General features: G+C 36.7%; 8 protein-coding genes across 14 annotated transcripts; 5 read left to right on the top strand and 3 right to left on the bottom strand.

Moving 5' to 3' along the window:
- The first annotated feature begins 6,588 nt into the window (after nucleotides 1–6,588).
- Nucleotides 6,589–16,557, top strand: LOC130675367 (cingulin-like protein 1). 3 transcript variants are annotated; one of them, XM_057480993.1, is made up of 13 exons: nucleotides 6,589–6,747; nucleotides 7,941–8,115; nucleotides 8,212–8,310; nucleotides 8,870–9,361; nucleotides 9,444–9,834; nucleotides 10,861–11,231; nucleotides 11,299–11,733; nucleotides 13,620–13,793; nucleotides 13,867–14,600; nucleotides 14,676–14,778; nucleotides 14,854–15,148; nucleotides 15,329–15,873; nucleotides 16,353–16,557. In XM_057480993.1, the coding sequence occupies exons 2-13, from the start codon at nucleotides 7,969–7,971 to the stop codon at nucleotides 16,404–16,406; spliced, it is 3,840 nt and encodes a 1,279-aa protein (XP_057336976.1). In that variant the 5' UTR covers nucleotides 6,589–6,747; nucleotides 7,941–7,968; the 3' UTR covers nucleotides 16,407–16,557. The 3 variants fall into 3 exon arrangements, with proteins under 3 accessions (XP_057336976.1, XP_057336975.1, XP_057336974.1); XM_057480992.1 differs by having other exon boundaries at nucleotides 15,233–15,873; XM_057480991.1 differs by having other exon boundaries at nucleotides 14,854–15,873.
- Nucleotides 16,558–17,474: 917 nt separating this feature from the next.
- LOC130675366 (transcriptional activator cubitus interruptus-like) lies at nucleotides 17,475–90,613 on the bottom strand. 4 transcript variants are annotated; one of them, XM_057480987.1, is made up of 14 exons: nucleotides 90,281–90,613; nucleotides 89,852–90,096; nucleotides 89,329–89,748; nucleotides 89,031–89,196; nucleotides 73,492–73,552; nucleotides 71,804–72,102; nucleotides 27,706–27,956; nucleotides 27,318–27,419; nucleotides 25,285–25,476; nucleotides 23,056–23,303; nucleotides 21,231–21,644; nucleotides 20,966–21,130; nucleotides 19,379–20,320; nucleotides 17,475–19,294 (listed from the first exon to the last, which is right to left on the bottom strand). In XM_057480987.1, exons 6-14 carry the CDS (start codon nucleotides 72,055–72,057, stop codon nucleotides 17,564–17,566), a joined length of 4,299 nt encoding a protein of 1,432 aa, XP_057336970.1. In that variant the 5' UTR covers nucleotides 72,058–72,102; nucleotides 73,492–73,552; nucleotides 89,031–89,196; nucleotides 89,329–89,748; nucleotides 89,852–90,096; nucleotides 90,281–90,613; the 3' UTR covers nucleotides 17,475–17,563. The 4 variants fall into 4 exon arrangements, with proteins under 4 accessions (XP_057336970.1, XP_057336972.1, XP_057336971.1 ...); XM_057480989.1 differs by having other exon boundaries at nucleotides 27,330–27,419; nucleotides 90,281–90,612; XM_057480988.1 differs by lacking the exons at nucleotides 73,492–73,552; nucleotides 89,031–89,196; nucleotides 89,329–89,748; nucleotides 89,852–90,096; nucleotides 90,281–90,613 and having other exon boundaries at nucleotides 71,804–72,864.
- Nucleotides 90,614–92,012: 1,399 nt separating this feature from the next.
- On the top strand, nucleotides 92,013–94,787 carry LOC130675553 (polyribonucleotide nucleotidyltransferase 1, mitochondrial-like). Its single transcript, XM_057481310.1, has 3 exons — nucleotides 92,013–92,206; nucleotides 92,277–92,480; nucleotides 92,576–94,787. Exons 2-3 carry the CDS (start codon nucleotides 92,335–92,337, stop codon nucleotides 94,179–94,181), a joined length of 1,752 nt encoding a protein of 583 aa, XP_057337293.1. The 5' UTR covers nucleotides 92,013–92,206; nucleotides 92,277–92,334; the 3' UTR covers nucleotides 94,182–94,787.
- A 1,130-nt stretch (nucleotides 94,788–95,917) lies between these two features.
- LOC130676681 (polyribonucleotide nucleotidyltransferase 1, mitochondrial-like) lies at nucleotides 95,918–98,897 on the top strand. Its single transcript, XM_057483100.1, has 3 exons — nucleotides 95,918–96,266; nucleotides 96,337–96,540; nucleotides 96,636–98,897. Exons 2-3 carry the CDS (start codon nucleotides 96,395–96,397, stop codon nucleotides 98,239–98,241), a joined length of 1,752 nt encoding a protein of 583 aa, XP_057339083.1. The 5' UTR covers nucleotides 95,918–96,266; nucleotides 96,337–96,394; the 3' UTR covers nucleotides 98,242–98,897.
- Nucleotides 98,898–98,899: 2 nt separating this feature from the next.
- LOC130676682 (uncharacterized) lies at nucleotides 98,900–102,485 on the bottom strand. 2 transcript variants are annotated; one of them, XM_057483102.1, is made up of 7 exons: nucleotides 101,106–102,485; nucleotides 100,901–101,026; nucleotides 100,678–100,801; nucleotides 100,138–100,282; nucleotides 99,555–99,744; nucleotides 99,325–99,465; nucleotides 98,900–99,257 (listed from the first exon to the last, which is right to left on the bottom strand). In XM_057483102.1, the coding sequence occupies exons 1-7, from the start codon at nucleotides 101,485–101,487 to the stop codon at nucleotides 99,040–99,042; spliced, it is 1,326 nt and encodes a 441-aa protein (XP_057339085.1). In that variant the 5' UTR covers nucleotides 101,488–102,485; the 3' UTR covers nucleotides 98,900–99,039. The 2 variants fall into 2 exon arrangements, with proteins under 2 accessions (XP_057339085.1, XP_057339086.1); XM_057483103.1 differs by lacking the exon at nucleotides 98,900–99,257 and having other exon boundaries at nucleotides 99,596–99,744.
- A 337-nt stretch (nucleotides 102,486–102,822) lies between these two features.
- On the top strand, nucleotides 102,823–111,230 carry LOC130676680 (autophagy-related protein 2 homolog A). The gene is made up of 6 exons (XM_057483099.1): nucleotides 102,823–103,491; nucleotides 103,694–104,323; nucleotides 104,386–109,025; nucleotides 109,105–109,379; nucleotides 109,453–109,754; nucleotides 110,200–111,230. The coding sequence occupies exons 1-6, from the start codon at nucleotides 103,318–103,320 to the stop codon at nucleotides 110,437–110,439; spliced, it is 6,261 nt and encodes a 2,086-aa protein (XP_057339082.1). The 5' UTR covers nucleotides 102,823–103,317; the 3' UTR covers nucleotides 110,440–111,230.
- Nucleotides 111,231–112,881: 1,651 nt separating this feature from the next.
- On the top strand, nucleotides 112,882–115,901 carry LOC130676514 (dynein regulatory complex subunit 7-like). The gene is made up of 2 exons (XM_057482792.1): nucleotides 112,882–113,480; nucleotides 115,515–115,901. Exons 1-2 carry the CDS (start codon nucleotides 113,079–113,081, stop codon nucleotides 115,899–115,901), a joined length of 789 nt encoding a protein of 262 aa, XP_057338775.1. The 5' UTR covers nucleotides 112,882–113,078.
- A 310-nt stretch (nucleotides 115,902–116,211) lies between these two features.
- Nucleotides 116,212–121,027, bottom strand: LOC130676511 (myb-like protein U). The gene has a single exon (XM_057482789.1). It carries the CDS (start codon nucleotides 119,306–119,308, stop codon nucleotides 117,755–117,757), a length of 1,554 nt encoding a protein of 517 aa, XP_057338772.1. The 5' UTR covers nucleotides 119,309–121,027; the 3' UTR covers nucleotides 116,212–117,754.
- Nucleotides 121,028–122,810: the final 1,783 nt, after the last annotated feature.

The following is a 122,810-nucleotide window of genomic DNA, read 5'->3' as shown; positions in this document are numbered from 1 at the left end:
TAAAGTATATGACCGGCTGGCTACTGGTTAGAGCTAGGTACTGGTACTCTTACTCTACTTGTAAATTATATTTAGTTGTAAATGATAACTTTATGTACACATTAATATGAAATTATTAAATGTAAAAAATTTTAGTTGTTATATAAAGTTGTCATATTTTTTTATTAAACGTTTCAATTCAAGGCAATATGATTATTTTTATCAATAAAAAAAAGTAATAAATAAATAATAAGCAACCTTTTTTTTATAATAATAGTCTTAGAAATTAATTAACGATTGTATCCGCTGTGTTTGGAATAATATACTGTCAATAAAGATAAAAAACTTGAGCTTTTAATTACAGGAGCTGCGTTGAAAAAAAAAAATACAAAATAAATAAATCGTTCAATTAATCATAAACTTTTTAGCGCTCAATAAGGAAAAAGTTTTAAATCGATACATGGTATATTTTTTAACAGCTTTAGTAAGATTGTTGCTCAAATAAAATGGATCCTGGACAGCCACCACTGAGTCCAACCGTAAGCTTTCAGCTTTTTTATTTTTATTAACGTAATTTTTGTAAGGCTCCATTCCATCAGGCAAATTTTTAAGCTATTCCGAAATAAAAAAATTTATTTTTTAAATCAGCCGACTCAGAAGTGGACAAAATATATTATTTCTATAACTAAAGCCCGCGCACATTATGAAAAACCCCCGTCATAAATCTTTGAAATTATAAATATTACTAATATCCGGTAGGGTAAAATCTTTGGAGGCTCCTGTCTCCCAACCACCGATTCTTTGAGACTTTCCCTCAAATTTTATCAACTCAGCAACATAAACTTTGTTTGTAAATAATAAATTAACATCCAAGCGATAGAATAATTATACATTCCGCTTTCGCCATTAAAATTGCACACATTCATCCAGTCTTTTATAAATAAAATTACTTTTCTACATAGAGGATATTTATCGACGTACGTTCTAAAGTAAAAAATAATGATTATTAATTAGTATTCAAATCAAACTGTAAAATTTATATAATTTATTACATTTACTTAATTAATCATTTTAGAATTTTCAGCACTACACCCATTTACGAACGATATATCACAATCAATGCCTGTAAGTTTATGAGTTATTTTGATAATTGGAACTCGGGAATCCAAAACTGTTCTATTAATGGTTCCATGGCTTTCCTTAATTGCTGTTACTATTTTTCAAGTGCAGGGGGTCGCCCTCGACGCGCCTGAGCAGTTTTTGCCCTATAACTTCATAATTTGATATTTTTTTCTAAGATTTTGTGGCCAGAATCGGCATTTCGGCACATTTTCGAGGCCTATAGCTCTCCTGCTAAGACTTCACGGCTTCCTTTACCTGCTAGTGTCATTTTTTTAGTACAGGGGATTGTCAATTAGTTTAAAAGATATCGATGACGAAGAGTTGGGATTCTACGGTTTCCGTGGTGCGGCTAAATGACCGCGAATTCTTGTAGAACTCGACGAAATAAGACTTTCTTAAAAAATAAAATTTTTCGATATCTCGCTTACTTTTTGAGAAAAATGAATTTCGAGAAAGATGTGATTTTTTCATAAAAGTGAAATATTTCATAGATTTTAATATCTTCAATTTTTTAAATTTTTTTCTGGAAAAAGCATTTGAAGGCATAAATTTTGAAGAAAAAAAAAACGTCTGAATTACTCCATTTTTGAAGAAGTTATAGCTATTTGAAAAAAAGTCTTATTTTGTCGAGTTTTACAAGAACTCGCGATCTTTTGGTGGCGTCACGGTAACCGTAGACTTCCCCGAAGAGTTAAACATTTAACATTTTATATGGTGACACGACCGATGACCCAAAGACAACTGATCCCCGACAATTGGTCTCCGACAATTGATCCTTGCGACGATTGATCCGCCGATAAAATATACTCACACACATATAAATGTGAAAAATTTGTGTGTGAGTATATTTTTTATGTTACACGCACACAAAATTAGTGAAAAAAGGGCCAAATTTTTCACATTTATATGTGTGTGAGTATATTTTATCGGTGGATCAATTATCGCAAGGATCACTTGTCGGGGATCAATCGTCTTTGGATCAACAGTCAGGTAACCATTTTATATCGTTTCCCCCGGATAAATCACGATATAATGCAGTATAATGTGTTTGAGTTTGAAAAACTCATAAAGATCAATGGCATCCAAAAGTATTTTCGAGCTCAAGGAGCTCAAGGAGTTCAAGGAGGAGGATTTTTTGTTTAATTGACTTGAAAAAAAATCCGAAGATTCTTAATCGTCTACTGACTGCAGGATCATAATTTAATTATAAGTTCAATTACTCTATGAAGTAATAAAATAGCCAATTAATTATTTTTCTAAATAAATTTTATATAGCAAAGACAAATTATACATAAAATTAAAATACACTAGAATGAAAATGTATGTTTTTTTTTTTTTTAATTTCATAATTAATTTTCATTCATTAATTCATTCTTAATAAATAAATAGTCTACTGTAATTAATAACATTGCAAAACTATTACTTATATATTATTACAACATCTACAATTCTATATTGACCCTTTTACCAATTCCTTAAATTCATTCATCATATATATATATATATATATATATACTAGCCGTTACCCACCCGCTTCGCTGGGCGTAAATTACAGTTAAGTGATGATTTTTTAATTTAATGATTAAAATATTTCTATAACTATGGCTTTGACCGATGACTTCCTCGGCAATTGTATTGATATTATTGTAATAAGCTATAAAGAACTAATGACAAAATTCAATTAGAAATAATTACACCACAATCATAACGATGAGACAAAAATGTTATTTGCTTAATTTTTTTGAGTTGAAAATATACGCGTCTCTTTCATCAGATCTCGGATAAAAGACGGAGTTCATAATATTTTGATTGAAATGTAATTATTTTTTGTTTTTTCTTTAACATAGATTCATCGAAGTAATTCAATTAAAGGGTGTATAAAAAATTAATATCGTACCTTTGAAACCCATTTTTCACTGAGAAAAAAAATTTTTTTCAAGTATATAAATGTTTGTATCATACCGAGTAAATATTTGTTTAATCTCAGTCAAAAATGTACTCCGATCAAGTAAATTTTCTTAAAATAAGTATAGAAATTCTTAAATCAAGAAAATATTACTCGGTTGAAGTACATATTTACTATGATTAAGAATATTATTTGTTTGTATAGTGCCGAGTAAATATTTCGTTAAATGAAGTATTTATACTTGGGAAAAGTTTTTTTTCAGTGTAGTACATAAGTTGACGATACAATTAATCGTTATACTTGATTTAAACTTTGTAACACATATATTTAAAAAACGGGAATACATTAACGTTTGACACTCGCGCAAACTCCTTTAGGAGTTGAATCTATTAAATCCGGTTTATTAGAGGGGTACTTAAGAAAATACCAAGTTTTCGAAGACTCAAATACACTAAATCTTTTTTTTTTAATGATATTCAAAGTAAATAGGAAAAATTCTCAGTTACCGTTAAAAAAAAGAAATTTTTTTATATTTGCGGGCAAAAGTGGGGTACCCCCTAAAAAAGGTAAAAAAAAAAAATTTTTAGGATTTTAAATGAATTTGATTAAGTTAAATTTTTTTGTAAGTAATTTACGTGAAGAAAAATTATATTTTACATGATTGTTGGATACAAAAGAAGAAAAACAAATTTTTCATAGTTTTTATCATAAAACAAAAATCATTAATATTTTTCAACTGACAATTGATTTTTAAAAAAGTTGAACAAAAATAATTCAAAGTAACGCTCAATTACATTTACAAAAGTGATTTTAAAATGTTTAAAAACCATTTAAAATATAAAATTTTTTTTTATGAAGTCTCGGGGGTTCCACGTTTTGACGAACCTACCTCCTTTTGCCCCTCCTTCCCCTAATTTATTACGTTATTTTGAATTTATTAACAAATTTTGTTGTGATGTTCAATGGGAAATTTTTCTTCTTGAATTTATTCAATACAATTGTTTGCCAACTCATTTGAAGAATTTTTAAGTTTACTTATTTATTTATTTCAATTCCTAATTATCTTCAAATTTTTAAAGTTCAAATTCCTAAAAATTCTCTTTACATGCACCGAAGAATCATTAATACATTTTACAGTTCAATAAAAGGTTTGGCTCAAGGCTTTAATTTGACTGGGGAATTTATTGATTGATTTTTCCTTTGAAGATTTCTTCAAAATCCAATTCAGCGTCAGGGGTTCATTGACTGACTCATTCATTAATTTTGTAATTTAACAGAAGAAAGATTTTTACTCAAAGTTTATTTTTCTTTTGATTATTGGAATTGCTCAATTAACTCACACTATCAATTAAATTAAATTAACATCAGTCAAATCCATTACGATTTAAGTTAAATTCAAATGAATTCAGTTCGAACAAACCTGAACCTAATACCGAAATTTTTTATTATCTACCCTCTCTTCTTGTCCAGGAAAATAGCCATTAAGATGGGTTAAGACCCTTCGTCCATCGCGGTATGAGCGCAGCGCCGCAATTTTTATTAAAAGATTATTTTAAAAAAAAATAATTTTCCTAGTTTTTTGAAATTTTAAGAGTTCTTCTACTATACTTTTTAGTATCGAATGAATCAATGATAATTATTTTCCCGATATTTTAAATATTTAAAAAAAAAATTTTTTTCTTTTCTGACCACTCTAGTGGATACCATATTAAGCACTTGAAATATGTATTGTAATTTGAATATCGATTCGATACAAATAAGATTCAATAGGGTTTCTCATCAAATTACAGGTTATTCGTGGTGAGTTTGAAAGAATTATTTAGATATGCAATAGTTCCGGAAATTCGTAATAAATCTTTTGTAATTTCCAAATTTAATTAATTTAACACTATCGTATTAATTTTTTGGTTGCAGTCATGAGTCAATTGAAAATCATCGTTCAGGGTTGGCAGGATGGTCACCGGGAAAAGTCAAATGACTTAATTCTGGGTGAAAAGTCTATCGAGCTTAATCCTTATCTTGTCAACGTTGATCTTTGCTCAGAATCCCAACAGAAGACTATTAAGTTTATAAAAGCCACAATAGAATCGGCTAATCAAGAAAACAATTTCACGAATTCATTTTAAGAGAGCGAGTATAGAAAAAATTTCAAAATGCCACCAAAGAATATTCAATGGAACAAAGTTTTAATCAGTATGTTAAAAGAAAGTGCTGGAGAAGCGCCTTACATGCGACAAAGACTTCATCAAAAATTCATCTCGAGGGGTCATATTTATACACTGAGAAAAAAATTTTCTCCTGATAACTAAATTTTAGTTATGACAAGAAAATGATTTGATTGCCCATTTCCAATCATATATTTGGTTGTTTTAACTAAATTTTTTATAATCCACCAACAAAACGAGTGAATGAGTTATTGATAATGATTAAATATTATTTTGAAATGACAGAATATTTATTCAACAGTTCAATAAATGCACATTTAGAAAAATAATTTAATTCCTTTACTTCTTTTTGCCCTGACAAAAACTGTTCAGAAAAAATATAAATATTAAAAATTAATGCCATGGTGTAATACAGTGTACCCACATAGTACTGTCGAAAAATTTCAGCGGATAACTCGTCCCTTCTATGCTTCAATCTCGGAATATAAAAACTCCGAAATAAGTATCTTACCAGGGACACCACAAATGGTGGGCGCGATCTAGTGGCGAGCACCGAACTACTCCAGCTGCTGCTGCTTAACACCATAACTTTTAACTCAATAATCATTAGGTTCAAATATATATTTATTAACCTCGAACAAACATATATATTTATTCTAAATGAATATATTTTTTTTGTGTCTAATTAATATTTATTAGAGTTAATATAATAATATTTTGCTCTAATATTTGGATTTGTTGGCACTACAAAATAGTTTAGTTGTCCTTTAAATAAATATTTTCTTAACTCCACCATATGATTTTATTATCTTAGAGAGAGAAATATTAATGTCAACCAAATAGAGTCTATTAAATCATTTGTTAAAAATGATAAAATAGATTATATTGACGTAAAAAAATTTAGTTGTCCCAAATAATTTTTAGCTTAATAGAATTCAACAAAACCAATTTAATTGTCCAAAGAGAAATTTTTTCTCAGTGTGGGCGTCTGATAAAATTTAATTTTTAATGACTACCCTAATAAACAGCATCCTAAATTAATCGATAAACTTTTAAATCTAAAAATAAATAAATTTGTTATTCGGCTTGGATTTAAAATAAGTAAATACTGTCCCAATTCCAATAGGTTTTTTTATAGATCGCTATTTGATTTTATTTCTAGAAGTTTCGCGCATTTAAAATTAAAAAAAAAATTTTTTTTTAAGCTCAGATTCAACAGTTAAATTTCGAACGTAGAATTTGACTTTAAACTTCGACTCGCAATTACTTTGTTCGATTCGATATTAGAGCTTTAGAAGACACTAGATGTCGGTCTTTAGCTCGTTATTCGTCTGTATTTTCTTAAAAGTTTTACTAGAGATATTTATAGAGCTGCAGAGAGATGCTGGTTGAAATGAAACTGGAGGCTGGTTACTGGCTAAAAGCCAGCAAGGTGTACCAGTACCACCGCGAGATCTCGCTCTAAAATCTTCAACAAATATCATATTTTATATACTTAATATTAAATCTTGTTACTTTTTAAGTTTGATTACAACAACAAATAATTATTATTTTATTCATGTGAATATTTCCATCGTGAGTTTCTTCAAGTGTTTTATGTGTGTGTGTGTGTGTGTGTGTTTTTTTTAATTTAATTGTAAATTTCATTAAAATATACATAATTTTTATTAATTTTAAAAGTTATAGTAAATAAATATGTTTAGATTAAATTAAGTCTCCAGTTACGAACTATTAAATAAAAAATTTATATAATACAGTGATAATATAGAAAAAAATAAAAAATTAAAGGCGGAAGTATGAGTTTTTTTTTTTTTAAATACATAAATAGTATTAAAAGCAATCTCTTTTGTTTTCATACGAAAATTCTATATTTATCTTATTTAGAATCAACCATCTATTTATATACATTTCCCATGGCCTCTTGCACGTGTCAGGCACTTTTAAATAATGTTTCACTAAATGCTTTTTCTCCTTTCATCTTTATAATAAAAAAGGAAAAGAAAATTCAAAAATTATTTTTTCAGAAATATCTTCTTCGCATTTCGAGAAAATTCAAAAATTTTTACTTTCCAGACGAGTCATTCTTCCATTAAACTTTTAATTTTGAAAATCCAGCAAATAATTTTTAGTGATAAAGGCGAGCCAACCAACTCGGGGTAATTTGGACCTACACAAAAAAAATAATGTACATAACAAATATTTTATTTTCCATACGCACAATTATATTAAAATTCCAGTGTCTAAAAAAAATTTGTCATAAATTTTTATCATAAAAATCAAAAATTTTATTTTTTCTGGGGTCCAAACTACCCTCTGTCAAATTCCCTCGTTTCAAGTTCACGGTGTTTATTATTCTAAAATCTAAAATTTTTACTTAGAATACAAAATTTTTCTTTGTGTAAAAAAAAATAGTAATGACTATATTCTAATAATAATAATAATAATTATTATTATTATTGTTAAACTTCACGATGAAAAAAGTAAACGCAAGCTCTATTGACAAAGAACAAGATGCTTGCCAATCAAAGTTACGATAAACTGGGCAAGTAGAGCAAATCGAGTGTTGTCGTCATCGGGTGTGTTTTCAATAGCCAAAAATAACCCATTTGATATGCGTATTGAAAAAAATAAAGCATCCGGTTATTAAAGTATTTATTATTTGTCTGAAGTAAATTTTTGTAAAAACCATCAAGTGTCGCAGCAAAATTTCTAATTATCCAATAAATAAATAAATAAGTAAATAAATATAGACAATAAAATTTTTTTAGTCCGATAACGAACGATTAACGATTGATAATGGGAGTAAGTGGCAGTTTACACAATAACCCATGTAATTATGAGCCACCACCATTACCACCACCATTTTATACGGGGGCTGGATATACACCTGGAACTTCACGAGCATCTGAAGCTATCGATGAGTCTTCAAATCATCAAGGCCAAGTATGAAAAAATTATTATTGTTATTCAATGATAATAATAAAATTTATGTAGATTATTCGGTATTTATTTATTGTTGATTATTCATCCAAATAACAGGAAGCTCAATTACGTAGAAGCATAAGAAATGAAGAGTGGTGGCAGCAAAGACCATCGGCGCCAAATATCTCAAGTCTGTGCCATCCACGTGAGACTTTGGTAATTTTTATTCAATATACAATGAAATACTATCGAACAAATTTATTTAAACGGTCATTGACTTAATCTCAATTGGATACTATTTATGTACTGGTCCATAGCCTCTGGCTCTGCTAAATTGAATTAACTTGTAGTACATGTCGGTGGTTTGTAACTTAATTAGTAATTAATAGTATGGTAACAAGATTATTAATAATAAAAAATAAACACTCGGCAATCTAGTATTGGCATGTATCCAAAAAATGAAGCAGAGTCTTTGCTCTGTAGTTTGAGTCTTTATGCTGAGTCACAGCTACGAAAATTCATTTCCACGATAGTCGATCAGATCACGTGCCATTTTGGCTCATTGTCCCCGTCTCTTATTCATTTTTATTCTTTGTTCTTTGCTCTTCAGTTTTGACTCTTCAGTCTGCGATTGTCTTTCAAGTGAATAACAACTCTTTGATTTACTATTTTTTGTTAGAATAATTATTATTGTTGTTGGATTTCGTGATAGCAAAGTGGGCTTTCAGTTAATAAATAAATATATACAAAAGTTTTTATATAATTTGTATTGTAGTTGACGTATGCTGCACAAATGACTGGTTGGCAATCAGATTATTCAACAAGTGCACCATCAGTTAATCAAGAAGCTATGGAATTAACGCGTACAGTTTCACATTTAGCGGCTGCTAATCAGCAATTGGCTTCAGCACACAGCGCACTTTTGACGCAGCTGGAAAAATTGTACGCGGAGTTGAACAAAGCGAGGGAAGAAAAAGAAATTTGTAAGACTGGAGTATTGTATGCTGACGGTTCCAGTCAGACGGAATTAAATAATCAGCTTCTGAGAAGAATTGAAGCCATAGAAAATTTTATTAAAAAATTTGGAGCAGGTGATTTACGGTGTTGCAAAAATTTGCATAAAGAAAAAGACGAAAACGATAAACGCGAATGTCAGAAAGCTATAGACAGGATACAGTTGATGGAAAATGTACTGGAGCCGGAAAAATATGAAAGTGAAGTTGAGAGACAGAAGAAAATATTTGAAAATCTTAAGAGGGATTATGATGTAAGAAGTTTTTTTTTTTAATTATTATAAATAATTATTTGTTTGTTTTTCTATAAAAATGTTAATGTTTTTGTTGGTACAGATGTCAAGAAGTAATTGTGAGAAAATCGAATCGCGTTTGAGTGAAAAAGAAAAAAATCTTGAAGAAATTAAACGTGATTTCGATTCATTAAAATTGGAGACATCGAGACTGACTGAGCAGTTGGATGCATTCCATATGGAAAAAGACACTGCCACAATGCGAATCAAAGATTTGGAAAGTGATTTGAAGAAAGCGGAATGTGTGAGAGAGGAGACTGTTGCATTGAAGGACAAAGAGACTTGTAAATTACGCGCTACGCTTCAAGAAGAAATAATTAGTAAGAAGAAACAAACTGAGGCATTTGAAGAGGCTTTGCGAGAGATTCAAAGACTGAATGATATTGTTGAAGGTGTCAAAAAAACACAACATACTGATACTGTTTTAGATCCTGGTAATTTATTATTATTATTAATTTTTTTTTTTCTACACTGAAAAAAATAATCGGTAGCAGCTACCTGTTGGCAATCGGTAGCTACTACTGATTATTTTTGGGTAGCCGCTACCGATTATTTCGGTATCAGTTACCTAATTTTCGGTAACAGCTACCGATTTTTTTTCGATCGCTGGTACCGATTCCAATCAGTAACGGCTACCAAAATAATCGGTAGCTGTTACCGAAAATTAATCGAGAGCAGCTACCGATTATTTCGGTATCAGTTACCTAATTTTCGGTAACAGCTACCGATTTTTTTTCGATCGCTGGTACCGATTCCAATCAGTAACGGCTACCAAAATAATCGGTAGCTGTTACCGAAAATTAATCGAGAGCAGCTACCGATTATTTCGGTATCAGTTACCTAATTTTCGGTAACAGCTACCGATTTTTTTTCGATTGCTGGTACCGATTCCAATCAGTAACGGCTACCAAAATAATCGGTAGCTGTTACCGAAAATTAATCGAGAGCAGCTACCGATTATTTCGGTATCAGTTACCTAATTTTCGGTAACAGCTACCGATTTTTTTTCGATCGCTGGTACCGATTCCAATCAGTAACGGCTACCAAAATAATCGGTAGCTGTTACCGAAAATTAATTGAGAGCAGCTACCGATTATTTCGGTAACTGGTACGGAAATAATTGGTAGTGGCTACCGATTACCAATCGGTAGCTGCTACCGATTATTTTTTTCAGTGTAATAATTGCAACTAGAGACCTGTACCCGCGCGACAGTTTAATTGAGTTTATCACAGAAATTGGCGGGTAAATTTTTCTTATCTTAAATAAAATAGATAAGAGAGAGGGCCGGTATCCAGCCTTAGACTAGATAAATTTTTAGTGGAACCAGAGTTAGATTTTATCTACTAAATTATTTTTATGGAAGACCATAGAACTGGGAACTGGAGTAGTAATTTAGGTTTAGATTTAGGCTCAAGTTAATTAGATGCTAAAAATTTTATTTATTTTTGTTGAATAATAGAAACATCAATGGAATCAGACACAAATGAACGCCCTAGCTTAGAAGAATTTAAAAAAGATCTGAGTATGAAACGCGAAGCTAGACAACGTGCAATAGCAGCAGTTTCATCTGAAATGGACCGACTAAGACGTGAGTTAGATGCTGAGAAGGAAGCGCATTCAGAGACATCGCGAGTATTGGATTTATTGAAAAGTCAAGCGGAAAATGCGTCACGAAAAAGTGAAACCTCTTCTGTTGGGACGACGACGACGGAGGAATCGACTGCTGCAACTTCAACTACAGGAATTACAGGAATCAAAGACTGGAAAAATAAATTGCAGGAACCCATCTCTGTGCATCTTGATGCTGAAAGACTTACTGATGTACTGAAGGTAACTATGATAAATAAGCAAATTGATGATTGATTTGACTATTAATTTTTTTGGGTTTATTTGCTAGGTTTCTGATGAGCTAAGGGCGTGTATAAGGCAGCAGATTGAAAAAATAGACGATTTGCGTTATCATTTAGAGTGTGAGCCGGAAAATAATGCCCGGCGCATTGAAACTCTGAAGATAATTGCCAACAAAAGCCGCGAGGCCTTTGGTAAACGCGAGGAAAAAATTAATGGGTTGAAAAATATGCTGTCGCAGATAATAGCAGGTCTTGGTGATGACAAACTTGATATTGACGTAACCGACGACCTCAGGACCGAGCACGATCGCCAGATGGAAGATATAAAAAAACTGAAGTGCCTATACGACGAGCGGATTAGAGTTATTGCGGAATTGAAGGAGTCCTGCTCAAAAGAGCTGGTTGATCTTAAAGATAAATTCAAGAATCTGACCAAAGATAAGGAGTCTTTGGAAGAAGATTTTAATAAGGCGCAAGAAAAGGTAAGAAATTAATTTAATTAAATGACTTGCAGTATATTGCGTGGCAGAGATGAAACAGGATGATTTCAGACGAGGATGATGTTAACTGCCGTCACACTGAGTTTGAAGTCATATTTCATGCCGTGCCACACAACATAAACAACAAAATCGTTTAAATTGTGTGGTTATCTCCGACGAAAAAAAAGCTAGAGGCCACTTTTCATAAAAATACATAGACTGGCTCCTCTCTCGATTTACCTGGCATCATAACTTGATTACAAAATTTTTTTTCGGACTTTTTTGGGCTTCTCCTACCAAAAGACATCATACAGAACAAAAAACGTTAGTATTGTGATGAGTTATTCCCAACAGGAGCAAAGTTACGAGCTCCTCTACACAGAAGGACATAGACCGAGGCATCTCCACCCTTCTTGATTCATTCTCATATGGGTCTGAACTCAAAAATAAAATTTTTCGTAGGCCTTTTTTTGGTTTCTCCTACTAAAAGACATCACAATGAACAAAAAACGTTTATATTATGTAGAGTTATTCCCAACAGGAGCAAAGTTACGAGCCACTTTCCATAGACATACATGGAGGTCGGCCTCCGAGATCCTCCCTCGCTTTACGTGGCATCATAACTCGATTACAAAATTTTTTTTTTAACTTTTTTGGGTTTCTCCTACCAAAAGACATCATAAAGAACAAAAAACATAAGTATTGTGATGGGTTATTCCCAACAGGAGCAAAGTTACGAGCCCCTATACACAGAAGGACATAGACCGAGGCATCTCCACCCATCTTGATTCATTCTCATATGGGTCTGAACTCAAAAATAAAATTTTTCGTAGGCCTTTTTTTGGTTTCTCCTACTAAAAGACATCACAATGAACAAAAAACGTTTATATTATGTAGAGTTATTCCCAACAGGAGCAAAGTTACGAGCCACTTTCCATAGACATACATGGAGGTCGGCCTCCGAGATCCTCCCTCGCTTTACGTGGCATCATAACTCGATTACAAAATTTTTTTTTTAACTTTTTTGGGTTTCTCCTACCAAAAGACATCATAAAGAACAAAAAACATAAGTATTGTGATGGGTTATTCCCAACAGGAGCAAAGTTACTAGCCCCTATACACAGAAGGACATAGACCGAGGCATCTCCACCCTTCTTGATTCATTCTCATATGGGTCTGAACTTAAAAATAAAATTTTTCGTAGGCCTTTTTTTGGTTTCTCCTACTAAAAGACATCACAATGAACAAAAAACGTTTATATTATGTAGAGTTATTCCCAACAGGAGCAAAATTACGGGCTACTTTTCATATAAATACTTGGAGGCCGGCCTCTGAGATCTTTTCTCGCGTTACGGGGCATCATAACTCGATTACAAAATTTTTTTTTTAACTTTTTTGGGTTTCTCCTACCAAAAGACATCATAAAGAACAAAAAACATCAGTATTGTGATGGGTTATTTCCAACAGGAGCAAAGTTACTAGCCCCTCTACACAGAAGGACATAGACCGAAAGCACCTCTACCCATGTCCACCCATCTCCACCCATCTTTATTCATTCTCATATGGGTCTGAACTCAAAAATAAAATTTTTCTTAGGACTTTTAAAGGTTTCTTCTACTAGAAGACGTCATAATAAACAAAAAACATTAATATTGTGATGGTTTATTCCCAACAGGAGCAAAATTACGGGCCACTTTCCGTAGAAATACATGGAGGTCGGCCTCCGAAATCCTCTCTCGCCTTACGCGACATCATAACTTGATTACAAAATTTTTTTTGGGACTTTTTGGGTTTCTCTTACTAGAGAACATCATAATAAAAAGAAAAATTAAAACAACAGATGGTTAAAAAATATTTAAAATTACTAAATGAATTTTTTTACCCCATAGATTGATACACAAGACACTGAAATATCGAACCTTGAATCTCAACTGGGATTGACAAAAGCTGATTGTCGTGATTTGCAAAACCAGATGGGTGTTATTAATAGTTTATTCTCCCAAATGTTACTAAGCGCATCATCTGCAGACATGGATCTTGATCGCTTAACTCAACTACTACAGGTAATTATTAAAATCTAATGCTTAATTATTAACTGACAATTAAATCTGTACTTAATAAAATTTAATTACCCAGGAAAATCATGAACTAATAAGTGAAATGGCACGTGAAGAAGGCAGTGAAGCTGCAGCCTTGCCAAAACTACTACTAGACCTCGTAGAACAAGTAGAAGGCCGTGATAAATCCAAAACAAGTGACATTGAAACAGAGAAGAAAGACGAAGATCAGGAAGAAAACATCGCTAATAATTTACCCAAAGTCTGGCGCGTGTTACTGGAACTGTTGAGCTGTCACGCGGCCCAAGGGTCCGCCTCTGGTACATCTGAACCAGCTTCCTTGTCTACTGACCCCAACGTCTGCTACAAGTCCGTCGACACTCCGACGGGTCCGCGTCTCGTGATATCCGTCAGCAAAACTTACATCCGTCTGAAAGAGCTGATCCTCGAGAAGAAAAGTCTGGAGAAAGAAATGGGACGGATGAAACAATTGAATTTACATTTAGAGAGCAAGTTGGGCGAGCAGGAAAAGCGGCTCACTATGGTCTCGGAGGAGCTGAGCAAGACTTGGAACATCGTCGGCTGCATGCAGGCCCAACATCAGCAGCTGCATACTCACGAGAAGATATTGCGCTATGAGTTGCAACAGAAACGAATAATGCTGCAGGAATTGAAACAAGAGTTGGAGTATTGTCGGGAAAAATGGGAATCTGCGCGTCAGAAAAATTGTAATACGGAAATTGAATGGAAAAAGTTAAGAAGAGAATTTGCTGCGCGTAAAGCTCTCGCTGTTGATGATTCATTCAATAATAGGTAATTTATTTATCTAATTAATTTGTTAATTAATATTCATTTTTATTCATTTATTAATTACTGGTGATATTCTAGTGCCGAAAGTGGATTCAGTGATGAACGAGGTGATGATACTGATGACGACGATATACCGAAGGATGAAAGACTTAGAATCGGTTCCCGTCGAAGGACCAGAAAGGTTTCATAATTTTTTTTATTCAATTAATTAATGAATTAATTAATTTATTTACTTGATAATTTATTTTATTTCAAGGAGAGTCCAAGGACACCAACACCAGATACTGAGTCTGAACAACCAACGGACAACGAATTATCAGAACCTAAAAGCGAGCCACCATCACCAGACCGCCAGAGAACTCCAACACCTGACACTATTGATTATCATGAAGTTGCTACAGAAGAAGTTGTCATCGAGGAACGGGTTGAAGAACTGGACCCACTAGACCAAGCGCTGGCCAACGTTATCCAGAATTTAATTCAGATAAACAATGCCGATGACAGTGAGCATGAAGCGAGTGATTATACGACTGCATGTATGGAAAGTCCAGGTAACCAAGCGGACACGAAAGATCAAGAGTCATTGATACTCACTCAGGACACTCAACAACCAGACATACCACATTGTGTTTTAGATACTGATCACACAGACATTGATGTGCATGAAATAACCTCTGAGGCGCTGAAAATAATTAATTCTGTTTCTGTATTTTCAATTGGTCCTTTCCCAGCTTCTTCAGTGTCTACACTATCTCTGGATACCAGTAATCAGTTTGATAACGACACTGATTCATCATGTGGAATCACCGTTTTTGGTACTCAAGATAAATTAGATGAAGTTCCTAATGAAGAAGTTGACAAGTCAGTTTTTGAAGATGAAAAAAGTCATGAATTATCTTCATCGGTACCTACGACATCAACATCTGCACCAGAAACATCAACACTGGATCCATCAACTTCAGTAATGTCTACACTAGAAACCTCAACTCCTGAAACATCAACATCAGAAATAACAGCAACAACATCAGAATTGAATCAATCAAAACCAACACGAACACCAGAAGAAGTTTTAGCATCACGCGCAGCTCGATTAAAAAGATTAGAAGAGCAAGCTGATTGGCTGATGAAAAAAATGAGCGCCACTAGTCGCAGAGGATCTGTTTTAAGTACCAGGCTCGAAGAACTTCATGAAGTTTATGGTGAACCACCAGCACCACCTCCAATGCCTGATGTTCTGCCTTCTGTTACATTACCCAGTTATTTAAATACTGATCAGGTAATTTCTACTATTCCTCTATTTCTTTGATAGCAATTATAAAGTTTTCACCAGATCTGCACCGGAAGTTTAAATACCTGCCCTGTTTAGAGGGAAGAAGTTTTCTGCTTTTCTAAGAAAAAATATGATAAAAATTAGCGCATGCGTTCTTCCCAATAGAGGCTAAAATTTAAACTTTCAGGTGCAGATTAATTGCACCTGGGGTTGGAATGTTCAACTTTCCTCCCTAGGTGTGTAATTTACTATTTCTCACCTCCGGGCGGAAAGCGTCAACTTTCGTCCCGCTGTGCAAAACGAAGTTGCCGCTTTCCGCCTCCGTCGAGGAGAAAAATAGTATACACTCCTCGGGAAGTAAATAAGAAAGCCTCAGATCACATGTTTGTTGACCTCGGCTTCGCCTCGGCCAACAATTACATGTGATCTGAGACATTTCTTACTTTACTTCCCTAGGTGTGTAAAATACTATTTTCTGTTCGCAGACAGCAGAGCCTACAGATAAAACAACCGAAGACACAAACGATCCAGCAGAATAATTTCGTACTTAATAATTATAATTAAGTATAAAAAACTATTGTGAAGATTTTGAAATGTATTAATTAATTTTAATCAATTATTAATTATGAATATTATTTTTTACTTAAAGTTAAATCTTGATAAAATAAATAAAATGCAAGTTTTAAAAGGAGCATTAAAAGGTTTACAAATTTATTTTTCACAAAATTAACAACATTTTTAAAAATTATTTATCTATACCTCAGATACATATTTTTAATTAATATAAATTAATAGTAATTTTTAAAAATATTCTATTCTATTGATACAAAATGATTTACAGATATGTATAATATTCACAAAATATTTTAATTAATTATTAATTATTGTCTACGCAAATATAAAATTCATTTAAAATTAAATTATAGTCGTAAAAATTTAAGAAAACCTCTAGGTACTAAGTCTCTAACTCTCCGAAAAACATTTTCCACTGAATAATTTTATTTATTTTCCTTTTTTCATTAAAAAAAAATTAAAACCACATTAATTAAAAATTAATTAGTACGATAAATTCCGTGGAAAATGTTAACACGTGATTGTTTCACTGTATTTAATATAAGAGTTAATAATAATAAAAAAAAAAAAGATCTACACTTTATCTACATCTTAAAATTTAATATTGGCCTTGCAGTGTCTACATTAATTACATAAATGCAATTAATATTTTAAAATAATTGATCAATTACTTAGTAATCATTACAATAATATAAAGAAAGCTTATTATTATTATTTTTAATAGATAATAATTTGTATTTTTAATATTTATCACAGCGTACATCGTACACTCTTAACTGAGCTCGATAAATTTATTAAATGTTATTACAGTACAGTAGAATAATTATTCATTTTATTTAAAATATAATTCGTAATATTTCTCACTCCAATAAAATTTTACGGTTATTTTCACTAGATAAAATATCTAAGGTATTTTTTAAAAATTATCATGTTTATTATTAATGTTATTTTTATCAACTATTATTAGTAATTAATGTAATAAATATTTAATAAAGGCACTGGGTTGCGTAGAAGGCACATGGGCCACCGAGAGGTAGTCAAAAAAATATTTTTATTCCCAAGACCAATAGTAATAATGATCGATTATCGATTGTAAAATAAAACGACTCGTGTTAAAGAAAATTTACTGAATCATTTGCAGAAATCTGTTCTCCTCCAGAAGAGAGCTCAGGGACGAGGTCATGTCGTTGACGACCATGTTTGAGCTCGCGGGCAGAGGCTGAGGAAGGGACAGAGGGTGAGTGGAACTGGAGACGTTGGTCTCGTGAATTTGGGTGCCGGACCAGTTGCGACACTGCTGCACATACTCGAGAGTTCTGCGGTATGAGTCCTGTCTCATGCCCTGGGGAGGTTTCGCGGGCGAGCCTTGCTGAGATTGGCTGATGTCACGGCACTGGATCTCGCCCATGTTGTGGCCGTTGAAGCACTCGGAGTAATTCCATTGGCAGTTACATCCGAACTGGTTGTGAGCGCACTGAGTGGCTGCTGGTTCGCAGCCGCATTGAGACTGGACCCGGCAATTATTTTGCCTTGCGCAGATCGGAGTCATGCCTTTGGGTAAATTGAGTTGTTGATTTGCATGATTATGTCGAGGCGAGTGGGCGATACCTGGATGGACGCAATTCGCGCCTAGTTGAGTGCACTGGAGATTGTTGGCTGGAGATGAAGCTGGTGCTGGTTGTCCTGGATTTATTTGCATATTTTGCATTGGTTTTATAGCGCCTGGGGCACAGTGCTGCATTGTTGGGCACTGGCCGATAGCAGGACTGTTGATATTCACGTCACGTAGCTGGTCATTACCTGGAATAACGTTTCTTACGGCGATGTCATTCATGACGTGATTATTTACTCGATTGCATTGGGTTTGAGTTTGCTGGCCAGCACACTGGGTGTTGTGCATATTGATGCGCGCCCCGGGACTTGGAACTTGCGTGCAGTGAGGAGACATCTGCGGGCAATTGCGGATTTGGGTGCAAGGCTGGACGAGACCGGGCGAGTGAGAGACTGGAGAGCAGTTTTGAGCTTGAGGATGAGCTTGTTGGGCCGCGCAATTGTTGTTGACTTGTCCTTGGCAGCCGTAGGTTTGATAGTAGACTTGGTGGTTCTGCTGATTGCAGTTGCGAGTCAATTGCGCGGAAGTCTGTTGGAGATTCTGTGGTATTCCGTGCTGGGGTGGCAGCGCACCGGCTGCTGGAGAGGTCATCGGTTGGTCACTCATTTGACTGGGTGCGTAGTGAGATCCCGGTGACATTACTTGACTCATGGGACTAGGCTGCATTTGAGAGCCACAAGATTGAACTTGTCCGTAGTTTTGTGGTGGGCAGTAACCGGAAGCTTGGCTCATACGCGAGCTGGGGCAATGCGAGTAAGCTGGTGAGGGTACTTGGTAATTTTGACAGTTTGTTTGCATCTGCTGTTGCGGCTGCTGCTGAATTTGAGGCGACTGCGCTGGATAGCAGGTTTGCTGTTGATTGTGCTGATTGGTGTAGTTACAATTCTGCTGGCGCTGGTAGTGGAGAGGGTTTGTGCAAATCGGCGACTGACAAATAGGCAGCGGACTACCGCGGTAGTTAATTTGGTTACCACCAGCTTGAACTTCATTCAGGTACTGCATCATCTCGTCAGGAATAACTAGTTTGTTCTCTACCATCTCTCCCTCACCCACTTCATCCAGCACGACTTCTTGGTTTGGATGGAGCTCGGGTAGTTGAGCTGATCTAGGTCTCGGTGGAACTGGTGGAGAGGTTCTTTGTGTTTGATAACCACGAGTGGGTTCGGACATTCTACGGTCACCGGATGGCTGAGGAAGACAATGACTGGTTGCTGTCCACTCGCTGGGAATACTTTGAACTCCCTGATTAGCACAAACAGAAAAGAAAAGAATTAATATAAAATAATAATAAATAAAAGAAATAAAATAAAGATAAAAATAAATTACCTGTAAAGACATATTCTGAGTTTGCACAACAAGATTGTTGGTATTATATTGAGTCTGAAGAGGCCCAGGAGGATTAATTCTGCCGGAAGTGGTACTCATTTGACTACTCCTTCTCGAAGTACCCGGACTAATTGGATCGTAAAAGCTTCCGGGACCCGCGGGTCCAATTCTCACAGCACTTACGGCACTTGCTTGACTACTTCTCCGACTACCAAAGTCCGTAGACCTCATGCTGCCATAGTAAGTGCTGACAGTGCTGTTGCTGTCGCGCCGAGGCTCGCTCAGAGGCTGCAGCCTCAGTTGCAAATCAGCCAGACTAGTCTGCCGCGTGTTACCGCCTTCCATCTTCAGGTCCGTGATTCTGCGATTCAGTTCACCGATGTTACCCTGAGAAGTCTGCCCAGAGATCCGGGTGCCGCGAATCCCGACGCCCGGTGCCAGTGAAGGCATCGCTTTCACATTAAGCCGACCCTTCATGCGATTCCGCGAGTGCGGAGGTGCCTGTTGGGTCTCCATCCCACCAACCATCGCACGTAGAGCGACTGGAAGGTCCGCGATGTCCAGATTATCTGGCTCCTCGCTCCAGGGCTCGTCCAGAACCACTCCGTCGACAGCCATGCCACCAACACTGACCATTTCGTCGGTGCATCCACCAACCAGTGGACTCCCTTGCTGCTGAATCATTCCCGGAGGACTATTGGCCTCGCTCTCAGATTTTACACTCGGACTCGACAGACTCGGCGTTTTCGGATGCAAATCTTCACTCCTACTTGGACTGTTACCTCCGGCGCCCGCTTCGTCGCTTCCTCCCCCATCATTGCCGCCTTTGTGTTTCTTATTTGCGTAAAATTCAGCTCCGTGTACTGTTTTCACGTGTTTTCGCAGTGACGATGGGTCTGTATATCTCTTAGTACATCCTGGCGCTTTACAAACATACGGTTTCTAAAAAAAAAATTGTTAATTTACTAAATTTCAATTGAACATAATAATTGTAAATATATAAAAATTATATTTAGTATTTTAACACAATAAAAGTATGTACTTTAAATAGATATTTCTACGATCTGCTGATAGCAATACTGTAGATCGCTGATTTGACCCTACACGAAAAATTTCTTTTTTAAATAAAAATAAAGTGCTCAAGAATTCATTTCTTTTATACATTTTTAGATAAATTTCTGACATAAAATTTTTGGCTGTCATTGCCCTCATGACAAAAACGTGTCATATCTAATTCTTTGAATAGTTTCCAAATATAATATTAGTTCAAAAGTTTATCTATGTACATATAAATATATATTAACCGCGATATTTTTTGTAACTTGTATCAGATCGAAATTAAATTTTGCGTCTATGAGCGAATCTTACAGTTCAAAAACTAGCGGTCGGTTCAACAGTTTTTAAATAATAATTAATTCTATTGACGTTACCCCCAAAAATTATTTTTTGCTGCTGCCACGTGGGATTTTTACCTCAAATTGAGTACAAAATTTTACTCTTTAAAATGGAATTAATTATAATTTTTTTAATGTAATCCAGTGATTACTCTTACGTAAGAATTAGATTATTAAATGAAATGATAATTACCTCATTAGAATGAGTTCTATTTTGGTGCTTAGCTCGATCACTGGCATTACTAAAAGCTTTACTGCAACCTGGATACTCGCAAGTATAAGGTTTTTCACCGGTATGAGATCTCAAGTGGGTTTTTAAATTCTCAAGTCTCGAGTACGCCTTGAAGCAGCCTTCAAACTATAAAAATATAATAAAGTAAAGTAAATACCAGTTATTAATCTACAACGTACACAAAAAAATAAAAAAATATTTTCTTTTGTGATAAAAACAAACTCACCGTGCACTTGTGAGGCTTTTCACCTGTATGCCGTCTCATATGAACGACAAGCATGTACTGAGCCTTGAATGGTTTTTCCTCTCTCGAACAATCCTCCCATCCGCAAACAAAGCTCTTTTTATTCGCATGAATATGGTCATTGTTGATGTGCTTAACGAGATCATCTTGAGTTGGAAACTCGAGACCGCAGTCTCGCCAGTGGCAATTGGTCTCAATAAAATCTCCCGGCTCGTCCCTCAAGTCCTCGCTGGGACTTAGCCCCTGGGGATGCGTGAGCGGCTGCGTCGTTGAAGTCGCCGTCGTCGTCGTGGCCGGTTCCCGCTTCACTTTAGTCTGCCTCCGTGATGATGTATCTGCTTCTGCAGCAATCGATCTGCTCGACGTGTCGGATCCCTTTCTACATGACTCTGTGCCCTTTAATTAAATGAAAAAAGAAATTATTATAATAAATACTCCGCTTCAACATCAACATCACCAACAACTTAATCTAAGTTACAGCTGAATTTAAATTCACGTCTCTGGCACTCGGTACCCGGTATAAATAATACTCTGTCATCATGAGTTAATTACTTTGTCAAGGTATATATATATATGTTTAATTTGCAACACGCAATTCAGTAATTATCCTCAGCACTTAGCCGTAGCCACGTGCTAACTTTAAGACCGTAACAGCTTTATATTAATCGATCCTCGGTAGTATAGAGTCGACACCATAAAGTGCTGGTGAACCAACCATATATATATGTATATAAATGATATGAAGAAAACAACCACACTTGTCTATACACTACTTGTTACCCAATATAGACATATAATGGATATAAGTACGTGTATATAATAATTTTTTGCGTGAGAACAAGTAACCATACATGTAAGAACTCCTGATCTTTACCCAGGTATGATTATTATTTTATTTATTTTATTTTAATCTTACTTAGTCATGCTATGCGGTCTTATAGAGCACTCTGACGCCTGAGTATATAATTTTTTTAAATATTTAAATATGCATCATATAGATATTATTGTTCAGGGTTCAAATTTTTAAGCTAATGGTAAAAAAAAATAAAATGTGAGTCAGTATAATTACAAGTGTCTCCTAATAATTTTTTTTTATGAAGTTTTCATACTTTTAAGTGTCTCGTGTAAACTTTTTTACTTTAAATAGAAATGATTTTTTTAAATTTAAATTGGAGCTACGGTAGGGTTTGAAAAAATTTATTTATTTATTTAAAAGGAGACTTGTTCCAATACGGACATACTAAAAACATTTCTGAATTTATTTTCGGTACCGTCCTTTGAATTAAAAATTATAAATAATCTTGTAGGAAGTCAAGATAATTTGCATTACGACAATTGCTGACATAAAATTAAAATAAAAAAGTAATTTTGATAATAAGGGGGGAAGTTTTGTTCATAAGTACGTCGATTTATAAATTTATAAAAGTGTACAATAAAAAAGAGTAAAATAATAAAATTGGAGATTTAAGATTAAAGATTGGAGAATAATCGACGGATAGCGTAAGTAATTTACATGAGATTGGTTGAGTAATCCGATGACCGTGAGTGTAACACGATCTTCTACTCTTTCCCAGTATAGTCTTTAGTCTTAACCAATAAAGTAGTACTGGAAGCCCGTGGGTCTCGTGTTAAGCCCAAAACGACGATTTGTTTGCTGTACGCAATCACGCCTGTGTCTCACTTTAACGTGAGCAATCAATTTAAATTTTATTCCTCTACTCAACGTATTATTTATTGAGGTAACTTGAGTACTCGTGGTACCAGCGTACCACTGATTGTTTTATTTATTGGACAGGTTGATATTTACCTCCGTTTTAGAAGGCAGGACACCGTGAGGACCCACCGTCGTCGTGGCACTCGAGTGCGGCGGAACGAAGAGCTGACTGTGCGGCGAAAGACCGTGAGAATGCGGATGACTGTGCGGATGGGGTGGCGGTGGAGCCGGTGGCTGAAGGGGATGGGGAAGAAGGGCCGCTGCGCTGCGGAGGAGGTGGGCTTGAATTTGCTGGATATGTGGTGCCATTCCTGGATGCATACTCAGTGCTGGACTCATTGCTAAAAAAAAATAAAATTAATAATTAATACACTGTAAAAAGAGCGGTGTTAAAAATGGACTCGTTTTAACTCCGCCCGGTGTAAAAATGAAATTACACCGGTATAGGAGGAGTAATACACCGGTGTTAAAAATAACGGTGTTAAAGCGGGGTAACCGGTATAAAAGCGGAGTAAAACCGGTGTAAAAGTGGAGTAATGTCGGTGTAAAAGTGGGGTAAATTGCGTCCGCTTGGAGTATTAACTGTAAAGATTATAAAACACAAAAAATGTCAATTTTTTATGAAAATTAATAAAAAATATCATTTATTAACAAGTATAGTGATCGAGTAAGTAAAAATATTCACAAAGTAAAATATTTTAACACCGGTCTAGAATATTTACACCGGCAGCGGCGTTATTTTAACACCGGTACAGAATATTTACACCGGTGGCGGCGTTATTTCCACACCGCTTTCGGGGGTAAATTTAACACCTACACCGTTTGGACTTACCCCGGTGATTTTTTACAGTGTAATTAATAATTATGATCATTTATTTTGAAAATAATTAACTAATTTAGTAATTTTATTACTAAACAGTTTAACAATAAATTTTTTTTCAGGCGATTGATACTAATTCTGATGCATCGCCACACACTTCCGGTTCACAGTTCTAGTCTGCATCTTAATAGACATTTAAGTAACTCTTGTTCTTGTCCTCGACTTGAGACTCAAGAGCTGAGACTTTACGATTAATTTTATTGGTTATTAGTTATAATGTTATGTAAAAATAAAATATGTTTATATTTTTAATATTTATTAAAATATAACAGAGCTGAGTTGAGATGAATAGTTTGACTGTCTGGTGTAGGTAGATAATTATTTTATCGTATGAAATAAAATATTGATGTGTTTTATTATCAATACTCAGAAGTGTTATTTGATATTTAATATATACATAATATAAAGATAATGTAATTCTTGTTCTTTATTTTGAGAAAGAATTGCAAACTGAAACGCGTTAAATAAATATTTGATAATGTGTAATTGATGTCACCGCGTAGAAAAATATTTGAATAAAATAATGAGAGAAATTTTTGATGTCAAATAAATGGGTGATTAATTTATGAATTGAAATGTTAAATAATATTGATATTGTGAGTGAGTGACGCCAGTACACGAGTACACGACAAAAAAAATTGAACAATGTTCTATTTTAAAAAACGTCAATTTAAATATTACTCGTAGCGATTTATTTTTAAAATCAACAACAAGGGGAATTGCAAGAGAGAAAGAAAGAATTTGAGGTAAATGACCTGACAAAGAATAACGATCAAAGAGTTTAATAGCATTTTTAGGAAACAGGAAGTCAGTAAAGATGATCTGGCAGTCGCCAAACTGTTTAATATTTTCCATTTATTTCTACTAAATAGAGCCATAAATTGAAAGAAAAACCAGCGGTAAATTTAGATTACGAGGGTTTAATTTTTGATGAACTAAAATATTGTCAAGTTGGCAAGGCGGAGAATAAAAGTAGCAAAGCGATTATTGGCTGGTTTTAATTTAACGATCAAGGGATCTGCACTTCGCTAGACTACTCGTCACGGTAGCTGAGACGCAAGACTCGTTATAACTACTGATGTCTGCATCAAAAGCCTGTCAGTTATATTATTACGTCCCCAGCTGCAGCATTAACCGGAGCCTGTTTCGTTAAAGATGAAGACCAAGATGAAGATCGCGAAGTGAACTTCAAAAATAAAAATACAATCTCATCTTTTTTATATTTATTAATAATAAGTATCGATAATTGCATCAATCTCTTCAACAAGACACTCAATATATATATAAATGTATCATAATCACTCAATTTAGCCGCATTTATTATTTTTATCATTAATATTAAATTTTTTTTAATGGAAATTAAAACAGCAGGATGCAGATAATTAGCCGGCATTACAAGCCAGAGAATAAAAATAAAATAAACAAGATAAGTATGGACTTACCGGCTGAAAGGTGGCCGTAACTACCGCTGGCGCTGCTACTTCTCGATCCGTTGACGATCGATGCCAGGCTGTTGGGGCTAAATCGGATCATGCTGTCGATGTCAAACCGATCTGAGTACGGAGAGCTGCTCAATGCGCGTTTGCGACTCGCCCTTATTGCTGAGGCACGTGGACTTCCCAGTCTTGAAGACGCTGAAAGTTTACAATAATTAATATGAAAGCCAGGCAATTAGTATGCAAATGAACTTGCAATTTATATAAGTAATTAGATAAATAGTAATAAAAATGACCAGGAAAAATGAATAACCAGTGGTTAAGTCCAACAATGTCTTAATATTTTAGTAAAGAGATACATTATCGTGAATTATAAATTGTATGAGGGAACCCCAGGTCTGCGGTCAGAGATTTTAAGATCCATTAGCTTGCAAACCGCAGACTCGGACTCAACAACGTAATGCGCAAACCACTTTTTCGTAATAATGTTGATACAGAACACCTATGAAATAATGAGAATCAGGAGGAGGTAAATCAGCTAAAAAAAAACGATGCTAAAAAGATGTAAAAAGTTTGAATTTTAGTGGATGACTTATTCTCGATGTGGTTTAGTTATGAAGAAAAGACACACTCTGGTGGTCCGAGAAAACGTTTACAGGAACGTGATATAGCCGTCTTTCCGGCCGTTTGCCGATGTGGTAAGCCTCCTGTATATTATATTTCTCACCACATTAACTCATTTTAAAATTATAAATCCTCGATCTTCGACCTTTGCAATTAAAAATATTCATTGGTTGTTGTTATTATTTTTATTTTTATTTTTATTTTTATTTAAAACTTTAAACTTGTTCATGTTTGGCTGAGGACTAAAGAGTTGGTCCTCGTTCTCGCATATTCATGAAACACGCCCAGAGTAGCTGAGCAGGAGCAACAGCGAGTCTGGAGCCAGCACACGGGGGATTAAGACATGTAAATTGGTGCAATCGGCCAATCCGATCGGCACTGCGAGGTCGTGATACTTCGCCACATGCTACCAAGGCTACGTATATATTTATATACAAAGAACTTTTATATAAAGTATACTTTTTTTCACACATCCGAGCCCGTCTGCGCTACTCTAGTCCTCATCTATCCGCTGGCTTATAAATTTCATTAAAAAGTAAAATCCATTTGAGTTTTTTTTCTGCGGGCCGTGGTTTCATTGGTCGTTGAGCAACGTAAGTGTAAATTGATCTAGCCTGACACATTAATTCGTGTGTCAGACTACAAAGGCGAGTGTCTGTGTGTCTAGGGTAGAGAAGCCTAGAGCAGGGGCTAGTTGAAAGGACAGTTGAAAGCGAGAAAGTGATGAACGATCTCAGGATCGTGGAACAACAGCAGCAACAACTAGGGATTGGAAACGTGAGACAACCTGTAGCTTGCTCGAGGTAAGGTGTTAATGAGGTCGTGTCGCTTCGAGTCGATTCAATTATGCGCACGGTGGCGACTAACGAGCCTCATTTCTTCTTTATTCTTCATTTTCTCTCTCGATTGCCCTTTTGCTGGTCGTGCACTCGGTCTATAAGCTCGAGTAGTCGGGACTAACAGTGCAGTGTAGTCAAGTAAAGTAAGACGAGGATCAGAAACCAGCAACAAACTCATACTCTGGCAACTTGTACCTGCGTCGTGTCTTGGACTCTTGTTCCCCAGGTATCTTTGGCTCCCATGAGCATACACATTAGCCTATCTTACTTGCGATATCGCTGTTTCACTCAAGATCAAAATCTATCAACTTTGCACGTCTGGAATTCTCAACTTCCACTCCCTTTTAGTACTTTCCTCTTATTTACACCCATTCCTGACTCTCTGATACCTCGGATCTATATATTTTGAGCTTTACAGTGAAAGGTCTTGTCAGTTAAGTCAATTCGCTATCTGATAAAACCACTAAAGTAAACTGTAGCACTGAATTCAACATTTTTCCTGATTATTTTTTATCATTTCGTATAAATAATACTGAGCTTTAAGTACAAGGTATAGTTTAATCATTGATAAACTACCTGGACTCTTACCATCGATGGAAAAAGGAAACTCGGATGACGCTAAGGTGCTTGCTGGTCCTGCTGCGTGTATGAGATACTCTGGCCCCAATCCACCAAGCCCTGAAATATATAAAAAATATAAATAAAAATAAGTACGGAGGATTTTGTTGTTTTTTAAACTTCAAGCACTTTTTAGATTTTGAATTTAAATTTAAAAAAAGAAAGAGGAAGTGTAAGAATAAAATGATCCACGTGCCTTCCGGCGGATATGCGGGTTTACAATCAGCTACTCGAGAACATCCGAGTGTCGTCGAGTGGCCACGAAGATATTGAACTACACTAGATTTTTTTATCGTGTCATGTATAATATTTCGGTATAGAGATTGATGATAGTGAAATAGCTTACCGTGTAATGAGGCGTTGGGACTGTGAGAAGAGGCCTGTATCTGGTGGTAAAGGTGGTCCATGTAGTTAATACGGTAGGCTGGGTGCAGTGGCGTATGGTCCGAGAGTGGATGACTACGACGGAAGAAATCACCGGTCGCAGTGCCGTTTGCACCGGGTGTTCCTGACCCCGGGTCACCACTTCCGTTACCACTTGCGGCTCCACACCCTGGACTGCCTGCACTGCCGATTGCTGGAGATCCTCCAGTTAATCTGTAACAATTTAAATGGTTCAATAAATAATTATTTCAAATTTTTCATTCATTTTCTTAATAAATTTAAAAAATTTGGAATCAGATTTAATTATCAAAACTTCTGGTCGGGGCTTCGTAGAAAGGAAGGAAAGAGACGTCATGAGAGGAGTGAAGGTGAGCGTGTCTTGTTTAATAATTCTGGTGATGTTGAGGGAATATGTCGTCAACGCGTGACGTTTGAGACAAAAAACATAAATATTTAGTTGTGTTTGTAGGGAAGTTAAACTTTTTGTTGTGTGTCGGGAAGTCTGATATATTGTTTGAGCATATATAGATATAGGTACTGGGTATAAGAATAAAATGAATAAGAGCAAGAGAGTAATTTGAGAGATGACGATTGGACACGCGCGAAATCCATGCAAATGGCGCGTGTCTTACTTAAAGTGAATCTTCAAAGATCCGCCCGAGACCTCGAACCACTCTCGGGATTTCTCATCTCTTTCGACGCACCGTCGACCGACTCAATCTTCTGTGTCTCGAGTCAAAAATTATTGCTGGGAAATAATAATAAAAAAAAAAGGTTTAAAAATAAAAGTTTTAAATGCAAAGTCAGGACGAGTTCTTAATTTAATTTAATAAAAGTATTAAGACTATTGACTACTTGCTACTGTTTAATCACAAGTTTTAAAAGGCAAATATATAAATTACAAGTGTATATGTACATATTACATACATTTTATTTGTATTTACTTGTAAAGTTTGCTGTGTAAAGATATTTTTTAAAAAAATCTCATCAGTGGATGGTGTTTGATGTTTACCCAGAGTCTACAAATCTCGATTACCCACTTTACCCACTAAGGAAGAACCCCCCGGCGTTAGCTGGTTGGTCAATAAACCAATGAATGTTCGCACGACAATCGACAAGTCTTAACTCAATAACCGGATGTGCTAATAAAAAAATATAAAAAACTTCCTTTTCTTTTTTTTTATCGTCATTTTTTTAATTTTATTCACACCATTAATCAGCTGCAAACAGCGCGTAGTCCACTAACTATATTTGTAGTAACAACAATAATTAATAACCCGCCTCGTTAAAAATTAATAATGACGATGGATTATTATCAGAAATTTTTGGATAAAATCCAAATAAAGCGATAAGTTGGAGAAAAATGATAATTTGACATAAGAAGTCATACGATAATTGGTGACGAGTATGACCGGGTGCATGATTACATAGTGCGGCAGCATCTAAAGTCGCCAGCATCCTACTGGATGTGATGTCGTCGTTTTGGTTCCCGACTACAGACTTTACTTGACTGACTTAGCTTGGCTTGACTTAACTTTTCTTTTCCTCTTGTTTGTTTTACTTCGTCGCCTTTTTTTTGTTAATTCATTTTGCTTAACATCCATACATATATATATGTATAACAGACAGCAAGAGTATGCAGAGCGGAGAGAACTTTAAGACAGAGACCAAGCCGATTCTATTTCGAATCCTGCTGAGTGCCAGATGACTCGATTCGTGCACAACTCTCTTTCTTACACACCATCTCACTCTTTTCCTCATATATATACAGATATACGTCTTTGGTATCTTTCGGAGTTGTAAAGTTAACACACACGCACACCAATGCACACCCTCGCCTCGTTAATGCGTACCGTGCTCTGTCTTCTTGTCTTAAGGCCTCGACAAGTTAAGACCAAGAAATGAAAAAAAAAAATATTAAAACAAACAAAAATAATAAACTACAACAAACAAAACTTGAGTCGTTAACTCGACACACCGGAAACTACGGGCATCTATCTTTATCTGTAACCATGGCGCTTAATTTTGAGTTTGTGAATTTTTCTACACATGTACTCGTTCTTTCATCTCAATTACTTAACAATTGTAGAGAGTACAAATTTCTTGTAGTTTCCGATCAAAATTTGTCTATTTATTTAAATTAGTATGTACCTGAAGATCGGAACGTTTTTCGCGGAAAATAAGAAAAAAGAAATGAAAAGTAAAAAATCTACTAGATCGAGATTTCGGAAATGTTTCGTACGTCACCCAAAAATGACAGGCCACCCCCAACTACTCCTAAATTCGCCTTTAGACACAAATTTCATGAATTATTTTCATTTTCGTTGTGTGAAAAACGTTCGGATCTTCAGGTACATAAATTAGTGCAGTTTAATTGCAGTGGCGTAAATAATAAATCGACAAGTTGCCTTGATTAGTGAGAAACTTTCCAGCTTGTTAATAAAGATATTTATAATCCCGATCAGTCTTTACAGCAAATCCGAATACGACGAGCAGGTAGACGAGGCCAGTAGGCAATCTTTTAATAATAATGCCAAGAGAAGAGTTTAACCAACGGAATTGAGTAAAATTAAGAGAGAGGTAGAAAAAAGTAATAAATGTCCAGCCTATAAGTCTATAATATCCTTCCACTAAACTACTCGCTGGCAACTACACAAACTACTAATTTAACAAACGACCAAAGCCACAAAGTGTGAGCTTGTTTGTATAGATTACTTGTAGTTTATTCGCACGGAAAATATCTCTGTGGTTGTTATTATTGTTGATGATGTTTACGCACAATTATAAGGATGCCAGGGCGAAAACACGCGCCTCGTAATTTAGATTCGTCTATGCTATATAATATACTACTGGGTGGATTTAACAAGCCACCGCGGATTGCATTAATTAAGGTACTTAACCGGGTTATTTATTATACCTGTAACATCCTTAATATAATCTAGCTAATTATGATACCAAGGCCGCTATTAAATTACCATATTTACTTTTTTATTATATTATTCAGTGATATTTTATTTAATACCAGGTAAATTATTTTTTTTACGCGATTAAAAAATAAGTGGATGGATGAGGATCTTGAGGATTTTTGAGTTATTATGAATTCTAAGATAATGAGAAATGATACAGTCATTTGGATACAAGTAATAAAAAACTTTAATAACTCTTTTTGTTACTTGTCGGACCACCGGCTGACCAAATAGCGTCACGGGCCAGACACCCCCGGTCCCTCCATCACCACCTCCCATCCCATCCCTCCCCTCCTCTCCTCACCTCACCCTTTAACATAGCAACCAATCTCACGGGCAATCTTCCGCCATTTTAATGTCTCAATCTGCGGTTTTGCGCGGTGGGCGGCATTCAAAATATATTCACCAAAGATTCATCTCCAAAAATTTTACTTTATATATATATATATATGCATATATGTGGATATAAATATGTGTGTATGACTAAATACCAGGTAATATTTAAAAACGTTTCGAAGCCACCAGATGATTATCATACGTCGAATCGAGTAAGCAGGTGCGTCGTCGTTGATGTCGATTTATTTGGTTATTCATCGAATCGGCGTTCAGTTGGTTGTCGGTCGATCGCTACCAACATGCTCTGTCTGGATTACATGTATTATAAAGCGACGAAAAATCGACCGGAATACGAATAGCCGAATTATGAATAAGAGGACAACCAGTATGTAGTTATAGTCGGTCTTTAAAATCATTTTATTAAGTATATATATATATATATGTATATACATATATTTATTTATATGCCTATGGAGAGAATGAAAAAGATAAAATGAGCTACGGAGATGATGAAGAAAAAAAATGAAAAAGTCTTAGATGATGTAGTTGATGATAATGATTTCCTTTCCTCGATAATTTATCGGTCAACACGATCGTTAAATTCTCCATAAAATGATTAAGATCTATTTGGTATCGGGCACGGAGACATGAATCGCGTAGATCGAGGAAAATATGTTTGTACAAATTGCGGATAAAAATTTTAAATAAATACAAGCAGACGGAGTATTTGCTTATATATGTATATATATATATATATATACATTTATTTAGTAGTTAATTTATGTAAGCTGTGGTTGCGGCTTAAGGCTGTATAGTGGGTAACGACCAGAGGAAAGGGAGGAGGCAGAGGATGCTCTCGGCAGTTAGTGGGAAAACAAGACACGATTCTTGATCGACGGATTCGATATGCGTGTGAGGATGCCACGCCGCGTTAATGAAGTAATTCGTGCGCAAAAATGTGTGCACGCTTGTTCCGTGAATTATTCATTGAGTTGGGCTACAGTCATCAGCGAAAGTCCAAGAGAGATGGAAATTATTACAGAATTGTGTTATTATGAATTTCAGACCAGTAATTCTCAGCAGCACATTATTAAATTTTCATTTTTTTTTAAGAGGATTTCAAACTTTCGTTAAAAAAAATGTAAATCGTTATAAAGCAATTAGTATAAAAAATAAAAAAAAAATGAGGATATAAAGTATCGATAATTATTTATCAAGCTCGTAAAGAGGATTTTAAAAAATTAACCAATTAAGAGGGAATTCAGTGTCCGGGACTGTACCGCTAATAAACGATTAACGATACTCGCAATAAGTGATCGGTGTACGTCGAGTGTAAGAAGCATGTGGAGATTAAAGACACACGCGATCGCAAAAGGAATCTTTTGAAAGCTCTGGTAGGTATGTGTGTAATGAGCGAACGCTAAGCGCTTGCTGACTTAAATTGAAGAGATCGTGGAGAAATGAGACCCGTGACTAATGACTCTATTGACCGACCACCGATCATCACAAAGACATACCATAAATACTATTATATATACATATTTGAGTATTGTATTGGATTTTATTTTATGTTATAAATAGAAGCTGAAGAAAGGATTAAATAGAAGAACAAAGTTTGATTCAAAGTTGGTTTTACAGCGACTCAGGTTCGCAGAATGGCTTCCGTTCCCGGGAACCAGATGATCCGATCTTTCGCGCGAAACCCAACGGGGAAAGTGAGAGGTACCACACTCTCGTCAATACATGTATGCTCTATACATACATATGTATATAAATACATTATAAATGGCTATATTGAGACTTAAAATAAGAATCGTGTTTTCAACACCAGCCATTTGACATTTCGACCCGCGCCAATTATTTATAAAGTAGTAAATAAATTTTTTTACGGTAAATTTAATTCATTAGTCGTGTAATGAATTGTAAACAATTTTTTTAAAAATAAATATTCTCAGGTATGAGGCGATAAATTTTTTTTTGTTCATTGCTGTCGGTAATAAAATGCGTACACACGATCCAGAGAAACTTTATATCATTTATTTGTTGGGTGACCAAGCCGGAGTCTGGTTTAAATTCATTGACACGGCGATCTCGTAGTCTAAGTCGTTGTGATAAAGAGAACTAGTATAAAGAAGCAAAAGCCGATGTAAGTTAAGTCTCTTCTTATTTCCCGAGATACTTATGGTTGTATTGGGCGAGACGGGACTTGGACTCACGTGTTGGGATTCACGTTCGACACGCGAGAGTCACCCCCTTGTGTGTGTACGGCAATCGTGCTCATGAATTTATCTTCAGGTTCTGTCTCTTTTGTGCAGCTCACTGCAGCCAAAGTTTAGTTTCTGCTGCTCTGTCTACGTAGTCTGAGGATCTTTGTTCCCGCGGCGCTGAGAATTCCTATTTTATTTATATTTAACTTGCTTTTATTCTTTTTATCGCTGCGTGCAAGGGAAGAGGATCAGCCAAGTGACTAAATCGCGGAGCAGGTATCGAACGAGTTTGCCGTGAGCCCAGGAATTCTTCGCTGCTGTTGCATCCAAGCCCGTGTGTGGGGATTTTGTGTACATGCATGTGTGGAATTTGTATATAAATTTATGTATATACAGTATATATATAAATGTATGTATGTAACGGGGTTAATTAATTAATTAAGAAAGAGAAGAGATGTGGGCGCGCGATCTGTCGTGCTTTATAGCGCCTCAGTATTTCTTTATACTCGAGTATCAGCCATTTATACAAATTAAATGGTGAAAAAAAATCCATTGGTTGAAATCAACACAACTGTCTGGAGTATAAATTTGTGGTGGTAATAATTATGCGAATATATTAATTAATTATCGTTTATAAGTAATTAATTAATGAACTTTATAAATTTAAAAAAGGACTAAATGTCGCTGCATAAGTATATAAATTATTTATATGCTGATATTATATGAATTTTGTTAATTAATAAATAAATTAAGTAACGTCAAGTCAAGTCGTTTTTTTAAATTTAAACAAAAATTATTCAAGGATGTGGCAATGGGTTAAAATAAATATATTTTTATTTTCGAGATATTAAAAACTGGATGACTTAATAATGTAGTGAATTTATATATGAGTAGTTTTATAAATTCATCTGTATTTTATTTTAGCTGAGGAATGAGTGCAACATGTCTGCAATGTGGAAAAATAAACAGAGGGTTGAGATGTAGTGTAGAAAGGATGGAGAAAGACTTTGCTGGGCATGATTTGAGGGGGAGAAAATATATATGTACGTATGTATATGGCAAGAGGTTTTAGGTCTCGGATGAGGGCGAGGAGGCCAGCGGCGTTGGGTTGCCCGTGTATCCGCCCACGTAATCTTGATTGTCGACACACCTCCACTACCACCCGGTCGGCGCATCGAGTTGCGAACTTGACCAACAACGGCGTCGGCACATATATTTGTATATATATAAATCGGCTATGAGCTTGTGTGCTCACTGCACATTCACGTCTGACTATTTATTTATATGCACACACAACTCTGCAGTCCACTTTTTTGCTCGACATACAAACACGCGTACTCTACACATCAACAAGTCTATAAACTCATAATGTATTGTAAAAACAAATATAAATATATATGTATATAATGTATATTAAATTATATCGGGACGGTCTGCTGCGACCTCGTGATTACCGACGCAAGGCCGCGTAAAGTAAATAGGAAATATTTAAAAATGTATGCATGTAACGAATTAATAACTTTTTTTTGTTGGTAAATATAAGGTAGTAAATAAACCTGTGGGAAAAAAATATTTTTCGGCAGAAAGGGGGTTAATGACAGGACATTGGCCTGCGAAATAAATGGATGCATAATGGTTTGCTGTTGAGAGAGGACGGGGTTGTAAGAAATTGGATAAGAACGTTAAGAGGCGCGTTGGCTGGATGCTGCAGCCAACTTGCCCGCTGATATATTGTACACGAGGTATACATATATGCGTATTTGTATATGTATATGTTCATACGGTAGAGTAGGAAGAGCTAAAGAGAAGCAAAAGGAGTATGTAAAAAAGAAAGTGAAAGACCTCTCTAAAGACAAAAGAGTGAGAGCAGATTTATGATCGTTACTGCGAATCCAGGCTCTGGGTTTGGGTTTGACTTTCAGGTCTCCGGTCTCCGGCTACTTGTTTTACCGTAAACTGTTACCGTGCTGAGGATTGAACTAAAAGTCAGATCGGCAGGTCTTAAAACTCAATTACTGCGCCCAGTCGGGTTTTATATATATGGCATATGAATAAATAAAGACCGGGCGGTTTGGATAAGAATGTTAAAGATGATCGAGCGACAAGGACATCGGGCTGCCGTTGGTATAATAATTATTTCATAAATCGGCGAGTATGCTCGATGATGCTGGATAGTGGTCTTTATTGAGTCAGTGGCGGTGTATCTCTTAATTAACGCGCGCTACTCGATCGCGCAATCGAGTTTCGAGATCTAAAATCAATTTAGATCCCGTCCCGGCGATAGCCTCACTCGCTTTGGCTTCTCTCCTTATTTCCATGGGCATAAAACTCCCGCAAAACCCCTATACGCTCTTTTTCCCTGTAGCTATATGTGTATGCACGATTACGATACACTGAACGAACCGTCTTATTCTCATACTCAGCATACAGTCTGGGTTAGTGTGGATACGAGAATACGCCAGGTAAGACGTGGAGAGGAACCAATAAGTAAAGATGTGGTAACACAGGTATATAAATACATATATATATATATAAGAAAAGAGTTTATGCAAGTCGGATGATGCTGGCTCTGTGAGAGGGACGATAGTCAACGCTGCTGCTGCCCCGTGGTAACGTGGGTAACTTAATATTCCGGGTAATAAATAAGAGAACTGGGCTCTCTTAGGGGCCCGCCCCGCAAAAAACCCCCTGGGGGGTTCCACGAGAACCAGAGGAGCAGAAGATGCTGGGGAGAGAAAGAGAAAGAGTGAAAAAAAATAAAATAAAATAAAAAGTAAAAAAACGCCTACGCTCGTGTATATGCATCCCTTGCATTAGTCTGTCGTCCTTCCGTTATCTCTTTTATTCTGCACTGGGTGTTTTGTTATTTTTATCGCCACTGGCCCACGACCTCGACCTCCACTCCGGGACATAATTAAGTTATTAACATTTATTTAATATTTCATTTCATATTGACAACTTGATAAATAGCACTTTTATTATGTACTGACGAAATAATTATTGATGTATGGAAAAATAATAATAATAATAATAATAAATATATATATGTAATCGGTACATGTATAGAGGAATAATAAATGACAGTAAAAAATGTGTTGAGATATTTTATTGAGCAGGTGCTCGTGCAATCTTGGTTGATGGCGAGGGTAAATGTACGAGGCATGTAAGACACCATCTCGAGCGTTAAGTAAAACGCATAGCAGGGACGGGGATCTATCCGGTCTATATATATGTATATATAAATTTATAAATGTATAAAGCTGAAATAAATAATATCATCTAAGGTAAGTTAAGTGTTCTGTGTTTATTTGTTTATTTATATTGAGTATAAAACTAAAGAGCGAATGTAAGCAATCCGAGAGTAGTTTGATTTTTGCTGTGATTATTCGGACGGTCATTAAAGTTGTAGTCTACGTGGAGGAAATGAAGGCCGTAAGTCTCGGGGGAGAAGGTGTCTCGGCAATTAGTGGCGACAAAAACTCTGGCTGTTTCGCTCTGGTGAGTAGAGTGCCCGTGGAAGGCCGAGTAAAGAGTATGTGAAGTACTCGTCTGTGTATAGAATAGTTTTGCAAAAGTATCGTGTGTAGTTGCTAAGATGCACTGAGGAGAGCTGAGCTTAAGCTTGATTTCAATCGGCCCGACCGACCGGAAAGTCGGAAACGATTCCATTAAGACTACCGGCTATTATTTTTTGTTAACACTTTCAATTGTACCTTTTACTTTAATCCCTTATATTTTTTACAAAATTCCAGTCGATTTAGTTCTTTAGGTCCAGCTCCAAAGTTTGCTTTTCGAAGAAATTTAAAAGCTTTAAAATTGCCTAAAGCGGAGGACGGTTCACGCAGAAATAAAAACAAAAGATTATTCGGAATGCCTGTGCGTGGGTCTTGTCTCACTCTTTGTATTTATCTTTCTCTCTTGTTTCTCCTCGAGTCCTCTTATATTAGACAACCAGGTCCTTCCATCCGGCCGCATCTCTATCAACTACCATAAATAATTCCCTCTGTCTCTGTCTTCGGTTGCTGAAACTGGACTCTGCTGGCGCGGGCCTCGATGTACTGGATGGAGCCTGTAGTGTTTTTCGGCTCCTCATTCTCTCTACACTCGCGTATGCTCCGCTGCATTCGAAAAGAAACTCACCGATGTACCCAGACCGGTCTCCAAACTCGAGAATCCTTCTCTTTCTTCTTGCGCACACACACAAATAAATGACATGTGTATGTGCGCAGACAATTTAAGGCTCAGATTGGAGCAAAAAATAATGTCGCTCAATTGAAATTGAACTTCTATTCGCTGAATATAATAATTATCATGTTGATTAAATTCCTCCCTTATTTAACGTCTTATTTATACTCCGATACCGCGAACCGCGATATATATTGCGATGTTCTATCGTCTAGTTTGTTCCGCCATTAATATCGTCATTATCATAATCATCATGATTATCATTATTATCATAATGATTATCCGTATGTACACAGTGGACGCGTGCACTAGCACTCCAGATAGTACTTGCACATATATTTGCACATATATTTACAGTTGGTAATGCGCACGCAACAGAAGAAGAAGTGCGTCGCTCGTTAGTGCCACTAATTACGTAGCGCGTTTCTTTATTCTACCGCGGTTGTGCTTCTTCTTCGTCTTGTTCTCGGTCTTGGCCTCAGTCTTATTCTTATTTTAAACTTTCCATTCCCTCCTGTTCTGCACAGGCACTTAATTCACGTATATAGGTATATATGCTGATGATTACTCTATAGCTTAAATAAAATTGTCTGGTTACTGCGGCGGGAAAACAAAATTAAAACACATAATAAAGGCACACACGTTGTTATTTATAAGGTAAAAAGTCCATACATACATTACACATATAAAAGTCGGTGAGGATGTAAAGACAACGGCGGGGAAAAAAAATAATCCGGTAAAAATATATATGTATATATCTTAACATGTTTTAAATTGCCTTTTACTAACACGCGCGATGTGAGATAAAAATAATAACAGAGTAGAAATAAAGGTTTACAGACATGCCGAGAGATATCGATCGAGCATTGTTTTTTATTTATATTTTAACTTTTTATTTTATTTATTTTATCAAGCTTTTAAAGTCCCTGTGTAGTGGATAAGTCGGAAAGTAGAATAGCACGTGAGAGACGTATGGGGATACACATGGGGATGTTGCTGTTGTAAGTGGACGATGCGAATTAAATGGGAATGGGAATGGGAATGAGAATGAGAAAGAACGAAAGAAAGAAAGAGAAGAACGTTTATAAGCAACCGCGTCCACATCCCCTGGAAACAAAGTCAACGTAGCGGAGGTCTTTATTCGATCGCGAAGGCGAATCACGTCCACGACAGGGAGAGACATCGTCTCGTAACAAATATGTATCCCTTTCTTTTATCCTCAAGTTATTCTTCGATCTTTCTCTCCTACTCGCGTTCATCTTGGTTGTAACGCCGCCGAGTTGAGAAGACTTGACACACACACATTCAAACGAATGTATATCACTGTGTGGATGTCGGATACATTTATTGTATGGACACTCACACACTTGTGGGCTTAACTCAACAGAAGGATCAACGGCTCAAGGGCATGTGTGCGTGTCTACCTGGGAGTCACTGACGGCCGCTGCCCAGTCCCAACTTATAACTCCCAACTCGGCCAACGGGTCTAACTAACTAGCGTACATGCTCCTCTATATTCTACCCACACGTTTAAACTTCTCTCTACACCATACGAACACAAGACATCAGCAACATCAGCATCACCGCTGGATGAGAACCAGCTGCGAGTACGATCAACCGACAACTTCATTCCTTCTAAAGTATTCCGAGGACACTTTCCGTCGTTCTTCGTCGTTACAATGCTTTTTATTTCCTTTTTAACTTTTTATCGGCAAAGACAATGTACCATAAAAAATAATTTTAAATGCTATTTAAAATAAACAACAACAAAAAATACATCTACCGCTTGACGTAACGCTAATTTTTTATTTTTTACTTTTTATTACAAGTCTTTAAAAAAAGTGCAGCAAGACACTTTATATTAAGATTTAGTATTCGCTCGGTCTGTGATCTCCAGCTGTAACAAAGAGACCCGTGGACCCTCTACTCAGCCTTGATTCACGCGCATCAAATTGAATTGCCCGAGATTAAGAAATTATACAGGATCTTGCAATATGAAGAAATAAAGGAGCCCGTCATTTATTTGATTTGCGGTCCTTGATTATGTAGTCGATAGGATTTTAAATAAATAAAAAATAAAGTTGCTTTTATTTAGACAACTTAAGTGTATATATGTGTATACATATATAGTGAAATAAACTGGCGTCTTGTAAAGGCCAACAGACCCAAAAGCGATCTCTATTATGCCCAGAGCAAAAAACTCATCCTATTTCGCCCGTCCTCTCTCTCAATTTCTGGCATTCCTTTACTACCATCACTTCTTCTTCTTCTTCATCTTCTTCATCTACTACCACCACTACAACGTTTTTTATCTTCTTATTCTTATTCTTCATTCTGTTCTCTGCAGTAGCAAATAACTGATGACTAACTATCACACACGCACACCAGGAAGTTTGGGATGGTTTAAAAATTCGTGGTATAGAGTACTTGAAATAAGCCTTATGGCATATTATACACACATATGTACATATATATACGTGTAAATTCTATATATATATCCGCAAACAGCCAACAGAATGAAAAATGTTTGGTTATAATCGAGGGTACGGACGTTAAAAGTTAAAAAATAAAAAAATGTACGTTGGTCTACTCTTAAAATTTTTCGTCGTCTTGTTCTTATGGTTCTTTCAGTATCTTTACTCAACTTCTTCTCTCAAGCTGCTAAACACGTGGCGTAAACTCGTATCGAGGACGTCGCGTGCGTAACTCTATATTTACAACGTCTCGCACACGCTTGCACGGATCATTGCCGGTGAGAATAAAACACAAGTAATAATGTAATGTAAAGACACCAGTAGTTACAGTAGCCAGCAAACCAATCAGAGGATACACACTACTGAGTTGAGAGTAAGTATAAGTGTAAAACTAAAGATAATAACAGAACCAACACGTGAGGAGGTGAATTGTCTTAAACTCTTTATTCATATTATTGACGGTGCCGAGCAACGCCGCCTACTCTCTGCAACTCGGTAACTTAAACATCCAATTTACTCAGCTAATATATGTTTATCGTAATTCATGATATTTACATATATTATTATTTACATTTATCAAATTTAACAGAAAAAATAAAACAGTCGATTTGGGACCAGAAAAATATTTTTCTCATGAGTTAGCCCGAGTTCAAAAACGAATTCTAGTTTAGTCCTCAAAAATCTCAAATCCTTTGATGTTTTATTTGCCGCCCAGAAAGTAACTCTACTTTAGTACTCAAAATCCCCAATGAGAACTATGAGGTCTAAATTTTGAATTATAACTAAGGCCTCAAAATCCTCAATGAATGAAAAGTTATATTTCGGACTTTGAAAAATTGTATATAGGAAAGGGAGGGAGGAGACTTTGAGGTTCAAATGTGGATAAAATCATTCCTTTATGTTTTGAGTAGGCAGATTGCCATGTCTACTCAGAACCTAACTACCTCATACCAACTTTATTCAAATATCGTTAGCCCTAATAGCTTAGCTCAAAAATTTCTTGATTCCAAGATTTCTTTATTCCATTACATCATTATTCCAAGTCATCTCTACCCAAATTTCTGAGAAAAAGAAAGCACTTTCCTGCTTACTGAGTTGTTTACTATTTCTCAAAAGTTTGGGTAGAGAAATTTTTGAGCTAAGCTATTAGGACTAACGATTTTTGAATAAAGTTGGTACGAGGTAGTTGGGTTATGAGTAGACATGGCAATCTGCCTTTGAGTATTTTGAGGCTCTGATACAGCTAATGTTATTCCAGTTTAGTTCTCAAAGTGGTAAAATTGGTCGTAACTACTACTCTGAGGACTAATTTAGGATAACTTTCTATACTGTTGTCAATCTTAAAATCCTAAATTGAACCTCGAAAACCTCACTGAGAACTTTGAGGTTTAAATCCGAATTTGTTTTTTGACTTGGGAGGACTTGACAGAACACCCGATTCAAAAAATTTATTTTTTCAACAAAATTCCACAGAAAAAAAATTGTATGCCAAATTTTTGAAGTGGTCCATTTCGCCCACCTTTTCCAACATATCCATATGTACATCAATTAAAAAAATATAGTTTATTTTAAGACAAGAGGCCGGATCCAAACATTTAATCTGAAAATATCGTGAAAAAAATCATCAAAGGGTTTATTTAAAGTTGACTTTTTTATTTAAACTGCGGACGCAACGCCGTTTGTTTGACAAACAATCCACCAAGGTTTACTAAACAAACGTCTAAAGTATTTCTCACTCCAGTGACTTCATTGTCCACAGTGTACTTAAATATACAGAGTAAACTGGGTAGTGTATAAACCGAGCACGTTCCATTTTATTCCCGATATCAAAAGTCAACCGTTTATTGCTTTATTAATACTCGACAATACGCGACGCCTGCTCCAATGTCTGCGGTAATGAGTAAATAAAAAATGTAAATAACGTGTTGAACGTCAATGCCGTTCACTTATGACTCCGCAGGTCGGGGATAAACAGTGAAAGGGTTCAGAAGAGTGTAAACTATTAACCGCAGAGTTTTAGCTGAGGAAATCCACGCATCGATGCACCCATTTAATTTATTTAATGGCTTATATTTATAAATTTCCTATTCTCGATAATCAAAGTAAAGGGTTAAAGGACTTGTTCGCCGAGAAGGGAGAGCGGAGCTGAATAATCAACGGGTGGTGTGTGGATCCCCAGCTCTTGCTATTGTTCTCCCGTGTCCCCAAAAACAAGTAAACAATGGAAACAACTTCGTTCGCTAACGTGTGTCGTACTCCGCCTTGATCGCGTTCATGTTTTGCTTTTATGTTTGTATTTATATATTTATATAATAGCTCAGCTTTGATTATTGAGGTTTTGTTTTTGACTTTTACTTAAATTTTTACCACTACTTTGATTTAAAATAAAATATTAACGGGTGAAATAAGTCTCAATGATTTACTTATGCATCAATGAATCCTTTATTTTTATTACTCTCTTGTCCACTGAGATACCAGTCACTCGCGAGCACGTGGTTCGTTATTATATTTTTTACGGGTTTTGAGTCAACGAACTTAAACCAGGAAATATATGTCTTGCATAATTTATTTATATTTTAATTACTCAAGTTTTAACACGGGTGTCAATGCGCATAAATAAAAGTGACAGCATTTGATAAATAAAAATAATAATGATAATAAAAGTAAATAAAAAATAAAAATTGTATTGAATTTACATACAATCCGTAGAATATTTTAAAGTCTCGATATATCACAGAAATCGGTATCTGATTCAACTGCTCGGATCGAACAACCGGCTAACGAACGCTCAAAAAGGTTTTATATGGTTATTTTTGTTATTTAACCAACGATCGTGATCAGATGCATTTATATATAAATCTCGGTATTGAGAAAAAATTGAGAACTATATTTAAATTGAATTGCTAAGCAGCCAATGGTTTGCGGATATACTTAAATACCCATAATACGCGGTAGTTACCTATATAAATAGTATATATTTTTACCCTCTTAATACTAATAGAGGCTTTTGCATGACATGATGACAACAACTTCCGGATTTAATTTATATTTACAATAAAAAGTATAACTAACGTGTTTGTTGGGTTTAAAATTATTAATTACAGTCCAAGCTCGTTATAAGCAAACGTCAAAGCTCTAAAATTTAGGCTCACCCTCTATCTCAGTTTTCGGAGCACGTTCTACATGTGTGCGTTACGTGCGCAAATTTTTGCAAGTCGCTTGTTATAAAAAGCGATTGAAATTACGTAAAAAGAGCAAAGATCCGCAATGGATTCTATAACGGCCGTCAAGACATGAAATTTGAGCGACCGAGAGTGGGAGGACTTTAAAGTCGTACACGGAGAAAAATGTTGGTTCAAAACCTACTAATTTTTATTATGCTGTCGACGAAGCTTGAAACAGAAAGGGAAGCATCCACAAAATTATTATGCTCATACGAAAAATTATTATGCTGTATCATAATACTTACTACGCGCGAGACACTTATCGATAAGATTTAATAAAAATTACTTCCATACATTATAATAATTGTGATGCGGCATAATAATTTTTCATAAGAGCATAATAATTTTTTGGATGCTTCCCTTCCTGTTTCAAGTTTCGTCGACAGCATAATAAAAATTAGTAGGTTTTGAACCAACATTTTTCTCCGTGTATCGAAAACCGCGATAGGGAAAGTTGCTTATAACGGGCTTGGGTTGTGCATATCATAATTATTTTTATTTTTCAAAGATAATCTGATGAAACGATGTCGTGTAAAGCAAACGTTAATTAGTTGTATTTAAATAATTTATAAAAAATATAGTGCACCTGGAACAAAGCATCAAAGATGATGGTAAGTGTGTAATCACGAGGATTCTAGTTTGGTAGAGATAATTGCCGGTTGTCTGATCCCAAGTCCGGCCTATCAAAGTTTACTATAAACCACGCCATTTCGTACACTCCCCTCGTGGATTTTTTTGTTATTCATCTGAAAGTTTATTTACCGTGAGCTCTGACAGAGCATACAGCCGATGAACCAACACTGGATTATATCAGAGAAATCAAATGTTCTCGTGTGTATAAAGTGGTTGTATACCGACTCATCAGAATTAAGAGATCCGCTCACGTAATTTCTTCATCGTCTTTATACTCGTATACTTTCTTTCGCTTTATTCTCTGGGTATATTTTATTTCTTCAGTTGAAGATACACGAAAGCAATTGGTGTGTATGCTGTGTGATGTGTGGATGAGCCGAGTGTGGCAAGAACCGCGGCTGGATTTCTCTCCTATCTTCGCTCATGTATGTAATGGCGTCATGGGCTTCTTATCCTCTCGCCAAGGGCGCCTTCTACGTCGTCATCCTCGTCGTCTTCTGTATGTGTGTATCATATGGTGAGATACCGCGGGGAGTTAACTCTAAGGAGAGCTGAAGGAAGACAAGAAAAAGCCTCGCGAATCGCGCGCGCGGCTTGCACGAGTTTAACAACCGGTAATTGTCCGGCCCAGGTCGTACGGCCCGTAAAATCCGAGGGAGAGCAAACAACCTGGAAGATGCGTTGAGTCCTTGGCCGCTTGGTTATGAGTTCGTAGCGCAATTACATTTTTTTATCGCCCCAAAATATAAATTATAAAACCAAATTATACTCCGATAAAATTATACATCATTTTTTTACAATTATAATCACACCCAGTCATTTGTTCGCAATTACTTTTATCATTATCAACTGTTAACTATTTTTTTTAATTACTCTGTTAATTAAAGTCGCTCCTTATTGGAGAAAAAAAAATTTGTTCTCACAATTAAATCGCCAATAAAATGCGCATTAATTTATCGATGAATTATGCTAATTGCAAGTAATATTAGGTATTGAATTAAATTATGTAGGTCTTATTGCTCAATTGAAATGAGCGTCTCTATTAACGCGATTCGAATAATGAGCTAATTGCTCAGTTGGAGAAAATAGTCAGTCGAATGGCATAAATCATTGGGATTAGACACAGTGGTTTGGCTTCTGACGAGCGATTTCTCGGCATTGTCCATTTATATATATCTACAAACACTTTCTGCATGTATATACATATACATACATATAAGTGTATATGTGTAAGTGTGAGTGTGTACTCAAGAGTAGTTACGATGAGGTGGACGCAAAAAGCCCCAAGTCGCTGGGTTTCACGCTCGTGAATCCACCGCTAAGGTACACACGTATATATTTATATATATATATATATATAAGCTGCAGAAACGCTATGCGTCATTATCGGACAACGAACGCAATGAAATGAGAGAACTGGTTCTTCGCCGCGTTATGTCTGTCCATCCGTACGTGTGTACACGATTGCCCCCCTCCCCTCCCCCCACAAGTCTCTCCTGGTCGCTCTCTTAATCTATCTTTCTCAGTAAACTCTTTATATTACTCTTTTGGTTCCCCTTGGGAGGTGCTTCTCGCCGCCGGAATGGAACGTAGGAAAAAAATATTCGACCGGATTCGTATAGGCCCTCCTGACGAGCTAAATTCCCTTCGTTGTTCGCTTCTACCTCTTCATCATCCGCTTCTTGTCTTGCTCAATGTTGTTGTTTTATTTATTTTTATTTCACCGTTTTGTCTTTTATTTTTTAACGGGCCGATACGTGTCTCAATATACACTCACCACCAGCTAAACTCACTTGTTGCTGTGCCAAGGGAAAGGGAAAGGGAAAAATCTTCAAAGACATTTCGTCATTCTGCTCCCCTATATTATATATACATCCATGTATGTATTTATCTTACTCCTATTATGTATTATCGTGATTTACATTGTGGATGGAGAATACGAGGATAATTGTCGACGGAGGACAGAGAAACGAGTGACTACGCACGTTCCTCAATAACCTCATCTCCATGACAATAATAAAGATATTTCTTGCTCCAAAGTATTCGAGTATTGCTACACACTAAACTTCCACAACCACAACTACAACTTTTACACTACATGTACACGGTTATTAATGTGTACACCTTGTCGTCGTATTGGTAAGTTAGTGGTCGTTGTGAATTTAAAAGCCACAAGCAGCACAACCTGCTGGCTTAAGGCCTTAGGGCCAAGGGTCTTTGGTCTTTTTTCCTCCTACTCTTTATTTTCGGAGTGGAATAGAAACCAGGAATTTAAAAGTACGGGGTAGGGCGGGGTGGGGGTTAGACCCGGATGGTACAACAGAGACGTATAATAAATATATATGAGCGTTAGAATGAGATAAATGAAGATGAAAAACGTCCTCGTGTACCTGCGGTGTCTATGCTCTGAGAAAAGGTGGCTCACGGTCGGTAGGACGGGTACAAGAGAAAAACGGGCCACGACCAAAAAATATTATTCTTCCGTCTTATTCGGGCAACTCTTGAGTACGAGCCTCAATACAAGTGTAGATTGAGAAAAAAATAAAAAAAAAAATCAAATTCTACAACTCACCCTACAGCCTGCTCCGAAATCTCACATTGTCATCCTCCGAAAAAAATAAAATAAACAAAGAATAAATTCTTTGAGTATATTTATTATTATTATTATTATTTATCTTGTGTCAATGAACACGAATTAGTTGTGTGTCACTTTCGAGTTGATCAGCTCATTGGACATTGGTTGACGTCCATGTGTATATTATTGCATACAGATAAATGCGCGCATGCGCCAGGGCGATTGAAGATTGGCCACTGGTACCACGAGCGAGTGAGCGCGGTGGTCCGCAGCTCACGTACAAGCAATCAGGTATGATTGAGCCTCAATCCACGGCGATTCTCTGGGTCTCTTATATATAGATATTACTACAACATCAATTCCTCACTAACCACTTTATCGAGCCGGTATATAACGTTTCAAATAAACCAGCAGCAACGGCAATTGATTACACCGTTTTACCAGACATTTAAACTCATACTCTAACCCTCTGCTCAGTATTTTGTTGTCCGTAAACTGTTTCCTCGCACTTTTACCTTCCGTGAAAAACTGTCAACTGACAGATGACATCAGTAACACGTGTCAGCTTTTTAAATTTTCCCGCGTGAGACTCACTCGCACCAAGTCGTCGGTCAATCCGGAGCACACTGTCGGTCCAAGTGAAATGAGCTCGGGTCAGGGTTCCCGATCGCGAGTTTACGCGGTAAATTAAATCGGACAGTAACTCGGGACCGAGAAAAGCGAAAAATGGTGTGATTTGTTGTATAGTGTTGGCTTGAAGCGAGTCCGAACACAACTGAAGCGGTAGGACCACCCAGTCGGCCGAGAGGGCCCAGCTTGGATACAGTTCCCGGTGTATGGCGCTGCCGGCTCCCACTACTACAACACCGCAGCTCTGGCTGTATTGCCCTGGCTCTCGGCATCATAGCCCTGATTGAGCTCTGGACTCTACACACTACACACAACACTACCAACTCTAACAGCGAGACCGTGGCTCAATGTCTTACTCCGGGGATGGAAGAAGATTGCTTCGGCGACAAGGATCTCAGATTAACATTGTCCGTGAGGATGAGAGAGACGACCAAACGTGGATTGGGCGGTTTATGGAGAAGGGATAGAGGTAGAGGTAGAGTATAACCAGCAGCAACAGCAGCAGCGAAATCAAGAAGGAGAGCAACACGAATAAAGACAAGGTAACGTGTGTGCACACACGATACTTTTGCTGGAGTTGGTCTCCTCCACTCGCTGCTGCTGCTGCTGCTGCTGGTTCTATCCGTGACGAAACGCGCGGTGAATTGATCCTGCGAATAACCGTGTACGTACTGTGCCCTTTCTCTTTGTTATTGTTCTGTTTGCACGCGGAATCCCATAAGAAAGATGTTTGTTTATTTGTTTGTCTTGAATTTACGCCGCTTTTGATTTAACTTTTTTTTATGCTCTTTGGTTGCTTTGTATGCTGGTTGGTAACGGGGTGAGTAGAAGAATAGAGTTAATAATAATGGGTGAAAGCGAAAAGACTGAGGTGAGAGGCTCGAGATGGAGACGTCAACGATTGCGCGTGCCTCCGGTGCCGCCTGCGTACGGTACGCACTTCAACGGAGAATTTATCAGCCTCGGGGTGGAAGAGTAACAAGCCTACTCATTGTGCATATTGACACTAAATAGCTGAATAAATGACTAGACGATTCTTTTCCATGCTAATTGGTTGTGCGCAGTTGCGTTTTCCAGGAGTTTTACTCCGAGAAGTAGAGTATCTGAGAAGATTTAGGTCCATTTGGGGTGAATAAAGGTCGTAGGTACGGCCCTGTGTGCTGAGGAAGCTGATGCGAAAGAGAGAGACAGAGATTATTCGCCCACGCAACAAGTTGAGGCTGGTATGGCAGCGAGTGAACCTTACTACTCTTTCTGCTGCTCACGGAACACTTATGACGGGATAATTCCACGTCGTCGTGCTGAGAGTCCAGACACACAAGGTCTGCATATCCACGTTTTATGCGACTCGCCTTTACTACCAGAGTATACTGTACCCCGTGTGTATATAATACACATAAATATAACATACATTAAACTGCTACGGGGTTTTGCACGATGACGCGGACTGGAAATTCATAAGATCGAGTATCCGCGTCCAGTATCTCCATGATCGATGGGACTTTCGGCTTAACCTCCCTGTCCACCCAGCTGAGGTCAATGTGCTTTGGCCTTATTTTTAATTTTTTTTTTCCTTTTTATATTTAAAAGAGAGTAAAAAATAAATATATTTATATATTTTTTTTTGGCACAGTCGATTGGAGACCTCACTAAAGTTGGCTTACACTTTTAGTGAGAAAATAAATATTATAAGGGACCTGGTTCCACGGAACGCGAGATATCCGATTCGCTCGGGATGTCCTTATACTCGGCACGTACTAGTTTAGTGTCTCTCTCGTTGTGCGGATCCTTCGGGATTTATTGGCAGGTTTTGGGTTACAAGGGAACAAATTCGTCGAGTCAGTGAACTTTTGTTTAAAGAACGTATCAGAAACAACAAGGAACAATATATTTAATAAAATAAAAAAATAATTTATATTGTGGATTTTACAATGCACGGAAAAAAATTAATCGTGCATGCAACATGATGCAGTCATGTTGCATTCACATGATGAAATCATGTTGCATTCACATGATTTGTCATGTTGCATTCACATGATAGTCATGTTGCGGTAACATGAGAAAATCATGTTGAATTCACATGATTTGTCATGTTTCGGCTACATGATAATCATGTTGCGGTAACATGAGAAAATCATGTGGCATTCACATGATTTGTCATGTTGCATTCACATGATAATCATGTTGCGGTAACATGAGAAAAATCATGTTGCATTCACATGATTTGTCATGTTGCATTCACATGATAATCATGTTGCGGTAACATGAGATAATCATGTGAATGCAACATGATCTTCTCATGTTACCGCAACATGATTATCATGTGAATGCAACATGACAAATCATGTGAATGCAACATGATTTTTCTCATGTTACCGCAACATGATTATCATGTGAATGCAACATGACAAATCATGTGAATGCAACATGATTTTCTCATGTTACCGCAACATGATTATCATGTGAATGCAACATGACAAATCATGTGAATGCCACATGATTTTCTCATGTTACCGCAACATGACTATCATGTGAATGCAACATGACAAATCATGTGAATGCAACATGATTTCATCATGTGAATGCAACATGACTGCATCATGTTGCATTCACGATTAATTTTTTTCCGTGTGTAACGATTTTAAGTATCGAGTATTAATGGAGATAAATAAATAAATTGTTGGATGAACAATGTTATTCATTGTTTCGGAAGACACAAAAATGTTGATCAATGTGTATATGTATAAAAGACTGTAGGATGAGTAAGAGCGGCGTGCGTTCGAGCCTAATAATATGTGGATGGAAAGATCGTGATGGGATCGAAGGGATTATTATGCTCGGCAGCATAAGCAAACGGAGTCTGAGAGAGAGACTGAGACGCGAGAACCTTCAAGTCTGGGAGACGAACCGAGAAAACGCGAGACAGAGATATTAAACAACGGAGGAAGAAGGCAGGGAGTGAGAGATTTGAGAGTAAAAGAGGCAGATAGGCGGGTACGTACCTCAGAGAGGATAATTGAGTTATTACTTCAATTGTAGACCACCTTGGTGGGTCCGGAACGACCGTAACAGGTTCTCAAAATCACGTATATATCCCAACAGCGTATAGTTGTAAGATTGTAAGCGATTCTGCCGATCCTCCTTAGCGATTCGTAATTTTACTTTTGATTGATGACAACACACTCTCACTGCACACACTCGTGCCCAAATTTCGAGCCTTGATTGTTTTAAAGACTCAATCAGCTGGGCACAATAGTGCAGCCGATTCTCTGCTTGGATTATTTAATAGATTTTTAAAATAATACGGCACCAACAGACTCGCTTCTGTATCTCTATCGGAATTCCGGAGCTCCGGACACTTTCGGCCCCCAAGTCTTTGGGGGATGCGAGTTTGAAGCAGTAGACAATTTATAGAGTTGTGATACGAGATTTTATGGTATAGGTGAAGAAGACGACAAGAGGCGTTTTATACACCCACTAAACTGGTTACCGTAACGTAATGCCCAGGGGCCTGATCGAGTCTAACGGCCTTGCCTTTGTCCGACGAAATCCGCACGGCCAGTTCGTTCCCACGACTATGTATTATATGTATAACCATCATCAAGTCCGGAGAGTTCTGTTGCTGTCTGGTATGGGCTTACATTATGAAATTCTACGACAATATACTACAACTCTATACTCTACTACACTATATATGTGTATATGTATACATAGATACAGATAGAGACTTGGCTGGGTACTTTGAACTCGAAAAACGGAACTTTAAAAATTCGTAGAAGGAAAAAAGAAAAATAAAAGGAAACAGTTTTAGAAACGACAGGTACAATGGCTCAAGGACGCTCTGAAATATTTTCTTACTTTTAAAATTATTATTTTTTCTGAGAATTAATTTATCATTTTTTTTCTTTTTTTTATTATTAGCTCCAAAAACGAACAAAGATATTTTTCATTTTCATTTTAAAAATTTATTATGTTATTATAATTTGAAAGGAAGAAGATGAACGCCGCAAAAGGAATTTGGGTAAAGCGCTTAAGAAATAAAAGGATAATAAGATCTTCGCGGATTCGTGATGCATTTAGCAAGCCCTCCAAGTTTTTTCCTGCAGCTTAATGTAATACACATAAGGAAATATATTTAATGAAAGGAATAAAAAAAAATCTATATATATATATATACATACTAAGAAAGTCTGCAGTCAATAATACACCTTAGACTCCAGAGTCTAATCCCGAAAACTTACGAGCGGCGCAAATTGCGTGTGAGTGGAACAGAGAAGGTACTAATCTCACGCTGAGACGTTACACGAGGGATAAAAACTAAATAATAATAAAAAAAAAGTTAAGATTAAGTATAATAAGAAGGAGAATAAAAAGGTGTCTTTGAATATAATAAAGGCGCGGTCGGTCAGTTCCCTCTTACATAGATATTCCACAACAAAGATTTAAGTTACAAGTAAAGTCATCAGTCGACTTGTCTCCTCTTTTCTATCCTCCCTACTCTATACCTCATATATATATATATACATATCTGCTCAGCTATTCCGCTTAAGTCGTCTCACGGGAACATAAAAAAATAATAATAAAAACAAAACTGTCAAAGATAAATCAATTCTATCACCTTAATCCTATTGTTTGTCTGGCATTACAATAAATACTAGTTTAACACGTCCAATAATCTATCGACAATTTTAAAATCAACTACTTCGCTGTCAGGTAAAATAAAAAACCTCGTGCTCAACACGTGTCTACAAAGCATTTCCCAACTCAGCTGTCTCCATTGTCTCGAGAATGTGTCTTGTGCTGCAATAAGCGCTGCCACATTTAGGAACTTATTAACCGCTTATTCATTTTTACACACATTACACATCTGTAATATACGTTTACACGGTTCGTTATGCAGATAAATGAAAAAAAACTTATATATGTATATATATATAAACAATAAATAAAATAAAATACAAGAAAAATGGCATCGTGGTAAAGATAAAGACCGGGGAAAAGGATCGTACCCACTTACATTAATAATCCGCTAATCGTGTGCGTTGCACATTGCGGATCTACAAACGCACACTTGTACGGCATCTCAATGTATGTATGAATGTATATATTATTGTGCACAGAAAATATATATACATATATATCCAAGAGCATAGTAAGTTACACCTTTCTGACCTTATCTGCAAAGATCGCCCGTACTCAGGCTCTCCGAATAACTTTACTACCGGTTTCTTGACTTGCACCTACCACTAAACATATTCGAATAACACCTCCCACGTTCGACTCAGCTTGTACAATGCAATTCGAGTGTGTACTTTTCTACTAAACACGTATACTTTAAAATAAATCTGGCCCATTAATAAAATTAGCAACAGCGAGTAAAAACGCTGGACACTAGAGCCGAGGATTTGCTGGGATCCGAAACCCTTTGCACAGAAGCTGTGACGGCTTATTAGCCTTGGAAGAACCAGGATCAACAGCAGCAAAGGTTGAAGCAGCTGCGTGCCGATAATGAGCCCCAATCTCGCGTTTATGCATAATAGTGGTAACTCTTTCTCCTTTACGCACTCAGCTCCTCTTTGGTATCTTTACTTGCACTGTGCTTCTTATTATTCAGTATACCAACAAATGTGCTGCAACTCGTTATTGTTGTGTTGGCTCTGTAGTAGAGAGACAAGAATCTGAGCAAAAGATATATATATATATATAGAGGATTGTGTGTCCAAACACATGCCCGTGGACTGCTTTTAACTCCCTCGGTTAAAAACTCGCAGTGTGTATGCAGATATAAAGCATTTTGATTTTCTCTCGCTCCTTTACTCTGTTGTATATCTCAGGAGGTACTGACACGCAAGCACATAACTGCTTCATCCTGTTTAACCTCGTGGGTATGCTATCTTTTATGTAACCTATACTTGAGACGTAATGAAAGGACTTGGGAGTTTTTCCTCATCGTTATTACTCCTCTTTCTCTCCCTCTCTTTCTCATTTTATCTTGGGTTTATTTCTTCCTTTACACATGATGATGAATACCAGCATGTAAATATGTAGTTATACATCGTGAATATTATATCAAACTTATAATATGTATCCTGTTTTGTTTATCTTAACTCTCGGGCTATTTATTTACTTTTTAAATGATAATATATATTAACTACTTTAAATGTTTGTCCAAACCCGGCTTGTAAATATTTAAGATTTATTTATATTGGGCATGAGTCAGAGTTGGAGTTGGAGTTGGAGCTGAAGCTGGATTTAAAATATTAAAATAAGTTAATTGAAATGACAATATTTTATTGAGTGCTGCCAGCAAAATAATTAAGCTGTCGAATGGGTAAAAATTCATGACGCGGTTTAGGCGGTCGAAAGCCCCGAAGAGTTTTGGTCCACAGGAACTGCTCTCGAGTCTCTGGTCTTGCTCTGCTGCTATGGTTAAGACTTTTATTTTAGAGTATACCAAGCAAGTTGTATTACATCTCCTTTTTATGGCAGAGGCCTCATAAACCCGCGGCCACCGCGGTCCGTGTTCGGCATCTTGGGCATGCGTGAATATTTCTCGCCTCTGTCTTATTTTATTTTATTTTATTCTGCTGATGGGTTTGTACAACTTTAGTCTAATGCCGCGAGAATCACGGTCTCTATTACTGAGAATACACGAGAGAACACTAAAAAGTGTCTGTAGTATGGAATATCTTTATTATATTAGATTATAATATTTTAAAATAAATATTTCGAGATAAAATGGTTTAAGTGGCGAAGAGAAAGTTTAAAAATAAAATTATAAAAATATATGAGTGTGTGTATTAATAAAATAAGATGAAGATGAGGATGAGGATGAAAATAAAAAAATTAAGACAATCGCGAACGACGCGGAACGAAGATGAGAATAGGATAGAGTGAGAGGAAAAATAAACTCGTTCAAGTTCCCTCCAAATAGTCCGGAGGGAACAACTCAACGCACGCGCTGACGCGACAACCTCATTTGTGCCCGACGGCTTCCACGCAGGGGAAACAGAGAAAGAGAAAGACTGAGAGCAAGACCAAGACCGGGACAAAAAATTGTCCAGAGATAAAAAAAAGGGGACACGAGTAAGCGAGTTGGATAGATTTAAAAATAATAAAATAAGACGAAGAAGGAATGAGACTGGTATGGATAAAATTCCTCACTGTGGTCCTTTTTGATGCACGAGAAGTCGGTGTTCATGTGTGAGTGTGTAGAGGGAATGGGACAAGTGAAAAGAGAATGCAAAAAGAAAGGATAAGAGACCAATGCAAGCAGACCAAGACCAAGACTAAGACCAAGACCAAGACCAAGACTAAGACTAAGACTAAGACGGAGACTACGACGACTAAGATGAGGACGAGGACGAGGACGAGGACGATGGACGGGCCAATCAAGAACCCTTGGTACTGCGCTGACGTGATTACAGCCGGCGCGCGTGACCAGAGTCCAGCTCGTTGGTTTGCTCCTGCGGAACCAACAGGTCATAACCTACCACCGTGCAACTTGGTACCCTATTCAGCTATCTTGACCTCAACCACCGCAAATAACGTCCATTTTATTAATACATTAAAAGAACTTTTCCTCACATCAGCTCAAAGTAAATACATATCGGAGCAGATGATTAAAAATTGAATTTAAATTTTTTCAAGACGAAATTCTCAAGATTGAGACGATGATTGATGTTGTTTTTAATGATTTATAATTGAAGAGAGGACTCGGGAATTATCAATTGGCCGTTGCTGAGCCTGGTCCCAGTAGACGCATCCCTGGAGTCCACTTTTACTTCTTTAAAGATACAACACGATCACTCGGTTCTGTTTTTGCTACACTACACACAAATACAGACACAAGTGTAGTCATGCCTTCGTTAGTTATCCTTCTTTCATTCTCTATCTCGTCCTCGACTTCTGGCTCATCTCAAACTCTTATTCATCTTCTGCCTCTTCTTATTCGTCTCCCTACTTATACCATTCCCATTGGACCTAAAACTCGTACGACGATTTCTCAATTACCCTGTTACACTGGATTTTTTTTTTTTAAAAGTCCTTTTTACTTTTTTTCAGGAAAAAAATAAAATAAGAAATCATGGATGAGGAACAAAGGACTCGCGTGCAAAGATTCCATGCCGAAGACTCGTCCGACAGAGGCAGGTGGTAAACATATTTATTTTAGTGTGTTGATTTATTTTTTATGTCGTAAAATCGACAGTATGTTTAAATTTTGTGTTATAAAAAATAAATATTCATTCGGTTATTGTTAATAAATTTTTTTTTACTCATTTTCATTTAAAGACTCAATTTAATTATTATCTGCTGACGGGAGTCGAGACTTGGCAACGTTGATTTCGTTGACGCGTGCGATAAAGAAAGACAACCAAAAGAGAAATTAAAAGAACTGTTTGTCCGTCTATTTTTGGCATATAAAAATATATATATGTATGCATCGAATATAAGATAAATTATAAATTCCCAATGATTTACTCATTATTAATATGAATTAAAGGCTACGAGATAAGGAGTAGTTGTATCGAGAAAGAGTTATAAAGAAAAGATCGATTGATCGATAGGGCTGACGCTAAATCATGCTCGATGATGAGCCGTGGATGAGGATGAGAATCCAGCTGGGAGTCAAGTACTAAAGATTATAAATGATGTCATAATCACAATGGATCAGCGGTTCTCAAAACAATATTAATAAATTTATAACCACATAAAAATTTAACGGGCTATTTATTTAAATAAATCATCAAGTCATTATCGATTAGATTCCCGAGACATTTAGATGTAAATCCTCGACCCAGAGCTGTTAACATTTAATTAAATCGACCATTTAATAGCCGATAAGTCAGGAATTCACCGGTAGTTCGAAAGACCGCTCGGGATATTCCTTAGAAAGTGGAAGGGAAAAATTGAAGATACTGAAGAAGAAGAAGGAGAAAAAGAAGAACAAGCAGAAGAGGCATCTTCAGCCCACGATCGAGATGATCTATGGCTCTATCGTGTTCAACAGACTACTCAAGCTCTCGGATCACAATCATCCCCCTCATTGTGTTGTTCTTGCTGTTGTATTTATTTCCCACTGGGTCTTGTTCATTCTAAACTCTTCTTTATACACACTCTGTCTTACTCTCGTGTAATTCTTAAGATGCAGGTGCATCGCCCCGAGATGGATGCTACGCCATTCCATACAAATATATATATATATATGCATATCTTATTGCATGTCAGCAATAACAATCGTTTATTTATTTACAATACTCCTGCCTGTGGTTATATAATTTATTTAATTATACATTTGTATTTAAAAAATATATTATAGCAGTTAAATAATAAGTTGAACTGCTCAGAAATAACAAACCCAGTGCACACTTTTTATTTCATTTTTTTATCTCTCCATTACCATTTAATAATTCATTTCCTCTTGAAGTAATTACATATGTATTAAAAAAAAAAAAATTAAAGTTTATACTTTTAATCTTAAATTAAATCGTATTTTAAAACCATCGTTAATTGTCACAATGAGCAATGGCCGGCAATTACAAACGAATGACAAATAAAATAAATTGTCAGTGTGGTGTGTGGTTATGAAAAATGATATAATTGCTATATTTAAAATAGTGTCAATGAGATTGGAGGAGTGGTAAGGTAGTTATCAAAGACATTATAAATTTGAATGGATTGTGCTCTGTAATTACGAGACTACGCCGTGCACACCCGAGTTACGTACTACCAGGTATACTACTCGTACTCGTACTCGCACTTGTACTTATATATATATACTGATGCATGGGCTGGTACTCTTTACTTGGACGTTCGTGCACCGACCAGGTATACAGTAGTAACAGATTGCACCGTCGATCTCGTTTTACAGATCCAATTCACAAGTGCAACTTAACACATTCAACCGTCACCACAACCTCTTTTTCACAATCACGACAACCTTCTTCCTTTTCTTCTTCTTCTTCTTCTTCTTATAAATATCGACCATATAAAATGTATAGCATATAAATGCACATAATAATACAAGATCTCACAGGTTTTGCCGATACTGTTAAACATATTTTCCGTGTAAACTTTACTCTAGAGTGAATCAAGTCTTCCAGTGAACAAGACAACGAGGAACTTTAACCAGTCAGCGCAAAAAAAGTAAAAGATATCACGCGAGTTGAATATAAAGAGGGATCGCTAATTAGCGGTGTTAAATTTTTTTTGTTATCCGCTGTGTCAAAGTGTACGGCGTCATTACCGGCAGAAAGGCCGACTGTGATCGGACAATCAGTGCAGTATCTCTTCCAGCAAACCAGGTGATCGTTAAACGAGAGCGAAAGAGAGGGTTGCATCAAGACATTGGACTGGAACAAGAGTTTCAAGATCAAGTACAGCTCAATCGGTCTTCGTCTGGTCAGCTGTTGGTTTTATTCTGAAGCTGGCGTGCTGTTCTGCATGCAATGGACTGCATTCAATTCAGCCTTCTCCAGTCTTCTCTTATAAGAGAGTACTCAGTCGTTTCCCTCGAGCGACGACGACGAGTCTCTATCGTCATCCCGATCTCTGGGCTCTCCAGATCCTCCTTAGTTTGCTCCATTCGGTTTAACGTGCCGTGCCCTAATGACGTCTCGAAAGGGCTACCTCGTCTAACGAGACTTCTCTACGTTCCAATGCTAATTTTCAGCTCTCTTACCCCCTCATCCCTCGGTTCTACCCTCGGCTATTTATTTTATTCAACATTTTATACACAGAATGGCGGTGCCTGAGTAGGAAATTTAACGCTCGATTTCATTCAATTTGTTCATTATTTTCCGATGCCTTCTGCTTCGGACTCGAAGACATTCATTATTTTAAAAGTAATTTACTTTTACTTATTTTTTTTCCCACTGATTGGGTTCGCAGTAAAAAGTATCTTTAAATTTTTAAATCCGCGGAACTTGACGCGAGACAGTGACGGGTTTTGTGATCTCGAACCATCAGCTGCGTCAGTAAAAACTTAATTAGATGTCATAATTACAGTCAGTGACGTTGAATCATTCGTTCTGGTTCATATACCAGCAAAACACTCTCAAGCTCGGGATAGAGGCTGGGTTTAATTTTCGTGCTGACGGAAAAACGGGACATTATTAAATTAAATTTTTTTTATCGACTAAATATAAATTAATATTCCAAGGCCGATATTATAATTAATTACAGGATACAACGTGATCAATACCGTACTGGTTTCACGAGTTATTCCGTGGGGAGAAGAGATATGTGATTAATAATCATCGAGTGACTCTCGAAAAAGCAGCCAATACAAGAGATGAGCGGGCGGGGGTAGTGAGACGAAAAAAGTCTGGGTGAGGGAGTCGAGGGGCGTCGAACCCCCGGAGCGAACCATCGAGATTCTCGCTCTGTCTACTTTTTCTTTATTTAAAATTTTTGTATATTTATTTTTTTTAATCTTCATTTTCGTCTTGTCCATATTCCTTTTTTATTTTTATTCTTCATCTTCTTCTTCATCTTATACTCCATCTTCTTGTTCACGACCACAAGGGGGACACTAGCGCTTGGGCACCTCGATTGTTTCGTTCGCCGCTTAATTAACAGACAACTCAAGACATTTCATAAATAATTGACGCATGACTCGACGAAAAAATTTTAACTTTTAATTTTCCCTTTTTTATCAGCCATCAAAAACATCAAGTGGACATTTTTAAATACTTAATTGAGTATTTATTTATTTAAGAAATGGAAAACAAAAATATAAAATAATAAATAAATTAAAAAGATGAGTGAATAAAAGTATATATGTTTTGCCGACAATTACACATTAGTGTCGTGTGTTTTTACTCCACAACAAAAAGTTAATTGTTGAATAAATATAAAGGATATTATTGCAACACCTGTCGGACGTGCACTTGACTAACTCATAAGGTGCAAAAAAGGATAGAAGAAATGAATTTTAAAAAAATAATAAAATACAAGACGGGGAAAATGAAAACGAGATCTCCATGAGAGAAGTTAAGTGCGTTAACAACGCTCTGCTCCGTGATAAAGAGTAGAGAAAAATAAATATATATAGATATAGATATATATGGAGAGAGTGAGAGAGAAAAGAAGAAAGAAAAGAGATGAAGCAGTAGAGCTCTCGAGAGCAAACGATTGCCGGTGGCGCGGGTAATGCCGCCACCTGTTGCCGGTGCTGAGTGACGAGGGGAAATAGCTTAAGAGGGGTCTTTCATTCTACCCGTATTTTTCTCCCTCACTTGTACATACACTCGGTGTACTGCAACGATTATGATCGTTAAGCCCGTCACGATCCCGCTGCTAACTCTCCTAGCCTTTTTTCATTTAAAATAACCCGCCGCAATTATCCTACGCAAAAAGACTTTAATAAAATGAACAATCACGGTTAAATAAATATATATATTTTTTCTACACCGCTCATCTACTTGTCATTGTTTGATAATTTTCTTTGTTTGTTCATTACACGGAAAAAAATTATTGACAATAATTGTAGTTCAACTCGTAATTATTTATGTTATGTTCAATAACTAATGTCGTTTCAATCAGTAAAATTATGATTTTAATGTTAGAACTGCTATAATTAACAGTTAACCGTTGAAATAGGGGAAGGGGGGGGGGGGAAGGCAAAAGGGGGTACTCCCAAAATTTGATAAAAAAAAATTTTATATTTTAAACGGTTTTTAAACATTCCAAAATCACTTCTGTAAATATAATTCAGCGTTACTTTGAATTTTTTTTTGTACACTTTTTCAAAAATCAATTGTCAGTTGAAAAATATTAATGACGTTTGTTTTATAATAAAAACTAATAAAAATTTGTTTTCTTCTTTCGTCGCCACTAAACATGTAAAATATTATTTTTCTTCATGTAAATTACTTACAAAAAAATTCAACTTAATCAAATTCATTTAAAATCCAGAAAATTTTTTTTTTTACTTTTTTTAGGGGGTACCCCACTTTGCCCGCAGAAATGAAAAATTTTTTTTTTCAACGGTAACTGAAAATTTCTTCTATTTACTTTGAATATCGTTAAAAAGAAAAGATTTAGCGTATTTGAGTCCTCGAAAACTTGGTATTTCTTAAGTACTCCCTTTTGCCCCTCCCTCCCCTATACTGCTTGACTATTTAAAATTAATATTTAAACCTTAAAAAACTACAAGACACTTGTCAAAAAAATGCATCTGTTATTAATTTCTTACGTTATACTCCATAATATTTGCTGAGATTCGGTCTAGGCGCTTGACGAGAATCTCAGTAATATTTACTAATATTTTTTTTCTGTGTACCGAGTCATTTTTTTTTTTGAGTAAATTGATAGGTTTTAATTTTGGATTTGAAGTATTTCTGTAATGATGGGATGGTTTAAAAATGGTAAAGATAGATAGGGTAAGTTGGTGTGCACGCGCCTTGAGACTGTTGGCTGTCGCGGATTTCGCGGCGGCTTTTGATCAACGCTCGCGTTCAATAATTCATCTGCAACTTTATCGTCGCCGCTCGCTCCTTTGTACCACTTTGGGTTTGTTGATGTTGTTGTGTTATTGTGGGTTGTTAGAAGCTCTCTAATAATGTATAATATGAGAGACTATTTGATATATACACACATATATATATATATATAGTAGTATAGTATAGATAAGAGGCAAGTGAACACATTTATATTGTTCCGTACTGGGGTATAATAAGCCCTATAAGCATTATCCAATCATACTTTCTCTCTCGCTCCACTGGGTTTAAATATACGTTACTTATGATCGTTACAATCCGGCTATAATGTTGAGCCGTAACTCATATTTAGCAAATAATATATATCCGATTATTTGTAGCTTGTTAATTTGTTGTAAATAATGGATTTAAATATTTTCCTGAGTATTGTTTTGCGCTGTAGATAAAAGTAAATTAAGATTTTTCCGTAAGAAATTACATACTGTGGAGTTGTATTGCTGGGGACCGGTTAAAAAATACCTCGAATGCCTCGCGGACACGGGAATGAAACGACACGACGTATTAAGAGAAAGAAGAGTTGACTGATATGGAATTGGCTGATCTTGTGTATCGCGAGACGAGAACGAGTGTATCAAGGATCAAAGACCGTCAGTTACTTTGTTGCTTGCCGCGAAATGCGTCTTTATTATACACTAATTTATTTTATCGACTAATAAGATTGTTAGTACGAAATAACTAATTTTCGAAAAATCCTCTGGTCTAATTAATATTTTTTGCGGAATGAAATTTGTCTTTTTTTTTTCTTTAATGTCGTGGAAGTTTATAATCATCAGAAGAAGTTTGTTAAAAATAATTATTTTAATTAAACGTAAAATACGACGTAACATAAACGCGTAACACGCTAAGATATCTTGAAAATCCTAATCGGGATCTGGATACGCAGCGCCATTAGACCGTTCAAGTCGTTCAATAAAAGAGTATGGAGATGCCATAAACTCGTGGGATTCCCGGTTATACCTGGAGTGCTTATGGTGTAGTTCTAAGAGTACGAGGGCCGGATGGAATTAAACTCGCGACGTTAATGCTCGTACAGTGAGTGTGAATAGCCGTGCACACCGACCGCGTAAAAGTCTACGGCTAAAGGGAGGCTGGATTATGTGTGCGATGCATTCTGCGTTGTACTGTTTTGTTAAAGTTATGCTTGTGTTTATGTCAATGTGCGTATACACGGAGAAAAATGTTGGTTCAAAACCTACTAATTTTTATTATGCTGTCGACGAAACTTGAAACAGTAAGGGAAGCATCCACAAAATTATTATGCTCTTATGAAAAATTATTATGCCGCATCACAATTATTATAATGTATGGAAGTAATTTTTATTAAATCTTATCGACAAGTGTCTCGCGCGTAGTAAGTATTATGATACAGCATAATAATTTTTCGTATGAGCATAATAATTTTGTGGATGCTTCCCTTACTGTTTCAAGTTTCGTCGACAGCATAATGAAAATTAGTAGGTTTTGAACCAACATTTTTCTCCGTGTAGACATTACGTGCGTGTGTACGTGTGTCATGCTGTGAAGAAGGAGGCGCTAAAAAGGCACGCTTATAAAATTGTACTCGCTCCTTTTATTGGCATCAACGCGGGAAATTATGTGTACATTCCACCCGAGAACCTGTTCTGTGGATTCAGGGATTTTGATGTCGTTTTAAGCTTATAAATATATATATATATACGTATAAATATATTTGTATGTATAATTGGAACGTTTTAAGTGTCGCAAATAATTTTTTTTTATATTTTTTTGATGATCGTCACACCCTGATATTTTAAAATATTTTTCTGCTCAATTTTAACTGCTCATAAATGTTGAATAATTTATTTTTTATTTAGGAAAAAAAATTATTATCGAATAAAAAAGTAAATATTTTAATTGAGCAGGTAAAAATAAATATATTGAGAAGATAAAAAAAAAATATATATATTTTTTTTTAGTCTTTAATGATAATTTTTGTCAAATTATGGGTACTTTGAAGTATTAAAGTAAAATATATATGAAGTTTGAAGTTTTAATTGGCTGGTTATTTGAAATAAAAGTTTGTTATTGATGGTATTGTTCGTATATAAAACAAAATGTTTATAGTGTAAGTGAAATAAAATATAAAATATTGTATTATATTAATATAATATTAAAAATAAATAACGGGCAAAAGGCAAAGCAATGCAAATGAAATATCGTACGGGGGAGCGTAACCGGAGCCAGGCGTCGACTTTCGACGGTAAAATATCACCGACGATTTATTCCGTGAGATAAATGCGCCACGCGGCTACACCACGGAATATTATTGCGGATGTAACAGTCAAAATAGAGAGAAGAAGTGAATAACAAAAAATAAAAATAAAAACAAAATATTTTTTAATCAGAAACCCCGAGATTGAGTTCCAAAACTACTGGGAAGAAAAGTTTATTTATTTATTATTTTTTTTTTCAAAAAAAAAAAAAATAATAATTTTTTGAAGACAGAGAGATTAAGGCCTGGGAATATGAAGTAATGATATAATGAACAACGACTGGAGTGGCAAGAGGAAGTGGAAAGAAAATTAATAGACACCCCGTGGAGGTAGTCTTCATCGAGGCTCTCGAGACGCGATTGATGGCCGCCATATTTGCTTTATGCGTTTCGAGGTGCCGGCAAGGTGGTTTAAGTCTCAAGTCCTCGGTTCTTCTCAATACTCTCGGTAGGCAGCAGGTTCCAATCCGACTCATCTTTACTTCTTATACATCAGTCTCTCGAGAGTGATTCTCAGCTCTCACTCTGCGGGCTGTCAACGACTTACGGTAATTGTTTGGCTCCCTGGGGTAAAATGCGCGAGAAATTATCGTTACTCGTTAAATATTTCTTACTCTCAACACGTCGCTCTTATTATCCTCCGTCTCATTTTTTCATCAGTCCTTTATTTTTATTAACAACTCACTCTGCTCGACACCGATATAATACAGTGTACACAGAAAAAACAGATATCTTGAGTCAAGAAAATATTTTTTAAGACAAACGTTTTCGGGAACCAAGTCAAGATTTTCTTGAGCCAAGAGAATTCTTTTTGGTCGGAGAAGATTTCTACTTTATCTGAGAAAATTTAGGTCTCCAAAAAAATTTTCTTGAATCAAGAATATTTACCTCCAGTCGAGAATTTTTTTTTTGTGTGTACCGAGGTATTGAGTTTACTTTTTAATAAATAAATAACGCGGGAATTCGCTATTAATATTTATGTGAAATCAATAGCGCGAATTAAGATTCCAAAGCAGATGTACAGAGCCATGATGCAGAGACGCTGAGCAGTATCACGAGAGGGAATTATTTATATTTATTAATTGAGTGATATCAATGAACTCACGAGCTCTCTACGATGCTCGTTGCCCGCTTGATGGGTTATACTTATAAATGAATAGAAACCACTAATATAACAGTGCTCGCATTGAATTTGTCTGGCAATGTGTGATTAAATAACGACGATCATGATTACACTGATGATGAGAATACACAGAAACCGATGATGGTGTCATCGTTAATTTTATTTTTTAACATCAATCATTGGTAACCCGAACTACCGACAGTTGTCACGAAAAAATACAAGTAAAATTTAAAAAAAAAAAATGTTTTTTTAAAAATAAAAACATTTAAATCACACGCAATTATCTTACATATCATTAATCTTTCATTTGAAAAAAAAATTTTTTTCCGACTATAAAATTATGCAAACTCTTATAATCCATGTTGGCTGTCGCTGTTTGATTCTTTGAAGACTTAAAGCAACGATTCTGATGAAAGGATCTCGTGGCGGACGATGGTTTAGTTTGACAAATGAACGTCCGAGTCATCTCTTGCGAGAGCGAAAGAACAAGAATAAAAAAGTAAATGAAAATAAAAGACGTAACCAACCGGGAGAATAGAGATAAAAAAGTAGTACAAGTTTTGGAGGTGTTCGGCGTACCGAAAATCTCTTTCACTTAAACTAAAATGTGTGCTGGTTTGAGTTTGAGTTTAAGGATGCTGTTGGTCTTTGGTCTCAAGTGTGCTGCTGGCCGCGGCGCGACGAGTCAGCCCGTTTAATCCTGATTAATGCCCTCGCTCGCTCGCGTTAATGCTAATGCCCAACCACGCCTGGTTTCTGTTTGCTCTCCGTATATACATATATATATATATATAAACGCGTCTTTATATTACTCAGCCTTATTCCGTATCCTACTCATCTCTGCTACTACGCCGTGTCATGTGAAATCTTCCGTAATCCTCAGCCGCTGCCGTCTGATAAAGCTGCTCTACCGATTTGAGACGGCAGGTAAAATTTGTTACACTTAAATATTTCAATTTCATTTGGAGCATTAAGCCATCCTTTGATTCGTTAACTCCCGATTCACAGCTCAAGTTTTATAATTTATTCAAATTATACTTTTGTAAAAAATGTAATTGGAATAAAAAAAAAAAAATGTTGATGTTGTAAATTATAAAATGACTTTCATAACTACTTATTTAAGTTTAGGAACACCCTCGTTTGTCGACAATTTATCATGGTTTAAACTAACACGTGTCGGTGTGCTCATGAAGCATATGTTTTCTGAGATGAAGGAAATAAGGAAGGAATGGATGTACGAGTTAAAGGATAGAGTTGGATAGATTAGTTGTTAAAGTAAAAGGCGATGTGAAGATGAGACGCGGAATCACCACCGATTACACCATCCTACAAACTGTGTATATTATATACCAGCGGAATAGAAGCGGCAGCATCATCACCAGTCAGCGAGAGAGTATAGAGTTGTGTGGAAGAAAGGAATTAAGAAGAAATAGGCAAGGGATAAAGATGGAGAGAGAGAGAGACAGTGAAATTTGCCCGTGGGGCAAGCATCTGGCCGTAATTACTAAATTATCCTTGAACAGCGGCGTCCACTAGCTGAGGAAGAGAATACCAGAGATCTTATCCACCGTATGATTTTTAACTTATTTTTTTTTATTTTCGTAGCTTTAATACCCACAGACGAGAGAGTAAAGCCGTCAGAAAAACCATTATTGGTCTGTTATATTCACTATTTTTTATTTCCCATAGTCTTTCTTACTTGCGTTATTACATATATACTCTGTACTCTGTATTCTTAAGAGAGGTCTAAGGCCACAAACACAATTACTTTTATTTACATCCCCTTACATACTCAATTTCACCGAGTAGACTAGAGGTACCGAGGACTCGAGTAAACAAAGTTACGACTGGATTACCATTAACGTTAAACGTTACTGAGATTTTACTAAATAAATTTTACTGCAAGTTGAGCTGCATTTAAGTGCTCGAGTTATTAATGCGGCGTTGCTGGAATACTTTGAAGGAAAAGTAACGTTTTGGGTGCAACATTTGCAAGCAACTTCGATATATCGAAGTCGAGGAGCTTTGCTGGAGAAGTTGGTGAGAGGTCAAGTGTAAAGACCGAACGTGTAGGGCCTGGATGCACGAGGCCCAGAAAAAGACGACAGAGGCGGCGCGTTGTGGGCACACTGGGGACTAAAGAGGCCAACATGTATGGCCGTACATCAAAGATCGGGCATGAAGAAGTTTAAATAAGATAAAATAACAAAATAAATGTGCAAAGAGATGATATAGAATTGAAGTTGGGCAGCCAATAGGATTTGTTTCGTCGGATAAAATAATATCGAGAGAGAGTTTTGTCTGGGCTGGATGATGCATGGTCGTGCCCAGTTCACGGCGTACCTTCGTGCGCTACTCCGTTTGCAAAGTTGATCGTCGTCGAATCGTGGACGCGAGGCTACAGGTCAACTTTTGCTGGGATACGATTTTAAAAATATATATCCGCGATTGTATGTCTCAATGTCTGGTTTATTTAGTTGTATAAAATATAAGTATCTACACCGTACAGCGCATACCCGAGGATAATTCTGCAGAATAAAGTTCAAAGTAAATTTATGTCTATTTATATTTACGTTTGATAAATCGATGAGTTGATAGTGATTTATGCTAATAAAATCATCGTCCACTGATATGTAGTTAATGTAAGTATAATAATAATGATAATGATAATGGTAATGAGCATAAGTGAGAGTAGAGAAAAGTTGCCAACAGGATAATCACATGAGAGTAGTAAAGAAGCCGCGAGTTATATATTCTTCCTCATCCTCGTCTTGTTCTTCGGGCTTATTGCGATCGGGTTCTCGCACCTGACAAGAAGAAGAGTGGAAAAAAAAGACATGAAGACGTCGTCTCCTGCTGGGAGATGGGCTCGAATGTTGTGTCTTACTTGACACCGTATATATATCTATATATCTATACATATTTATTGAAGTATGAATGTACGCTCGCAACATGTGTGTATATGTATTTTAAAGGTACATAAGAATACTTGAGATACGCACTACAAGTTACAAGTACTTTTGTGCAATAATTTTAATTTACATCGACAGCAATGCTTTTTATTTGGCTATAAATAATAAAGCTAAGAGTTTTAAGATTGTAGTACATACATAAGCGGAGGATGGGGGAGGAATCGATGGGATTTTTATTTTTGATGCTGGGTAGTCCTAAAAAAGGGATAGAGTCATTTATAGAAGGTAAGAGAGGGAGAACCCACCGGTGAAGTGGTTCGAAGAGGAGAGATTGAGTTACCAAAAGATAATCGGATGCACGCCCAACCGTGCGGCAAAAGCATCCCAGATACGCTTCGTATTCTTTATTCAGAGTTCTTTTATTATTGTGATCGTGTAAGGGTGTGTGTGTGTGTGTTTGTAAGTATAAGCGTATTCACTTTGCTAAAACTCTCTCTAAGACTCTCAATTTATATTTTATTTTTTATGAAAGCTTCTAATTTTTTTTTTAAATATAATCGGACATTGACTTGGATTAAATATTTATTAAAATTACCGAGATGAAATATTTGGCAATGGATGTTAAGTATTAAAATGTCTTTATAACAGATTGTAAAAAAATATTATGTGTTAAAAAAATAAAAAAATAATTAAAATAATCGTAAAATTTTTATTTCATCACTTCCGTCAGCTAACTGTCATTAAGCTATTGACAGTGAATAAATTTTAAACTTTCAAATAATAATAATGCTAATAATAAATATATATATGTAAATGGAGGTATGTGCTATTTTAAAATCGAAAATTTTATACGCGGATGCTTTTTACCCAGTACTAATGGAGTAGTTATCTTTACGATTGCGCGAGATGAGTAAAGAACTCGGCGGCGGTTTTTTAAAAAAAAATAAAACAAAGTTTAAGAAAGAAAGAAAGAAACTAAATGTAAGTTGAGAAATTGAAATAAAATAAAAAAATAACCGAGAATGTTCATTAAAACTTTTTGGTCGCTCATGTTCCAATTACTCATGAGGCAATTCAGCTTCATGAAGACGTTTCGACTTGTTGGTCCGCATGTTCATCAAGAAGGATCTCTGTGTTGGTGGTACACAGCAATGTACGTAGAATCTACTGTATAGTACACAGTAATGGAGCGTAAGGGAAGAGTAAGAAATTTAAAGACGCAATCATGATGATAGCGGATGCAGTGATTCCATCTGAATCACCCAGTCTTTAGGCTGCTGGTTCTGTCCTGCCTAAGATATTCTTGAGTGGTAAATTCCAGACGCCATAACAACTGCCAACGTACGTTTGTTTGGACAACTGGCATTATGAGATTTTATGTGATGTGAACTCTCTCAACATACACAGCCACTACCCTCACTCACGGATACACTTTTTAATTTTTATTTCATCTACTCCACTCGTTTAAACTCTCATTGCATATCTCCACTATCCAATTAATGCACTTTAATTATCAACCCATTAAAACTTTTTTTTCTTTTTTTTTTTTTTGTTATCTTTTTAAAATGAAACTAAAGTAAAAAACGGTTTGGAAGTTTATACTGGTAGCCTGACTAAATACTTGAAAAATAAAAAAAAATATATATATGTGTATATATATATATATATATATATGAGACAATAAGTACCACATGGCTGGCACATTTCTCAAGAAATTTAAAGAGAAAAGTCGACAAACTATCCTGTTTCCTTTTGGGTTTGCTCTTTTACTTTAAACTGAATATACATATAAAATTATATATATGTATATATGTGTATATATTTCTTGTCAACATGAATCACACAGAAGATGACAAGAGTACACGCAGCAAAACGACTTGGTCCAACTAAAGCACCGTAACTTTCTGAGAATAAAGTCCTCGAGGATATCCTTTTGCGTTTATATCAAATGTATATGTATATATGTATATTTAATATAACCCAAGGTACAGAGATTAAGTAGTAGGGTGAGCATAACACGTTTTAACATTAAGCGCGTGCACGCGTCTGAATTTCTCCGACATTTTAATTCACCCCTAGGGATGATTTAAAATCAAGTTTATCAGCGTGTACCATCGGTTAATTGTCTCACTTAAGTAATTAGATCACGAGACGTTTTGTTAAATTAAAAGAGAAAAAAGTGCGATCTCTTGTTAATTCAAATCCTAAAATAAACGCCAGGGGATTTTTATTTTACGAAATAATAATCGAGGTCGCCCATCGCCTCTCTTCTCTCTGTACTTTTTCTTCCCAGAAATAAACACCGGGACTTATATATCTATATATTTTATAACTGAACGAAAAAATAAATAAAATGTTAAACATTCAAACTATTCGACTCAACAAACACTCTTTGAGATAAGCCAATATTTAATTATATATCACGCCATAACTACTCGAGAATGCTTGATTGTCTCGAGATTAATGAGGAGATAATTGAATGGAGCCATAGTTTTTTTAAGCGTATTTACAAACACAAAGGCCGGTGTTTCTCAAGTCATTTCTCGCGCATCGATACAACTCAGGTCACGTCATTGTATATCGCGACGTATCATTCCTCAGAGTATCGCGTGTCTTATTCAACAATAAATACATGTACAAATATTCACACACACATCCATACGCGCATAAATAAATATAAATATATATGTAAGCTATGAAGTTACAGACTGCGAGCGCAAACGTTATTACTTCTCTCTTTATTTAATTCTCACTCTCTTTTAGAGTTTCTCTTTTAACGTCGTGCCGTATACGTTATGAATGCGTGGAATTTATCAATGGACGCGGTGGACTGATGATAAATCGCACGCCAAGGATCGTATCGCCGTCCATGCCGTACTCTGGAGACTCCGTAGTTCGTAACAACATTTTATAAGTCTTGCAGTATTTACTCCATTCCACGGTACCCAACTACAAGACAAGTTAAGGCCCAAACTAAAGACCAGCAAACGCGAAAGAACCAACACCGCGACTGCTAAACTTGTTACGCTTCATGCACATACATCTATCTACATATTTATGTATATATATTTATATGCGGGGATACTATGTTACTGAGAAGATACTGTGAGCTTTCTATTCCACAGTGGAATAAAGTGGAAGGTGAGAGACCGATGATATCACGAGCTAAAGAAGAAGCAACAAAAGATTGACCGGGTACAGTAGCTCTCCACGATTCTCCGCTCGATATCGCGATCCCGGAACATTAAATATCATCTCTATTTACTTTATACCCATATATGTGCACATATACATACATATATATATTTTATATTATCTTTTTATATTTATTTAACGCGTGTTATGTTGGCAAAGAAAGCCCTTTCACGCAGTTGTTCTTCGGTCAGTTATTCAATGCCCGGCAACGAATTCATCCTTACGGTTGAAAAATTGACCTATCATATTTCTATTCACGAAATGTATTTTCAAATGTAAGATGTTTATATATATGTATTTTTTGCCGAGCGTTATATTTTATTTTTTTAATGAGATTGAAATAAATGATCGGGCTGAGAGTGGTATTGAGAATGAGGTGGAAGGTACACAACATATTGAGCTGAGCCATTGTGTTGCATTGTGTTGTTATGTATGTATGTATGTATAAATATATATATATATGTATATCAACATAAGAGGATAAGAATAAAAATGAAAATAAAATATTTGATACGGATTTCCCGTCGGATAAGGAGGCGTTCGATGAACTGGAAGAGAACCCGCATAGTCGGTCCTTCATCTTGTCCAAGAAACCAAGATCCAGTGCAACGCCAGTTTTACGGCTCAACAAATATAATGTATGTATGTGCTGTACATATATTTGCGCAATAAAGATATTCATGGAGATGGAGGGACATATGTATACGTATGTACCAGAGTACAAGGAGTAAATAAAAGGGAATTCCCTTTATAAGATGTATATCTTGTTGGTTTTACGAGCAAACTTACACCCACGGTGTGTATTATAACTTGCATCAACTGGGGACGAATGTTGAGTGTCAATAATTATTTTTATTCCTACTCCATTATTTTCAGCTCAACCACCAGGACAAGACACGTTCTTTTAATTCATTTCAAACGGTTAAATATAAATGTTTTAATGAAAATCAAATGACTTCCGAGTATCTGAGTCCCGTGAGAACTAAAATACTCTGCGCTCTACACTCTGGTCTACACTCGCTAGGCAAAAATATCTTGACGTAATAAATAAAAGTGTTTTAAATAAAAAGTAAGCAGTCAGCGCAAGTTCGAGTAGATAAAGCCGCGTTTTAGTTTGGAGTAAAAATAAAGTATCGATACCGCGAGTCGGAATTACACGAGGTTCAGTCCCGTCGCTGCGCCGATCCCACCGCGTATTTTATTCCTTCTCGATCTCGATTCCTCATGCAACTATCACCCAAAATAAGTGAAACAAAAAGATAAAGAAATGTGTAACAGTAACGCCCCGCTGGTTTGTGATCTCGGGGCTTTATAAATTATCCGGTTGTTTTTCTTAGCACCCGAAACTCGGCGCCGGAAATTTTCCCAGTGTAAGTTATATTAGTGGAGCAAATAAATTTACCCCTTGGTAGCCACCGACAGGAATTCCGACGGTTGCAGCAATAACTCGAGGTGATTTTACGACGTTTTACACGAGCCATCTTCTCCTCATTCTCAGCTCATCTTCGTCTTGATCTCGGTGTTAGTCTCAGTGTTGGTCTTGCTCTTGTTCTTTCTCAGTAAATATGTCCCTATGAATTAACACCAAGACATCGTGTGTCTTTTCAGTAACTAAATCGCCGTTATAACGACGAGTTTACACGTCGTTCTACAATTTAAGATCCGCTAACGCATTTAAACTTATACCGTCTACTAAAATCCCTAAATCACCGATTCTTTATCCCGTAATCCATTTAATTGAGCAGACATGTAAAGTCAAACATTAAATTTTTTTGCCAGACTTTCTTCATGATATTTCATGGCCCAACTGACATCAATTATATCTATTTTCAATAATTATTTTTATTAAAAATAAGAGTACTTACGGATGAGGCGGCGGAGCGTGGAAGGCAGCCCTTGCGGCAGCAGCCGCGGCCGCGTGATGTTCCCATGCTACGGTGACTGCCGGATGGGGTGGCGGGGGCGGTCCATGGTGCGGATGAAACGGCGGCGGAGGCGGCCCATGATGAGGATGAGGGTGAAAGGCCGCATGAAATGCCGAGTGGGGGTGGTGCGGCGGAGGTGCAGGCGGCAACAGGGAAAATGTCTCCTGGTGGTAAGCCACCTCCTTCTCCGGCATCTTGTACTTACTCCAAAAGTTATCACAACTCCAGATACCAGACTCCTTCAACAATAGTCAAGAATTGTCCCTCTGTTTATTCAACATTATTTATTTAAAATGATATCCAACACTACTTAAATGTTTATAGAATTTAAATATTTTTATTTTTAAATAAACTCCGAAATTTAAAACAGTCCAAAAAGTCACTATTTTTATCTCGTAATCCAATTATCCATCATCATAAATTATTTGCACTAATTATTCACCTACACTTTATCACATTTTCAAAAATTTCAAAAATCCCGCCACTAATTCAAACTTTGCCGACGGAGACGCGGTTTAAATAAATTATTTATTTGAATAATTATTTTGTTATTTCTTCAATGTCTCTAACACGACATGGATATAGACCAAAAAATATATGTATATGTATATATTTATTTATAAAGACAAAACAAAGTGGAGTTTGAATTGAGCGAGTGTCACGGTGTTTATCCTCTGACGGGTATGGTGGTACTGAGTAGTCCAAGAAGACGGAGGGGTTGCCAGCAGCACACGGTGTCGTGAGTTGTGTGAGAGTGAGGAGGACAGTAAGCAATACAGAATACACGAAGACCGGAGATGGAGTATAGTAGTACTATATAATACGGCGAGGCGTGCGTTTGCTGGTCGTGTTCTTGCTCGTGCACCAGTGGGCGTACGACAGAGTAGAGAGTAGGTACTGTACGATACACCACCAAGTTACCGAGTTACCGAGTAGAGTTTAGTTGTGGAGTGGAGGCGCTGTTATGTTGGGAGAACGGAAAATTCTAAATAAGAGCGAGAGAGTAAAACGACCCGGGTAAAAAGCAGCTTTGCTCTGCTCCTCTCCTGCTCGACTGTACTCGAGTGGTATTGGGCTCAGGCTCAGCTCTTGGTTCTTCTCGATTAGGTTCAAAGTTGTTGGTTCAGTCTGTTACCGCCAGTGCGAACTCTGCAGCTCTCGGCTCTGTGGAGGCTGAAGAAGAGGACCGGAGACCTGGAGGGAGAACGCTGGTGGGGAATCGAGGAGGAATTGAGTAACGAGAGCAAGAGAGAGAGACTGAAAGAGGTGATGAGTGAGTAACGAGAGAGGGGACAATTGCCACGAGAACGCGTGTCAGCTCGACAACTCAACTAGCACCCACTGATTCTTCTTCACTTCCCCGGCTTTCTATTATTGCTCTCTTCGTCCTTCAACAACCAGCTCCGCTTTACTTGTCTTCTCATATATGTATAGTCCTATTCTTATTCTTATATATATGTATATTTATACGTCACGTTTCACTATTATAATAGCAGTTTGTTGTATTTCAGTTTTGAAATTTATTTCTCTACGGTTGCCGTACAATGACCGAACTATTATTGAAACTATTATCCGCTAACTCGTCTGATGCTCGTAGAAATATAAAAAATTATTATGATTCAATGTACCTGATAAATTTCCTTTCAAGATCCAAAGCCCGGAAATAGCAGGGGTGACATTCCAATGCTCCTGTAAAAAGAAAAAAAGGAGCTTGTTAGTACTCTCAGCTACTTCCGGTGGTCAAAATATCCTTTTAAAATAAAAAATTACTCTTGTTGCCGACCACCATTGTAACCATCGGCAGGCCAAAGATTGACTTCGACTTCCGTGACCTGATTGGGCAATAAGGGAGTCTATTTATTTTTTTTTCAATGTACCCGAAATTTTGTATGTCTACGTATTAGTGTTGTCGAAAACGGGCCTTGAACTGACGACATGTGAGGGCATCACAGTAGTGACACTTAATGGAGAGTAACAAAGCTGTTTTTTTAAATTTTATATTTTTTTTAACTTCCCGCTAAGAAATTTTAATTTTTTTTAAAAGAGAAATCATTGTTTTCAATTTGATTTTTGAAAATGGAGTTTTTAAGTTCTAGAGCTTCAAAGAGCTTGAAAAAAGTATAATGATGTTTTTCAAGAGCTCAAAAATAGAGGGAAGTTTTAGAATTTGATCCGTAGGGTCGACCGTTTTTAAGATTTTTTCTAGAAAATTCAATTCCAAAAAGATCATTCTATTTTTAAATCCTGCTCATAAATATTTAAGAAGAAATTTCAATTTAAATTATCACTAATTTCTTAGTTTAAGGGGATACGGTACCGGACCTCTTTCTCACACTCAGAAAAATAAACGGGACTGTCTTTGTTGCACTCGTAGAGTAAATGAGAATTTTAAAACAATTTTTCTCGGAGACGAATTAGAATTTTTGAAAATACGAAATTTCTAGCTCTTTGTTAAGGCTTTAAAAAACGCTAAAGACTCTCTATTTTAGGTTTCTAATGTTTGTCCGTAAATTAAATTGAATTGAAAATCGGTTACCGTTACCCCTTAAGGAGGGTCTATAGTAATTTTTGTCCAAACGTTACTCTCAAACTAAACCTCTAGACGCAAAACTACGAACGAGGCCCGATGCATTACTCTATAAACTAGCAGTCTACGTTTTGATTTTTGAAAAATATTCATTTGTTTAAGAGAAAAACGTGGACAAAGTTTCCATTTACTGCGCAAGTGCAACAAGGATAGCTCTGCCCATTTTCTAAATTTTTAAATAAATTTTTCCTATGAAATTTAGTAAATACCATAAAATAAATTAAAGAAGGATAATTTTTTGAAAATTATAATAATTTGGAATCAGCCGATAAATCGTGAAATTGAACAGAAAATAAAAATAAAAAATAAAGAACCGGAAGAGTTTTTAAAAGAAGCCGAAAGAGAGTGTAAAGTAAAAAAAAATAATTCGAAATCTTTTTCTTGAACCTCTGTCAACGAAACTCCTCCCGTTTTTCGCAGTTCCACGGGCCTCAAGTATCGTTAGGCCGCCGACACGACGTCGGGAGTCGGCGTCTGTTGTGTATACTGTTGAGTTTTTCAAGGAACACGTGTGGGCCTGTATATAATCACCACTTGTTTAACAGTTGCGTTGACACGGGTTCCCCGTGACGTTTGTTAAAGAGCGGAAATCGTAAGTAAACTTTTTGGGTAAGACAATGCGGATCGAATTACGCTGTCAAAGCTTTGCTGTCCATGTACTCACTGTACTGGTGCACCCGCGGTAATACCAGCCGTAGCAGCAGCACTGCAGCAGTGACTACATATCATGTTCTTTAAATAAGTTAAGCCAAAAAGTTTTAAATATGCGGTCCTGCCGAGCAGAGCGACTTAACTGCATCGGTTTACTATCAACATGTGTTTGTCCGTCCGAACAAACTGGTTTATAACTTCAGTTTAGTTGTAAAATCATTAATTTAACGTTTTTTTTTCTTGCGTTTCATTCCCGCAATGACAACCTACCACATCTACAAACATATTTACAAGAGGAATAATAAACATATAGTTTTTCATCGAGGAATATATATGTATAGACATAAATAGTGTACTATCATGTTTATTAATATTTATGTTTGGATATAAATAAAATAATGTAATTATGAATGAAAATATGTGTGTCGTCTTTAGTGAGCCGTCATCAGACAGGCGGTACTGGGAATAGAGTCGTAATCGCCCACACTTTTCTCCTGAAATGTCTCACACGCGCCCTTGTGTCCATAATCGTCTGGTTCGGGTTTTGGGACCTAATAATCAACGCCGCTCGAATGAGAGGGACCCGAATGGAGTAGAGAGTGCATATAGAGTCATTAACTAGCGGCCGTCGGCTCGTTGCGGTGTTATGTGTTGTTGCTCGAGAACCAGAGAAACAAGAGTCGACAGCCACACCTCTCTTTCTCTCTCTCTTTCTTGTTCCTTTTACGATACGGTTGTGTGATGCTCAATCGTCTCTGATGTGGTTACATTAGTATTGAGTTGAGTTGAGTTGAGTTGAGTTGAGGGTCCAGAGCATTCGGAGACCCAAGTCTGCTGAAATAATCACATCTCACATTCGAGTCGTCAATATGAGAAATAACTTAGTCGTTTCTCACTCACGTTCTCACTTTGCCGACAATAAAACACTTGGGTCCACCTTTACTTCGGCTCATTATTTTGCTGATTTCGGTGTAGAGTTGAGACAAGAGTCGGCTGCAGTCTCTCATCCTCGTCTCATTTTCGTCCCATGCCTCATTTTGCCCGCATCTGCAGACAGTGATGAGAGCGTTCGCTGTTGTGGGGACATCAGTGTGTTATAAAGTCAGCTTGTGATGCTGTAGTGTCTTGCTGAGCAACCTAATTACCGTTGAACGAGCTACAGAGTAAAGGGTGCGGGGAAGATAACGCGGCATAAGCTTATGATGACCAATGAGAGCGCGCGAAACGACAGTTTGCCAGATTCGTGGGACTCCCGAGTCCCATTTAGCACACCGGATGTTTCTTTCTAAATGGACCGCGCCCTAATTGGACCGCATCGCGAGACCTTTCGCTCGACGACAGCGACCACGATATCTCTCCTCTTTTTTCCTCTTCTTCATCATCTTCCCGTCCTCGTTGTCTTTGTCTACTACTCATTTATCCGTGTCCCGAACTGGTTCTCAGCCAACTCCTGAGATCCCAGACATGAAAGAGTCTGAGCGAGAAAAAAGACAGATAATAACGAGTGACTGAGCGAGCGAAAATCCTTCTTCTCTATATACGATTATATATATAAAAAAAAAATATATATATATATATTATATATGAGTCTTGCAAACACTGTTATAAAATGATTTTACGTGCAAACATCATCAGCAGTAGCAGCAACAGAAGTATCCAAGAGCGGCACTCACTGGAAAATGGCGGGAACAAAAAGCTCATGCACTCCCGCGAAGACGCGGCCAATCAGTCTGGCATTGCATTGCGTGCACACTAGGTTAATAAAAAGTGGTTACTGATGCTGTTGGGTGCTTCTGATTATTATTATCATTATGATTATGATGATCATGATGATGATGATGATGATGATGAAGACGGTGAAGTTCTCTCCCATGTAATCCGGTGTCAATGAAAAAAACCTCGCACACACTTACGTACCCATCACATCACCACACATTTATATATTAACAGCCAACTCGGCAACATCGCGCCGCTCGTTACGTCCAATCTGTGTCTATATGTATATGTCCTATACTATTTAATATAGTTGTAGGTATATGGGATCTCTACTGCTTAAAGAATGAGAAGACAGAGCTCAGCACTCGCTTTCTCTCTGTCTTATTCTATCTAGTGTCCTCCGATAAAAGGCGACCGTTTCGAATCGCCGACATCAATATTGTCGTATACGATGTCTCACTCAAGCTCATCTACATCTTGTGTTTCACAACCTGGTCCCGAGCGAGTAATATATAGTTAAATAAAATGTCTAAAGCTGAGGACACTGTAGGAGAGAATATAAGTGGTTTCGGGCATCAAAAACTAATTAACTCGCCTACGCCAAAGATTTTTATTACAAACAGCACCAGTATGCTAACAGCCTCGCTAAAAAATATAATCGAGAGCTCTTGTCCCGACTTGTGCTATTTTTACCATTTACATTTGATACATACAGACAAATATATATATATAGAAATGTATGTGTGTTCACTTGTAATGTTATTGGCGAAACATTAATGCACGTATCGAAAGACGTGAGAGTAAGTCTGGCCCTTTGGATCCGCGAACACGATCGCTGTTCCCCTTTGTTTAGAGTGGGGCAGCCAATGACGTCGTGGACCCTTCCACCTTGGTACCTGTTGGTCAGATAAACCCCACTCTCAAACTCAACAGTTATCTTATTCGTATCCTTCTACACCCGGTCGTCCTGCCGCTGATGATGATGATGATGATGATGCTTTTTACCTAGTCCTCTAATTTTAAAAGCAGCTTTGATCTGCCGCGATTCTGCCAAAAATTTAGTTATCTCCCTAATGTCAAGTAGCACTCCAACCTAATAATTTATCATCTCACATACTAATGTCTTGCTTAATCACATTTATATACATTATAATATATGTATATTTGAATAAGTTAAAATCTGTGTAAAATACAGACCCAAATAAATTAAAAGATTATTGTGTGCGTTGTAAATAAGTATATTTGTAGCTTGACTTTGGCATGTGAACTGCATTATTTCCTTCCCAAAAAGAGCCCGAGAAACCCGAGGCGTGGTTGGTTCCCAGAAATATAAGTGTATGAGTGGTTTGAGTAAGCGGGAGGGCATCGCCGAACAACGAAGGAACAAACGGGCCCTGAGGGTGGCACGGGCATGTATAGAGGAGTAGGTTTCACTGTACTCTGATGAATATAGCTATAATATAACTACAAGGGGTTTGGGGAGTTAGTCAGTTGCCTAGAGTGAGAGAGAGAGAAAAGGGCTGTGAGCAAAGAGCAGCGCGATTTCTCAGCCCCCCCGTGGTCCAAGCTCATTAACCGTGGCTGCATCTCTTTCTCTCTAGGTCAGATCTACTGAGTAGAAGGCTCTCTACTCATCTGAGGATCGGACCCGCCGCCGCCGTTGCCGTTGAAACCGCCGCCGTTGGCGTGACGTGCGTGCGCCCCGTCATCCTCTGGTCTCGTTGGCCCTCCCGCTCATCAGGTAGGAAAGGAGCCGCCTGGACCGACACGCAGGGTGCTAGCTCTTGTTCCTATATATCGACTTCAACATCCTGTATTAAATATATATGTATGTATATGTATACAACAAACTCCACTGGACTTAAATATATAATAAGTCGGCCGAAGAAAAATAAACCAGCATCAGTATTATATAGATATTTATATTTATGTATTTATATAGAAATAGAAATAGACTTAAAATTTCTCTTTTTAGTTTTTATTGAGACTTATATTTTTTTTTATCTAACTATTGACCGCTGGTGTGCGTTAGCTTACTATACGAGATAATTTGTAGCTCGTTGCCTGGGATTTTGGGAATGAGACAAAAACAAGCTGGCAAGCCGGAGAGATAGCCGAAGATATATGTCCAGTTAGTGTTATTCGTTATTGCCGGTGCCGAGAGTACCCAGTACCGTGGGAAAAATGAATACCACGCGGTGCCGTTGGTGGATAAAGAATAAAGACGACAACCGGACGGCAATGACAGCGAAAAAGACTTTATCCGACATAGTTAAGATTTAATAATCATTATTGTTTTATCTATTTCTACTTCTTTAATATCCTAATAATCTTCGACTGTAGAGTAAAGTGAAGATTCGAGTATTGTAGAAAACAGAGTCTCGTTAATCGTCTGGGTCGACACGCCTTTCCCACTCATCAACGCGTAACGATGGTCTTAATAGAGACGCCTCAGATATACCATTTGAGAGACACACTTCAACACCTCTCCCTTGTGTTGTCCATTTACTTCATCGTCACACTCTACTGATGCTAATAATAATAAACCAGCCAACCAACCAACTATATAAATATATATCGTGTGTATTTATATTTATTTGTATAGTTTTTGTTGGTGTTTGCACATATCACGGACGTTTAATCGCGATATACATGAGTCCAACTCCAACACATCTTTTGATATATATATAGAGCCCCTTAAAATACCGCACGTCGAAAAGTAAACAAGTATAAGTTTATGCCATCAAATTGATCCGGTCCCGAGAAAAGTATCGGTTGGTTAACGATATCGTTAACGGGAAGAATCGTGTGTACAGTCTGCGTGCAGCATCAGAATCATACTATACCAGAATTACATTACATTGCTACGTACACTTTACACTAGTGTGTGTAGTGAGAGTGCAGGAGTTTGGGAGAGAGTAAGAGTTATGTGACTATGGATATCTGGGGAAGGTGGAGTGGAGCCTCAGGAGTGGAAATGCGAATAAAAATACTGCAAGAGCAATTCTCCGTTGAGGGGAGTGAATAAAGGTAAAGGGGGCAAGAGTTTGAGAAGACGAACGAGAGCGAGAGAGTTAGAAGAGGATCAAAAGAGAAGAAAGGGCTTTTGTGGTGCCCATGGAGAAGACATGGAAGGGATGGAGGTGGCGCGAGGCAGACAGGTTGGTCCGTTCGCCACCCGGAGGCGCCCCAAGGTGGCCGATACTCGCGCGCCAGCGAGCCGAAAGCGAGAGAACGTGAAAGCACCAGGGATAGAGCCAAGTGAGACGCGGTGATCCTGAAGGAACATGGTGGCCTCGCCCCCACGCGAAGACCTCCTGAGAGACGGAGAGGTGAGGGCTCGACGGGAGAAGACATCACCAAACTGCAAACTTCGGACAACTCCAAGACCCATTTCTCCAATCCTTGGGATCTTATATTACTCTCTACTCTCTACACACTCTATACACTCTTATATATGTATATTATTCTTATACATTTACTGTACAATCTGCACCCTGCTGCTTTTGTCTTATGACGCGATATTCACATGTATATACGTATGTGAGAATGAGTATTACTATATATGCTCCGGGTTTAAGCCCGCGCGCACACTCGTAACTAATGACTCAATTAATCCCGGTTTTCGCTTTAGAGTAGTCCCAGACGCCTCGGTACCGTTCGTTTCACATTCGCGAAACTCGTTTTCCACTTGGCTAAATGAGCTGATTGAGTTAATTTGAGAAAATACCTTATCTCACACACACACACACACATAAATAAATATATATTTATATTTATATATTCAAAGTTAACAGTGGGACACCTATTGCTACATCTCTATGTATATAAATAATTTTTTTTTATCCAAATAGATATAAACGGTAGATCAAGAGACTTAATCCACAGTTGATTATTCAATGGACATTTGGTGTCTTTGGAAATATACATGTTATGTGTATCTAAATTTATTTATATTTTTAACTTTTTACATATTCTTGTAGAATTTATAGATATCCCTTTGACGCCTACACAAAAATAATAAATTAAATCCATCGAATCTTAATTAACGTTGCTTATATATTTCAGTGTACATATATATATATTTGAACGTTGGGAATTATTTATAACGTTTAACGGACCCCCAGGTATTCGCAGCGAGAAGTTTAACAGCGGTAGCATTAATTCCTGTGTAGTGTATACGACAGAAACTCTTTCACTAGCTCCATCTCAATACCCTTTGGTAGAGGCATTGCTGTGTCTCGACTTCTTTATATTATACTTCTTCTACTTTATTTTATTTTATTCTACTCAATCCTACACTCTCAACATGGCTGAGAGTCTGATTTGCTGTTGCCGTAGCCGGCTTTTTGGCCGCCGCGCGCGTTATATACGTCCTCTAATCATGGTCGAGAATACCGACGTGCCTGAAATAAGGGGAATATAGAGACGTCCTAGGGCCTGATTGCCGTGTTCGCGTGTAATATATACGTGTATATTATCCCCTCGTGTGTATGTTGACTGGAGAATAAGAGTGTAGGTGTATATGGATGTGTTACCGTCTGTGCACACGAAAACAAGCAGATTATGGTGGGAGGATGACAGCAGTTCTGCTAAAGCTTAAGACTTAACTCTAACACAACTTTATTCTCTCCTCTGCTCGTCTATATCGTATTATTAATGCCGGCGGAAACGGGCCTAGGCGTCCCTCGATCGGCGATATCTGACGACCCTCCTCCTTATGCCGCCAAATGCGCGAGTTCATGAACGACATGCGAGACACTTTGTACGATAGTCAAATGAATTATAAGTTTTTTGACATACCTAGCAATTTTTTGTCGATGCCAAATAATTTTCTGTGAAAAACGCGGAAATTCATCAATCAATTTTTGAAATTTCATTGAAGAATAATTTTTCCAAATTCAATTAGAAATTTTCTTTAATCAAATTTATATTTTTGATTAAGTCTAGATTTTTTTTACACTGTAAATGCAGGGGTTTATTTATTTCACCAAATATTAATATGATACTGAAGTTAGCAGACGTCTAATAATTTTTGGATTTTTTTTTAGACGATAGAAGATAAAAAAAAAATATTTGGAAAAATTGCGCCTGTAGTTTTTAAAATTTTCTACATGAGCATATTTTTAGTTTATTTTTTTACAATTGATTTATTGAATTACGAAAATCCAAAAAATTTAAATTGTCTGCTAACTTCAGGATCATAATATTAATTTGGAAATCTGCTATTTTTGGGTTGCAGAAGTCAATCAGGTGGTCAATGATGACTAAATATTTTTTTTTTGTTTCAAATTTGCTAACGCAGATAAAATTAGCATTTAAGAAAATTGCTGCCGACATGGCCCTTTTCTGATTTAAATTTTTCGGACCCTCTGCGCTCATTAGCGCAGATAGAGACAACACGTCGAAAAAAAATAAAATACATTTTACAAAACTGAAAATAAAGGCACGTGTTAGGTAAATTAGTATCCCAAAAATTTTTTCCGTTAAAAATTTAAGTAAAATACTCGGAAAAAATGAATGAGCGAATGAAAATTGAGGTAAAAAGGTTGAAGAAAGGTAATAGTTAGAAGTCATCATGAATTTATGAGTTGTATTGGTATAGTGAGCATTTTAACACAAAAGGTAAGAGAAGATGAGACGAGATCACAGTGAAAAATTACAAGGTTGACTTGTTGCCTTAACTTCACAGTAATTATCGACCATTTTTCAGATCCTGTAGATTAGTTACGCGTCACTCTTGTTTCTCTCCTCGGAAATTCTTTGTCGGTTTAACAACAAAATTTAGCCATCAATTTTCGAGACAACAAAGAAAAAAAATATTAACGACGTATACAGATACAGATATACACGTATGCGTATCTATATATGTTTCAAAAAAGTGGGCATTCGGAAATCTGAGAAAACGACAGGTGAACAGCGTGAAAATCGTTTGTGGCACTTTATCATTATTAGACGATTTTACCCACTATTTTTATTTCTGGGCACGGCAAACTACCGGAAATCATTGTTTATAACAAAGCTACGCAAACTGATTGACCTACACATTCTACGGTTATAATCTTATAATATATATGTATAAAACCCATATATATAATAAAGTAGTCAGCTATTTAATCTTTTGTGTAAAAGATTTCACAAGTCTGTTGATTTCTCGAAAAACCTCGAGCTCTGGGCCTTTAAAACACCGAAAATAAAAAAAATACGAGAAAAAAACATCTTCTCTATTCACTATAAACTAGAAATTCATAGTGAGTGTTAAGCAGTAAATTGTATTATCACGTCTCATCTCAAACGTTTCGGAAAAAGTTGTAATTCGTAGAAAAATTCTTCATGTCACTTTATCAATCTTTTAAATAAAATAAAAAAAATAACCAGCTAACTAAATGAGACAGTGAACCGTATACAGATTCCCTCTTGTGTTTTCTCCTCATATTTTTTACTCTCTCTGTCTCTCCGATCTTTGATTTTAAGATGAAGAAAAAAAATGCCTGAAAAAATGCTGTAGAGACGGTCGCGGTAATCGCGATAACGAGATTCCTCATCAGTGCCTATACTTTTCTATTACATAGACTACTACACACTCCGTTCCAGTCTTTAGAATTTAGATTTAGAAGCCAAGATCTCAACAAGTTAAAAAAATTTAAACTAAAAAAAGATGAAGAAATTTTTTTTTTTCAAACGCAAAAGAAAACGACGGGGGTGTAGGCTAAAAAAGATTGCCAGGGATCGTGGTTCCATAGTCACGATGAATTACAAGACTACCTGCCGAAGAGTAGTAGTAGAATAGTGGCTGCTACGACTTTAAACTCAAGTCGACTCTTTTATATATAAAAACACATACACGCATATTTTCTTATATACATATATAGCTATCTGGTGTGCTCTGGAGGCTCCGAAGACACAGAGAAATAGCTGCAGCCAGTCGAGGGTTACAAGCTTGCCTTATCTTCACTGGCGATCGGCACGATCCCTCTGTGGTCTCAACTTGCTGGCCAAGAACTCCATCCTGCAGCCTGTACTGGACTTTATCCAACCAAGACACCAAAAGCCAAGTGAGTTTCACCCGGTTCTTGCTTCATCTCGGTCCCCTGTCCAGCGAGATGCTGTTCACCATTTCGTGTGATGTATAAGTGTGTGATGCCGGTGTTGCTGCCGATGCTGCTGTATCCTCCACTGTATGTATGTACAGTCTTAGTCTCTTCCTTCTTCACTTCTCTACTCAGGGACTTTACCACGGCGAGTAGTAGGTGTCGGGAGCTGTACATTGGAGCTCGACGGCTCCTCGGAACGAGATCTCTGCCAGATAAGCCCAAGATTTCTCGTAAGGGACGCGGCGGAGCGAATTAGCGAGGACGCAAATTCGCACTTGGATTCACGCCCGACGAAAAATACTAAATACCGATACTCTAAGCTGAACTTTCTGCCTTCAAGCGCCGAGATAACCTTAAATGGAAACCGAAAGATTCCACTGATGGCTTAAACGAAAAAATGAATGATTTATTTATCGTAATAATGTAATTATTTAATTTTGTAAAATAGTTTTTAAATTATTACATAAATTCAGACACGTATTGTACCGAGCTGTAAAACTCTACAAATTGTTTTTTAAAATAAAAAAAAAGGCACGCAAGAGTGTAAGTATGAGTACATAATATAACTGCCTTAAAAGTGTATCTGGTATTTTTACTGCGAAAAGTAAGCTCGAGAATAAGAGATATAATAAAGAAACGTTATTGTTACATTTGAAACAACGTACAATAAAGATTGGAATGCCGAAGTGAATTTTTCCCCCACGGCACATGTTAAAAGTATGTTTTTGTCGGTTGGTATGAAGTAGTTCTTTACTCTTGACTCTCGAGAGTGAGAGAAGATGGGACAGGATGGTTTGGTTTGCTGTACAGCCAAGTAAAATCATCCCATATACTGAGCAGAGAGAAAAGCAGTTGAGTAGTCTGGAGAGCAGTTACGTTTCTCTGATCTCTCTTACTTTACTCGAGAATATAACATAACGACGAAAGAACGAAAACGTTTACGACTTGCCGACTTGCCGGTGTTGGTAAAGTGGAATGGGATGAGAGAATAAGAGGAGAGCATCAGAGAACAGCAGTAGACTTCTATATACTCTTCTTGTTCTTGGGGTTTTGTTTCTTCATCCCAAGGAGTATCTGCTGCTGCTGCTGCTGTTACTGGTGCTGATGCTGCTTCACATTGTTTTCCCTGTTTTTTTACTCTACACGCCTCAAGACGACGATGACCATAAGACTGAGACCAAGACCAAGAAGAAGAAGAAGGAAATCAAGAGCAAGACCAAGACTAAGACTGAGATATTTATCCCAAGGCATCTAAATCGCGAGAACCACGCAAGTCATCCAGCTGCTTTTGTTCCGTATTTACTCAACCCCCCGACGTTTCCGCTTGGCAAGAAAAACTAAAATTGATTAATCTCCGGTTGCCTTTAGCTTCCTCTGTCATGATATCCCTCAAGTGTTGAGAAATACGCTAATACGTTTATGTGCATGTGTTGCAATAAATTCAATTGGTTGATGCAACTTAAAATTTGCCACAGTGAGAATCGTATTTCATTGCGGTATTGAGTATTTTATTGTGCTGCTGACGATCGAAAATCACTTTTACCTGACTCTTGACCGTCTCTTTTCTTCTGTACCCTATACCTATCCAATATACAATAAACCTTCGTTTATTTTTTATTTTTTTACGGGGCGATCCGTAACAAATCACGGTACAAAAAGCTTACCAACACCCGCCATTTTTATCTCTTAATTAACTCTCATTCTTAAAACTTAATTATCAAAATTCACAAACGCCAAAACCGGGCCAGGAGGAACTAATAAGATGCCTTTAAAAACGCATATATAATAACAACAACAGCACCAATAATAATAATATACAATAAAATAAAAAAATTTTAAAAAGAGCGAAACTAAAAAATTCAACAGAACCCTAAAAAGGTAACAATCGGCAACAAGCAACCGGTAAATTTAAATTTAAAAAGGATTTCAAAAGACACAATGCCGACGATTTTTCGTTGGCTTAAGCCTTAACAAACGTCATTACATCGCCGTTGATTTCTTATGACGGCGTGTATATCGCTAAATTTGCTGTACAACATCCCACTGCGACAACTTACCACTACTCACCAAAGGAGAAAAAGAAGAAGAACTACACCAACAATAATAACAATAATAATAACAACAACAACAACAAGAATAAGAGTTTGTTATTGTCGACAAAGAACCGTAGTGGCGCTAATTACACTCACAGACGATTGGTCTACGGTACGAACTGCGAGTGCAAGTCAGTGCCGCATCTTGAACCTGCTCCAGCCGCTGTGGCGAATTGCCGGACCCGGTGACGTACCACATCCTGGCCGTGGGACCAACGAGATTATCGTCCCAACGCAAACGAGAATCGAGTCCTTCACGGATGTACACAGCCGTCCACAAACTTTTTCATACATCATGTTATATCTATATATATAAATTACACAATACCATTGCACTTGCAGTTACACTTACGCAGCAAGACTTAACGATACCATGAAAATCAATCCAGCAACATGCAGTAGTGTACCTGCCAGCAAGACTGCGTCGTACAGAGGCACAAGTTCGATTTCTCGGTCAATTCCCAGCGACAACGGCCACCGACAATGCTGCAATCACCGCGTGTCGCATTTTATTACCGTAAGTAAATAAAATACAAACATCTGATGTGAAACCGATAGTCACGCTTTTACACGTTTTATATCTTTTTTAGTTAATAACGTCGTTGCGCAGCATCAATTCCTCCAGATATTTAACCACCTCATGCTGTCTACATATTAAAAACCAAATACCTATAAATATATATATTATATTAAATTATAAATAATAATGACATTCTCAAGAGGAAGATAAATAGGCGTGGACTATAATTCCTTGTTATTTCCACTCGCGCGGTCAACCGAAATACAATTCTCTGTATATCGGTTCTCTCTTTCATACCAAATACAACCAACCAGTTTCCAGTTACAATCATCTTCATCTATCACCTTAGAAATTTTATTTTATTACTTTTTTTTCCCACCCAAAACTTCTTAAATCCCGGTCCCACATAACAAATATATGCCACTTGATGCTCGTGTACCCACCAGGTTGGTATACACGCCAGTTAATCATAAAATTAATGACCAGAAGACCAATCAGCCGCCGTGAAATAAATATAATAGTTAAACACTTTAATTTAACACGTAAAAAATATTTAGATACAAATATTTATAGTACGGATGTTGTATAGATGTTCCTGATGATGATGATGATAAACATCAGGTTTTAATGATCCTTTTAAAAGTTATTTCACCAGCACAATGTAATCCTTATTATTTTTTGCTAATACTTTTTTAAATATTGGCAATCTATAGAATTATTTAACGTGAACGACAACCATCCGAAAAGAACCAGATACAGAGAAAGAGAGATCTTGTCAGTCGTTAGCTTCTTTCAAGATCATTTCAGTATTTTTTCATTTGTTAGAAGTATATAGGATCTAGTTTGTTGGTACATTGTCGAAAATTCATTGTAATAATGGAAAAAAACGAGGTGCCAGGAAGTTGTAACAACAATAAAAAAAAAAAAAAAAAAAGAAGGACGAACATTGTTGGGCAAGTTAAGAACTGGGTGTTACAGCCTATCGATCTTGTTCGCGGTGGTCCTATTGTCGGTTTGTCAATGAGTTGGTCTCCGGTATAGACGAAGCCTCAAAGTCGACAGCGCTGCGTCTAGTCGTTGTCCAGGTGGATAATAAACGCGTTGCTTTTGTCGCCGACTAGTCAAGAGTGTTCCTACTGTTGAGTACACAGATGCGAACGTAGAGAAGCCTGATCCGGACCCATGACAAGCAGGTAAATCACTCGGATCTTCTTAATGTACTTCTATATAGATTTTACGAGTATAACTTTGACATTTATGTATTTATCTATTTTATTTTAATATTTACTATTATTGTATTTTTCTTTCCTAGCTAAATATTATTTTATTTTATATTTTTTTAATATTTTTCTTCGGGCATCTCATCAACACATTATTATCTGGCTCGTATCAACAGAAATATCATCGGAATCCACAAAGAAGTTATAATACGAATTTTAATAAATACATATATCACAAGGGATTTACTGAGAATGGATGTGAGAAATTCTTAAGTTAAACCGCCTATTTAAAATCTTCTTTATGCTTATTTTTTTTAACATCTCTTTTTTTTATTGCCAAAAGTTTATTCCCGAATGTCGGATAATCCCAAGTAGAGGCATGAGCGGCTTTCGGACGATACCAGAGACAAACTAAAACCAGATTCTTGTCGGCTTATTCTACGAAAATTGCGTAGCTGGAGTTGCAGCCACCCGCTAGGAATCCCTGACTTTCGACAAGCTTGACTTTATGCTCATCGCTATGTGGCTAATGAAGACATCGGCTCTATACTGCAGGATGGGGATGGAGATGGAGACGGAGACGGAGAGAAGAATGGGGCTTTTCTATATACAGGACTGAGGTTTACCGAAATTTCGAGATGAGTCTCAGTAAAATATATATTTTAGAAAAAACCTTACCAGGTTTATTTTTATGTACCAGCTTGCTAACGGACTAGGCTGAATATCAAGTCCACTAGGAGCTACAAATCCAGTGGGATGAAATGGAGGCCAGAAGCTGCCAGTGAATAAGGATGTAGAGAGAGTGCTGAGAACTGGTGTAAGAAAAATAAAAAATGTAAATGGAGAAAAAAGAGAGCCTGTTCCGAATCACCCGCGTACAATGCCTTAAAGTCGGCTATTGTTAAAGGTCCAGTGGCAGGAATGAATCGCCGCATAATGGCCAGAAACTTTTGTAAGGTTTCTTCAAAAGAGGAGAAGAGAGCTGTAATCTATTGCCCTAGCTTTACACTCTACACCAGACATCTTTTTTTACACTACATATATTATAAATACTTGTAGTAAGTTTCTTTCCTTGTTTTGCTCCTTATTCGCAGCAATTCGTTTGGGGTTTTAATTCTCATGTCCGAGGATCGAGTATCGAAAGCCTGTAGTATTGCCGTGGAACCAAATGCGTGAAAAGGATTTCACAGAAAATCTTAGCACGAAGGATATGTTGGCATTTATGAGTTTCCAACCGTTTAACCTCCATGCACATAAATATATACGCTTATACATGTATTACATACCTGACATCATGATTTTACAGGGTAATTATCCAGGTTTTCCATCAGTGTCAAAATTCAAAGTCAACTGTTGACAAACACGAGGGTCTTGTTAATTGGACGTGGTCCTGGTCTATCAAATAAAAATTCACCCGTCAATTCCGCATGTTATTTCTTTAAATTTATGGATCTAAAAAAACAAATAACAAAAAGTGTGTTAATAAATTATTAAATAAATAGTTTTGAATTTAGTGGAGAGAAAAAGGGAGTGATGTAGCAAAAAATAAAGTTTTGAGTTGATTAATATTTAAGTTCCACTTACGATAATATTTTCGAATGAATGCAGCAATAAAAAACTAACGAGAACGGCATGGAGACATTGATCAAGTGGATTGAGGCCAGCAGAGATCAACCGAGGTGGCAACTGCCAACTGGTAACTGGTACCCAGTGATTTGTAACTGGTAGCCATTGCTGTTGGTGGTTGCTCGTTCCCGTTCCTCGTAGTCGGGCTCATAATCCTACAAAGCGAGCCGGCCTACGGAAACTTCTGGACAATTTATCCCATGGTATGTGATACATAAAGAGCCCTTATTCACGCTCGCATGCGTCCTCATGCTCTTCTCGAATAGAGAAGGGCTTTTCGGGTCTGTCAATTGGGTCCATCGTCCGGAAGAGTCTCTCGGTCAGACCGATTCCAGGCCCGATGTTCACGAATTCTTCGGCTACTTGATCATGAGCGTTCTATTTAATAAAATAAATAAGAATCAGACAACGGGAAGCGCAAAAAATTCTCACTTGATGAAATTTTGTTAGAAGTTATGAGTGTGTGTATGTAAAAACGTACGTGGGATAAATGTGTGGCTTAGGATCAGAATTATTGGGCTGTGAGGGTGAACCTTTTGGCCGCGTTCGCGCGTGGCAATCCTTCCGAGGATTATCAACTAGTTCCGTGAATGAGAACAGGCTGAGACGTGGGGCGAAAGGTGCCCACGGGTGTCCTAAACACCACAGGGGTTCCTCGAGTACAAGAAATTCGAGATGAGGGTCTAGAAATTTTTCTCTCCTCGTCTGGCTGTTCTTTATCGTCATCTAGTGTGTCGAGGGATAAAAATTTGCAATAAAATTAATTCTTTTTTTATTATTTTTACATATAATCAATTTTTCTTCCCGCAACTTTTTGAATTAAATCATTTAATTAATTAATCAATTAAATCATTACGTTTTTTTTGTTGGTACATTAAATCTTCATGGTGTATAAAGATATTATACTTACGTTGCTAAAACTAATTTTGTTTCGTTTATTCTCAAGCACCGACAAAATTATCGATGAATGCGTCCTTGAAATCCTTCTCGTCTCGGTTCAATCGACTGCCCTCGCTCTTAGTCTTCTCCCTCGCGATCTTTTCTCCTTCTCAGCGTCTCGTGTCTCAATCTAGAGCCCTCATCATGTTTTAATTTCACGGTCGACTCTCCTCCGCTCGTATGCTGGACCACTTCTCCTCGAGTGAGTCCCCACCAGAGAAAGTCCTCGCTCCGATGGGCTGGGCCTCCGGAACTCCGGTGGGAGTTTAAGTACCGAAAGACTCCAGCAAGAGGTCGCTACAACGCGGATTGTAAGGACGAGAAAGTTTGCCTTGAAGATGGAGTCAGCTTCCGTACACTTTGCAGGCATTATTTTTTGCTCAGCGCTGAATAATTTTCATTCAAATTAAATTTATTTCATTGGAATTTTGTTCAAATCGCTTATTTTTTAGTTAAAAATAGAACAATTAAAAACACTTGATAATCGGCAGTTCATTTTAATTAATATATAGATTAATTATTTAAATAAATTCCTTACTTACGTAAAAATACTTTTATATTTTATGAGTTTCGACACTAAATTTATTTGTTGGAACATTTAATTTGTAATATCGTCGCTTAATTAATCAATTAAAACCTGTAGTAACTCATGATCATGACGGAGCTGAATCCCGACTGCCACAAAATGAGACAACAAAAATGTCGGCCGTAGTAATGGCGGCAATTTCAAAAATTCAGATTATCATAAGTCGGTAATGAGCGTTCCCAATAAATTAAATTAATAATGAGACTGAAAATAGCAGACTCTGACGATTTTTTGATTTTATAATCAAATTACAAAAGTATTCATTCGAAAATTGTAAAAAATTTTTGATATGGATTTTGAAATCATTTTTTTTTTGTTAACATTGAAGGGAAATTTAAATTCCGCGCCTTAAAATTTAAATTTATATACCAGTGGCGACATTTTTTTTTCTCCATTATTTATCACGAGACACTTACATTATCATCAAGTCCACCAAGTAGTAAAGTGGCGCGACCACTCGCGTCTTTTTAGAAATTTCAAATTTACGATAAATTTTTTTCGATACAACGGAGATTCGAGTTTGAATCTTAATTTATATTTTTTGAATTGTGGTAATTGATATTACTACAAAAAAATATATATGTATATTCCACTATATTCGAATTATTTTTATTTTCTTAAGAAATTTCAATACAAGCGCCATAATTAGTACTCTAATAAGTTCGCATTTCATTAATGCCGTTATGACAATTGTATGTGTAATACTTAAATAATTATTTACTGAGGATTGTTTTTAGGAAAAAAATTAATAAAGAAAAAAAACATCGATAGTTTTTTTTTTTTTTTTTTATTATTGTTAACAGTGTATAGCAAATTTATGCCTTTTACACTTCTTGCCTTTAATCGCAATTTCTACCTTTTTCTATTCCCTCCTCTTTTTTCATGCGGCTGTGGACCGACTTGTGCTTCTGTACTGCATCATTACGTGATGCCCTATACCCCAGCTTTTTGCCGTGGGAGTATAGCGGCAAAGGGAAACCACAGAGAATTTCTCTGGTGCATTATGCCTGGCTAAGCGGTCACCCAGCCAAACTAAACAGCAACCGCGCTCGGTGCTGCTTAACTTTGGTGATCGGCCGAGCCCCCCGAGCCGCACATGAACCGATCGGCTGCCACTGCCCCCTAAACATCGATAGTTGAAATATCGATAGGTATCGCCCGTCTCTACTAGACATTATTCTACAACACTTGTTATAGAACACCACGTGTTATTTAATAACAACGCAGTCTCATTGTTAATCAAGCTACATCTCGGTAATTACTCAATTTCATAACCTAAATCAACTGAATTAATACTCGCTGATTTATCAGGTATTTTTTGTCATTTATATTTTGTCAATTTTCTCTTTCTCACATATATTTCATCTAAATTTTATTATAGGATTTATGCCTTAGGACGGCGAGCACGTGCTGTATTTTTATTTAACATACGAAATTAAATGGCGCATCTGGTTAATTTACGATTGATATTAAGTAACAAAATAAAATTACTGACAAATCATGGGAGGTGTCGGACAAAATTACAAGTCAGGTACCTGGGGAGTGACCGGAGTACTGCTCAAGCTGACGTATCACTTGGAAATGGGTAAGAAAAATATTTTTCTTGGGACTTCGGTTATAAGCTGATAAATGTCTGCTATTTGATTGATTATTTAATTGAATAATTGTTGTTATTACTAGGAAAAAAATGGTTATTTCGATGGGAAAATTTGCCAAGATGGCTAACGGATGCGCGATGGTATCAGCAGGCGAGACATCAGTGATGGTAACATCAGTGTGCAAGACACAGCCATCATCGAGCACGATTGAGTCGATGATAGACAACTACGGAATATATGTACGACCTCCTCATCTGATACCACTGAATTTTCTGTGCGAGGTACCAGATTCTAAAGATGAAATAACTACAGAGAGACTTATTGATCAGACTGTGGGTCCAGGGTTTCCAAAGGGCTATTGCTATGACAAGAAACTGATAAGGAACACCTGTACGTATGACGAAAAAAATCTCCCGGACGTCCTGGCGATCAATGCGGCGTCTGCTTCTCTGGCTCTGTCGGACATCCCGTGGAAGGGCCCGATGGCTGCGGTGCGCGTTGGCTTTGCGAACAATGAGGTCTTGATAAACCCAACCATCTGGGAACTGGCGCCGAGTTCACTGAATTTGATTGTGTCTGCTACTGATCAGAGTCGGCTGGTCATGATGGACGGGTATGCCAACGGGATCCTCGAGGCGGATTTGAAGAAAGCCATAGAGGTTGGAGTAAGCGAGTGTCAAGAAATAATTCGGGCTATTAAAAGTTTAGCTGAGACTCACGGGAAGCCGAAAAAATCTTTTGAAGAGGTCCTTAAAATAGAAGAAAATCTCCTGGATTTGATAAGATCCCTGGCGGAAATTAAATTGAGAGATATTTTTACGGACTACAAGCACGACAAAGTGTCCAGAGACAACGCGGTTAATAATTTGAGGAACAATGTCATGGAGACGATGAAGAAGAGCTTCGATGATTTTAATTTACCGGCAGTTGCTGAAGCTTTCAATATAATAACCAGGGAAATTTTTCGCGAATTGATATTTGAAAATAATGTGAGATGCGACGGCCGTAAATTGAATGAGTTGCAAGACATAAAGTGCAAAGTCGGGTTCTGTGAGCTGCGTGGCGATAGGTCGGCGTTATTCCAACGTGGACAGACTCAGGTTCGTTGTTCAGTAACTGCGGACCCGCTGCAGAGCGAAGACGAAGAGTACTTGTGGTTGATGATGACGAGCGATGAATATGACAGCGACCTTGCAACCGGAGGAGGGACCGGGTTCTCTGAAGAAAGAGAAATGGGACATGACGCACTAGCAGAACGCGGGTTACGAGCAGTGATTCCTGAAAATGAACCATATATTGCCAGACTTACGAATGAAGTACTTGAGTCAAATGGATCCTCCTCCATGGCTACAGTTTGTGGAGGAAGTCTCGCGCTTCTGGATGCTGAAGTACCGATTTCTGAGTTAGCAGCGGGTGTCGCTATCGGTCTTGTTACTAAATACGACGATAATGATACTATAAGTGATTACAGAATTCTTATGGACCTTCTTGGTATCGAAGACTACATGGGTGACATGAATTTAGAAATCGCTGGAACGAAAACTGGAATAACTGCAATACACGCCGACATAAAAGTATTGGGTCTTCCACTAGAGATTGTTATGAAATGTATCTCTGACGGTATTACTGCAAATCAAAATGTCATAAATATCATGAATGAAACATTATCAGCTCCGCGGGTTGATTAGGCCAACATGCCCATGACTGACGTAACCCGGGAAAAAATGATCAGACATGAACAGGCATAAGTCTTCAAGCCTGATCAGACATGAAAAATGACCATGCCTGATCAGGCATGTTCATGCCCACCCGGGTAAAAAAATTATATATAAAAAATGGCCTTATATAATTATGTATTACTAGATTCAATTAGCGGCTGAGGCAGCCGTTCGGCACGCGCGTGGCTCGGGCGATCACCGAAGTTAAGTAGCATTGAGCGTGGCCACTACTTAGCTGAGTGACCGTTCAGCCACGCGTTGGGTTCGAACGAAGGTCTCTGACCGTTAGGCGCGGGATGAAGATCCAGTGATCGGTAAAATGGGAGTTTTATCGATCACTGGAGCTTCACCCAAACCAAAACTGTATACAGTATACTGGCTATAGGTTTTCTTTGTGGTTTCCCTACGCCACTACACCTCCACTGCACAAGGGAGGTTGTAGGGCATCACGGTAAGGATGCAGTACAGTATAAGCACAAGTCGCGGGCCACAGCCGCACAATGAAGGCAGAAAGAGAAGTAAAGCAGTTGCGATATAAAGGCAAAAAGTGTAAAAGGCCGTTACTACGGCTATGTACTAGAAAACAATTAAAATTAAAAAAATATTACAAAAAATATATATGTATATTCCAGTATCTTCGAATTATTTTTATTTTCTTAAGAAATTTCAATACAAGCGTCATAATTAGTACTCGAATGAGTTCGAATTTCATTAGTGCCGTTATTAGAATTGTATATGTAATACTTAAATAATTATTTACTGAGGATTATTGTTAGGAAAAAAATTAATCGAATATAACGAACATTGTTCCCGCAAAAATAATTAATTTTCCTTGAGTTTCAGCGACTCCCAACCGTGCAATGTCTGGTAAAATTTCTTCATTACTCAATAGATACTCAATTCCTGAATTAAGATCTAATTTAGGAGTTTTAAGGTTTTCAATATTTTCTATAGTATATATCCGTACATGACCTGTAAAAAAAAACACACATTAACAACTGCAGTTAATGCAAAAAAAATGTTAAATTCAACATTGGATACCAGTTGTGAAGCCCAAAAACAAAATACGGGAAATTTAAATTCCGCGCCTTAAAATTTAAATTTATATACCAGTGGCGACATTTTTTTTTCCCCATTATTTATCACGAGACACCTACATTATCATCAAGCCAACCAAGTAGTAAAGTGGCGCGACCACTCGTGTCTTTTTAGAAATTTCAAATTTACGATAAATTTTTTTCGATTCAACGGAGATTCGAGTTTGAATCTTAATTTATATTTTTTGAATTGTGGTAATTGATATTACTACAAAAAAATATATATGTATATTCCACTATATTCGAATTATTTTTATTTTCTTAAGGAATTTCAATACAAGCGCTATAATTAGTACTCTAATAAGTTCGCATTTCATTAATGCCGTTATGACAATTGTATGTGTAATACTTAAATAATTATTTACTGAGGATTGTTTTTACGAAAAAAATTAATAAAGAAAAAAAACATCGATAGTTTTTTTTTTTTTTTTTTTTTATTATTGTTAACAGTGTATAGCAAATTTATGCCTTTTACACTTCTTGCCTTTAATCGCGATTTCTACCTTTTTCTATTCCCTCCTCTTTTTTCATGCGGCTGTGGACCGACTTGGGCTTCTGTACTGCATCATTACGTGATGCCCTATACCCCACCTTTTTGCCGTGGGAGCATGGCGGCAAAGGGAAACCACAGAGAATTTCTCTGGTGCATTATGCCTGGCTAAGCGGTCACCCAGCCAAACTAAACAGCAACCGCACTCGGTGCTGCTTAACTTTGGTGATCGGCGGAGCCCCCCGAGCCGCACATGAACCGATCGGCTGCCACTGCCCCCTAAACATCGATAGTTGAAATATCGATAGGTATCGCCCGTCTCTACTAGACATTATTCTACAACACTTGTTATAGAACACCACGTGTTATTTAATAACAACGCAGTCTTATTGTTAATCAAGCTACATCTCGGTAATTACTCAATTTCATAACCTAAATCAACTGAATTAATACTCGCTGATTTATCAGGTATTTTTTGTCATTTATATTTTGTCAATTTTCTTTTTCTCACATATATTTCATCTAAATTTTATTATAGGATTTATGCCTTAGGACGGCGAGCACGTGCTGTATTTTTATTTAACATACGAAATTAAATGGCGCATCTGGTTAATTTACGATTGATATTAAGTAACAAAATAAAATTACTGACAAATCATGGGAGGTGTCGGACAAAATTACAAGTCAGGTATCTGGGGAGTGACCGGAGTACTGCTCATGTTGACGTATCACTTGGAAATGGGTAAGAAAAATATTTTTCTCGGGACTTAGGTTATAAGCTGATGAAAGTCTGCTATTTGATTGATTATTTAATTGAATAATTGTTGTTATTACTAGGAAAAAAATGGTTATTTCGATGGGAAAATTTGCCAAGATGGCTAACGGATGCGCGATGGTATCAGCAGGCAAGACATCAGTGATGATAACATCAGTGTGCAAGACACAGCAATCATCGAGCACGATTGAGTCGATGATAGACAACTACGGAATATATGTACGACCTCCTAGTCTGATACCACTGAATTTTCTGTGCGAGGTACCAGATTATAAAGATGAAATAACTACAGAGAGACTTATTGATCAGACTGTGGGTCCAGGGTTTCCAAAGGGCTATTGCTATGACAAGAAACTGATAAGGAGCACCTGTACGTATGACGTAGATAATCTCCCGGACGTCCTGGCGATCAATGCGGCGTCTGCTTCTCTGGCTCTGTCGGACATCCCGTGGAAGGGCCCGATGGCTGCGGTGCGCGTTGGCTTTGCGAACAATGAGGTCTTGATAAACCCAACCATCTGGGAACTGGCGCCGAGTTCACTGAATTTGATTGTGTCTGCTACTGATCAGAGTCGGCTGGTCATGATGGACGGGTATGCCAACGGGATCCTCGAGGCGGATTTGAAGAAAGCCATAGAGGTTGGAGTAAGCGAGTGTCAAGAAATAATTCGGGCTATTAAAAGTTTAGCTGAGACTCACGGGAAGCCGAAAAAATCTTTTGAAGAGGTCCTTAAAATAGAAGAAAATCTCCTGGATTTGATAAGATCCCTGGCGGAAATTAAATTGAGAGATATTTTTACGGACTACAAGCACGACAAAGTGTCCAGAGACAACGCGGTTAATAATTTGAGGAACAATGTCATGGAGACGATGAAGAAGAGCTTCGATGATTTTAATTTACCGGCAGTTGCTGAAGCTTTCAATATAATAACCAGGGAAATTTTTCGCGAATTGATATTTGAAAATAATGTGAGATGCGACGGCCGTAAATTGAATGAGTTGCAAGACATAAAGTGCAAAGTCGGGTTCTGTGAGCTGCGTGGCGATTGGTCGGCGTTATTCCAACGTGGACAGACTCAGGTTCGTTGTTCAGTAACTGCGGACCCGCTGCAGAGCGAAGACGAAGAGTACTTGTGGTTGATGATGACGAGCGATGAATATGACAGCGACCTTGCAACCGGAGGAGGGATCGGGATGTCTGGAGTAAAAGAAATGGGACATGACGCACTAGCAGAACGCGGGTTACGTTCAGTGATTCCTGACAATTATGAAATTCCTCTCAGACTTACGAGTGAAGTACTCGAGTCAAATGGATCCTCCTCCATGGCTACAGTTTGTGGAGGAAGTCTCGCGCTTCTGGATGCTGAAGTACCGATTTCTGAGTTAGTAGCGGGTGTCGCTATTGGTCTTGTTACTAAATACGACGAGAATGATACCATAAAGGATTACAGAATCCTTACGGATTTGACTGGTATAGAGGATTACATGGGTGACATGAATTTAGAAATCGCTGGAACGAAAACCGGAATAACTGCAATACACGCCGACATAAAAGTATTGGGTCTTCCACTAGAGATTGTTATGAAATGTATCTCTGACGGTATTACTGCAAATCAAAATATCATAAATATCATGAATGAAACACTATCAGCTCCGCGGGTTGATTAGGTCAACATGCCCATGACTGACGTAACCCGGGAAAAAATGATCAGACATGAACAGGCATAAGTCTTCAAGCCTGATCAGACATGAAAAATGACCATGCCCGATCAGGCATGTTCAGGTATGTTCATGTCTGTTCTTGCCCATCCGGGTAAAAAAATTATATATAAAAAATGGCCTTATATAATTATGTATAACTAGATTCAATTAGCGGCTGAGGCAGCCGTTCGGCACGCGCGTGGCTCGGGCGATCACCGAAGTTAAGTAGCATTGAGCGTGGCCACTACTTGGCTGGGTGACCGTTTAGCCACGCGTTGGGTTCGAACGAAGGTCTCTGACCGTTAGGCGCGGGATGAAGATCCAGTGATCGGTAAAATGGGAATTTCACTGGAGGAATCACTGGAGCTTCACCCAAACCGAAACTGTACTGGCTAGGTTTTCTTTGTGGTTTCCCTACGCCACTACACCTCCATTGCACAAGGGAGGTTGTAGGGCATCACGGTAATGATGCAGTACAGTATAAGCACAAGTCGGTCCACAGCCGCACAATGAAGGCAGAAAGAGAAGTAAAGCAGTTGCGATATAAAGGCAAAAAGTGTAAAAGGCCGTTACTACGGCTATGTACTAGAAAACAATTAAAAATAAAAAAATATTACAAAAAATATATTTGTATATTCCAGTATTTTCGAATTATTTTTATTTTCTTAAGAAATTTCAATACAAGCGTCATAATTAGTACTCGAATGAGTTCGAATTTCATTAGTGCCGTTATTACAATTGAATATGTAATACTTAAATAATTATTTACTGAGGATTATTGTTAGGAAAAAAATTAATCGAATGTACAACGAACGCTGTTCTCGCTAAAATAATTAATTTTCCTTGAGTTTCAGCGACTTCCAACCGTACAATGTCTGGTAAAATTTCTTCATTACTCAATAGATACTCAATTCCTGAATTAAGATCTAATTTAGAAGTTTTAAGGCTTTCAATATTTTCTATAGTATATATCCGTACATGACCTGTAAAAAAAAAACACATAACAACTGCACTTGATGCCAAAAAAATGTTAAATTCAACATTGGATACCAGTTTTGAAGCCCAAAATCAAAAGTTTTCCGTGTAATATGCCAGCAGTTACAAGATTACTGTAACCGGAGGATTCAAATGGTTTATGCATAGTCCAGTTGGTTCGTTGATTATAAATCAAGAGACACGAGTTTTCCTTGGCTACAACGAAAAAAGTTTTACGACATTACACTTTATCATAAAATTTATTATTTTACTTATTAAATTTTTGTTACAAAATTATGTTGAACCTATTGCCTGCAATATAACATTTGAAGAAAGAAATACAAACGTGGGACTATCATATGGATGTATATTATTATTACTCCAAGCAGGAAATATTTGATGGTCCTCTTCAATAATATTATGATTTCCATAAGATGTTTGATTACGATAATTATAGAAAGTTACGGAATCTTCATCCGTTGATACATAAATTATCTGTAATAAATTTATTTTATAAAAAAATATTTAAATTAGGAACGTCGGGGCACAATAAGACCGGACGATTTTTAGATCTTTGTGAAAGTAGAACAGATTAATCCATAAGCTTTTTTTCGAAAAAATATAATTTTAAATTTTATAATCCAACTATGAGTTTGTCCCGAACTATAAATATTTTAATTTCTTCCCGGGTCTTATTCTACCCCGATGTTTTCTACTTAAAAAATTTCAATCCCCTCGTGAAAATTTTTCGGACTTCTGTCTGAAAAACTCAGTTCTAGAGTTCTAAAGACTTTTTCAAAGTTCTAAAGACTTTTTCGGACAAAAGTCCGAAAAATTTTCACCAGGGTTGTTATTTTTTTAAAATTCATATTTAATCATTAAATTTACTTTGTCGTTTTCCACCGAGCCAGTGACTGTTCGAAGTGGTAATTGTAAGTTATCTATACGATATAATCGTATACCATCTGTAGTATGTTTGTATTCATATAATCTTCTGTTGTTTATAGTAAATAATATATTTGGTGAACCGGTGCTGAAAAGTATAGATACGAAAAGAAAATATGTTTATTAAATAAAAATTGATCCATATCATCTAGTGACACTGTAATAAGTTGAATGTACATTAGGAGTGAAGACGGACTTTATTAAAATCCAAGTTAACTCTGTCACTTGGAGTTTCGGACTTGATAAAAAAAATCACCGCATACGGCGTGAATGGGGAAATTTTCTCTATCGGAGTCATTTTCGAGTGAATTGGATTTTATTTAACTCCGCAACTACTCCGATTGGTCGTTTTAATGCCAAAATAAACTTCCCCCGGAGCGAATTTCACTTCAAGGAAATTAAATGAATAAGAAATCATTCACTCCGCGTTCACTTGGAAAATTTTTTACAGAGCATACTTAATTAAAATTAAAATTTGTTTACCATAGAACGTCTATCCTAGTATCATCATTACTATTGATACACTCAACTTCTGTCATAGCAGAAACATTCCAAAATTTAATGTTTCCAGGTTCAATTCGTGCAACTATGAATAAGTCGCCACTAGCTAAAATAATTGTAAATATTCACATAAATAAAATTATGCTTTTTTCATAAATTATAGACATTAAATCAATGTTATTATTAAATAGAATTAAAAATATACCAGGAGACCAAAATTTAATATTTTTTATAATTTTTTCAAAATTTATTGTTTGCACAGGTTCATTTAATCGATTAAAATCAAAAAGATAAATTATTCCTCGACTATTTCCAACAGCAAAGTATTTGTCTAGAAAATACGATACAATTATTATATTGGCAATCTATTAAATTAACAAAAGAGTTTATTAACATAATTAACATTTTACCGTTACTTGCAAAAGCCCAAATTCCTTCAGGACGATTTGATATAACAGCAGGTTGATAAGAAACTTCGACTGAAACTCGAAGTTTCGAGAGTATCTTCCACTTTCTATATGAAAAATAAACAGTACGCCAAACTTTTAGGTCATCAAGTTCATGATAATTTTCGAAATGAACCATCGGAAAAAACCTTGTAATCATGAAGGGAATCGGTTCCGATGGAATTTCATTCAAACATGCCCTCTTCCATATATCCGATGTTTCCAAAATTTTATCGATAGAATTTTTCCAAAGAATATTAACTCGTTTTAGTTTTTCTAATATTATCAGATCATTCGTATTTTTAAAAATTACTTCACATATATGTGTGAACAAAATTTCGTCCATATTAATTTAAAACTTTCTGATTAGATATTAATAAATTAATTATTAATTATAAATCTAAATTTGACTAGCAAGTTAGAGAAATGAACAGACAATAAGCATAAAATTTAATGACTATCGACATTTACTAAGCGTTTAATATATATCAACACTTTTGTCGAATAGTCATATTTTTTCTCGAACATTTATTAATACTCTAACGAATATTCGATTGAATGATAATTTTCATTTTGTCGATAATTAGATTAAATTGGCTTTATCTTTTAAAAAACATAAGAAACAGTGTGTCCATTAATGCACGGAAATAAATAATCATCAGCAGCTACTGATTATTTTTTTCTGTGTAAATTACGTGATTCTACCCTACGAAAAAAAAGAAAAATCCTACGGAATAAAATTTTCTGCAATAGATTAAAATTTAAAAAAAAATTCCAAATAGGCGGGAAAATTTTAAATCATGATAAAAAATATGAATTAAAATAATTCAAATGCACTTGGCCTAAGCTTAAACGATTAATTTTCTTTCCTGCAGTCATTTATTTAAAATCGATTGAAATTCATTATCAATCAGGAGAATTAATTTTTTCAAATAAATTATCAAATATTTTTTTAAGTAAATTCATTTTTAATATTTTTTAAAAAGTGTTAAATGTTAAGTGTACTAGCGATTCTTTACAGAATAAATTTTCAATACGATTTAAAATTCCCGCTTTGCTTTTCATATTTTTCGCGCACGCGCCAAAATACGTCTTTCGAAATGGCCGCCTGAGAGGGGATTTACAAATCCTTTGTCTTATATTTTTACTAAAAATCATCCTCTACTTGTGTACAAAATTATCATCAGTCACCAGTCATATAAAATCCAGACTCGATGCTCGTCATATCGAGTATCAGTTCCCATATCATACGTGAATATTTATAGACTAAAATACGCAGCAAAATTTTTTCGCGCGTGTCAACTCATTTATTTCCATCCACTGTTTTCTCATTGTCATTTTTTAAGTTTTTTTTTAGGTACACAAAAATATCGCGTCAGTCAGCAGTTGGTAAACGTGCGCCGTGAAATTAACATCGATAGAAAAAGGAAACAGAAGTTACTACATCTATACACAAACACATAGCCAGTAATGTTCAATACTATGATAGATTCTAACCATTCACAGCCTTGGAAATATTATTACAGGTTTGGAAATCAGCTGATTTAAATCAATGGAAAGGAAACAAAGTATATAATGTTGTGTGTGGTTGGTTAACACAAGCGTCACTTTGTACAAAAACATTAAACAGCTGGAACACCGTTATAGTATAACAATACAACACATCTACACACACACATATTTACAACATATACAGTACAGAATATTAACACAAGTTAATTGCATTGTTTGTGGATTTAAATGGTCTCTGTCTTGTACTGGAATAAATAATCGTCTGTCTCAGACTCTGATCAGTCATATCGTACGTCGCTGTAACTCGCTCCTGTAGACTAGAACCGCAGCTCCAACTCTAACTGTATAAATCTAAATCGCAGTTACCAGCTCGTCGTGTTGTTGTTATTATATATTTTATTATGTTTGCTACTATATCTGTCTCAAATCATAATCGTAACTCAAATAATAATAATACAACACGTGTTGTGAATATGAATTTATCGGAATTATATTTTCGAGCGCGTGTTACGCGTGCATAACAATCGACGCTGCGTAACAACGCAAATGTTGATTATTTTAAATAAATCTAAACTATCGATGCTTAATCACGGGAGATAATCTAATTTTTTTTACTCTACTCTATTTTTTATTTTTATTGTTGACACTAAGTCGGGACTGAACGATGTCTTGGCTCGTGCGATTTCCCTGGTCGGAGAGCATAAAAAAACGGGCATGCAGATATTTACTGCAGCGTTATCTTGGACAATTCTTGGAGGAAAAGCTTACGCTCGATCAGCTCACTGTTGATCTTTACAATGGGACTGGACGTGTCACCAATGTCAGCCTTGACGTCCAGGTAAATAAAAATTTTCTTTGTTTAAAATGTGACGTCTTACGTCAACTCATTTTTTATTTTTTTTTTTATAATAAAATCGCGAGGTGCATAAATAAATAAGTAATTACTTGAAGTAATTAATGCACTGACACAATTAATTTAATTTTTTTTGTTCATTGACTGGAATTTGAAATTTAAATTATTTTTATTTTTCATCCCGCAGGCACTTAATGAGATGGGAGAGCAGCAGCACTTGCCGCTGGAGTTCGTCGACGGGTTTATATCTGAAATGTCTGTCAGCATACCCTGGTCGGCATTACTCAGCGAGGCGAGTTACGTTGAGGTCAAAGGTCTGAAAATTACAGTACAGCCGAGACAAAGAAGCGAAACGGGAACCTCGATGTTCGAGTCAATGTGGAGTTCTATGACATCGAGCATGCAATTGGCACAAGAGTGTTTACAGCAAGACGCTAATAATGCGGGAGGTAACAATGCACAGCCGCTTGAAGGCGTTGAATTATTTGCCCAGACAATCGACTCGATATTGTGTCGTGTAAGAGTACGTTTTATTGACACGGTAATACGGCTGGAGCACGTGCCCTTGGATTCGACCACTGGAGTTGCCATTGAGATGTGTATTAAAAATTTAGAGTACTCTGATGAAGCTGGTTCTGACCCCAGCAACGTCAATTTGGACGCCAACCAGTCCAAAGGTTACGTCGTATCTGCGTTTACGACAAAACGTTTTTATCTTGAAGGTGTCACCTTTCATACTGACGAATTCCCTTCAAGAGCGAGAACATTCTCCAGGAGTGTCATGACAACCAGCAGAGGGTCAACGCCTGATTCAAAGGTACTGATGTTTATTTTTTTAATCGACTTTGCAATCGACTAAAATTAAATTTTTTATTTTAGAATTCAGATGGACATTTTTCATCCGCACAAATATCGCCGACGCAGCATAACGTACCAACGCCACCAGATAGAAATTTAATAAACACGTTGAGTCAATCTAATCCTATTATGTGCGCCAAGATAACAGGCCGCCAAGAGATTCGTTTGAAAATAAAACAGGGCGAAGGTATACTGGGTCCTAAAGTTGAGTTGGAAATAACCCTGGGGTCTTTCATATCGTTTTTGAGTCCACGTCAAGTCCATGTACTGATGGAACTGGGACATGGTCTGGCCTCGCCAGATCTTGAAGACATCAGTAACGTGGCACCCCGTACTTGTACAGAGAAACCGATGGCTGGTAGTGATTTCAGTCGAGTTGAAAGAGAGTTAATGCATCAACTGCATCCTGTTCACGGTCTGCGTACCACGGATTTGCGCAACACCCAAGGATGGTCAACTGCCTCATTAGATGAGTCTGATAACGAGGATGAATTTTTACCCATGAAGCTACCGGGAGGAATGAGTGATTCGCAGACGACAAACAACATCAGTATGGACGAAAGCATTTCCGCGAGTAGCATCAGCTCAAAGAGTTCGGTAACAAATGTCACGAAGCCACATAAACATCGAGCTAATGCTGACACTGATCCAACTGCAGAAACGTCACAATTTCACGTACGAGTATCCTCAATAGCAGTAATTCTACTCCATGAGGATATTCTTACAACGGGAATTGAAAGCCGTGGACTCACTTGTGCCAGCACTGAGCAGATGAAAAATGCAGCTGAAGAATTTTTTAATAAACTTGGAATATTTGCAGCTGACGGTTATGGAAATAAAAATTTTGATAAAGCTGCTAAAATTTTTCTCGACGCATGTCGGCTCAGTCATATAAGATTACTTGCCGCTCCTTTAGTGGTCGAGGGAAGTGAGAAAACTACGCCCCAAGCATCCGCTATCGCTGGAAGTTTGACTCTCGCGACACTGGAAATAGTCGAATGTTTAGTAGACACCAGTAATAATTCAGATACTCCAAAAGTCGAGTACGTTGAGTTACTGACATTTGATAACAAGTCAACGGCTAATGACAACTTTGGACTTTTAAACACAACCGACTTTCGTATGAGATTCAAATACACTGAGAAAGCAGTTCGTCATGCTCAAACAACAAAATTTGCTCACCCACGCACAGAGATTGATATACAACTGGAGCCATGTCAGAGTGAAGTTGACATAACAATTATTGATAGAATATCATCGGTGCTAAATCCCCAGCCCATTTGTACCTACAACCCGTCGTCGACAGCCAAAGACACCTGGAACCAGCACACGATGTTCTATCAAGCTGTCGAGAGCCCAATTCTATCAGATTCACGGGTTAATATTAAAGTATCTTCATCACGTGCTATATTCAAAGTGAGATTTCCTGTACCAGATTTAAGGCCACTTCATGATATGAGCCGCGCGCCCTGGTGGACACGATCAGTGCGCTCTGATTTTATAACTCTGACTCTAAATGACGCACAATTTCACATGTCGATGGACACTCAGGCTCGCTACCTCTCGCGACAAGAGATACAGTGCCGGCAAGTGCTGCTTACGTACACGGAAATAGACTCGGACATCCCGGTGAAGATCGCCAACAGCCATGTCAATGACAAACAGGACAGCCTGTTGCCGCAGGAGGGCGAGTGTTTCGGCTGGCCGAGAATGGTCTTCACAATTTATCCGCAACATCTTGGTGGCCCGCTGGAAGACAGCTCGGAAGAAGAACCTGGATCTAGTTTAGACGAACCCTTGGGCCAGCCACCGCGACACCAGCCGTCGCCTTTTAGTTCAAAGCGAGTGATCCACGAGTCAGATACTCCGCACAGTGAATCTCAGAGCCACACCAACAAAGACGACCATGAACATCGCGAAGGAGAGGAGCTTGTAATCCCAGGGAATCGGCAAGAAATGTTAGAATTTATGGAAGAAGGTACTCATGGGTCAAGAGTTCAGATTGACATCAGCTTGCCTTGTCTGTCTGTTCAGATTCCCTCGAAACATCTCTACGAGCAGATATACAATAGAATAAACACTGATCTCTTTCTCTGGGAACCTTCCGCTCCGAGACCGAAGTACACCAACGCCGACTCTCACGGCGGACTTGATCTGGCTTCTACTCTGCTCCAAGAGTCTGTTTATCCGAAATTCAGCATGTGCAAAAGTGGTATTCAGTATAATTCAGATTCAGACAGTGACGACGACGGCGTCTTTCACTCAACAGCAGGAAAAAGTTTCAATCAGACTTTAAACAAAGCGCCGAAAAATGGACAGAGTAAAATGTCATTGACGTTTAACATCAACCAGGGTCTCTTAACAATGTACACACCAGTCCGTGATGGTCTGTCGAATGTGATTCCAGGTCAGCAAGGCGAATTAATTCTCCGAGTCGAGGATGCTACAATATTTTGTGTTAATTCTTACAAAGGTAACGGCAACTTGGGATACGTTTGCACAATGATTAAAAATGTTTCATTGTATCACTGCGGAATAACGACGATACCGTCAACAACTCCGCCACTGAGGTCTCTAAATAGCGTGATACCTCGTCACTGTCAGCCGGCAATTTATCGCAGTCACAATGGTCTGCAAGAAAATATTGAGGCTGCCGAAGACGCGGACATGCTGACCGTTGCAGTGAGAATACAGGCAGCGCACCAGACCCATCATATAAAAACTTTCCGAGTTGCTGTGGGAATAAGAAACGCAACACTTAGACATCGGATGTGTTCAGCACAAACTTCTTGGTTCACTCAATTGACGGACTGTCTTGATGTCATAGATCATCCTGTTGCTGGCTACTCACCACCGGGCGTACTCACGGAACTTCATCTGCATTTGTGGAACTGCGCGGTCGACTACAGACCACTTTTCCTTCCGCTGAGGTCAATGATAACACTCGGTAGTTTCAGCGTATCCAGTAATATTGCCGCTAAAACAAACACATCAACGCTTCGGTTCATTGCTGAAGACGTAGCACTCTTTTTATCCGAAAAATTGGGCAATCATGTGGATCTTAAGCGCGACTATGTCGGTGTCATGGATCTGGGACTGTTTGAATTGTCATTGAGATTGAACGAAAAGATGTGCGGTGGAGCGCCGAGAGTTGATCTACGAGCGAGCAATAATGTCCTGCATGTGCGTACTTGCGCGGATTCAGGTCGCGCTTTGATGCAGCTCCTCACTTACTTTGCCAGCGACGGGGATCTCACTCCCAACATTGGCAGCACTGAGAGCATCGCGGTGCCCAGCTCGGGAGACGAAGAAAGTTTGCTGGGCGAAGAAAGTATAAATACGTTGAGCAAAAGTCAGGAGGAACGAGTCAATAGTTTGATGGAGGAAGCTATGGAAGATACTGTGAGAGGCAGCACTACGAGTTTGAGTAAAAAATCACCTGAAGAAAAGGCTCAAGTGGAAGTGTTTTTCTTTCCCGATGAACCGCACCCAGCTACTCAGGTACCGGAAATGAATAACAATAATCATAGTAATAATAATACAACACCCGCAGCACGCGGTACTGAGTCGGATGATACCGACGAAGACTTTTGTATACTTGGAGAAGAAGCGGGAGCGGGTATTATGCCTCGACACGGTATTCCGGAGATTCGGTGGCTTAGTCAGGAGTATATACGGGTTGTAGACAATCACTTTGCAGTGCCATTAGGAAAAACAGATTTACTAAAAGCTCCGAAACATTTTCCCGCACCTGTTTTGAGGTACACGCTGTGTGAGATGACACTAGTCTGGCATATGTACGGCGGCAAGGACTTCGGAAACCCTCATCAAGTGGTAAAGAAAAAAAATGTAACGATAGACGATCCGGGTTATCGGTTCGACAATTCGGTCCAGGTACGCAGCCGATCGGCAGTCGTCGGTTTCAGTAAAATGAATCCGCATGAAGTTAAATTTGGCAGTGCGCCAAATTCACCGTGTGGTAAAACAAAATCATCTTCAAAGGACTGGTATACTCAGGGTGGTCCTGGTCGTCAGCATGACGTTCTCATGGAATTGCAACTGAACAAAGTAAGATTTCAACATGAAACTTATCCTGAAAATACGACAGAAGCATCGCGACAAGTCTTGCTGATAAGTGAAATTGAAATACGTGACAGATTGGCCTCGTCGCATATCAACAAATTTTTGTATCAGTACAGCAGCGAAGCGCGACCAAGACAGACTCACGCAAATATGTTTGCAATGAAAGCCGTGCATGTAAGACCGGATCCGAAATTCAGTGCTCAGGAGTGCTGTTTAAAATTGAGCCTCTTGCCATTACGACTTAATATTGATCAGGACAGTCTGTTATTTTTTATTGATTTCTTTACGGAGTTGACGGGTAACATGAAAGCAAGTCAGGACAACATAAATGGGCCTAGCACCACCCAGTCATCTCCAGGTTCCAAGCAGAGTACGCCGACTCATCATCCGCCAGTAATGAGTGTCAATGAAGAAACTTCTGATCTGTCATCATTAGAAAGCACGAATCCGATTGACAACAATATCGTTGATCAAAATTTGATGATACTTTTAGAGGATGAATTGACAATCAAAGAGAACAAAACTAAAATAAAAACTAACTGCGGGTCACAGGATGACAGTCAGCCAATTTATTTCCGGTAATTGTTTATTTTTTTATATTTAAATTAAGTATTGATTGAATTTGTTAATTAAATAAATTACTATTGTTGTTTTTAGAAGTGTAATATTTGCGCCAGAAGTACTTGTGAGATTAGATTACCATGGAAAGCGAGTGGACCTCACTCACGGTCCTATGGCGGGTTTATTAATGGGCTTAGCACAACTTAACTGTTCCGAATTAAGACTGAAACGGCTGACACATCGTCACGGGTTACTGGGTATAGATAAACTCATGGCTTTCATGTTGGCTGAATGGCTACAGGATATCAAGAAGAATCAGCTGCCTAGTTTATTAGGCGGAGTCGGCCCAATGCATTCGCTAGTTCAGCTGTGTAAGAATCATATCATATATAAAAATATTTTAATATCTAAAATTATATTTTTATTAACTAAATATTAAATCAGTTCAAGGCTTCCGTGATTTATTCTGGCTCCCGATAGAGCAGTATCAAAAAGACGGACGAATAGTACGAGGTCTCCAACGTGGAGCCAACAGTTTTACGACTTCAACGGCGATGGCTGCGCTTGAACTGACATCCAGACTAGTCCATGTCATTCAGAGCACTGCTGAAACGGCCTACGATATGGTCAGTCCTGGTCCCAGTGTACGCAGAAAAACTAAAGGTCAGAAGGGACGACGCAAGCGATACAGCCAGCCTTTAGATATACGAGAAGGAATGGCCAATGCTTACATGCTAGTCAAAGAGGTTCGTTGTTTTTTATCAGTAATTTTATGGATAATGTCAGTTATGCCCAAAATTTTATCTCTTACAGTTTTAAAACTGAAAAGTCGTCTAATGGTTCCATGACAACTGATCCCACTGAGAAATTCATAAAATAATTAATTACTATGACATGAGTAATTAAAATTCACTGTTGTAAATATAAAAAGTTGAATTATTTAAATTAGTTGTTGATAAAAATCAATTTTTGATGGGATCAGATGTCGGTGGGATCAATTTGTAGGGATCACTTGTCGTGGTATAAAATTGTTGGGATGAGTTGACGGCCCAACTCGTCTAATATGCCAACAAAAAAAATTAATTTTCAATTTAATCTTATCTTAAAACAAAAATAAATGAATAATTAGAAATCTGCTTCTACTTTGGATGCCAATGACAATTTTTAAAATTATTTATATTTAATTTTTAGGGTTTAGGTGAAACCGCAAATCAATTGGTGCGCGTTGCAAGTGAGGAACACGAACAAAAAGGAGTTAGTGGAGCTGTTGGTGGTGTTCTACGACAAATACCGCCTACGGTTGTTAAACCAATAATACTCGCAACGGAAGCTACGAGTAATGTACTTGGCGGTATGAGATCTCAATTGGTGCCGGACGCAAGACGCGAAGCCGCTCAAAAGTGGAGGCAGGATCCTCGTGATGTTAATTAATTGTAATTGACATGATAAATATTACCGTAATATTTATACACCACGTCATTGATACCGATATATATATATATATATAGATATATATATTTAAGGATACATTTTTTTATTACCATTATTTAAAGTTTATAATTTTTAAGCTTATCCGCAAAATTATTAAGTCAACGAGTGAGCTCCAGTATCTCGTATAATCGCGCAAACTTTTATTAATAATTATTAATATCGTTATTATTTTGACAGTAATTAAATACTAGGATTATAAATGATAAATAAATGAAATTTTTTAAGCCGGTAAATTGAATCATAGTTTGATTTAATTGTTAGAAAAAATAAAAATCAACGAGTTCGATCTAATAAATTTTACTTATTAACTAAAATTATTTTATCACATGACGAATATTTTTTTTTTTATCAGTCGGTGAATATTTAAATGGTGCGACAGAACTTTGGTAACAACTGACGGGATTTATTTAACAGAATAATTAAATCCCAGTGATGTTCTAATACGATATATAACATAATGTTAGTTATATATATATAAATATAAATACTTTATATTGACATAATTAATATAAATTATACAGAGTTCAAAGACATTGGAAAATATCTATATAAATATAAATATATATGTATGTACGTGTAAAATTTAAATTAAGGAAGGTAAGACTCATCGCTCATATGTAATTTTGTTCAAACGATGTTTTTTTACCGATATCAAAATGTAACTAAAATTTTTTATTCACAAAAATTATAATGCGTTATTAAAAAAATATGTGAAAAAATTTTATGAGATTATTACCTGACCTCAAATTTCGCGGTAATTTATTTAAATTATATGAATATACAGTACGAAATATTATGAGTGTGAATGTAGCAGATATGAGACGAATTTTTAATTTTAAGTTAACGAATTAAACAATCAAAAATGTAAAAATAAAAAAATGCACGTACTAATTTTCAAATTCTGTAAATGCGCATTTTTTTAATTTAATTCATTTATTTAAAAATTTTTTTAATTTTAAATTGTCAGCTACATTCACGCTTATAATATTATGATATCGAAGTTTGCCGACATTTAATAATTTATGAATTTTTTAAAAACAAATTATAGAAAAAAAATATTTAAATTTTCTACATGTGCATATTTTTAGTTTTTTAATTTAAATTGTGGAAAGAAAAATTCAAAAATTGTCTGCTAACTTCAGGGTCATAAAAAAAAACAGTTGAAATTCAGATAAAATAGACTAAAAAAATTAATTATTATCACATTGTTAATTAATGTAGTTATGACACAAGTAAATTTTAATAAAATGATTAAAGTTCAATTTTGAAATTTCGCGCCGTTGGCGCTACTGCGCGTCACTGTATTCGACGTTCAATTTTTTGCTAGAGTGGGGGCGGTCGAATGAATCGGAAAATCGATTGCATTGTATCAACTGGTGGTTCGATAGCGGCAGTTAGTACTATCGAAAATGGCAGTAGTAGTCCAGATCTTTCTTTACATTTGAATTAAAACACAGTATTGCAGTGGCGTCGTGTAATAATCCATTAAATTTGTTGCTCATAGTTATTGTTTAATTAAATTGTGGTGTTTGTAAAATTTGAATTGTGCAAAGTGTCTATGGTGTCGTGAAGTGTTAAGTGTTAAGTGGTAGTGTAAAGTGTTGCTGATGGCTGATGCTGATAACTTCCTAGTTCCTGAGCAAAATCATCTGGCATCGTCTGGTGGGAAAATAGCAGTTAAGTGACGTTTTTTTGGCTGCAATACACTTGGAGCAATTTAATTCAAATCTCCAAGTGTATTAGGACACCCTTCTGCATATTATTTCCCCGCCAAGGTTTGTTCAAACACTCAAGTGTTTTTTTTTAATATTTTAAATATTTTTCTATCATATTCTGCCGCCATTTTATTTTGACTGATTTTTAATTTTTCTCCAGTTTTAAATAATTTATTATTCAAATATTTAAATTTACCGCCCAAGTAATGAGAATAATTAATGAAAATAATTAAAATAAATAATAAAAAAAATTTCGAGTATATTTTTTAGTCTGGGTGCATTCGGAAATGCTCTAGCTCTAGCTTGTCAATCGTTGCCATATAGTGAGAGCTTTTAAATTTAAAAAATGGCGGGCGCTTTTCAACAACAGTAGATTTTTTTTAATTTTAAAATACATTAAATTACCACACAATTATGTGAGTTTTCATTCCTAAGAATGATAAATTCCAATTGAAGTTTTACTATCAGTGAATAAATAATTTTAAAAAACTACTCGCTACTGGGATTTCAATTGGTAACTTTTTTCAAAGAATTCGTTACTACCGACTGTCAGATAATTATCGACCGAGTAAAAGAAATTTAAAATTTGAAATAATGCTACATGACATTGGGAATACACCAGAAGAGAATTATTGCCATGGCAATGAAAGATGTTTACTTTTTTGTATTCGGTTCGGATTAAACAAAATTTCGTGACCTCCAACTGAGATCAAAGTTCACGTACAAGAATATCGTCAACAAGGGAGTGACCGAGCATCCGTAATATTTATGTAAGTGAATCATAGCCACGTGGTGTACGGACAATAAGGGGAGACAAAAAACAGTGGAGAAAGTATTATAATAATAGCAATAACACCAACAACAATGGATATCCTCGACGCCGGTGAAAACGAGGGGAGTCTGTTGCGCAATCAATACGAATCAAACGAGTATCAGGAGCAGGTGCACCAGAATCTCGATGACGTTGAGAACGCAAATAAGATTGAAGAGGCTAAAAATGAGGATTTGAACCCCACCGATCAAGAAATAAACGACCAAAAAAAACTTTATGATTTAGGGTTCATACGGTTGACATGGCCAACTTTTAATGACGATGACGAAGCTTCAAATTCTGTATTTCCGGAATTGCCGAAAAGCTACTGGACTGTTTCGGAGAAGGAAAAGTTGCTGTTACGTCATGCAGAAAAGTTTCGACAACAGTATCATGCTTTAAATCCAGACCGCAAACCCCTCGTACTTGCTCGAGATAATGAATGCGCTGTTCAGGTAAATTAAATTCTTATTTCAATTATATATATTTCATAGAAATTCTTTTTTCACGATCCTCGTTCGCTTAACTTTTATTCCTGACCTTCATTATTTTTTTATGACAAGCAATTACTGACCTTTAAAATTTTTGTCAGGTCACCAGGTGAAATATTTATTGATTTTCTTTTAAAATAATTTGAATTTTGTAAAAAATTTAACACAACCATTAATTTTTATGAGTGTGAATGTAACAGATATCAGACAAATTTAAACTTATAAATAATTTTTTAAAAAATGCACTTGTTAATTTCAAAATTTTTTAAATTTAATTTTATTAATTATCTACTTTTTTTATTAATAATTTTAAATTTGTCGTCTGCTACATTTACACTCATTACTTTTTTTTTTTTTTGAGTAAAATTTGAATATTGAATTTTAAAAAAATACTCACTTACCTTAATTTTACTTATATCCATAAACTTATAAACTATATGTGCAGACCGGAAATGAACTACCATAATTACGGTGTATAAAATAATAGTAAAAAGTCTATTGAAAAATACTAATTGTTCTATTAACCAGTAGTTTAAATTTTCAAAATATTATTTTTAACTTTACTAATAATTCAAAATTATAAAAAAAGAATTTTCAAATATCAAAACTTTCAAAAAGATCTGGTCACTTTATTACTAATTAAAAATTAAAATAAAAAAGTTAATTTATTTCCGTATACTTAAATTAAGGATGAGGAGATGGGTAATAATAATATATAAATAAATATGTAAACACATTAGTTCATTTTTCAGCAACTCGATGTATTTTAAATAAATACTTTGACTTTTACAATATATAAAGGCATTCATCAGTATAAAATTCAGAATAAACAGACGAAAATAATAATAATAATAATAATTGTCAGTTCAAACAAAAAAATATCAATTAAATCATAAGGGAATGTATTTCCAACCATTTATGCAATCGCTCACACTCACCATTCAAATACAATTTAAACTTTCATCCAAAAAATATATAATAGACTACTATATATTTGTATCGCTCGCCTTGTAATCACTACTTAATCGCATGACTGTGCCAATTAGTAATTACTAATCAGTTTGTTTAAACTAATTAACGACTTTCATAAAATTAACCTTTTACACTTTTGACAATAACTATTAATCATTTACCTCTGTACCTTTATCTATTTTTTGACTTTGTATTTAAATCTCAGCTTACATGCCATTAATATTTACAATAAAATGCCTCACAATAAATGTTTGCAGACATTATCGCTTTGGTTTTCATCATAAATTACACAGTGTAATATTAATTACACCCTTTACTCTCAAATTAATTAACAATCAAATCTTACGCAGGATAATAATAATTAATAATCATCGAGTCTACAAGATAATGATGATAAAAAAATTAATAAATATAATGAAGCATGTCTTCTTTAAAACTGAACACCTTGAATAATATTTGATTTAATTATTTGAATTTAAATACACGAGTTGCAATTAAATATATTCATATGTGTTTGTAAACTCGATGATTGGCTGACTGATGATGATAATTTATCATTTATATATTCTCGACGTCTCATATTTTATTTTACTTTATATTCAACTCTCTTTTTTTTTTTAATCTACAATAACTTTTTTTTTATTATACTTTGTTTTTTTTTATATTTTATATTTTTTTAAATTTTACTTTTCACAAGCTAAAAAAAAACGCTCACCAATATAATTATAATGACAATAATTAATCACACAATTATCAATTATAATTAACTATTTACATAATAAAGTTTCTGTTAATTAACAATTTACAGATGATGGCTGGTGAAGCGTTAGCACGTCGAGTTTTACAATAAATTTTTCTTTCAATATCATATACAAACAATCATCAACATTCCAATATAATATATATGTGTATATATATTTTATTATGAATATATTTTTATCATCTCTTATTTTTAATTAATTAATCAATACTTTAATGAAAATAATAATAATAATTTTTTTTTTAAATTCTAATTTTTGTTATCAGAAATTCGTATCGATGGGTGTAAGACCAAGTGTTTTGGCTTATGCGGAGCTCCACACATGGTTCGGCTGCGCCAGATTTGTCAGCGATCATCTTGTGTTCGAGACTTTAAAGAGACCGCTGGCAATGGTAAGTGACTTGTCTGCATGTTTCGTTGTACTTGTTTTGTATGTCTGTGTATTTTATCGTCTTAGATGTTGTATATATGTATTGTATATACATCAGGTATATGTTACGTCTGCCTACTGCATGTGTGATTATAAGTGTGTCTGTAGTATGTGTGTATTTAAACTAGTCGCATCTTATGTATTTACTACTATACAGCCATGTTACTTTAATCGAACGAGAAATCGAGATCAGTATTCACGACGGTTATTCAAATACTATTGATATGAAGTTTTGGAGCAATTTTTTTTGAATTTCAAACTTTTAATTTTGGTTAAAAAAAATATTTTTACGATCTGAAACACCCACGACCTGACCAGAAACCCGGTGACCGGGCCCCCAGCGCAGTTGGTGTGAGTGTTTACACTAGTCGCATTTCATGTCCTTACTCCTATACACCCATGGTACTTTAATCAAACGAGAAACCGAGATCAGTCTTCACAACAATTATTCAAGTACTATTTATTTAATGCTCTGAAGCATTTTTTTTTTCAATTTTAAATTAGAATTATTTTTTTTTAATTTTGAATTTTAATTTTTTTTTTTTTTTTTTTTTAATTTTATATATGAATAAGAGAATATTCACTTATTTACATTTAGAGAGCAATTTTATATATTTTTTTGTAATGTAAAACACCCACGGCCCAACCAGAAAACCAGTGACCGGGCCCCTAGCGCAGGGTATCTATTTACTAAAATTAGAGCACCCTTAGCTTTCTGGCCTGATCTCAACCACCTGCGAGACCGACCTAGTTCCCTGATCAGGTATACGTTCCATATCACTGTACATTAGACTGATTCAAAAAAATCGACTAATTTTTTTTTTTCTTTATTATATCGAAAATATTTTTGGAAATGACAAAAAAAATACTGTGAAAGTTTGAATATTGAGTATTGTACTGTAAAGTTTGAAATTTTCCCATGTTATTTAAACGGGAAAAAGAAAATCGCGATGCGGCAGTTGTTTATGATGAAGAAAAAAAAAATTAGATGATTTTTTTGAATCAGTCTACTGTACATAGGATTTGTGTGCCTGAAGAATGTGAGTGTTTATACTACTCGCATCTCATGATTTTACTACTATACAGCCATATTATTTTAATCGATCGAGATCAGTATTCACGACGGTCATTTAAATACTATTGATATGATGATTTGTACCATTTTTTTTTTTTAATTTTTTTAATTTTTTTTTTGTAAGGTACAATAACAACGCAGGTGCATATTTATTTACTAAAATTTAGTAAACGTGATCACAACCACCTGAGACCGGCGCGAGTTTTCCCTCAATTAAAACTAAAAATATAATAATCCAAAAGTAATGAAAATTAAAATAATTTTTACAGACAACCGTCGCGATTAATAAATTTGAAAAAGAATGAGAAAATAAAAAAATTTGGTGATAGCATAGCACTACCTCTCCGCTACGCGTTTGAGGTGTGCAATATAATTAATATCCGATAAATTACTATTTTTAATTTAGATTTATATAAATTTATAAAACTTTTAAAATCATTATATTTTTTCTCGTTCTTTTTTAAATCTTTGTTATCATCATTATTTACATAAATTAACTATTCAATTAACCCCTAACTTTTTTTTCACTTAAAATTACTTATAGTTGTACAGTTAATTTGGTATGATTCTATTTACATTTTAAATGAGGTAAAAAAAAAAACTATATCATTGATATGATATCTTAAACCCTAGCAATCAATAATAATAATAATAATAATAATAATAATAATAAAAATAATAATAGATTAAATAATAAAATAAAATAAATGTAAATAATTATTTACAAACTTATTAATTATTTATGATAATTAAAGAGAATATTTGCACTAATAATTAAAAATAAATAATGAAAAATAATAAATTATTTACATTTTTAATACTAATGACAATTTATCATTGGATTGATATACTAATTAATTAATTAAATATTACCGATTAAATATTTACATGCGCGAATTAACGATTAAAGTCACAAAAAAAAAAAAAGTAAATTTACTAAATTTACTAAAAATATATTTTACAAAAACAAAATAAAAAAATGAAGTTATATCGCGGTGACTCTATTCGCTTTTGACCGACAATTCTAATGCCGAGGCCGAATGTCTAACAACAGTAGAATTTTTTCTGACTTGTTTTGGAGTTAATTTAGAACCAGCATTCTCGACTTGTTCTACTAATTTTTCGAATTGTCTAATTTGTGTCCAGGTCACATTAGGATCCATGGTTTTCGTAAGATAAGACATGAATTTCTTAGCGTGTTTAATAGCTTCTACCTTATCAATGGGTCCTGGCTTGTTTTCTTCATCGTCGTCTTCTTTGTCGCTGTCGCGGGCGGGTTCCTTGCCAGCGTCCTCATTGGCACCACCAGCTGTGGCATCGATACTTGACATAACATTTACACTGTTGTTGGAAAATAATTGATCAAGAGTTGCCCGAGTCTTCTTGGTGAGTGGCTTTTTGGCCAGCGTCGAAGTTGGTGTTGTGATTGGAGAAGAATTTCCAGCAGGCGTTGGTGCAGACGTCACTGCAGGCTGCACTCCATTGGCGAGGGACTGGTACCAATTGTATAATTGCATCTGTTGGCTCATGTTCTTGGGGTTTACTTCAGCAGTTGGTGTCATCCCCAAAGGCTGCTGCTGTGCAGGTTTGTACCTCGACATCGGATCATTCAATCCATAACTGTTGTTGTTGTTCTGGATGTTGTCATTGTTATTGCCGGCAAAGTTGTTGTTTTTAGAACCAAAGAGATTGTTGTTGTCATTAGGGGCAATTATATTGTTGTTATTGAAATTAGTTGAGTAATTTCTAGCCTGATTATTGAGCACAGGATTTCTGATTTTGCTTTTCGATTGGCGGCCCAGTTCTGGTGATTCTCTCGGTGAAACTGAAACTAAAGTCGTTTGATCTTCAAGAGATGATGGCAAACTTTTGCGTCCATAATTCAAGGCATGAGTACGGTTTGATTTCGCGGTTCCACTGATGCTTTTATTTTTATTACAAAAAGAATACTGTAACCCGTTTGCAACAAGACTCGCGGAAATGTTGTTGTTGTTGTTGTTATTTTTTAGTCTGGCAGCTTCCCGCATGGAATACTCATAAATGCTGGCATATTGGGACATAAAATACGGAACGTTCATCCCTTGTAGGAGCATCGTAGGATCTTCTTTTATGCGAGCCATGGCAGCTGCCAATTGCGCGGCCTCAGTGTGTGACATATTTGATGTTGCTCTCGCGTTGTTTTCCAGATTTTCATTGATTCCATACGCGCTCGGTACCCTTGATGACTGATGGTCAGTTTTAATTTTTTTGGCAACTGGACCGTTGTCTTCACTGTAGTAAGTGTTTACTGTAGGAACTGATGCTGAGTTGCTGGTCACTGACAGCGGCGAGGTTCGCTCATTGCTGGAAGGCGATGAGTTACGAGCTAGACCACGAATTTTTTCCTCGGATTTGCACCACCCACGGAGTGTGGACTCGGGTACTCCGATGTCACGGGCGACAGATGCTTTGCTCTCGCCGCTATGCACTCGCTCAATAGCGATGATTTTCTCGTGAGTCGTGAGGGCTTTGATGGGCCGCTTGCCCGGTTTTCCACTGTCACCTTTCATCTTCATTGTCCTGAACAATTACGTATAAAATACCACTGAATATAATTATTATTCATAAACTGAAAAAATTAACAGTTGCGGTAGACCCGATTGGAGACGATCAACACACTGTTACTCACAAATGTTAAATACTCGCGTGCACCAACGATGTACTTTATAATCCCACAAGTTTAAGTAACAGAGAGAGTGTAGTGAATAACTGGGGGATGAGAGAATATTTCCACGTAGTAGAATAGCACATGCGCTCACAGTAATAAAGAGTTTTTTATGAATGAACACAACTCCCACCACAGCAGACACCAGGCGGTTTGTATATAGGGGAGTAAGAGAGGAAAGTCTCCCGTAAAACGGCACTCCCGATTCCTCTTCCGCGCGTCCCCTTACAACAGCCAATCGAAAGTCAGCGCGGGAACAATATTATTGCTGTACCACGAGGTAGTGCACCAACGGTAACAGCCACTAAAAACCAACGGAAAATAAAATCACCGGGGTTGGTAACGACCGGCACTTGTTGTCTGTTTTTCACTTAAAAAATACCACTTTGAATTACGAAAAAAAGTCACTCGGTTGTAGAGAAGGTAAACACTCGCGAGGATGTGAGATAGCGTACACTGGTGATGCTAAGAAAATAAAATAATTATTTTATTTTGTTTCATATAAACCAGACGAGTATCGTCGTCTCACTACACACACCACCGATACGATAAGATTATCGTTTCCTCTCACCCGCGTGTTCTATTTCTCTATACTCACTGTTCGTCGTACTACTGAAGCTCTCTTATACAACAGTCGCATCAGCATCTAAAGCACGACTACTACTTGGATTGTCTTTGGCACCAGAGTGTGGTTAAGTAAAAAATACACACGCGCACACACAAAACACAATGTAATTCAGGTCCGTAGACCGTGGAATGCGTCGCGAAATAATTTTTACGATGACCGTCTTAAAGAGCGCGACTGCAACACGTCTTTGAATTTTATAAATATATATATGCTATATATATTTGTATGTTAACTCTCACGACAATGGAGCGCGAGTGTTGAAAAACAACAGGTGAAAATATCACCGACAATGGAGTTCAAGTAAAACTCAGTAAGCGAAAGCACTTAAGATTTATTTAAACTCGAGGATGGAACTATTTAAGCAGTGACCGGTCAGTGTTCACTCCGTAACTGCTCGACCTGAACTGATTTGAAACTGTCGGGTCTGTGAGGGATATACTAACGCACGCACGTTTCTCTAATACACCAACTTGTATCCCCTCTTCCGGAGTTCGTCATCGGGTGGTGTTGTATATCGGCAGCAGTAACTGCTGCCCCCTCTCCTCTGTCCTTGTCCTTTGCGCGGTTACTGTCCTCTCGTTGGCTCACTTGCTCGTTTGCACGTCCCCCTCCCCTTCACTTAGGCTCTAGCACGGTAGCACTTGCCTTAGCTGCCCTTCGATAATCGCTGATTGGCTCGATCGCGTAAAACACCCCACTTATATGTATATATTGTCTCCCACAATTTCAACTTAAATTATCTTTCGTCTATTATTTGCTATCACTCGGCCCTTCTGATTCTTTATCTTCTCCTCTGGTTGTATTGTCAGTAGGTTACCAAGAAAGATAGATATATGTATATAAATGTATGTATGTGTGCGGAGGATGTAAAGACTGCCGCGAAGGGGAAAAAACAGCGACAAGGCTCGCGCCGTTCGACGATGCTCTCGCGACGAATCGCGACGCTCAACTGTGCCGGTGGACGCCGACTTTCCGCGGACTCGCGACGCCGTTACCTCTCTCTCGTCTCTTCTACCCACCATCACCGCGCCTCCTCTTCCTCCTCCCCCTCCCCCCTGTGCCTCTCCTCTCCCTCGGTTCGCCTCTTCACCCGGCCGTTGTCGTCGCCGACGTCGTCCCACACCCCTCTTTGCCAGCAAACCGCTGCTCTGGCCTCTCTTCCTTTCCGTTCCACCTCCCAGTCCCCCCGCGGGTCCTTCCAAGCGTCGCGCTCTGTCCCCTTATTCCCAGAGTGCCACTCACTCTGTCTCAATATATTTTTCTCTTTCTAACTAAACCCTCGTTACCCGCGTTATGTTGAACCTCTCTTACGTCCCTTGCTGCCTTGTCATCATTGCCTTGCTCGTCGTTCTCGTTGCCATCGTCGCCACTCTATTCCCGAATAACCCGCGGACTTTCCGACCCAACAGCCCGCACCGAGGCTCCGCTGAATCACCCGAACCCCAACAACGATCGCTCTCGCGCCTGCTGGTTATATTTCCTGGAATCATGCAAAGGCTCCTAAATTTACTGAGGCCATTTCAAATAACACAGCTCAGTCTCTGATGTTCATGCTGATGACCAGAGCCCAGACCCCAGACCCGAGACCCCAGGGCCTTTTACTTTTATTCTTTATTCTATTTTTCTTTACCGAGTTATCTTCATCTTTTCTAGAAATATTTTTTATCTCGTTATTTTATACTCCAACACGTGCTTGACACAGTTACTTATTTATTGTTATATTTTTTTCCTTATATATATTTATTTTCACAATTTATTACTACAAATTCAATTTATGCCGTTTTTATTTTATTTGCCGAGATTTTCTGGCCTTTAATTGTTTTATTGCTGTATGATGATAGGGGATTTTATTTTTATTGCTTAGGGGTTAAAGATAAAAGAGTAAAATTGCCGGGTGATAGTTTGAATGAAAATTTTTAAACGATAATTGTATATAGCGATAGTAATTCAGTTGCACCCACGTGTGCAGAACGTAAACTTTGCATTTGTTGTAAACCATGTTCTCTATATACATCCACACATTTACAACAGATCCACATTTATACGCTCATATATATATTAAAGTATACGAGGGTGAGCGAATAAACGCCGCTTAAAAAGTGACAAAGTTGACTCCCCCTCGTAAACGCAAAAAAAAAATAATAGTCTCTTTTATAACTGTATTTAAAGTGTATTACTCTACCGTAATATCTTAATATCCTGAGCTTTTTTTTTATTTTTATTTTTATTTTATTTGTTTGTTTATTATTTTTCTATTGAGCCATATAAATCCAAGTACTTGACGTTAAAATGTCAGATCGGTGAACTTGAAAAATAAAAGTATCGCATTCTTTTTACAATACCACATACTACATATACATACATATATATACATAAGTAAATATATAAAACACAGAGTGTATATAAAAAAACGTACTCGAAATAAATGAATGGAAATTGTAGGCGATGAGAGTGAAAGCAACTGCAATACAAAGATATACTACAAATATATATACAGTTACAACTTTATAAATGTACATACATAACATATATAATATAATATATGTATCTACACATATAGAATGTATATAATAGTGTGCAGGACGATTGAATGTATTTCTCTGGTGGGTACTCCAGGCGCAATGATCCATTCACTGTTTCCGTTATCTCATTCATATCTCTGCAACCAGGACGGAAGATACCGAGATGAGTTTGAGCGTGAGTGAGATGAAATTATAAAGAAAGA

Source organism: Microplitis mediator, chromosome 10, assembly GCF_029852145.1.
Source record: "Microplitis mediator isolate UGA2020A chromosome 10, iyMicMedi2.1, whole genome shotgun sequence".
Lineage (NCBI taxonomy): Eukaryota > Metazoa > Arthropoda > Insecta > Hymenoptera > Braconidae > Microplitis > Microplitis mediator.
The sequence above is the reverse complement of the archived record's forward strand: the minus strand, read 5'-3'. Positions and strand labels throughout refer to the sequence as shown.

Bases quoted from the DNA above. Each gene is read 5' to 3' on its own strand.
- LOC130676682 (XM_057483102.1), bottom strand. From the start codon at position 101,487: ATGGACGAAATTTTGTTCACACATATATGTGAAGTAATTTTTAAAAAT. The intron at 101,027-101,105 runs GTAAAATGTTAA...CGTATTTTCTAG, and splicing joins TTGGGCTTTTGCAAGTAACG to ACAAATACTTTGCTGTTGGA. The intron at 99,745-100,137 runs GTAAATTTAATG...AATTTATTACAG, and splicing joins GCTCGGTGGAAAACGACAAA to ATAATTTATGTATCAACGGA.
- LOC130675367 (XM_057480991.1), top strand. From the start codon at position 7,969: ATGGGAGTAAGTGGCAGTTTACACAATAACCCATGTAATTATGAGCCA. The intron at 9,835-10,860 runs GTAATTTATTAT...GTTGAATAATAG, and splicing joins TGATACTGTTTTAGATCCTG to AAACATCAATGGAATCAGAC. The intron at 15,874-16,352 runs GTAATTTCTACT...TTCTGTTCGCAG, and splicing joins GTTATTTAAATACTGATCAG to ACAGCAGAGCCTACAGATAA.
- LOC130675366 (XM_057480987.1), bottom strand. From the start codon at position 72,057: ATGCCGGAGAAGGAGGTGGCTTACCACCAGGAGACATTTTCCCTGTTG. The intron at 27,420-27,705 runs GTAAGCTATTTC...TATATATTTCAG, and splicing joins TCCCAACGCCTCATTACACG to GGCTTGGTGGATTGGGGCCA. The intron at 20,321-20,965 runs GTAATTATCATT...TTTTTTTTTTAG, and splicing joins ATAGAACTCATTCTAATGAG to AAACCGTATGTTTGTAAAGC.
- LOC130676680 (XM_057483099.1), top strand. From the start codon at position 103,318: ATGTCTTGGCTCGTGCGATTTCCCTGGTCGGAGAGCATAAAAAAACGG. The intron at 103,492-103,693 runs GTAAATAAAAAT...TTCATCCCGCAG, and splicing joins ATGTCAGCCTTGACGTCCAG to GCACTTAATGAGATGGGAGA. The intron at 109,755-110,199 runs GTTCGTTGTTTT...TTTAATTTTTAG, and splicing joins CTTACATGCTAGTCAAAGAG to GGTTTAGGTGAAACCGCAAA.
- LOC130676511 (XM_057482789.1), bottom strand. From the start codon at position 119,308: ATGAAGATGAAAGGTGACAGTGGAAAACCGGGCAAGCGGCCCATCAAA.
- LOC130675553 (XM_057481310.1), top strand. From the start codon at position 92,335: ATGGCGCATCTGGTTAATTTACGATTGATATTAAGTAACAAAATAAAA. The intron at 92,481-92,575 runs GTAAGAAAAATA...TGTTATTACTAG, and splicing joins GACGTATCACTTGGAAATGG to GAAAAAAATGGTTATTTCGA.
- LOC130676514 (XM_057482792.1), top strand. From the start codon at position 113,079: ATGGATATCCTCGACGCCGGTGAAAACGAGGGGAGTCTGTTGCGCAAT. The intron at 113,481-115,514 runs GTAAATTAAATT...TTTTGTTATCAG, and splicing joins ATAATGAATGCGCTGTTCAG to AAATTCGTATCGATGGGTGT.
- LOC130676681 (XM_057483100.1), top strand. From the start codon at position 96,395: ATGGCGCATCTGGTTAATTTACGATTGATATTAAGTAACAAAATAAAA. The intron at 96,541-96,635 runs GTAAGAAAAATA...TGTTATTACTAG, and splicing joins GACGTATCACTTGGAAATGG to GAAAAAAATGGTTATTTCGA.